General features: G+C 34.5%; 5 protein-coding genes across 15 annotated transcripts; 3 read left to right on the top strand and 2 right to left on the bottom strand.

Annotated features, from left to right (window-relative positions):
* The first annotated feature begins 5166 nt into the window (after positions 1-5166).
* LOC100246862 (protein MEI2-like 5) lies at positions 5167-15993 on the top strand. Of its 3 annotated transcripts, none has more exons than XM_010657318.3 (13): positions 5167-5467; positions 7483-7561; positions 7653-7796; positions 7882-8345; positions 9701-9859; positions 9952-10068; positions 10167-10318; positions 12607-12698; positions 12803-13763; positions 13870-13954; positions 14044-14112; positions 14804-14983; positions 15290-15993. In XM_010657318.3, exons 2-13 carry the CDS (start codon positions 7531-7533, stop codon positions 15416-15418), a joined length of 2583 nt encoding a protein of 860 aa, XP_010655620.1. In that variant the 5' UTR covers positions 5167-5467; positions 7483-7530; the 3' UTR covers positions 15419-15993. The 3 variants fall into 3 exon arrangements, with proteins under 3 accessions (XP_010655620.1, XP_002271605.1, XP_059596069.1); XM_002271569.4 differs by having other exon boundaries at positions 7519-7561; XM_059740086.1 differs by having other exon boundaries at positions 5180-5467; positions 6235-7561.
* A 1133-nt stretch (positions 15994-17126) lies between these two features.
* Positions 17127-17954, top strand: LOC104880501 (agamous-like MADS-box protein AGL62). Its single transcript, XM_010657319.3, has one exon. It carries the CDS (start codon positions 17146-17148, stop codon positions 17758-17760), a length of 615 nt encoding a protein of 204 aa, XP_010655621.2. The 5' UTR covers positions 17127-17145; the 3' UTR covers positions 17761-17954.
* A 739-nt stretch (positions 17955-18693) lies between these two features.
* Positions 18694-29821, bottom strand: PHYE (phytochrome E). Its single transcript, XM_002271635.5, has 4 exons — positions 27148-29821; positions 25366-26170; positions 21864-22157; positions 18694-19315 (listed from the first exon to the last, which is right to left on the bottom strand). Exons 1-4 carry the CDS (start codon positions 29186-29188, stop codon positions 19081-19083), a joined length of 3375 nt encoding a protein of 1124 aa, XP_002271671.1. The 5' UTR covers positions 29189-29821; the 3' UTR covers positions 18694-19080.
* A 6592-nt stretch (positions 29822-36413) lies between these two features.
* On the top strand, positions 36414-46760 carry LOC100258847 (uncharacterized). 7 transcript variants are annotated; one of them, XM_010657322.3, is made up of 9 exons: positions 36414-36546; positions 37014-37078; positions 38221-38486; positions 39051-39099; positions 40523-40665; positions 42662-42764; positions 43520-44062; positions 45437-45774; positions 46229-46760. In XM_010657322.3, exons 3-9 carry the CDS (start codon positions 38373-38375, stop codon positions 46385-46387), a joined length of 1449 nt encoding a protein of 482 aa, XP_010655624.1. In that variant the 5' UTR covers positions 36414-36546; positions 37014-37078; positions 38221-38372; the 3' UTR covers positions 46388-46760. The 7 variants fall into 7 exon arrangements, with proteins under 7 accessions (XP_010655624.1, XP_010655625.1, XP_059596072.1 ...); XM_010657323.3 differs by lacking the exon at positions 39051-39099 and having other exon boundaries at positions 43520-43555; positions 43646-44062; XM_059740089.1 differs by having other exon boundaries at positions 38235-38486.
* Positions 46761-52073: 5313 nt separating this feature from the next.
* LOC100243465 (pre-mRNA-processing factor 39-2) lies at positions 52074-108140 on the bottom strand. Of its 3 annotated transcripts, none has more exons than XM_010657324.3 (13): positions 107994-108140; positions 107310-107410; positions 88160-88389; positions 79488-79655; positions 71413-71779; positions 71184-71327; positions 69524-69676; positions 69278-69394; positions 58090-58170; positions 57325-57474; positions 54978-56840; positions 52667-52741; positions 52074-52414 (listed from the first exon to the last, which is right to left on the bottom strand). In XM_010657324.3, exons 1-13 carry the CDS (start codon positions 108010-108012, stop codon positions 52292-52294), a joined length of 3591 nt encoding a protein of 1196 aa, XP_010655626.1. In that variant the 5' UTR covers positions 108013-108140; the 3' UTR covers positions 52074-52291. The 3 variants fall into 3 exon arrangements, with proteins under 3 accessions (XP_010655626.1, XP_010655627.1, XP_059596070.1); XM_010657325.3 differs by having other exon boundaries at positions 52667-52738; positions 107994-108133; XM_059740087.1 differs by lacking the exons at positions 88160-88389; positions 107310-107410; positions 107994-108140 and adding an exon at positions 82463-82778.
* Positions 108141-116286: the final 8146 nt, after the last annotated feature.

Raw genomic sequence — 116286 nt, forward strand, 5'->3', positions numbered from 1 at the left:
AATTTAATGGGTATTTAGAAAAAAATTAAAAAAAATCAAATATTAAATTAAAAAAAAAAAGGAATATTTTCCATTTAAAAATGAGATTGTGATGAATGATGAAGAAATCATGTTTAAATCTTCTATCTAGTAAATAATAATAATAATAATGTCTATTTTTTCACTTGAAAATAATCGTTATTTATTCTCAAAAAATATATAAAAATTGAAATATTTGTTTTTTATAAAATATATTTATTTTAATGTAATTAAAATTTTTTAAAAATCTCATTATCTATCCCATTTAAAATTTTTATTGAATAAATGGGAATAAATTTATAAATTTTGGTTTGGAAAATAACTTTTGAAAATTATTTTTTAATATTTTATAAAATAAAAATTTATTTGTAACTGAAATATTTTTAACGATTTTTAATGTTTTTATAAATCTTTTTTTTTTATTTGGCATTTTATCTTAATATAATTAAAAAAAAATTGAACGTGATAAGTATGTGAATTTCACATCATTTGTCTTATTTTAATTTTTTATTAAAACAAAAATAGAATAGGGAACCATATTTAGAAATTATTTTTTAAAACAAGTTTAAAAAATAAGGTTGGTTTTGCCATATTTTTAAAAACTATTTTTTATTCTTTAACTTAAAAATAGTTTTTAAAAACAAGTTTCAAAAAATATAGTCAAATTAGCTCATGTTTTTCTTTTATTTTTAAAAAACGGAATAAAACAATTTATACTCGTTCCCTAAAAAATATTCTCTCCATTTCATTTTATATTTGTAAACCTATTTTTAAAGAATAACTAAAAGCGATTTTTCTTTTTCGATTCATCGTAATAGTTTACATTTGACTTTTTAAGTTAATTTTGATGGTAATTGCAATTGTTTAGTTAAATTTGAATCACGAGTCTTGTCAATATAAACATTCCAATGATTAAGTAGGGATTTACGAAGGTACTTTTTTGTGCCCGATACCTAAGATTGTCTCTTTTTGACATATAGGATTGGAATGAGTTGCTTTCTTCAAAGGATACCTGATTGACGTATACATATGTTTTATGTTAATAACGATCAAATAATGTTAAAAATTTTAAATATTATTTTTAAACTATATGGTTAAACATGTCTTAAATTTTAAAATTTATTATTTAATATTATGTAAAACAAAAATTTATTTGAAAACCTTAAAAAAAATATTTCAAAGGGGAACATGTTGGACCCGATCGATCCGAGATCGTAGGTTGTTATAGGATAGCAGAGAAGAGGCAGCCGTCCATGGGGAACAAGAATGATGCAGTACTTTTGGCTTAATACTTCAACTTCCTCAAACACTCAGGAATTAGCTGACCAAACAAAGCCTTTGCATTTGTGCCTGGCTTGTGCTGTGAAGTGAATGACTTGGAAAAGACTTGTATGGCACTCTTATAATGCAACTTGTGCTTCTAACTTCCAACTCCACTTTCTTTTTATAATCATTTGCTTCAGGATTCTGTAAACCAAACTGTCCCTTTACTCTGGGACCCACTATTAATTTACCACCATTTACTTTTCCTTTTTCTTTTTTTTGTCGAGGAAAAAAAATGTTCAAGAAAACTATTTATTTTATTTTATTTTATCATATAAAAATATGGAATAAAATCAAATACGATTAAATTAAATTTAGTTATAGATTTATAAATTTTAAAATTATTTAATATTTATATGGAATTATTAAAATAAATCAAAAATAAATTTGAAATAGCATATAAAAATAATTTATTATTATTATTATTATTTTTATTTGCATTTTTCCTCAAAATTTACGAAAACTAAACAAAGTCATTATAGTTGGAGATTTTTCTTAATAATAATTTGGAGAAAAGTTCAACAAACAGAGAAGATGTTGAAATTTCAATAAAATTTATCATTTATTTGTAAAATTTATTTTTATAATTATTTTTATTTTTAAATCTTAAATACAAATTTTGTATTTATAATGTCATATTAACATTAAAGTTATATTTGGTTTCTAAAAAATATTATGAAAATAAAAAATAATATACTAAATAAAATGATTTTCTTATATTTGATTGTCTTATAAAAAATAAAAAAATAATTAAAATTTTATATAAATTTCAAATTATTTAATCTTTTATTAAATAATTAAAATAAACCAAATGAGTTTGAAGTCATGAAATGATTGATTTTAAATTTTTATTTTGTTTTCCCCATATATATATATATATATATATTTGAACCAAACTTAGATTAAAGTTTTATTATGATTGAGCCATCAGTCCAATTAATAAACTATGATTAATAACATTTTCAATTCAGCAAGCTTTGAAAATATTCATTTTTCTTGATTCATCTAACCACTTTCGTGAATCAAATTAAAAATTTTGAGGCTAAGTAATACCGATATTGAGTGAGATTATCACTTCTTGAGAAAATATAATGCCACAAAACTTCAAATCATGGTCTCTTTACTTTACACCAAATAGAAGTTAATGCCAAGTCTAAGAGACATGGGAAAAATTAAACTCCACTTTTTCAAAAGCATGGCCTTTTAAGAAAAGGCTCATTTCCCTACTTGGGGCAGAGGTAAATCAGGCAGATTCAACAACATGATTTTCTACCCCCCACCTTTTTTTTTTTTCCCTTCTTTTTTTAAAAAATAAAAAAATCCTTAAAGTGAACAATAATTGCATTGCCAAATGGAGGGGTAATCTTGATGCATGAATGGAATTTAATAAAAAAAAATAGGCATGAGTCATACATAATTGTAGGGCCACATACTATTTCATAAAAGCACCTTAAAATAATGGATTCCACGTATTATAATTATCGATAGTGAACAAAAATTACATTGCCAAATGAATGGATAATCTCGATTCACACGTGGAATTTGTTTAAAAAATTGGCACGAGTCATACTTAATTGCAGTGTCACGTTCTATTTCATTAAAACATAGTAAAGTAATGAATCTCGCATCTTATAGATATCAAAAAATATAATTAATCAGGTCATATCATATATATATATTATATAAACATGTCATTCTACGACCCGTGCTATCAAATTTGTACATATCGAAAAACATAATTAATCAAATCATATGATGTGATATATATAGTTGCTTTGTACAAAATCTGATGTGTTACCTTATACCGATTATCTACTTTTTTGTATTATAATAAATTTTTGATGTATCTTAGTGTTATTACTTATACTTGGATCTATTGGTCTAAATTTTTCTACGCGATTCCATTATTTAGATCTAATATCATGTTTATATATTTAGTGTCATTATTTGTGCCCCATCTAGCAAAGTAAATTTTTTTATACGGTTTCAACGATCGGGATTGAAAGTTTGATGGATACCGACACAATGATGTTGAACATTAAAAATACGGTTAATTACCTAATAATGAGACCCATGCAACAACAAAATTTTCTTAGGGAATCACAAAGATTGAGCCATGATAGAATTCAATTTCAATAATTGCTTCCTTGGAAAATTTCATTAATGGGGTAAATAGGGAATGAAATATTCCAAATTCCAACTATAGACTAAATTACTTTATGATTTGGTCATTGTTTTATGCCGCTTTAATGGGTGGTACCATCACACAACAGTCCTTTGACATCATTATTCTTAAATTCAATGGCTGGGACTGTGCAGCCAAAGTCTTTTACTTTCTCCTCCTCTCTTCACCATCAAACTACCAAAATGCCACTCATCTAATTCCATTTGGCCCCACCCTCTTTTCTCTAAGTTCTACCTACCCATATCTCACTCTATTTCCTCCTTTTCAATGCGCGTGTCATTACTATTTTTATATTTATTAGATATTTAATTTTAAATATGGATTATTTAGGGGCAAGTCTTGTAGCGTTCCCACTTGAGGTGACTTTCAATTAATACCTCAATTTAAAAAAAAAATTAAAATCATTTTTAAAGATATAAAATAAGTTTATGGCTTACTTTGTAAAAATAAGTAAAATAATAAAAAATACAAAAAAAAATTGTTTATATTGGAATAATTATGATGTACAATATTACATGATAATATTATTTACAAAATGATATCCTGATAACTTGCTTTAATTATAATATTTTTCAAACAAATTTTTTTTAATGAATTTTCAAACTCTCGTTTAAAAAGATCTTTAAAATTTAAAAATCTTCAAGAAATGTATGAGATAACTCTTTAATTATTATTTTTTCTTATTTCCCATTTTCTTCAAGGGGAATTTTCTATTTATAGGGATGAGAATTTTATTTTGATATTATCCCTTGATTTTTTAGAAATAATTACATCATTTATTATGATAAATATCATTAATTCTAATTATTCTAATCAATTAATTATAATAATTATAATATTTATTCGATTTGAATGTTTCTTTAATTAAATTATTTTATATGATATGTCCATATCATCCATTATTGACACATGATAATTAATAAATGAAACAAAAAAAATAAAATTTATCTCCTTGCAATCTGATTGAAGGATTTAACTCATTTTAGAAATTCTAGTAATGAAATTTTAATAATAAAATTTTTATTTATTTTATAGTTGCTTTTAACTTAGTTCAACTTTTTTTTTCTTATATTTGATTTTGTAACCTTTAAAACTTTGTCCTATATCATCTTCTAAATTTGATACTAGACTCGTAACTTGTAAAACCCAAATTTGTGAGGAGTTATAATTTTGATGATTATTTTATTAATAATTTAATTATTAAAATAAAAATAAAAATAAAAAAAATAGAAATTCATCCGTATGGTTAGTAATTAAAAAAAATTTAATATCGGATTTACTTTTCTTTATAAGTTTAACATCTCATATTAGTGCCATTTTTTTTTTAATTAAATAGTAATTTATTTATTTTCCTTATTTTATAAAACAAATATGGTAAAATATTAAATTTTTTGAAAATTTAGAAGATGAGAAAGAAATAAGTAAATACCCATAATTTAATTCTAAAAAGTATTTCAGAAATTGAGACAATAATATATCTGATATAATTTTGTTAATTTCGAAAATGCCATCGTGTTGAGACTGATGGGTGTGTTGCGTGACCAACCGCAAGAGTGGCAATGAGGTAATTAAGAGGAAGAACAGGGGTAAATACGGACAATGCTAGATTATAATAATCCAAGTCCAAAATCCAAGAAAAAAAAGGGAAAAAAAAAGAAAGAAAAAAAAAGAAAAGAAGAAGAGTTGATTCCAAAAATAAAAGGGGGGAAGAGAGACTCTGTTGGTTTGTGATGTGCCTGCGGACACCAAAAAGGATTTAAATAGAGTTGAATCTCCCTCTCTCTCTCTCTCCCTGGTTCCCTTCTTCCTCTCAATCATTCTATGTTCTTTTCACTTCTTTTTCGCCCAGTCATCGTCATCATCCTCTGTCCCAGGAGAGAAAGTATTCGACCGTTCCCTTATCGACTACTCAGTTCTAGGGTTCGCTGACTTGGATTCTAGGTACCTACGATCTCTATTTATTTTTATTTTTTTGTGAGGGATTGGGTTTTCTTTGTTTGATTGTGTAATGCGAAATTCTGTTTCTGTTGGATTGTATTTGTAGGGCTCGATCCAAATGGCTACCTTATAAGTTTTAGTTTGGGATTTTTTTTTTTGAAAGTGTAATAGTGTTGGAATTTGGGATTTTTAGTGCGGTTTGTGAAAGGTGATTTATTTTAGGCATTTCCTGGGCAGATTTCAGTGGGTGCTTGTTGTGTCGGCTGTCAATGATTTTGTTGAAATTGGGGCGATCTTCTTTTCTTTTCTTTTTGTGGTGGAGCAGAATTTGAGTTTTTGTTATTGGGTTGATGCTGTTCACTTTAGTTGATAGTGAAATGATCCATCGTATTTATAAAATTTTCCTTTTCTCTTTCGTTTGATGATATTTGGTGTTCTTTCTATTTTTTATTTTTAATTTTGGATGGTCTGGTGGGTTGCATGCATTTATATTTGTGATTCGGATTTATTCTTTTTGTACGTATCTGGGTTTCACATGCTTTATATTTGATGAACCAAGTATGCTGTGGCTTTAATTCCTGAAATATATACATAGTCACTAACTTTCCCTATGGAAAAGTTGGCCCTAGACACTTTAATGGAAGAATCAAGGGTGTTGGATTGTGGGAGTTCTGTTTTGATTCATTGAAATTTTTGGACTGGTTTGCATTCGTAATTGTGTTTGGTAATTTCACTACTTCATTAGTTTTTGAGAAAAATTTGTAATGCAGGCTGACCTCGTTTGTGGCTCCACTGAATGGCAGTACTTTAACCTGGACATTGAAGTTGTGTTTGAATTCCTTAAACTCTGGGAATCATTATAATTTGTTATGGGGCTTATTGGCGTCCATGATAACTGAATTTACTGAAAACGTGGCGTATTGTCTGACCATGAGAATAGAGTTTATTGCAAAAATGGTTTTTTGTTGTTATCCTTATGAGGCCTATCTCCTCCTACCCACGAGAATGTAATTTTTTGGAAATAAGGTGTTATTGTGTATTAGTGGTGAAGCAGATGCCATCTAGTTAGCATGGTCTTCTGATGGAAGGGGCAGGAGGAAAGGTCAAAAGGCGGCTCCTCTGCTGCTTGGCTCACTCCGTATGGAAAGAGCATAGTGGAAGAGTGTTTGAGGAGGAATTTTCTGGTGGAAGCTTAAGGAAAGTTTTTATATGTGGATGATTGGGGTCGGTATGGATAGGAGGCAATCTTTCCTGCAACATGTTGGAAATGTAGGATACAATTGCTAGATTGAGCTGTGGGGACGTTTCTGTGGTCTTGTTTTAATTGCCAACTTTTCATACTTTGTTTTTGTTTTGTGTCCCTTTTTGGTGTAACCTGATGTTGCATTTTCTGGGGTCGTGGTCTTATTGACATTTATTTTCCTAAGGCAATTGAAATTTGTTTGAATTATAGGTTTTACTTATGTATGTCTGTGTTATATTTTGGCACCAAAATATTATTATTTCTTTTGATTTATGCTATGATAAAATAAATACTATGCATACTGAAATCAAGTTGGCCTACCAATCTAGTTTTTAGGGTTTGTGAGGTTTCAACAATGTTACATGGAGTAGCTCAAAATCCCACAAACCCTAAGGACTAAATTGGTAGACCAAATTAATTTCATTAGGAGTCTTTTTTTTTCCTTTCTTTTTTCTGTTTGACTCCCTTTTCTAAGCATTTGTTGCATTTTATAACCTATAGCATTGTTCCTAAAGAAACTCAAGTTACCAAGCCTAGACTCCATGTTACTGTCAAAGCCTCACAAACCCTAAAGACTAAATTAGTAGACCAAATTGGTTTCAATGCCAGTCCTTTTTTTTCTTTTATTTATTTATTATTTATTTTTCTTTTCTAAACACTTCTATATTCTCTCTTCCTCAAATTCAACAGTCTTGAGTAATAGGTGAAAAATAAGTTACTTAAATTTGAGTGCAAATGTCATTTTCTTTGCTTATTTTTTTTTTTAACCTATTAGGAATTTGTCTTCTACTTTTCCTGTTAATTTTAATAGGAAGCTGATGACATGGAGCGGTCTTCAGACCATTCATCTTCAGGTAATTCTCAAAGTCATCTCCCATTATTTTATAGATATTAAAAATTGAAATACATTTTATGATTGATAATTCATGTGAACAATGAATTTAGGTCCTTCCAAGATTCCATATGTGAGTATTCCTAAGGCAGTGGGAAGTGGTGCATGGGGGATGCGACCTGGATCTGATGGTTACAACGCATCAAATGATGCTACCCTTTTCTCATGCTCATTACCTGTTCTTCCACATGAAAAGTGTATGTGACAACTAAATTAAGGTTCCATATATCCCTATTTATCATGGAAAATAATTAAATTAAGTCTTTTTGCTCCAAAATGCAGTGAACTTAAATGATACCGAACATTGTTGTCAGTCTATTGATGATGCTGGATTAGATAAACTCCAACAAGATGTGGAGGCTGGCGAGTCACTTGAGGATGATGGAATTCATGCTATTGGAAGCTTGCTTCCTGATGATGAGGATGAGCTTTTAGCTGGAATAATGGATGATTTTGACCTTAGTGGATTGTCTAATCCAATGGAGGATGTGGAAGAGTATGATCTTTTTGGCAGTGGAGGAGGCATGGAGTTGGAAATTGATCCACAGGAGAGTCTGAACATGGGTATGGCAAAGGTGAGCTTATCTGATGGTGTTGTTGGGAATGGCTTGGCTCAGTATGGTCTTCCAAATGGCTCGGGAACTGTTGCGGGGGAACATCCATATGGGGAGCATCCTTCTAGGACGTTATTTGTTCGTAATATCAATAGTAATGTTGAGGATTCAGAACTGAGAACTCTTTTTGAGGTAATTCAGATTAGGTGGGCTCAATGCCTTGATCACTGCCTTTGGTTAACATATCTTCTACACTATTTTGTTGCTATTCAACCTTTTTTTTATGGGTAACATTTTCTATATTTGCTATTTACTTTATTTTAAGTTTATTTATGTTTCATGCATGGCACATGTAAAATGGATAATAATTAACCTGGTTAGACCCTGCCTCAGTAGCAAGCGGTCACAGTGGAAAAGGGGAGGCTCCAGATTCAAATTCATGTAGCAAAAATCTTAAAGAAAAATGACATGACCCTGGTTTGCTAATTAGATATATAATTATGACAGTTTTTAAAGAATTTCAAACTCATTTTGGTTAGCATTGTGATCTCATGGCTTGCTTTTGTTTCCATTACACAATTATGGCACATGTGGTTCTTAAGATCAGGACTGTGTTAATTTGACTTATCTGAGTAAAAATGCAGATTGTGATGAAATTAATTCAAAATTTTAACGTTTTAGGAATTTTGTTTTTATTTATTTATTTTTCTTCTTAATGTAGCTCCTGTTGCTCTATCTATATCACCATTCTCGTATAAATTTCTGGCCAAATATAAGAATCTATTAATTTTTTGGAAATTATATCTTATTCTACTTTATTTTTTGTGAAATCTATCACTTTTCAATCTTTATTAGCTGTTATGCTTGTTAAATACAAGTTGAATACTCTCATAAATCGACCTTTTGGGGTTATTAAGCCACTAGATAGTAGACACCAGTTATCCTGCTGTTCATCTGTTGTCATTGCTTCTTCTTGTAACTTATCTTTATTGAATGGACCGTTCCTTAGCTACTTCCATTATGATCTACATGTTTGAGCTGTGTAAAATTTTCTGCTTAATCTGTTGTATGATATCGAGCATTGGTCAACTCAGAATATGAATTGGTTTCATGTGAATGGCTAAGTTAAGCAACAGTTGGCACAAAAAAAAAAAATCTGAAAATATACCTGATCGTTAAAAAAAATAAACGAACTGAAAATATATGGAAGAATTAGCAGCATGAGTCTAAAAGTACTGATTCAGTGAATTTTATTTTATTTAATATTTTTTTTCATGGACCACCCAATGAAAATTTTCATTTCATAAAAGCAGTAACACAGAATTATCTAAAACTATATTTCTTGTTAACTGTTTAGCACATACATCAGTCAGGTGGGCCCCAAGCTTCCATTGTAATCTTTGCATACCAGATATTAGGTGCTTAAGTACCTAGTGATGTCTGAATATACCCAGATTCTACAGTTTATTTCATATTCATGTACTAGCATTTTGTTATCTTTAGTACACAAATAATTGTCCTAGTTGATGAACCTTTTCTTTTGGTAGCAATATGGCGCGATCAGAACTTTGTACACTGCATGTAAACATAGGGGCTTTGTGATGATATCTTACTATGACATCCGTGCTGCGCGAACTGCTATGCGTGCATTACAAAACAAGCCATTGCGACGGAGGAAACTAGACATTCACTTTTCAATTCCGAAGGTTCAAAATTGACGTTCAGCCACTTGTAAGTCATTTTTGACTTTCAAACCATCTTTATACTCATGTTTTTTCCTTTTCTTGCCTACCACCAGGATAACCCATCTGACAAGGATGTTAATCAAGGAACTCTGGTAGTTTTTAATTTGGATCCATCAGTTTCAAATGATGATCTCCGCCAAATATTTGGGGCTTATGGGGAGGTTAAAGAGGTGATAAATTTAATTGCCTTTTCAATTATTTATTCCTTTCTTCATTTTCCTTGCTTCATGCGATTCTTTGTAATCTATTGTGCATGTCATAAAAGCAGATAAGGGAAACACCACACAAGAGGCATCATAAATTCATTGAATTTTATGATGTTAGAGCTGCAGAAGCAGCACTTAGGTCATTAAATAGGAGTGACATAGCCGGCAAACGCATAAAGCTTGAACCTAGTCGCCCTGGCGGAGCACGTCGAAAGTGCGTATTGTTATTCTTAATTTTCTTGTTTTCTAATGCTACTACAACCTGTTCAAGATATGTGTTTCTCATTTGATAGGATTCTGCTCTCCCTTACAAAGTTTATTCCCTAATTTTGTATTTCCATAATAATGATGTTGAAAATTTACATCATATTTTCAAAAATCTTGGTTTTCTTTTGCATCAGAATCTGTGATGATTTTCTCCTAATTCAAAGATATAGTTTATATATATTGTACCTCAAGTTCTGCTGGGACTGTGTTAGTAGATTGAGGAGTGGAAGGATTTAATAGACACTTGCTGGGACATTGAAGGAGTACAATAGTAGAATCATTTCTTTCTTATCTCTTGCACTATAGCATATTTTTAGTTTAAAGGGATCCCTGTTTTCTTGACTTGATCGGCTTTTAATTCGGTCACTTCAGATTCAATTTGGGCATCATACTGATACAGGGCCTCCCTGAGGTCTCTCATCTTTGGGTTCCCATATTTTTGTGGAGGATACATTTCTTATTGCATGCAACTTTCTAATGAACACAGAATCTAAGGAGATTATGCTGCTTTTGAAACCTGTAAAGAATACGTTCGGTGATATTATCTGTAGTCTCATAGAAATCATAGTTAGGAAAAGTATAAACATAGATTTTGTTCAAGCATCAGGGAGATGGCTGAGGATCTTGGGGAAGGATATGCTAGCAAAGATATTGAAAGCATGCAAGGCTATATTTTTTCAGACTAGAGATTTTTTTAGTTAACTTCTGTAAATACATGGGAAAAATTGATTTTGCTTGGGTATCTTAGTTGTTAATAAATTGTTTGATTTTTGGACATGTTTTTATGCTACCTATAAGCACTAACAAAAGAGCAGCATCTAGAGCTGTTTTAATTGTCATATATGGTTGAATTCAAAAGTCATCAATATAAGTTACTGGGATTTGTGCAGCAAAGCTGACACAGTGAGATATAATTTTTCAAAACTAGTTTGGCTCCTTTCTACTAATGTTTAACGTGGGTATTTAGTCTTAGGAAGCTTATGGATATCTAGTAGAGAAGATAAATGATGTATAAGTGATTTTCACTAACTTAGGGAAAGCACTCAATTAGTGTTTTTTTTAATAATTAATGATGTGGGTTATGGGAAAGGAGTAGCAATACATTGACATTATTAGACATCTAGAGGAGAATGGTAATTATTTTGGTTCAGTTTAGGTGGATATCACATTGGTGTGACTTCATGATATAATGTTATCAGTGTAGCCAGAAAAATTTAAATGGAAAATCCTACAAAACTGAAAGAAGACAAGCTCCAGTTCATGGGAACAATTTAGAGAAAGCACTCATTTAGTGTTTTTTTATAATTAATGATGTGGGCTAAGGGAAAGGAGTAGCAGTACATGGACATTATTAGGCATCTAGAGGAGAATGGTAATTATTTTGGTTCAGTCTAGGTGGATATCACATTGGTGTGACTACATAATATGATGTGATTAGTGTAGCCAGAAAATTTTAAATTGAAAATACTACAAAACTGAAAGAAGACATGCTCCACTTTATGGGAACAATTTTTGACAACCAAGAATGAAAGCCCTAATGGGTTATGAGCTATGATGGTGGACGTTTTTCCAGATTAATGAATTGCATGTTGGATGCTCATGTGCACAATGCCCAATGAACCATTTTCAATAGCTGTTTGGACTCCTCTATCTGAGAGTCTTAACCTTCATTTACTTGAACATGCTGAAGTACTTTTGTATATTTTTTTGTTAAAGGTTTTAGTTTGTTCTATTATTTTCATTATTATTTCACTCTCTGATTTTCTGCACAGGCGCACAAACTCAAGTAACCCAATATAGAATACTCACACATACACATATCTCCTGTCCTGATGTCCAGATATGGAATCATTGATGCATTAATTATCAATTTCAGAGAAGGTTTTAATATTTCTTTTCAAGGAGCATTTCTTTTGCTCTGTTGTTCAAATGTTTTTTCATATGTAACCTTTGTTTTATGTGGGAGTTTATAGAGCAATCTTTGATAGAAACATAGTGTGGTTTTTGGTTCCACTTCTACCAGTTGGCAATAAATACATTTTTATAGAACTACCAGTTCTATAGAAAAGTACAGATCTGTCAAGCATCATCATTATCATCCATCTCAAATATGTGATTACTAGACAGATAGTTTTAATTCTTATATGCTGCAGCTTAATTTCGTATTTTCATTTTTCTTTATTTATTGCTTATAAACTGTTAAAATTATCTAACTGCTGTGCTCTGTGTCTTTAGCTTGATGTTGCAACTGAATCAGGAGCTTGAACAAGATGAATCTCGGAGTTTCCGACATCATGTGGGTTCTCCAATGGCCAACTCTCCTCCAGGTAATTCCTTTGTGAGCATGCATATATTGAGTCAAGATATTTTGGTTCTGTTCATATTGTAAACACAAATTTTCATGGTAGCTAAGGCCAGACATTTATGACAGGTAGCTGGGCGCAGTTCAGCAGCCCTATTGAACACAGTCCTTTGCAATCTCTTAGTAAATCCCCTGGTTTCAGGACTGTGAGCCCAACGACTAGCAACCATTTACCTGGATTAGCTTCAATTCTGAATTCTCAAATATCAAATTCAGTGAAGGTTGCACCTATTGGCAAGGACCAAGGAAGGGGTATTCATGTAGAAAATATATTCAACAACACAAATTCAAACCATGGAACTGCTTTCCAACAGTCTCATTCATTTTCTGAGCCAAATTTGGGCCCATATCCTGGTAATGGGTCCTCTTTTGGTGCTTCAACTTCAAATGGATCTGGAATTGAGACGTTGTCTGGGCCACAATTTCTTTGGGGAAGTCCAGCTCCTTACTCAGAGCACACAAATTCTTCAGCCTGGCAACCACCATCTATGGGGCATCCATTTGCATCCAATGGACAGGGCCGTGGCTTTCCATACTCTGGGCGGCATGGTTCTTTCCTTGGTTCATCCCGACACCACCACCATCATCACGTTGGATCTGCCCCATCAGGTGTTCCATTAGAGAGGCACTTTGGTTACTTCCCAGAATCACCAGAAGCGTCATTCATGACTCCTGTTGCTTTTGGAGGCATGGGTTTGGCCCACAATGATGGAAGTTTCATGTTGAATATGAGTGCTCGCGCTGGCATGAATGCTGGCATTTCTATTCCAGCAAACATGTCTGAAAGTGGTTCTGCCAATTTTAGAATGATTTCTTCTCCAAGGCTTAGCCCCATGTTCCCAGGTAATGGTCCATTTCCAGGTCTGGCACCCTCCAACATAGAGGGTTTAGCTGATCGTGGACGGAGTCGGTGGGTTGAGAATAATGGGAACCAGATAGATAGCAAGAAGCAGTTTCAGCTTGACTTGGATAAAATTCTCAATGGGGAAGATACTCGGACAACTCTTATGATTAAAAATATTCCCAATAAGTATGAGCAACCTTTATAATCGTTGTTATTTGTGAATTAACAACTAGATATTTAGTTTATTGGAATCTTAATCATGAAATTATCTTCTTAATTTGTCCCATTCAAGGTACACCTCAAAGATGTTGCTAGCTGCTATTGATGAATATCACAGGGGTACTTATGATTTCCTTTATCTGCCGATTGACTTTAAGGTAATTTTCAATTATGAGCATTTGAGAGAAGTTTTTGCGATTTCTTTGAGTTAAATGCAACTGATGCTCATTCCCATTCGTGGCTGCAGAATAAATGCAATGTGGGCTACGCATTTATCAATATGCTGTCTCCTTCGCACATTATCCCGTTCTATCAGGTTTTATACTTTTCTTTATTTAGCCGTGAATTCTTGTAGTTGGTTATTTGTTTTAGTTTTTGCTTCTGAACTGTGGTTTTTTTTTTTTTTTTTTTCTTTTTGATATCTTCTTTTCTTGAATGAATCATTGTGCTGTGTACGGTTAACATTGTTTTCTACTCCTGCAAGTCTTAGGGCCTCATTGGAAAATTTTCTCAATAATAGCTTTTTATTCATTTAAAACAGAAAACAGTTTTTTAAAGCATGTTTGACCAACTATTGATAGAAAACAGTTTTTTTGAAAATTTATTCTGAAAACAGATTTTTTTTAAAACAAATTTTACGTGTTTTTAGTTGTTTTTTGTAGAGTGTTTTGTGTAACAATTGAAAGTTTGGATAATACTTTGTGAACTTTTATATTGTAGATAAAGTATACAACATCTTCATGAAGAATAAACCAAGAAACCGTTTTTCATGAGTCCCTAACAGAATTTTGTTCCTCAAAACAATTGAGAACTGTTTCTACGAACGGTGTTCAATATTGTTTTTCAAGAATAGTTTTTGAATGCGTTTCCAAACAGGCTCTTAGTTTTATATTATCCATTAACTGAATTCTAGCATCATTCCTCATGAACAGAAAAGAAAGACACTTCACTAATGAATACTTGAAGATAAAGCTGTATTATCTACTTTTTGTTTCTAATTTATGCAGGCTTTTAATGGTAAGAAGTGGGAGAAATTCAATAGTGAGAAAGTTGCTTCCTTGGCATATGCTAGAATCCAGGGAAAGGCTGCCCTAGTCACACATTTCCAGAATTCAAGCTTGATGAATGAAGATAAACGCTGTCGGCCAATTCTCTTCCACTCTGAGGGTCCGGAAGCTGGTGATCAGGTAACATAATTAATCACTGAATAAGAGATTATGCACTATAATAGTGGTTTAATTTTTCTGCTTTGCCATATCATCATTGCAAATATTGAATTGTTTTTTATTTTTTTATTTTTAATTTGGCATGCTGGTGTTTCCATTAATGTATACTTCTTCTGTCAAATTAATGTTGCCTGTAGATCTATGTTAATATCAGAATGGGATTATATTTTGATGATAAAGCATATAAAAATAGCATTTGCCCTTGTGGTCTAATCAGTGGCAAATAATGAAGTATTTCTTGACACGATCATTCTTATGTCACTGTAGATCATCCAGGAACATTTGCCCTCCAACAGTTTGAACATCCAGGTTCCTCAGCCGAATGGGTCACAAATAGGTGATACTCCGGAAAGCCCTGAAATGGTTCTTTTGTGTGAGAAGCCAGAGAAGAGTTGATGATGTCTTGGAGCAGATATGCGCTTAGCCCAAGTTGATGCTGTGGCTGTAAAGGCAACGGTTGCGTAAATAATTTTGTGTAAAAGAATTAGGAAGAGATGACCCAAGAAAAGTGTGCAGATTTTGTTATGTAGTTTTGTGTCCCATATCATTTTGGTAGAAAGCTTTCGGAGTAGCAGGAGTATTTTGTAGTTGATGAGCAGGCCAGTGATGAGGAATGGAGGATGATAAGGTGAAGCATAGAGGTGGAACTGACTTTTGTCAACTGCTGAATGTGTCACCAATATGTGCACGATTTCCATTGTGCTCTGAACTCCATGTTGGAGTCATTGTCTTTTTTGTTCCTCGTTGGGTAGAAGTTCAATGCGCTGCATATATGGTGTTTATATGGGTGAATGTAATTGAGGGTTGAACTTTTAGAATTGGTGATCAAGGAAGGGGGTATTCACACAAATGTATATAGGAGAAGACAAACAGAGACAAACTGCCTTTTTTTTTTTTTTTTTTTTCTCTCTCCATTAATTTGTCTTGTTTATTAGTATTCTTGACATGGAATGGCAATTATGTATTTATTAGTGTTCTTTTGCCATAAATATTTTATTTTTTTTCCATAAATATTATTTGTTACTAAAAGTAACTTTTAGCTACAAATTTTTTATTCATTGGTAAATATTTTTAGTTATAAACTTGCTACAATCATGAAAATCCAACTTTTTGTCATAAAAACATTTGTTGCAAAATATTGTATTTGGTGTATCGTATTATCATTTTTTAAAGTATTCTTTTATTCATTTGTAATTAAAAATTATGCTTTTATTAAAATGTTAATATTCATATTTTATTAAAACCTATTTATCTTTAATTCATTTATAATTGGGAAGCTATTTCTTATTTTTGATAAAAGATTTGAATTGAATTTAATTTGATTCTTAATATAAATTTAACACTCATTTTTTTTTATAAAATCAAAATATATTTTTTTAATTAACAACTAAAATTATTTATCTAAGTAAGTTTATTTTCTTTGAAGATTGTTTTCAAAATAATTAACTAAGCACGGTTATTTTAAAGAAAATAATAATTTGAAATTTAAAATTGATTTAAGAAACAAATTTTGAAAAACAAATCAACCAGTAAATATTAAAATATTGTTGGTGATTAGATTCTATGAAAATATTGCATGAAAATTTTAACAAAAAAATATGAATATCTATATATATAGTATTTTAAAATATTTGTAATTTTATAATATCTATTAAAATAGTATTATTCTTTTTTAACAAAAAATATAGTTTATTATTTTAATTAAAATATTCAGATTCATATTTATTAAAAATTATTTATTTTTAATTCATCTGTAATTGCAAAGCTATTTTTTTAATAAAATTTAAATTAAATTTGATTTGATTATTAATATAAATTAAATGCACACTTTTTAAACTATTGCTAAAATTAACTTATTAGTGTTGGTTTAGATACACATTTTATTTTTTATTTTTAAAAATAAAAAATAATTTTGAATAAAAAATATAGTAACTTTTAATTATGAACTTAATTATTTTAAAATTAGATTTTGGCAACGTTCTAAATTTAGAAATAGTAACTAGCTTTTACAGAATATTTTTTGGAAGATATCGTTTAACGGTAACAAATCCCAGCTATAAATCCATCAAGAACGGAAGTGGAGTTCAATAATGGAAGTGGCAAACGTAAACTCTCGGAAGAACATGGGGAGAAAGAAGATTGAAATAAGAAAGATTGAGAAGAAAAGCTCCTTGGAGGTCACCTTCTCCAAGCGTCGAACTGGTCTCTTCAAGAAGGCCGGCGAGCTCTGCGTTCTGTGCGGTGCTGAGGCCGCCGCCATCGTCTTCTCTCCGGGCGGGAGGGCCTTCGTCTTCGGTCACCCCACCGCGGACGCTGTCATCGATCGCTTCCTCGGGCGCGACACCGACACCAGCTCACGTGGGGTTGTTCCAGCGGAACAAGTGGTGCATGGGCAGGTTCAGAGGCAATACTTGGAGGCTGTGGAGAGGTCGGAAGTGAAGGAGGAGGGTGGGTTTTGGTGGGACGCCCCCATTGAGAACATGGGGTTGAATGAACTGGAGCAGTTCAAGGGTTCCCTTGAGAAGCTGCGGGAGAAGGTGGCGGATCGAGTGACGGTGATGACCTTGATGATGGTGATGGAGAGCGAGAGCGGTGCCGGTCCTTCGTCCACTACCATGGTTGAATATGCAGCGCCACCCCAGGAGTATAATTCTTCTGCTGTTCTCCATGCCCGTGATTTGGCTGCTGATAGTCATAGCCAAGCTGTTCCTCAGGGTTTCGATGAACCCCGTTTCTGATGATCACACGTCACTACGATACTACTACATTCCATTGATTTTTTTCTCCCCAAGATTTAGGGCATATAGAAGTATAGAACCTGGTCCTTATTACATTTTTAATGACACTTTTCTCTGTAATTAGATGACATGTACGTTGCAATTTGTGGTCCTTGTTACATCATAATGTTGTTTAATGAAGCTCTGCTTGGAATGGTCTCATTTCGTTTTATGATGAACTGAAAAGCTCGCCTAACCTTCTGATCCTAGGCTTGGGTGGGGTTGTGTTGTGTTGTGTTTTTGCCGATATTAGTGGACTGGTCCAGTTTTAAGAATGCGACATGTCATGTGGGACACAAGTCTAACCAAGTTGTAATAGGTTTGCCATGTCCTTTTGTGAGGGAATGGTTCCATCTCCCCTGGTCCAAGGAGTTGAAACTACAAACAAAGGTGGGCTTGGAAATGCAGTTGACAGCATCTCGATGATGTGCCCCCTACCAACTGCTAGGCAGTTTCTTGTGTAATTTTTTATGTTGAAAGCATCAAATAAAATGGAAAATGACACTGGGAATGAAGCAAGTTTGGTCTCCATTTTTTCTTTTTATATAAGATGACTCTGACATCCTGCCATGTTAATGAGATAATCGTAGTATAAGTAGTCATAAACCAGCCCCAGTTTTGCAAAGCAGGGGCTGTAATCGATTCCAAGATTCCAAGTGACCTTTGTGGGAAATTTATAATCATTTGAAGCTTGAGGTGTTGTCACAGGAGCAGAGAAATTAATTTCCATTTGAAGGTCAAGGGGAGTTGAAGGGCACCCACCTGCATTTCAAATTGCCTAAAGCTTTCTTCTGTGCAGAGCTCCTCAGATGTGGTTCACACTTTTGTCTAGAGAAAATGCTCACTTGTCGCAGTAGTTGCAAAGCACAAAAGAAATTATAGGATTAGATCATATTAAACAACAGAAGAAAATATTCATACTGAACTCTCCAACAAGTGAAACTACTGTTTGGCTTCTCCATGTTTATCTCAGGAAGATAAATACATACATATTCACATATACAGTTTTACACTACAGTTGGTAATATACAATGATGGATAAGGATGGAGTGTCGGTAGGGAGAAATACTACAGATAAAACTATCCTGCATGGGAGGACAGGTGAACTTTCGAGTTTCGACATAGGTATAGTGAAAAGTGGCTGGAACCATAACCAAAATTAGGGCTTACGAGGGATTATGACGAGGTCTCGAGCTGTACCAGATGCTTCTCCACGAGATACAATCTACCTATGTCCTTATAGATACATGATAACACAGAGGTTTGGAGAAGAGAGTCATGTCATCTTACTTGTATCTGTTTCCCCTTTTCTCTTGCTCTCCTGTTCTTCAGATCAATGTCAACAAGGAAGTAACATTTACCATGCTCTCTGACATATTGGACGCGACCATTCATTGCACTGAGAAGTTTCCTTGACAGGTTCAGCCCTAAGCCTTCCTGGGTATTCCACTGGTCTCCTCCTTCAAACATATCTTGGATTAGGTCAGGAGGAAGGCCCTGGCCAATGTGGGTCATTCTACATGCACAAGGGAAAAAAAATCCACATGAACATACTAACCAGAGTGTGTTTTCTTCAAAGCAGTTGTAATACAAATTAAAAATCTAAAGGAGAAAGAGGAATGTTATTATTAACATGGACTCAGGTAATGTTACAAGATGATTCTTGGCGTGTATGAAGATATTCTTCAAAGCCTTCTCATGTACTTTTTAGTCACATTTAATACATTTATGTTGCTGATCCAAAAAAAAAAAATAACCATACACCCAAGAAGATAAATTCTTTCTTACAGGCCTAGAAGTGTAGCAAGTTTTCTCAATATTATAATAAGAATGATATATAAGAACAAAGGCAGGGGATGCAAAATTTAAAAATAATAACAAAATAAAAAATAAAACATAGAGCATGAGAAGACCTGCTTTTAGCATATATGGTATCTATAGCAATCAAAAGCTACTCACTCTTCCATATGAAGCTCGCATGGCAAAGCCAATAATACAAATCTAGTTAAAATTTATATAGATGAATCTTTATACGAAAGGATAAACAAAATTAAACAAAAGAGCATTCAGGTTTAATGGACTATCATGCCACTCACATACTATAATACAACAGAATTACCATGAATCTACATGGGGCCATGAAAAAAACCCAAATTAGTTATATAGTGTTTTCTGTAGCTTTAGATGGATTTGAAGTTGTTGCTCTGGGAACTTCTTTCATTGGGAAACTAGACAGTGTAAATTTCAGAGATTAATTGTTGAGTGGAGATTATAAGCCTTATTATAAGAAGTTGTTTTATAAGCTACTACATTTATGTTATATGGCTTGATGCAGAAATGCCTTATGCCATACATAATATTTGGTAGTTCTTAGTTTGGTTTGATAACGTTTCACTAACGATTATTTTGTATTATTTTTGTAAGTGTTTCACCAACTGCTTTCTCTACCTTTCTTTGGTGTATTGCATCATTAGCAGATTATGCTTGATGTTTTCCATAACAGTGGAAGTTCACTGGGATTCCTTCAGAAAGCTGGTCTTTGTCGTAAGTGGCTGCAAGACTTTGATCTATTATTCTAAGTGATCCTCACTCCAAGCTGTAACTATTTCATATCAGTCCATAGTACAGGAATTAATAGGATAAAAGTGTCAAACAAGTCTAGGCGCAATGTGTTTGATATAGTTTCAACAAACTATCACAGGTAGTGTTGCAATAAGGTTTTAAATTTCAATTTCACCGAGGAAATCACATTTTTGAAGCGTCAGATCTTTGAGGATGTTCTGATTTGGTAAAGCATTTGGCCATTGTAGAATATGTTACAAAAGGGTTAAATATTCACTGATATGGTAGTATTTGTGAAAGGAGACATCATTTGATACCCCTAATTTGTGAAGCAACAAAAAATAACCACCTTAAAAGTTGGCAAGGCAGGGAAAATCCACATAACTAAAAAACTTTAAGTTATTGAAGTTCGACTTTCATATTTAAAATTTGAAGGCCATTCAACTTTTATGTTCATGTTTAAGTGTTCATTATGGAGAAGATAAAGTTTTGGTCGATAACTGGCATTATCAATTTTCTAGTAGCTTACATATAATCAAACTATCTTGTTATATTCTTAGTTTTTTTACAACAATTTTTTTAGAGATAAATCACAACTGAATTCAATGCTACATATATGAGAGATAATATTCTGAAAGAGGAGGTGTTGGAGCAATATCTCAGTAAACTGTGTTAATCTAATATAAAAAGTGAGTTTTTCCTTCATGAGACCATTATAGGGTTTAATCTGATACAAAGCCCATAAATGTTCATCCTATTTTCCAGTTATTAACACTTTTATCAGAAGGTTTATAAGGCTTCATAAGGAAAAGGTTATCTCAATCTAACTGATAACAATGATGGCACCTGTGTCCATCCTTGTTACCCGGCACAGGAGCTTTTGTGAGAAGAAAGCAGAAGGGACTCCACAAATTCATGGAAAATCATTTTCTTTTTAAGAGTAGAGCAATAAATATCAATTAAATGACGTGCAATAGCTCAATTCTATGCACTTTATGTTTGAATCTCAGTCAGTGGGACTTTTGGAGTAGCAAATTACAATAAAATATCGAGGCACCATATTAGTCAGTCCACAAATCAGGTATGCTTTGTCTAAGAGCTATCACTGTATAATTGTCAACAGCCAATTGAACATAACTGAGTTTAAAATTTGAATGTCTACTATACAAGAATTTTACTTACTTCATGAGCTATACCTATCAAAAAAAAAAAAAAGTTACATCATAAGCTATAAAATACTAGCTTGAACAGGAACTTGTTTCTTCAGTTGTCCTAGATTTATGAGAGACATCAATAATTTGAGTTAAAACATGTAAGCTGCTATATACTAAGTTCCCCTGATTACCAATAAATAATTGTAAATACTTTTAATATGGCATGAAAGAAAGAATGTTATTAGTGCTAAAGTAACTAGCTGCATATGTCCAATAAATTTAGAGAGGTAAATCACTAATAGGATAAAGACTATCTGCATAAAATGGACTTAGTCATGGCCATGATACCTGAACTGTAAATGGACGAATTCATTAAAATCCTGTATCATCTTTAAACCAGTTGAAATCTTGATTTCTATCCAGCCATCTGAAGATGGTGCATGGTGCACTATATTATGCAAGAAATCAGACAAGACCTGCTGAAGCTTAATTTGATCACCGGAAAGAGGAAGTGTTTTGATTTCCTCTGGAATCTCACAAACTAGCTGTAACTTCTTTTCCTTCAGCAACATCATTACTTGGCTGACAACAGCATCCAAAACATTTCCCAATAGAAACTCTTCCACATTTAGCTCCATGCTGCTGCTTGAACCAAGAAAAAAACCTAGATGCTTAGATGTATTCACTGAAGGTTCATAAGTGCAATAAATCATTGAATACATATAACAAATTGTGGTCCCATTAGTTTGAATACCTATAGCAAATGGGATCTGAAGCAGGAAGACAAGCATGAAATAATCTGGTGACTAATGACTAGAATCAGAATGATAAATGGAATATTTCCGAATAGAAATAGATCCAATGACAGAAAAGAAACTTAACTTGTACTAAGAAAATAAAGTTAAGGAAAGGGCTAATCTGAGCTGATAAGTGCATAAACAATGACTAAAGAACTTTCAAGAAATCCACCAAAAAAAAAAAAGAGATCCCTAACAATAATGAGATGATTTGAAGTATGGAGGCAAAGTAAAATCATTTATCTAGGCCAAAAGTCTACCCAGGTTTCTAAAAAGGGCATATTAGTGTTATTAAGGGAAATAATCAAAGAAATAAAAAGAATGATGAAAATAATTAAGGAGAAAACAGAATGAAAGATAGAAATAATCAAGAGATGCACAAAATCAAGAATGGCAGAATGGAAATACTCAAGGAGATGAACAAAATCAAGCACATAATGGAGGAATCCTCTCTAGTCCACATTTTCATAAATCAAGAGCAATCGAACATTAATAATATTTGATTGCCTTAATTTTAGGAAATAATATTTGTTTCCCTTAATTTTAGGATATTCATTATTTTTTCTTTATACAAGTCACCATAACCTCTTATATAAATTTCCAAAAAGAAGTAATAAAAAAAATGTTTCCATTGCTAAATTATCAAACTCTTCATGGTATTAGAGCCATATTAGATAGGGGAGGAAGTTTTTGACACTATATAAGTATTGACTCTTCGTAACCTCATAGACGCATTTTAAAGCTGTGAGGGCTCCTTTGGGCCCAAAGCGGAGAGCAGACAATATCTAAACGATTGAGAGTGGGTCGTTACAATCCCCAACCCCAGTGTGGGGGTTTGTTTAGCCCTATGAGGGGTGTGCAATCCCATGGGACACAATGAGGACGTTGTGTTTGCACAAGAGGTGTTTGTGATATCCCACATTGGGTTGGGGAGGAAGTTCCTGACACCATATAAGTATGGCCTTATAAATGCGTTTTAAAGCCGTAAGGGCCTCTTTGGGCCCAGAACGGACAATATCTACATGGTTGGGTATGGTCATTAAGGGAGGAGGCTTGAACTTAGGCTTTCTCCAAAATGCTCGGTTACTACCAAGCCAAATAATGGGTCCCTCAAATTATGCAAACCATGTCTTCGCATTGAAGAAGAAGAAGACCATGCCAAATAATGGGTCACCCACATGATGCATATCATGCCTTCCCATTTGAGAAGAAGGAGAAGAATAGTAAAAATGATGCAAACCATGTCTTCCCATTTGAGGAGGAGGATGAGAAGGAGGAGATGAAAACTAAAAAATCTAGGTGTTCCATCTGTCTATAAATTTGATCTCAATCAAGCTAAACACTACAAATTTCCTACTATGGCAAAACCAAACTACCCCTTTAATTTGTGGTGTCGGTGTTTTCCATTATCTCTTAAGGGGAGAAAAACCTATTAAAGAAATTAAGGATGATGAGGGAAGCAAAAGTTCTATCCAACAATGACAAACTTCTCACTTCATGGGTTCTTGGAGCCATGAAAGAAATCGTTTTGAGCATGATCTTTGGTGTTGAAATGATAGATAAGGTAAGAAGTTCGCTTAAAGAACAATTGCTTCATGTTACAGTCAAGAAAGAAAGAAATCTAAAAAATATGTTGATGACTTCAAAAAAAAAAAAAAAAAGTCATGATCTCTTGAAGAATATTTAAAAGACTAAAAAACATATGTGACAATCTTGCAGCAATCAAAAAAGTCAATTTCAGACAAAGATAAAGTTTTCCAATTTGCTCATAGCTTAGGATAAAGGTATGAAAAAATTTCAATTTGCTATGCTTACCAAAACTCTTTTTCCTTCTTTTAGCCAATTCATGATAGCTCTTCAAGGATATGAGCAATCACTCACTGCCCAAAAAGGGGAAGAAAAAACGATCATTGAGAATGTACAAGTTTTTATTTGGACAAGACAATCATGGTCAAAATGGTTGAGGAGGCAGGAATTTCAATTCGAAGGGAAAGAGGCTTCACCCTACATGGTGTTACTAAGTTGTGTGTCCTTACTCATTCTGGCTCCAGTTTAAGGGGGTTAAGGGAAATAATCAAAGGGATACATAGATTGAAAATAATCAAGGAGAACACAAAATGGAAATAATAAAGGTGATGCATAGAATCAAGAAGAGCAGAATGAAAATGCTCAAGAAGATGCACAAAATCAAGCTCATAATATAATGGCAGGAATCTGCACCAGTCCATATTTCCATTTCCTTTAATTTTAGGATATAATTCTTTTCTTTATATAAGTCACCATACACTCTTATGTAAATTTCTGAAAAGAAGTAATAGAAAAAAAACACTTCCATTGCTAAATTATCAAACTCTTCAAATGTGACCATTGAATCTGGCTTAATGAATCTAAACTGATTTAGAAAGAAGAGGTGACAATAATGAGTAAAAAGGTAGGGAATTGGTTCAAGAACACCACTCCACACCAACAAAAAATATATTTTTCTTTTCTTCTTTTTCTTGGTGAAGTAATAATTAAACAAATTCTTACAATGTTTCCAGTTCCACAAAAATACATTCAGTTATATGTTTATTTGACCTGATTTATGGGACAAGAAATAATGCACTGGAAAGCACAGAAAAATCATTAAAATGGACACAATATATATATCATATATGTATGTATCTTTGTATGTATGTACATACATATAGATTAATGGGGTTTGGTTTGTTGGATTTGGACAAACAAGTTATGGCTAAAGCAAGTTCTAGAAAATTTAGGCAAGCAAAATGCTTATGGAATCAAGATATGATCATTCACAAAATGATATTCTTCTTCTGAACATGGAAAAGAATATCAATTTACATAAATAATGCTCTACATTTTATAACATGAGATTCAGACTCCATGTAAATTCATTTCAATTGAGAATGAGAACTTTGTTTTATTTCTCTAGCTTAGGTCTCAGTGGTGCATATGCAGTACCAAAATAATCAATAACATGCAGTGCAGAAGTTGGAAAAGAAGAACAGAGAATTTAGGCAGAGAATAGACTTGCAAAGAAAAAGACTTACCCCTCTTCTATTATTCCCATATCTATATCTGCAATGATAGACATCATCTGCCTTTCACATGCCTCACTAGTTTCAAGAAATTGTTTCTGGTAAACTGAGGTAGCTGTAGTTTCCAAAAGTTTGTGGGTAAACCGAATTCCATTCAAAGGATTTTTCATCTCTTGTCTTATATAAGCTAACTCCTTAAATTTTGAAAAACACTCCCTATACTCTGGTCCGTGTCCCAAGCCCTGATGCTTGTCAGGTGTATCAATCTGCAAGAAGCAGAAACACCCAATCACATTCCCATTCGCATCAGTTCTTTTATTAGCTGTTAAGAGAACCTCCACAAGTTTTCCACTCTTATCAAAAAACCCAAATGGGAACTTCTCTGTATCTTGACCACTTATTGCTTGGTATAATAGAATCGTAAATCTAGTAAGTGTATCTTGACTTTTCAATGGACATAGACCTCCAAAAACTTCTCCTGGAAGCATTTTTCTTATAACCTCATGTCTCATACAACCAGTTAGCTTTTCCAGGGATGTGTTCCATTCAGAACAGCAAGCATTCCCATCAGAAGCAAATATAGGTGGGATTAATGGATTAAGACATTGTACAATGGCCTTGTAATCCCCTTGCAAGCGGATGAATTTATCCATGACAATTTTCTCAGATGTGATGTCTTGACCCACAAAGCACACCCCAACAATATCGTTTGTGTAATCTCTACTTGTGCAGGCATTGACCACAATGTATAACGCTGAATCTTGCTGATTTAGCCCAAAATTTTTCAATTTCAACTCAACATTCTTGTCCTCCTTGCCTGGACAGAGTAAAAACCAACTAAGAACTATACCATTTGGAAGAAATAAGAAGAAAATAAATTTCTAAAAAGGAAAATAACAAGGAATTGTAGGAAATAATGTGCAAAAGTAAGCAACCTTTTGCGGGCAAAAGTTTGCTAAAAAGGTTATGGTAGAACACAATGAATTACGTTAATAAGAAGAATTTCTAATTCTTACTTTCATATCCATTAGAGTTATCATGATCAAGAAACAGAAAGGCCTCATACCCATCAAATTTAAGGACAGGATACAAGGAGTTTAATTTTTCACCATATCATATGGACAAAGCTCCACTTCTCTCCCATATAAGTTCTTGTCTTTACATGGCCAATCCCAAACCCAGAGGAAGCAAGGGGAGTTGCTTTAGGCAGATGAGCAGAACATAACATTTAAGTCAAAATTTTGAAACATGAAGATTGTAGGATAAGCACAGCTGAACTTAGAATTCTGAGATGGATGAGGACAAGATAAGAAAGGTTAGAAAGGAAAATGATATTTTCAAAAAAGTTTTAGGTAGCATCAGACAAAGACATGGAGAGAGGAGTCAGCTATATGGTTTGGTTATGTCCAAAAAGACCAAGTAATGAGAAGTGGATTTGCTCAAATTGAAGACATTAAGGAGACAAGAGAAAGGCCAAATAAAAAGCGCCACTCAAGATTGTAAGAAAAGCATAATGGCCAATGATCTAACAAAAATTCTGACCCTAGATGGAGCACAATGGCAAGGAAAGATTCATGCAAATGACCCAGACCTATTGCTATGCAGCATTGTTGAGTTGGGTTGGGGTGAACTGAGTTAAATCTCTAATTCAACAATTTCCATTCCTAGGGGCAAATGCAAGTGTGGGTTGTAGATTACTACAAATTATGAACAAGTAAATAGAGAACATTATGAAATATGAGTTAGAGAGGGTGTTCAAATTCTTAAACTTCATTTATATAAGAAATGGATTACCTTGCAAAGCTCTGCATAGAAGATTGTCAACAGCTCCACGCAAGTCCTCATGAACAATTTCATCAACCAGGGACTTACCCATAGCTTCTTTAGCTTGTAATCCTGTCAATTCAGCAATTTTTGCATTCCATCCATTGATGCAACCAGATGAATCGACCCCAAAAATGGGAGCGGTTGCTGTCTCAATCAATTTGACCATTTCACATGCCACAGAACCAAGCTCATTCAACCCTTGCATCTCAGAATCATACTTTTGGGTATGAACCATCACCTTACCACTACTGTCCTCAATGTCCTGAAATGAATCTCTCATTATGAGCTGTAAAGAGTGAATAGCATTGATGTCAGAAACCTCCCAAGGCAAACTTCTACTTTTTACCACCTCAAGAAATGCTTTGAATGATGATCTTGGGTGCATTCTACCACCATCATCTTTATCTTCTGGATGATGCTTAGCTCCTCCCCATTTAACTTCCTTAGCAGTGTGTGACCTGAACCATAACAAGAAATCCTTTGAAGTTATTCTTGCAGTTGCCATGCCACAAACCGCATCACCCAGTAATGCAGCACCAGGATATCCTGCATCAGCCAAACTATCTGTACTCAGTCCTGTAGAATCCCCATGTTCGGTAAGGAGCCATTCAGCAATATCTTTTACCTGTGATTCGGTGGGAGTTACACCTAATAACCAACATCTCCCACCATAGTATAGTGCAGCCCCATCACACTTCAGGAGATCCATTATACTTGGAGAATGTGTCACAATGCCTAATGGGGCTTCCCGAAGGAGCATGTCACATAATAAGGTCTGCATCCTGAGGATCTTCTTCTCTGCCAACTGTGATGCCAATTGAAGCTCCATGTAGAGCTGCAGCCCAAATGCCTGCATAAGGAATTCGCAAGCGTAGCGAAGGGGAAAAGGAACATACCTAGGGGAAGTATGGTGGCATACCACCAATCCCCAAAGCTTTGTTGCATCATTGCCATTGATAACAACCGCCATTGCCAAGGAGGCAATGCAGCCCATGTTGAACATGTACTGCAAGTGGCAGCCATGGGGAGATCGAAGGGTTGAGTTGACCAAACAAAGGGGTTGCTTTAGCTCCTCACTTTGAATCACCCTTACTGCTTTTGCATTGCAATCACAAATAATCCGAACACGATTCTGTTTGAACAAGAACCGAGCAGCTTGTGGGATATCTGTTGCAGGATAATGTAATCCCAAATACGGCTCCAAATCGGATCTTCTGATTTCAGACACAACTTCACCATGATCATCATCATGGAACTTATAAACCATAACCCTATCATACCCAGTAAGCTTCTGCACATCTTCCACAACAGTATCACACAACACTCCAATATCACCCCCAGGAAGCGACTGCAGCCTGGAAATGGCTCGTACAGCAAGTTTCTGTGACTGCACAGCACCAGCAAGTGACAATGCTGAATCACCAGACCGTGTCGGTTCCAAATCAATCACAATTCCCACGTCGATTCTATGAAGTATAGCATAAAACGTCTTCTGGGCACTCCTAGAATGGACCCAAATAGGGTTTAACAGTGATATCTCCCTAGACATGGCCGCTTTGGCTAAAGAAGCACTGGAAGGAGGCGTAAATAGGGTTCTTACATCAACACCAATCAGACTCTTCAACTGTGTCGTCTCAGATAAAGTATTCAAACCCAAAAAATCCATAGAATTCTCACTATAACTAATGATCCTAAAAGTGGGTTCCTCAATAGCAAGCATACAACCAAAAGGTTGCACAAGCCCACCCCTCTGAACCCTCGAAAGATAAGCAATTATCTGGTCTTCAGGCACAGATTCAGGAGCATTCATAACTGATCTTGAGTAGTTAAAGGACTTACCGGACTCACCAGACTGCTCAAACTCAGCCAGAAGCCTAGCATCCGCATTGTACTGAGCTATTGTGTTGTTCCTGCTGTTGGGGTTGTTCATGTTGCTTGCAGCTGATGACGAGAAGGTGGGTGTGCGGTGTGTTGCTCTTCTTTCTCCTCCTCTGCTTCCCAAGCCCATTTGGTAGTCCCTTCTTTTATGGGTTTTTTTTTTCTCAGAAACCGAGGTGGGTTATACCAGTTTTGGTGGTAGATGGATCTTTATCAACACTCTACTTCTTCTGTTGCTTGATTCTCTCTGTTCCTGCCTTTCCTCATATCTCTTTCCTTGCTCCTCTGCTTATCTCCTTCTAATCCTCTCATTACTTCTCTCTAATCCACTAATACAATTCACCGTTACCAGTTACCACCTTTCACTCACTCCCACTCCCACTCCCACTCTCCACAATGTCATCTCAATTATCATTTTCCTTTCCTTTCCTTTCCTTTCCTTTCCATAAAAAAGAGAAATGATTTATCTCTTTTTATTTTTTGAAAAGGCTTTTTCCATTTACATCTCAGATAAAATCAAAGTCATTTTTCCTAAAATCATTTTGTGAAGCATATTTGATGTTGGTGCGAGCCACTGTTTTGTAGATCAATCAGCACGCTTCCTCCCTCTTATCATCTTTTTATATGTACATCCCACAAAAATTTGTGACTTCCAGCCATGCCTAAACTTGAGTTTGGGTGTGATGAGTCACAACAATATCCAAAGGGAAAGATAAAGATGGGGCCAATAATTTATTGTGGCCAAAATTAACCAAGTGAAAAAAAAAGGGCCTGTAAATGAAGATTGGAATGGCTCTGGGCACCAGTCTTTAAGGCATTGGAATGCTAATGTTGTCACTTTTTTGCATAGCAGTGTGGCAGAGGGAGTCAGCCAAGACTCCTCAAGAAGAGACAAATGGGGCCCCCTCCAGGATTATTTTCGGCTGACCATCATGTAAAGCTAGTTGATTGCTTCCATGGTTTTTGTAATTTTGGTACCAAACATTTATCAATTGGGCACCTCAGATCTTCAGTTGTTTCACCCCTATGTTGGATTTGAACTCTCTATACCTGGTTTTGCCATTTTGGGTGGGTGGCTTTAGGCACTTCTTTTGGTTTGTGGCTAGGAACATCATTCTTTACTAGTTTTTGCCCTTTAAAACTATAAAAATAAAAATAAAAATAAATCAAAAATCAAAAACTAAGATAAGCCATATCTGTATATGATGTGTTAGGTTGGAAATGAGATTGGAATAAGAGTACATGAATGGGAATAGAAAACCAGCACATCAAATTGAGGATCACATCATATCAATGATGGATTTTGATATCATTTATAAGAGTACTCGATAAAATTATTTAAACTCTTATGTCAAACTAATTTCGATTATTTATAACAATTCCATATCATATTGATGATCAAATTCCACATTAGATTGATGTTCATTAAAAATCCCACGTCAAGTTGAGTTTGTACGCTTAAATTTTGATGTTGAGAATCGACTTTAATAAACATTAGATTAAGTTGATAATTAATTTTGATATTATTTATAACCATTCGATAAAATACTCACTTAAATTCTTATACAACAACTCAGATATTCTTTAAAATACATCAATATAATTAAAAAAAATTGATATAACGAAAGAACTATTATTAACATACCAAATAAGCAATATGCAAATTTAAAAAAAATAATGTTTAATACAAAAAAAAATAGAAATGGGTCTTTCTGCTTCCCATTTTCACAAAATTTTGAACTCTGTCAAACATGATGACTTCAATCAAAATAGTTATAAAGCAAAAACACCCCTGGAATGATGTGTGATGTATTTATTTAAGGGCATCTCAACTAAACAACTAGAGACAGATGAAATGGGCATCTCATTCCCATAAATGAGACAACCTTGTTTGGTACAAACATGGGCCCCAATTCACATGAATTATGTAACAAGCACCCTTCAAATTGGGTCCTCCACTCAGCTTTTCCAGATTTCTTCTGCTCCACAAAAAACACCCTCTGCTTTTCCCCATATCTTATATGTGGATCAAGTTTTCATGTCATCTCAACATCAGTGTACAACCCAGCCCTCAAATTTTAAGCCTATCTGGACACTGACACTAAGCTAACAATCTCTTTTTATTATGTATTGTAAACTGGAAAATGCTTGGTTTGTTTGCATTTTATTTGGCCATGCAAGTGCCCTAATGAACCAAACAACTGAATTTTGAGCTGCAACATGTGTTAAATTGCTCATAGTTGACAAATTTTGGTAAAATTTTTTTAAAGAATTTTTTTGCTGGACCACAGTACATGCCAAGTATTCCCTATTTTCTGGGTGTCACTATGGGTAGCCTTCATGACCAGGCCCAAGAGCTGAGCCCAAGCCCCCAGAGAATCCTCAGGCCTCAAGTTGATTTTGGATTTGGTTGTGGGTTGGACCTCATGAGACTCCAAAATCTGAAGTTTTTCCAAGTGTAGAGAGTGTCTGCAGCTTTGTAGGGTCCCTAAGACTTTAAGAATCAGGAGGCCCAAAAGAAGCATACTGATATGGGCTAAACTTTAGGGTCCATTAGATTTATAAGTGTCATATACAAATACATGTCTTAAGTCTTTATTCAAATAAAAAATGAGAATGGAATATCAATTCCATTTTCATTAGTTAATGTGTTTGGATTTTTATTTAAAAAAAAAACAGAAATAGGAATTCAAAATCCACTGTTATGAAAATGAAATCTCACTCTAGGAAGAATTTTGATTCATCTCTTTTATGTGATATTACGATTTATTTACATTCTCATCCTATTTTCATTCATACTCCCTAGGATGAATCACACCCTAATGTCATGTGATAGAATAATAGTAAGTCCAATATAAGTAAGGTTTGTTTAGCCAAGTTGTTCAATCTATCTATATTATTAATATATGAAACATTCATATTCAATAGAATAAGTTATAATTGTTCATATGTAATCTTTTGCACCGAATTTTCCAATTTGAAAGTATGTCCATTATTCTTAAGTTTCAACCGTGTTGTGAGTTCCATTAAACCTATGTTTTAATCCGAACTTTCACTTCAATACAATTGGGTTATGATTTCGGTAAACTTTTTGCACTTTTTCTTCAAGTGAATGCCCAAACTTGAATATCACTCTCAAATTTTTCGATAGAAGTAAAGATTCAAGGACAATCCTAGTAAGCAAGGTAAACTCATAAAATACAATGAAATTTAGGATTGGATTAAGGTACACTAAGGCAATGTTTGGTTGATGAGATAGGGAGGATATGAAAGATAAGGAATGCGTATTTCATGATATCATTTTCAATATATATTTGAATATTGTATCCAACATATATGAAATTTTAAGGTAGTATATGTAGTGAAATATGTTATGTTATGTTATCCTATATTTAGTTTATAAAACAAATAAAAAATAAAATAAAATAAATATTATTTTTAATATTTGATATTATTTAAAATAGAAATTATATTACATTCCAATATTTTCTATCAAAACAATATGAAATTTATCGTACATTTAACAACATTTATGATTAAAATATTTAAAATTTATAAATAATTTTTTATATTATATTATTCAATATATAAAAATAATATATAAATATATATATATATATATATTATTTTACAATATATTTTATAAATAATTTTCAATTCTTTTTTGTTTTAACCACAAATTTAAATTTTAATCAAAATTTTTTATTTTGTAAAACAAGTAATATAACAAAATAAATAAATTTATGATACATGAATATGTATATCCAATATCTTAGTCTATTAACATATCTTATATAAAAGAAGAAGAAAAATAATATATTTTATCATTTATCTTACAACATAACCAATCATATAGGAGATAAAATATGTTACTTTATCTTTTATCATATTTCATGCTATATCCTAAGATATAATATATGTTATTTTATCTTTTATCATATTTCATGCAATATCCTATATTTGGTAGGTAGGATGAGATATATATATATATATACTAAAATATCATATCTGTTCAATAAAATATGTATATCCTAAGATATCATTTTGGAATATGATATCCTCATATATTATATTTAATGAAGTATATGATATCATAAGGTATATCTAATGAGACATTTTATTTCATACTTATATTTAATATGAAAAATGAATTAAAAAATAAAATTTTATTTTTTAATTTTCTTGATAATAGTTTAAAATATAAATTATATTACATTTCAATATTTTCTATTAAAAAATAGGGAATTTCTCCTATGCTTAATGATATTTTGAAAATTTCCAATAATTTTAAATTTAGTAAATAATTATTTATTAATGGTATTCATTATTAAAATATTTTAAATTTATAAAAAAATTATATTATATTATTCAATAAATAAAAATTTTATATATCAATACTACAAAAAATTTATATATTTTACAAGATATGAATTAATTTTTTTGATAATCGTTTAAAATATAAATTATATTACATTTCAATATTTTCTATTAAAAAATAGGGAATTTCTCCTATGCTTAATGATATTTTGAAATTGTCCAATAATTTTAAATTTAGTAAATAATTATTTATTAATGGTATTCATTATTAAAATATTTTAAATTTATAAAAAAAGTTTATATTATATTATTCAATAAATAAAATTTTTATATATCAATACTACAAAAAATTTATATATTTTACAATATATTTCATATCTATTTTTTTTTAATTAATTTTTTTATTTTACAAAATAAGTAATATAAAATAATAATGATAATAATTGTTTTTGTACATGGGATATGTATATCCTATATCTTACTTAGTAACATATCACAAGTAAAAGAGATATAGAAATTAGGATGAATAATATATCCAACTACTTATTTTTTTTCATATTTGGTTAAATATAAAATAAGATAAATGAATGGATAACTTATCTTATCATACTACCAACCAAATATACGATAGAATATGTTATTCTTTTTTATATCTTATCTTATCTTATATTCAATAATAAAAAAAAAAACGTGACCTAAAAGATTTATAAGTTGTTTGGATTAAATGATGAGAATTCTTTGGTAAGTAGATAATTGAATACAGAAGTTTTCTTTTATATAAATGTCATTTAAAGCTCATATTTACACGAGGGAAGTATAAAGCAACCATTAAGCCTACAAAAGCTTTCACAATTATTGAATAAATAATCTCGACAAGCAAAGTTGAAAGAATCACTTTGATCAACACCCTTAAGCCTTAGAATAGTGCTTGGAAAATAGTCTCCATTTGATCTCTTTTTCCTTTATTTTCCCCTTATCATGATCCTATTAATATGATTTTTGGCCCGTTCTTATAGGTCTTGCCTGTAGTGGGCTTAAAGAGAGTTAAAAGAGTAGTTGAATATGTGGACTTTAAAAATGTTAAAGAGTCATGGGTTGGAACCCATGTGGGTATGACTTAAAAATATCTCCTTCTAGACTAACTCGTGACTATGGATTTTAAACCCACCGTGACAATACACAATGGAAACTTTTGCTTAGGAACAATTTTTGTTAACAAATTTTGCTTAGAAGATTTGTATTCTCTTCAACTATATTAAGGCCAATGATATCTCATGACAATATATTTGGTTAAGAATGGTAAATTGTGTGTGTGTTTTTTTTTAAATCCATAACACTTTAATTGTCATAATGAACTACATTTCTCTCTTCAACGGGGACTTTTAGAAAATCTATGATTTTATAGTTCATTTTTACGCATGGAATCCCATTATTAGCTATTGGTGTATTACTTACTCTCTATTTGAGAAACACTTTGTTAGGATCGTGTCGCTATTATAGAAATTGAAGTACATCAATTCTTAATAGCCAATTGTTGTACCTTAGTGGTAGACCACCATCCACCATGCTGCATCGGACTATAGTTTCGTAGGGTACATGATGTACTTTTTAAAATAGTAATTATATGCATCCTTAAATCCCGATATATTTCCATGTTCATATTTGATTTCGACAATTTCACTCCACTATTCAAATATGGATTTTGCAAATTTCAATTTTGATTCTTTGTATTTTATTATTGTGATGATATTTTGCTTGTGTTTTATGGGGTTGCCCTAGTTCAATTTTTTTTCAATAATTAATTTATAAGAAGGTGAATAAATAATCTCGATATGCAAAGTTGAAAGATTGGTTTTATAAAACAAAACATGAGGTAGCTTGGAGGATATAATAATAAAAAAATATATGTATATAGTTGGGAAAGGACTTTGGGATAAACAAATAAACATGAGAAAACATAGAATAAAATTTAAATGCATTTTTAGGAGTTTGGTGGTAACCATTCAAAAAAAAAACATTTAAGCCAAGACTTGATGAAACATGAGAAGGATCTATTGGTAGATGTCACCATGGATTATGACTCTAAATAAGTATATAAATAAATAAACATGATTGAGATAATTGATGAAATAAATTAAGATTACTAGTTGAATCATTGACTTCAAGTTATTATTATTTTTTGAAACGATAATAGACAAAGTCATTATAAATCATATATTCACATTGAATGACGAATGTGACATATAAATCACGAATACAAAAGAAAATAAAAAGAGATATAGAGAAGAATGAGAGGATGATCCTTTACATACATCTCAGTTAGGTTGATGTTTTAATAGATTTCAGTACTAGATGCAACAATATATGATAGACTGATATAAATGTAACGTCATTTCTCATAATAAAATTTGTTTACAATACGATTTTTTTTATTTCTTCTTTCATTTAAGCTCGAAAAAGTAAAAAAAGTAAGTGAATTTTATGAAAAATGTGTCTGTAATCGATAATAAAGTCTAATTACACCAATTAAATTAATTAGCTTCATGCATGACTACCATGATACTAAATCTTATAATAAGAAATATTTAAAATCATTACCAACCTTACTTCTTCCTTTATATTATTAGCTTATTTTTAAATTGAATTATGTTTTGATATTTTATTTGGTACAAAAAGAGAAAATTTAGTATATATCTAAAATTTAAAAATTGAATAACACACAGATTTTGGACAAAAATTCTGGCCTATTCAAGTTTAATTTCACCTTAGTTTTGTGAACACTACCTTCACATCCTCCCATCAACTATGAAGTATAAATAATAATTTCATAAAAATTCTATAAATAATTTTTTTAAAAATAAATGGGAATAAATATTATTTTATTAGTTTAAATGCCAATGGTGTGACAGAGGGGGCACCTTTATTTCCGCGAAGCAGCACGTGTCAACGCGTCATTCTGACCGGGTTTAATCTCCACGTGGCAAAATTCTACCGGCGGAAAACCAAAATGGGAAGATCCGATCCCAGCCGTCCATAGCTTTTTTTTAGTCTCCTCTCTCAAGTCCTCGGCCTTCTTCAACGCTCAGACCCAAGTCCCCATTGAGACTCTCCTCGCTCTCTCTCTCTACTGCCTTTACCTTCATCTTCATAATTCACATAACAGTTGGAGAGGTAAATGTTATCTCACTCTTATGATTTTCTTCTTCACTACTTCTTTCTACTGTTTCCTGTGTTTTTTTTTTTTTTTTCAAAGGTTTGTGGGTGTGTTTTCTTTTCCGTTTGGTTGCTGAGAAAACGTGGGAAAATGGAGGAAGGATTTTTGTTAGGGGTGTGGTTCGCAGTGACATTTGCGGGATTATGAGTTTTCTTTTCTTTCCTTTTCCCGTGATTTCTTGGTGACCAAACGGGGTCTTTAGTGCGTGATTAGTAGTTGAAGTGCGTAATTATGGTCTCTGCTTGCGGCTTCTAGGGTTTATGGTTCTGGATTGTATTAAATTCTGATGCTTGATCAGTAGTTTTTTACTTTTTTTTTTTTTTTTTGTTGAACTGGTGTATTATTCTGTGAATTTGTTGCTGTAATGAATGGAATTTCGCTTACTTTGTTGGATTGAAGCACTTGGTTGACTTTGATTTCTTAGGGCTTTACTTGAAAATTTGGATGTCTTGGCATGCAGTATAATCGTTTTGGGCCTTTTCATCAAGGGTATGTAGTTCCTACTGTGTTCTCTCTCCTTTTTTTTTTTTTTTTTTTTTGTAAATTGTCTAAGTTTTTTCGTTCTTATTTTTAGGATTTTCTGGATTACTATTTCTTTCTTCTGCCCTTATTTAGCCCTTTCTCTTCTTCTTCTTTTCTTTTGAACAGTTTTCTTTCCCTTTTGCCTCCTAGGATGCCATGGGTCCTGTGTATCAGATTCAGCAACTTAAAAAAAATTTATGGTTTAAGGATAAGGGTAAAACATGGCCAAATTTATAGATTATTTTATAGTAAAAAATATCACACCTGATGGATCACATATGATGGGTCACATATGATGGATCACATCAGTTTGTGTGTGAGTGTAAGTTTAATGAGCTTTCATATTAACCAAATAATGTGGAGTAGATGGAGCACAACTGTTTATGAAGTTGAAGAAAACAAAATTAGGAGCACCCAACTAGAAACCATGAATGGTTGGCATATGACATATGTTCAACATGATTATTTAACTCAATTGAGATCACATCAATTTGTGTATGAGTAAAACTTTATACACTTTCATATTACCAAACATTCTCAAGTAGATCAAGTACTGCTTCTGAAGTTGAAGAAACTTAAATTTAGGAATGCTCCACTAGAATCCATTGAGTGGTGGTGTCTGAAATGTGTCTCACATGATTATTTAGCTCAATTGAAGTGTTTATGCTGTGTAGTTTTTAATACATGATTTCATGTTTAATAGTTGGTAAGGAGCAAGGACTATTCTCTTAGTCCTGGACCTTTTTTAAATTGCTAATAGAGAAGCATTATAGGCTATTGAATTAGAAATTAGGCTTATGTAAACACTAAAATGAATAACTCAAATTCTTATCTAATAGCAGTACCATGCAACGGCTGGGTTGATTCAGTGTTATGATAGGTTTTTAGACCTGGTTTTTTATTCCTCAACTTCTGCTGTAGTATAGGACCACATTCCTGTACACACGAGCGCATGCATACACATGTATTTTTTCCTAGGATATTGCCTGAAGAATGATTCTAATAATTCTTTGTACATCTTGAAAAAATTCAATCTTTATTCTAATACATAGTCTACACAGTGGCTTCTTTGATGTCTGTGCTTCTTATCTTGATACTTTGCATGACAGTCTCTGTGCTGCAGCTGATTTAACCTTTTAGAGGCATCTTGTTTCTCACTGATGTACTCGGTTCAAGATTGTGGCCCGCATCAGAAATACAGATCAAATGCCATCATTAAAGATGAAAACCAAGTTGAATGCGGACTGTTTAAGACAAAAAAATGGTCTCCATGTATGTCAGAAGTCAAGTACGATATCCAAGCATTCTTGCTCTCGCATTAGAATTTCTCAGCAAACAGCAGAATTTGAGTCATGTATTCAAAGTTGTCAGGATGGTAAGTAACAAAACAAATTTTCCACTGGAAGAAATCTTTCTATGTTGACTAAAGAGTTCAAGAATGGCAGGTTATTTACTGTATTGTGTACCGATATTTAGATCTCCATGTTGTGCATCAGTTATCATGTAATTACACGGGTACTTTTACGTAACAAAGAATAAGTCAGCGTAAACTGCAAATACTGAACTTTTATAGTTTGCCTCATTGTCATATCTGATTTTGAAAATTAAGGTTGGAATAAGGTAAGTTGTTGAAATATGATATTGCATTACTTTAGTTCACAAAGTGCAGACAACATGCCCAATCAGACCATGCCTATGGGACTTTTCCGAGTTTTATTTATAGAAGGAAGGCCTAGAAATTTATAGTTATGTAACTGTATATTTATATTTGACATCAATAATATAATAATATAGTTATGTGCTAGTGTGTTGCAAAGGTTTTAGGTTCAAGTTGTTTGTTCCAAGTCTTATATTTGTAAATTTTACTTTCAATAGAAAATCCTTGATTCGCCTTCAAAATTTGAAAAATTTATGAGTGGTTGGTCTGCTTTGGATGCAGATGGATCAGCAAACTAAACATGTTAAGACATTTAATCTGCAAATGACAAGTAAATATTTTATTTATGGCATGCCTTCAAATGCTTTAGTTGGTTTCTCCTTTATGCAGCGTTGAAAATAAAATCTGAAAAAATTACTTGTTGACATGGGCTAAATGTTTGGTGGAGGATGTTAATTTTTCCCTGTTAGCCTTATTCATAAATTGGAGTAGGGTCAGGCAGGTTAGTGTTCATTTGTATTTTCTTTTCTTTTAGCCATGGTGCACCTTGTACTTGGGTTACTGCCTTTTGTTAGGTCCCCCCCTTTTTTTGTTCTTCTTTCTGAATCTTTGATAGAGAGAGAAATTGATTAGTCATTAGAGAATGCGTAAACAGAAAAGCGAGCACATCCCATGTACATTTAGGAAATACACAAAGTACCCAGATGTAGGAAAAGGAAAGAAAAGAAGGAAAATAGGGTTGAGAGAATACTCCCTAATCCAAGCCCAAGGCATCCACAAAATCTGCTAATGAGAAATTTACAAGCCTCAAGGGGACACTAGAACATTCCAACAGGGAAAGACTCTTTTAATTATGGTTAGAAATCTTGTCCTTGAATATTCTGTCATTCCTCTCTCTCTCTCTTTCTCTCTCCAACTATTCTTTTAGGTGCCTTTACTGTATATATCATAAATTTCATATTAAGGAAACAAACAAATACAAAATCTGCAAAAATTTCAAACATAGTAGAAAAAGGAATAGTATTCAGTAGAATGGGAAGTTAAAAAGCTTAACAACATCTCAAAAAATGCAGAACATGGCTAGGAGTTTTCTTAATACTAAAGTTCCAATAAGGAACTATACTAAAAATTTTCTATTTAAATCTGAAAAGAGTTTTAAGCGCAGTAGAAAGAGGAAATTTAGTTTTTTGTGGCTTCTCTTTTGAGGCCTTTCCTTTAGATGCCTCTTGTATATGTTTTGTGTACTCCAGTGTGCCTTTTTGTATTAATATTATATATACCTTTCTTTGCCTATCAGGAAAAAAAAACATGTAGAATGGAAATTGAACAGCTCAAGAACATCTTAAGAAAATGCAAAGCATGGGTAGATGTCTTCTTAATTCTAGAGTTCCTATGAGGATCTATATTAATAAATTCCTATTTACCTTTCTTTTTCTTTTTTAAGGAGAGGATTAAAGTCTATTTCCTAAAGCTGCAAAAACAATTGAAATTGGCTTTCTCATATGTGCATGGTTTGTGCTGAATTGTCTATCATAAGATACAAACACAATGCATTATGTATAAGTATTATTTCTCATGGGATGTGATGTATGCTTGGCTTTTCATTTTTGTTATTGTAGCTACCTATCAAATTTTATTTTATTTTTTATTTTTTATTTTTTATTTTTTGTTATTGTAGCTGTGTATTTTAGATTTCTAGCCTTTTTTATTTGAAATTTCTATTCTTTAGTTGTGTATACTTGTTGTTCTTGTAGTTTCTTCAAGCAATGAAGTCTCCACACAGGATACTGGAAGTAATGAAGCAGCTATTGACCAGCAAGAATTGCTAGATGCTGAAAATCTTCAGTTTCAGATGGAGTTGTCATCTTTAGTCGATCCCATAACTATGGAGAATACGGTACTTAGCAAATATGGTTAATCATAGAGATTAAAATTTCATATTTCAAGACTGTTATATGAGTTTATTTATTTGTATTTTTTTTAAATTAGCAAATATAGTAGTTGTATTGATATAAAAATAGTTTTAAAAATTTACAATACACAACATGTTCAAAAGTAAACCAATTCCTTGGATTGCTATGAAAAACACCATTTGATTTCAAAATAGCACGATCTAACTCAAAATTTTTACCCAATTGGGCATTTTTGACTTATTTTTTAACCATTTGTTTGATGAGAAATGAAAAGAAATATCTAAAATTCAAGTGTTTGAAGTTGAAGAAGCTACTTTCGAAGTAACAGAAAGAAAAACAACGACTGGAGTGGGAGATTCAGAGTTGAAATGAGGATATTTATGCTTCTTTCTCCAAAAACTTATTATATGCGTTTATGATATTGGAATCTCCCATGGTTAGTTGGTCATTCTGTTTTTATTTTGTGTAATCAATAGCTTTAGGAGGTATAGAAGAGGTCTTTTTGGGATGTTTATAAAGGAGTTTCTATAGGGTGCATACTGAAATTTCACTGCAAGAAGGTGAGGGAAGAATAGCTGGTGTTCTTTTTTTTTTTTTTAAATTTGTTTTACATAAGATGATGAAAAATTTAGCTCTGGATTGTCTTTTAGACATGCCAACCTTGACTATTCAGTACTTGCCCACTTTCTGAGTGTGCCAGTATTATCTTGCTGGTATAACTAAAAACAATCATGGATATTTAGTTTTCTTTGTTTTCTTATTTCTTTTACACATAATTGTCGTGGTTGTTTACTTTATGCTTGGACTCAACTCATCTTTTGGTGTTTGAGCAAATATTGAGGACTCGTTTTATTATGTCTCTTTATCACAAGTTGTTATGTGGTTATGGGTGAGAAATTAAGGTTTGAGACTCATACGTTACTCCGAAGCTTACATAGGCTATTTTCTCCATGCTCTCCCTCCCATTTTTTTAATAGGCAAAATAACAATTTGTTAAAAATATCAAGTAAAAGGTGTAGAAACTAAATACACAGGAAATATATAAAGGTTGCCAAAGGGGCAAGAAACAAGAAAATGGAATGCACCAGTGCAATCCCACCCAATCCAAGGAATCATACACAAATGAGCATCTTGCCCTCACACAAAAATTGGACCAAGAAGAGAATATCTGAATAAGAGAATCCTTTAACAATTGAATCAACTTCTTGACACCTTCAAAAGTTCTTCAATTTCTCTCTTGCCAAATAGTCCAAAACAAATATAACAAGGCCAATCTCCAAGCTTTTCTATGCCTTTTCCTCAAAAAATTACCAGACATATTTCACCATACAAGGCAATAGCCATGACACATTAAAGAGCGAGAATTATACATACCATAGACTCTACAGGTTGCACCACAATGAAGAAGGATATGATTGATCATCTCCTCATGACACTTGCACAAGCAACACTAGTTAGCTAGAGCCCTACCTCTCCTCTTTATCTGGTCTAATGTTATAGTTTTTCCTTAAACTGCCTTCCAAGCAAAGAACACACCTTTGGAGGAGCTTGAGAACCATATACTTCTTTGACAGGAAAAGGGATGTCTAGAAACTTCTAGAACTCATTATTAGTAAAAGGAAATCATTTAAAGTTATGGTTGGATACGACTCATATGAGACTAATCATGACAAGGTGCAGGTAGGAGATGCAGTCTATTTTCCCAAATGTGCCTGTTTTCCTTTAAGTTAACAATTATATGGGGTAATCGATAACTAAAATGTGTAATCTTATACATGGAGACAAGTATAAGGAAATATACCCTAAAGAAAAATCTCTTGTTTCCTTTCATTTTATTTTGGCTTATCTGAGGTGTTGTCATTTTGCATATACTCTCTCTCTCTCTCTCTCACACACACACACACACACACACATGTATAGTAGTATGGTTATAAACTCTAATACCATGACAAAAACTCATAATGGTTCATTGTTGTGCAGGAATATGCCACAGTCCCCTGGCCATCAAACTTAGAGACAATTTTCTCACCTGTTCTTGAGTCTGTTGACGTTCACAGTGAACTAAATATTCTCAACAGTGCAGGTATTGTGAAAAGTCTCCAGCAGAATAAAAGAATAAATAGAAAGAGTTATGAACTTGGATGCATCTAGCTAAAAGAAAACTCAAATGCAAATTTCCCATCACTTGCTTCCAGTTCTCTCTTTTGATATGATTGAATGTATATGAAAAAAATACTGCTTTGACGATCTTCTGTTTTTCTAGGTAAAGTTTTAATGTGCTTTCCTTATTGTGGTCTTGTTGGAATATGTGTTGTTAAATGTATTCACTAGTTGTTTGGTTGAAGGAAGGACAATGAGGACCTGCATGATTTGCATCTCCTTAATAGCTTTCATTGGAAAGGAGCTAATGTTTTTTTATAACTTGGTAACAGTTTGAAGAAGTAGAATGTGGAAATGTTAATTTTTCTTTTTTATAGCTAAGAAGGTAAATATGGATAAGTTATTAACCATATTTTGGCAGGAAATGTAGTTATTTTAGACCAGATCTTTATACAGTGGTTACCCCTCTCATTTTGTACTTACATGATTTGTGTGTTGAAACATGTTTTATGCACTTGGACAGCACCTGATATTTTTCCTTCCCATTTTTTACATATGAGATGGTTTCCCACTCAAATCTGCATTGGGTAACTATTTCAAGTTACCAGAAGGCGATATCTTGTTTCCAACATGTATGAAGAATTCTTGTAGGGAGTGGGAATACCGTTAAACATTAGAACCATGCTTCTGTGAAGAGATTGTTTCTCATATGCTTACCCTTTTCTCATTTCACTGCAGGGAGCTACAATGAACCTTATTTGGCACAGTTGATAGGTGATGATAGTGATGATAACAGCAGAAGCTCATCTGACTATCAAACTTGCAATGTATCAGATTTTTACATTTCTGATATGATTGTTGCAGACCTACCCATTGATGGGAACTCCATGTATGATGACATTATTGGGATCAATCCCTTTCCTGATTACAAATGTGGTGAACCAAGTATGTTGTTTGATGTGGCTGAGCAATGTATGATACTACCTTTCCTTGAGGATACTAGGGAAGCTAGAAATATCCACAGTCCTACTTCCTGTGAAGAAGCCATGGTTGGTTCAGACAATTCAAGCTTATATCTAGCAATTCATCAGATGAGATCCTGCAACCAGGAATCTGACATAAACCCTTGCTCTGACCAAGATCAAGCAGAGTGCTTTGATCCACATTTGTTTATCAGAAATTTACCAGACCTATCTGATGTGGTAGCAAATTCTCGGCCTACTATATTGCCTAAAGAAACACGGAAAAAGAAGAGTATTACCCTAGTACTTGATTTGGATGGTAAGAAAATTTATTTCTTATCCTTTTTCCTGCAACTCTACATTCTTTGTGCTGTCCAGTTTCTTTAATATTTTGTGTGTATGTTGTATGATTTCCCACTTCTTACCTTTGAGATAAGATATTATTCCATTTAATTTCCAGTAATGATATTGTCTTGTTTAACGATATCCTTTTGAAGGATCAAATCTTTGTTCATCCTTTTCAATGTTGCAAGAATTTTTTTACTTATTCAGATGCAGCCCCATGCACTGGTCGGGCAAGTATTGTAAGCCTTAGATACATGAAATAAGAAGACAACTGAGTTACTGAGTAGAAGAAAAAGGATTCCTCAGTGTCTAAACCTATATCAGTTTAGAGGGAGCCTTTGTTTTAGTTGGTCATTATGAATATGTGGCATAATCTTAATTGCAACTCAAAAATTTAAGAGCCATTGAATTTAAAAGAGTCAAAAAAGAGATATTCATTTAGCTATCTCTATGGATTAACTGGAGATAAATGAAATCATTTAGAACTTCAGTGCAGCTTGCATATTCAACTAAAACATCGGAAAGCCTGTAACTTTAGTTTATAATGATATTTTCTTGATTCATGAATTTATTGGGAAAATACTACGAAAAGATGTGAGAAAGCATAATCTGAAATATGTTCTACCTTGGAATTTTCAGAACATTGATGAATTTTCCATACATTGTTGTTTTATTTTTGTCTGTTAAGTTCTATTAGAGGCTTCTATTGGAACATGAAAATTGTTATATATTTTTTTGTGGGGGAAGGGGGGAGGGGGACTAGAGATCATGCTCAGAAAAAGGAAGTATCGCAATTCAGGACCTGTTGTGGATACCTAAGAAACTGTTCACAGTTTCCTTAATATTCTAAAGCAAATAGTGACTTGGATTTCATCTCTGTGTCGTTTCCAATCAAAAAATAGTGACTTGAATTTCTCCTCAAGAAAACTTCAAATTATACATGAAAAAGTTGCAAAAGAAGGGAAAAAAGGACTTCCTTGAAAAATTCAGGATGCCTGCAAAAAGAAAGGAAAGGAAAATTAAAATAAAAAAGAAAGAAAAAAAATGGGACTTATTGTATAGGTCTCCTTGTATGGTGGAGGCATTTACTCATGCTTTAATGAACTTCTTGTAGTTTGTGGGGAGGACCCCTCATCCTTCTCTTGTTTTTTTTTTATCCATAATTAATACATCATTGTTCTGATAGAAAAAAATAAAATAAAATCAGGATGGCCTTGCCAATATATCTCGTAATGTAGGTTTCTTGGGTGTTGTTTAAGTCTTCTTTTTTAATATAGAATTTACCATTTCAAGAATGTATGTTTAAACCATGACCACATTTTATTTACAATGGCCTACATGTGTACAGAAACGCTCGTGCATTCTACATTGGAACATTGTGATGATGCAGATTTCACCTTTCCTGTTTTTTTCAACATGAAAGACCACACTGTATATGTAAAACAGAGGCCTTACCTCCATACTTTCTTGGAGAGAGTTGCAGAGATGTTCGAAATTGTTGTTTTCACTGCCAGTCAAAGCATCTATGCTGAACAACTTTTGGATATACTTGATCCTGATGGAAAGTTTTTTTCTCATCGAGCTTATCGTGAATCATGCATTTTTTCAGATGGCAGTTACACTAAAGACTTGACGGTTTTAGGCATAGACCTTGCAAAAGTTGCTATAATTGATAATTCGCCCCAGGTATTTACCCTCCCCCTGTAGCTTTGATGGCTTTGACCTCATGTAACTTCATTTTTTAATACTCTTATTTTTTATTTTTATTTTTTTAATTTCTGTAGTGGTCCAGACTATCATAAGCTTAGGTATCTGAAATAATAAATAAAAAAGATGGGATATCAAACAATATGTTAGTAAACCAATTGTTATTTTAGCTAGGAATTTGGAGAACGGAAATGGGTATTGCTCACTAATGAGAACTAGTGATTCTTGCATATTTTACAGAGATTAGAACTATGGGTGGATCTGACCATTTTTATAATTGTGCCCTGCTTTCAATTATAAAAATGGAATATAGAAAATGGTCCCTCAAAGTTTTGTTACTGGTATCTTGAAAAGGAGGAATGGAAACAAGGGCCTGTGACTTCATTGGAAAAGAGCCTGATTATTGAAATCTTCCTTTCTTTGATGATTTCAGGTTTTCCAGTTGCAAGTGAATAATGGGATTCCTATTAAGAGTTGGTTTGATGATCCGTCAGACCATGCACTAATTTCACTACTTCCCTTCCTAGAGACCCTGGTTGATGCTGATGATGTCCGTCCTATCATTGCCAAGAGATTTGGTAACAAGGAATAAGAACCCCTCCTTGGTTCTCTTTTTCATTAGCTCAAATTTAATGACTCCTTCCCTGTGTCTCTTTTTAAGCAAAAGTTATGCTTCAATCATGTTCAGTTCTCATTCCTCTTGAGCTCTTTAGATGATTGTTTATACAATAAATAAATCAGTAGCCTTGTTGAGTCAGCTTTTGGTGCTTGTCCCCTTTCTTTTCTCCTCTTGGCTAACAAACTCAGTGAAGCATTCTTACCTAATTTGTCTCAACAAGTAGTTTCCCGAGAGCATATATATCATTTTCATTGTACAGTTATAGGTGCTATTTTATTGCAAGAGTGTGTATATGTACTATTTTTATTGTGAAATAAAATTCTTACAGACTCTTGTTTGCCCTTTATCTATTGAGCCAGTTTCCAAGAAAGTTTTTTTCTGCTCTTTCTTCATTTTTCTGCCACTTCTATGAAATTATTTCACTCCCTTTTGTATTCTTGTAAGAAGATATGCATGAAGTTTGGCTCTTAGCTGAGAGAAATGATGTTATCCTTGATACAATATGGTGTTCCCATCTTTTGTTTAGTTGTTTATATTCACAAATTGAATATAATTATTTTTTTTAAAATGTTGACTAGCTTTTCTCTCGATCAAATTTTAGATATGGGCCTTAAAAGGAATTTTGTTCCAGTTACTTTGTGTGCACAAGGAATGATATTATTTCAAGAAACTTACAACTAGAAGCAAATTGGAACAAAGGAAGTCGAGATAACCTAAAAATATGATAGGCTAGATAATTCCTTTGTAACAAATGGATGGATATGTATTATTATCAATATAACATACTATAATAAGTAAAGATCTGAAACTTAGCCTATATCCATTTCTAGGCAAAGTTAATTAAAGAACAAAAGGAAATTCTATTATATTGAAAAAGATTGAATACCACTGAAAGTTTAAGCAAAAGATTTTTAAACAGATCTATTGATTTATGTTGAATAAAGTGAAAAGTAATATGAGCTGCATGAGGAATAAGATACTCACCTATGTAGGCAGTAGGTATATATGAAAGTGTTACTGCTTTCATGGGAGAACTTTAACATTTAGAGAGAACAAAGTGAAGAACAGAAACTTGGTCAAGCCAAATATGTAACATTGTTAAAATAGATTTGACTGTAACCATCCGTACAATATAAGACATTATGTACTCTCATAGGTGTATTGTGCTGCATGTGCATGTGTGTTTGCACACATGATGCAGAACAACTTTGGAAGTACCGCTTGAAAACTTATGAAAGAAAAGGAACAAAATTCAGCGAGGGTTGTTTGTTAGAATTGGATTTAGTTGTTTAACTATTTATGTTTTATTCATTAGGGAAAGAAGTTATTCATTCTTGGAAATGGAATCCTTGTTTTATTAGGAAAATGGGTCCTATGAGTCTATATAAATGCATGTAATCTTTCAGATTTCATAATAGAAGTTATTGAGAGTTCTAATAACTTGCTTGCTTTTTGGAAGATATGACTGCCTTCTTCCAATTGAGATTGCTTAGGAAATCTAGGTGTGACTGCCAATATATATATTCTCTTTTTTAAGGCTTCCTTAACCCTTTTTGTCTCATTTTGCAACTTGAGAAATTTCTGTAGTGCTGGAAATTTAATGATTCTGTATCAGTACATGCTTGTGTGCATTCTTGGGGGGTGGCAGACGGAAGATTCTGATACCACTAATTCAGTAAGACCCATGTTGTTCTGTCACATTAATGTTCTTTCAATATTATATTTTATAATCCATGGTTGTCATTGTGTATGGGCATCACTTGGCTGTAGATATGTTATTGATTTCTGACATAATTCAGGAATGCAATATTTTCTGTAAATTTTCCTGTTCAAGTACAATAAGTATAACACTGCCCCTGATACTGATGTCTAGGTGGACCTTATAGATAAGTAATTCTCTATGCTAACCATAAGGACGCTTCTTAATTGTATAATTGCACACTAAGGTGGTGTTTGTTTGTTTGCTTGTTTTTTTTGCCTGAAATCTGAATACACCTGAATTTGATTCAAATCTGAATAAATATAAATGTCATCAAGTATTTAGACTCTTTGTTTTTTATTAGTGTCCGATTTATTAAGTTTGTTTTTATTCATGTCTGAATGTTGAATGCTGTTTTTATATATTAAAATGTCTATACATCAGTTATGTATATATATATATATATATATATATATATATTAATTTAAAAAATAATAATTTGAAAAAATAGTAACTTAACATGTTTTCAAATATCCTAAAATATCAGAATTTATTACTGGTATAAAATTTTTATAATGATTATGCAATTAGTTGGAAAATTGGTAATTGGATAATAAATAGGGTTTCTAATTGTACTTGATTGGTAAGAAAACATTAAAAATTTTCTAAGTTAATACTTGTTTCTATATGTTTTATCTTTGGATTATGGATTTTGGATTAGGGATTTGTGATTGGAACTATGCATTTCATTATTGAGATTAATTCATTAATTTTTAGATTTTTAATTTGCAAAAGAATGTCAAATTCTGATTTTTTATTTTTTAAAATTAATTAGAATTATTAACTCTAGTGGGTATTTAGGTGAGTGTGAAATATGTTTTGAGTTCTAATTAAAAATATTTCATTGAAATTAAGGGTAGTTTATTTTGATTTTTTTGTATGGTAAGAAGTTGAATTTTGAAAATTTGTAGTAAATTCATTTCTATTCTAATCCAAAATTTATGATTTTAATGTTTTTATTTTCATTTATTTTAATGAGAAATCTATACAAATTTATGAAATTTGATTTCGTTGAGAATTAGATTTATGAGGCAAAAATAGTGACTATATGTGGTAGAATTTCTATTTGTGAATTGGAATTTTATGGATTTATTATTCAAATGAAGTGATTTTTATATTCTTGGTTTTGTTTTCAAGTAACAATTCATAAGAAAATTTGGGATCTAAATTTTTCTTGAGAAATAAGAGAGAGAAAAAAAAAAACATAATGTATTTAAGTCATTCTGTTTTATTTATTTATTATCATTTTTTTCTAATAATTTTTTTTTTTTAATGACAACTTTTCTTATTATGTTGAATTCATTCTCATCCAAATTTTACGAGATTGAGGTGGTTTAATTTGTCATTTGTCTTTTTATTATCTAAAAATTTTAAAAATGAATATGGTTTTATTTTATGACAAACTGTGTTTAAGAATCATAACAAAGTTAAAAGGTTGAAAAAAGAAAGAAGAAAAAGTTACTTTCTCTGTTAAGATAAAAGTTAAAATTTTTCATTTTTTCCATTAAAACAAAAATGTCTTAAAAAAAATTGTCAAGTTTAAAAGCAACTAGCTTTAAAAATGTCTTAAGTTTTAAAGCAAGTTGGTTTAAGATTTAAAGTCAAAAAAAAAAAAAAACAACCCCTAAGACTCCTCTGTTTGCAATAGTTTATATATGAAGATCTATCCAGTTCTAAAATCAAAACACTAATAACACATCTTGAAAAAAACTCATAAGTTGGTCATGTACAACTTAGGAGGCTCCCTAACCACATGTTAGATTTTATAGATTGGTTAGGACCTCCTTGAAGGGGTGGTTGGTTTTTGTTGCCCTTTATATTTGGTTTTGCTTTCTTGGCTTCCTTTGTATATGGCCTGTGTACTTTGGTGCACCTTTAGATAGTGCTTTTAATCAATTTATTTTGTTAATTATCCAAAATAAAAAATAAAAAAAATGTGCGACATAGATTATTTAATGTTATATCATAAGTGGTCGGGGTCTGGGATATATACACCATGGAGAGGGCTCTACACCAAGGTGTTCAACCATGAAACATGCCATTTTAACCCTACCTATCTCAGAGTGCAAATCCTCAAGAGGTTGACAACACCAAGTTCTGATATCATGTTTCTAGAACTAAACTTAAGTTGAGGGAACACGACAGATGCTATTAATTGAGATCCCAATTTGAAGTTACCGTGGTTGGGAAACATGAGAGGGAAGCAGTGGTAGGAGTCTGGTATCCCACTACATTTCAAACTTTATGGGTTGATGGATCATGAAGTATATCCTAGAGGGTACAGCCTTAATTTCAAGTATGTGGAAGACAATTGTACAACCCAGCTGACAGTCCTTGCATGTGATAGCCTCCACTGATACTAACAATCCTTCTAACACTCCTACTATTTTTCATGCCGTATCTGCAGGTGAAGATCAAAATGGATTGGCCCCAAGGGAAGAAAAAAATAATAGGTATGTAGATTTAATAGCTAGCTATCTAATTGTTAATTATGTAGGAAGTTCTTCTCAACTGTGGATTACCCTGACATTTTTTCCTTAAAAAGATGTGACGCAATATTAAGAACAAACTAAGCTGTATAATTTCATACCAGGATAATCAGATACTTAGTCATCTGCTTTATTTCTTGTTTCTTTACAAGTCAACTCCCCTTGTCATGTAAAGATGATAAGTAAATGTATTTTTTGGCTAGTGGAATACTGTTTTGATAATTTGTAGATTGGTTCTTCAATTGCTTGCACTGCTTTAAATTGTTGCTTTCCTTAGAAAGTGTGTAGTTTGAATGGCAAACAGAGCAATTTGAATGCAGTGCAGTAACTATCTCATTCACTAGTCCCCAGGGATTTTTCGCTACCGGCTCTATACTCCAATAAAATTTGTGTTCTGCACCATGGAACAATGTACAGGAATTTATTATTTTCATTCACAGTTGAAGTATGGGACTTGTGAAATGGTGATTGGACACAGTTTTCCTTTTATTTGCCCCTTCCTAAGGGGGATTTTTTGTTTTTGTTTTTAGTCGAAGTGAAACATAGTCCATGATTGTCAGAGTATGAGCATCAGTTGAGGAACTCAGGCATAGAGTGTTGCCAGATGCAACTGAATGATATCAGATTGGATTTGAATATATGATGTTTGATTTTTTACAGATGGGATTATATCTTTGTGCAAATCATGTAATTAGAAGTTCATTTTGGTGACAGAAGCGATGTGTGTAAACTGAAATATGCACTAGAGCTTGAATAAATCTTGAACAACTGCGTGTTTAGGTAGGCAGTTTCTCCTCTAGTTATTGGGCTTTATGCGGCATTCAGAATGAACGTTCTGAGGCTCTGAGCTGTAGAGCTACATTTCAACAACACAACACTCAGGGTACCGATCATTTTGCTTCAAGTTTGGTGAATTGCTATTATTCATGCGCTGGTTGGCTGGGAGTCTCACCCAAATCTGTGCACCATGCGCATTGTATGGTTCTGCATGCCAGATTGGTGATCTAGTATTTATACGTCTTGACTACCCTAAATTAATCCTTGGATTCCGTTCTTTTGTGTAACAATCCTTAAAAGAGGTATTCTTTGAAAAATCTTCAAAATCACAACGACATCGAGTGTAATTCCATTCTGCATATGAAATGAGGTCAACTTTCTGTTTTTAATGTTAACAAAAGGAGGAAAAAGGAAAAAGAAAAATAAAACAGTTGAAAAATGAATAAAGGATTGCAGAAAAGTATTTATGAATTACTATATTTAATATTTGAATATTTGAATATCATATTAGATTAATTTCTTTCATTTTCCCCTCCCTCGTCACTTGCAAACGAATAAATTTTTACATTTTCCCTTCTCTCTCCTGCCAACGAATAAAATATATCTTCTGTTAAAAAGGAAATGACTAGCACCCTTCAAATCAAAATGGCCACGAGTTGAAGATAAAAGATTGTTTTCTTGAGTTCTACAAGGAAGATGATATAAATGGATTAAAACAGCTTGGACTCCTACAGACAAAGTCTAGTCAAACTTTTACAAGAAGGCAATCTTAGAGAAAGAGGAATTATGATACAATTTAAAAAATAAGAACAAAATGAAATAAAACAAACCTATTGGGGTTAGGTAATGCCTCTACACTGAGTTAATGGGGGAATTATCATCCGTCTGTTTCATTAATTTTGGAGATTGTTGTTGGACACCCGGTGATGCTGCATGTTCAGATGAACTGGTACTATGTGGAGTCGCTGGCTGGCCCTGCATAGCAAAAGAAACATTTTTCAGTGTAAAAGACATAACACATACAGAGAGAGATCATTCAATAAAACAAGTAACTCAACAATTTTGGTTTAAGGGCGAGTAATTAAATAAAAAAGAGTTGTCCTATCATTTCACTAGCTTTGGAGATGGCTCTGCCAGCGACATTTTTTTATGGTGAGTTGAGGTAGCATCCATGGTGGTTTAGATCCATGTAGATGTATCCTTCTGTAACCACATTGTTTCACTCACCTGGGGTACCATAATCTGCTGATTTGATTCCGTTCCTGAATGACTCGTGGCATCATAGTACTGCAAAGAAGCCTGCTGTTGTCAAAGGTAGCAGATCAGGATGCAGACCAAAACATACTAATATACTCAAATTTTAGAAAACAATTTTTTTTTAATTCCTAAGCCATCCTGTTGCAGCTCTTATACACTTTTCCCCTAAGCTGCCAGCCTAGCATAAGGGAGCAAAGGTTAGGCTTGAAAACTCTTGGAAAAAGAGAGGGAAAAAAATCCTACTTGTTTGGACATTTCTTCATTTAACTACCCCAAAACTAAAATATATACATTTAAAAGATGTTACTACTAAAAATTAGGTAGCCATAGATCAATCAATAAGCTAGTTAACTTTTTTGGGGAAAAATTTCCATAAATAAGGGAGCAACAATTACAACTACTACCTCCACTAGTGGGAGGGAGAACACAAAGAATAGTAAAACTTGAAACAACACCATGACAGTACACAAACTGGTATGATACTTTTTTGAATTTGGAGAAATGTTTCAGTTATGAAATCATAGATAACAGTGACAATTAATGCTGATGGGTCATGTTTGTGTCATGCTAAAGTCTAGGTACTCTATTACATAAGTCAACCCAAACCCAACAATAATTGTGTAAAAAATGAAAACTCAAATATTATCTAATTATTAAACTAATAACACATCATATAACTTATTTAACCCATTTAATAATTAGATCTTCATATATAATAATTAAGTTGAGTTAGGTCTAGTATAAGTCTATATAATTAATGTTTCAACCATAACTCAATTAACATATTTATTTAAGAATAAATTTAAAATGAGTCAAATATGAGTTAAATAGTTTAAAATTATAATTAGGTTAATCAATGTGATTATTAAATGGGTCAATTTGAGTCAAATTTGTATTATGCAGGTTGACCCAAAAACTTTTTATTTATTAAACGGGTTATATAGGTCGATACAAATTTGATCCAAACTCAATCATACTCAACTCAAACTCTTGAAAAGCATGTTGAGTTTGAGTCGCATTGGCAAATCGTATGAAACTTTGCCACCCCTAGATAACAATTCTCTTAAATTGAAACAACCCATCACTCCAGCTTCTAGTATTGATGCAAAAAAATGCCATACTCTTAACAGGTACAAGCATGAAATTAGGGTCAATGCCTCTGTTTAAAATGTTAAAGGTGGAGAACTTCAGAAGTAAGCCATAATAGGGTATATTATATTCACTGCAGACTTCAATTCGGTCTAGTGTAGAAACATATAATCCTCCTGCATGAAACTTTTGACCTTTAGCAATTGATTCCACTTTGAAATTATTTGTTATGGACCAGGATCTTCCCTAAGAATCTGGGCAGCACTCGGGTAAGACAGCCTGACCCAATTGGCCCTAGATACCATAGGTCACAGAACTAAAACTGTGAGCCAGAGGAAGAAACACTTAAAGAAAAGAAGTGTAATAACATGAGAAAGCCTTGCTACAAAAACTAGTTCAACTCTCCAAAGATGGTTACAACATGTTAAGGGTAAGAGTTCCCCTTCTACTAAGACAAAATTGTGTATAGCACCACTATTGACCATGGTAACTGTGGGCTTCCCATTGATGTTTGTATCCTCAAAAACAATTATCTATTCTAAGGCGCCATTGGCACTACTGCCACCTTGAGGTAGTTTAATAGTTGAAGAGATCAAACACTTAAGTCTTCTTGCTCTTTTTATTTTATCGAAGCATTGAAGGTCTTCCTCTCTAAACAGTCCCTGGTCATTGCATCAAAAGCATTTTAACTTTGAATATGAACTTTCTTTTTTCTTTCTTACCCTTATCCCTCACTTGCTGGGGAGTAACTATTGTTTTCCTCACAAGGAGATTTAGATCTTCCCTTTGACTCAACCTATATCATGGTCACCTTGACTCACCCACAAGCATTATGGCCATAGCAAGATCCTTCATGCCATGTTGTAAAAGATCTTGCTTAGCCGTACCTTGGAGGTTATCCAAGAAATAGGAGCGAAGCTCTATGTTAAACATTATTAGGGATCTCCAACATGACCAAATGAGTGGAGAACTCCTTCGCAAAATCTCAGACAGGCCCAGTGTGTTTCAGCCCTTTCATACTCTTTTGAGCTAAGTGGGCTTCATCTTTTGGGTAGAACTGCTTTTTGATTTCTTCCTTGAAATCATCCCAAGTATTTATGAGTTTAGGCTACTCCCCCTTTCCAAAAATTAAAAGACAATACAAAATAAATAGTCAGGATAAAAATTGTGGAACAATATTTTAGAAACACACCTGTTGGTAGTTGTTCCATGCCTGCTGAATTTGTAATGGAGTTATCAGCAGTTGTTGTTGCTGCTGTTCTTGATCTTCTTTCTGTTGCAATTGTTGCTGCTGTTGTTGCTTTTGAGGCTCATGTTCTTGTTGTTGCTGCTGTAGTTGCTGCAAGTAAAGCAGATGTTGTTGCTGCTGCTGCTGTTGATAGGATTGTTGCTGCTGCAGTACATACTGTTGCTGTTGCAACTGCAGCTGTTGCTGATGATTTTGTTGATGCTGGAACTGTTGTTGGTGCTGCTGAAGATAATGCTGTTGCAGTTCCAGATGCTGCTGTTGATATTGTTGTTGCAAAAGCTGCTGTTGATGGGATTGCAGCTGCTGGGACAGTGGCTGCTGGGACGGTTGCAGCTGCTGCTGCTGGAGTTGCTCGGACTCTTGTGGGTGCTGCTGCTGCTGAGGCTGTTGCTGCAATTGTAGTTGCTGTTGTTGAATAAAATGTTGCTGCTGCTGGTAGTAATAATAATGCCACATCTGATTATATGCTTGGCTATTCTGCATATGCCCATACTGCTCATTACTTTGCATGGGATATTGAGACACCTGTGCTTGAGTAACAGGTTGGGCTGGCACTTGACATGAAGATGCAGAGGCAAAGTTTTGTTGCTGCACAATTTGCATTGGCCAAGCATGAGTAGCTGTCAAATTGCCCTGGCCAGCAGTTTGAATTGGATGTTGTGCTTGGCTCCCTTGCTGATTTTGTTGGTTTTGCCAAGAAAAAGGCTGACCAGGATTACCTTGGCTCACAAGCATTTGAGTGCCTATTTGATCTCGTGGGTACTGTTGTTCCAGAGGAACATGCCGGGAGGCACGCCTTTTGTTTCGTGAATGCCCATGGAACCTAGGACTGGAATCTCTGTGAACTTTATCAGCATTGTTCATTTGACGCCAATTTCCAGCACCATTTACAGACAACTGTGGGTGTGGAACTGCTTCTGATGGTGGAGGATTTTTATGTCTTTCTGGAGACATTTGAATTTGAGCATATTTATCAGTACCATCCGTTTGATTCCATTTTCCACCACCACTTTTAGGCACCAGGGATTGTGACAATTCTTCTGTTGGTGTAGGAAGCTGAGGACTAGCTGAAGACAAAGGACCCACTGATTCACTGTGAATTTCAGCAGGATCATCAGCTGAAGTGCCTACTGGGCTGGAAGAAGGGGGGTTTTCATCAGTATTGTACACACTCTCAGTTATGATTCCATTTGATCTGCATGCTTCTTCAGGAGCTTCAACCTCATGAGATGATGCAGGGATTGATTCGGGAGATTCCTTGCCTTGAGGATTCAAAGAGAGACACTCCAGTGAAAGAGACTTCGGGTCCTGTAAAGGTTCATGCTCAACCTCTTGCTGAAGATCATTTGCTCTGGACAATGCTAACAAGGCTTGTACAGATTCGATTTCATTATATTCTTTAACCACGGAATCTGACACATTTGGTTCAGAAGCCTCTTCTCTGTGCTGCCCTGGAACTTTGGGAATGACCAGTTGCAATCCCTCCTGTGCACTTTTGTTAGCTGCTTCTGGTTCAAGCTGGACATTGACAACCTGCTCAGAGTGGATATCATGATTTTCTGGGCATGACAGTCCTTGCTCTTCTATTGGGATCAGGGCCAAATGGTCAGAACCAGAATCTCCAAATGGATGACAAGGCATTGCAGCGATGATGTCTGGTCTTCCTTCCATAGCTATTCTCAAGGGTTTTGAACTCGTTGCTGGGTACTTATATATGGACATAGTCCTCAAACAGTGGGGAAACAACTTTATGTGACGATTCCATGCCTTCTTTACGTCATAGATAGTTCCACAGAGGTCAACAAACTGCTTCCACTTAAGATTCATTAGTATAAATGACTTGGGATAGAATAAGTTTTCTGGCATGAACATTTGAAGAGAGGACAAGCTAAATAACAGACCAAAAAAACCATGGTTGTGTTTAAGGAATTAGCATCCTTAGATGCACATCCAAGAATTGATCAGCAAAGAAAATGCATTTAAAAGAAGAAAGTGGTTCAAGCAGCGGATTGATACATGTGGAGATGCATGTATTTTGAGTTATTAACAGATTCAGGACAGCCCATAAACTGTTGGGTTGCAACAAAGAATTCATCAAATATGTGGTTGTAGGAATATAATAATTTCATCCAGCATGAACAATAAAACAGAATTCAGAAAATGGAGAGATAAAATTAAATAAGCAGCATCAATGCACAAACAAAAGAGAAATGTTTGCCCTTTCAAACTATATCAACCAAAACCAGTATGACAGAAATAGTAGTATGAGAGTTCAAAGAGAAATTTTGACCTCTAAATATAATCTTGATATATACTCCCCATCTTTAGCACTCAAACCTTGAGACACATCAGTCCCAGGAGATATTGCATTAGCAACAACAGCATCTACCACATTTATGTGCCTTGGCCCTCCATGCATCATTGCAAACTTTATCAATTCCTGCATAAGTAACAATCGGCAATTATATGGAGTAATTATGAAACATTAAACAGCATTTTGATGTTCTCATGGATATAGCCTGGATTTACAATACCAGAAACCAAAAACTATTCAAATTGTCAAAATTTGATGCTATTCTGGATTGTCTTCTCAAGCTTTATTTTCCACCAAAATAAGGTACTCTTTGGAAGGGAAATGGACTAAGTAGACTAAAACTGAAAATTTTCGCAGATCAACTGCAATGCAAAATGTGAGACTGACATCCACCATGTGGTAAGTAGCAGACACAAACAACTGCCACCTAGACATAATTATAGCAGCAGTTTTAGTGACAGCTGCAAAATAACGTGCAGTACTTTTCTCAAGACCGAACTCAGTCTTTAGAGATTTGGCTTCATGTGCTTCCAGTTTCCCCCAAAAGAACGCATGACTTTGGTGAACCACTCACTCAAGCTTGTGCACGGTCTTAATCCAAAAGTGCTTTTGCACTTTATTATAAAAAAATTTATGACAAATCAATCATATTTACTGCAACATGTGGCATTACATTTACTGCAAGTTTATCGTAAATACCGAAAGCAACAATATAATTAGATGGATCCAGAAAAAAATTACCTCTAGAAGCATTTTGGATTCAGGCACACATCTAATGCCATCTATTAATACGTCTCTAGCAGCATCCACACTACCAGTGATCTACAATCAAAAACAATATTAGAAACAAATCAGTAAAATATAACTAAACCAGTCTGTGCATTTGACATTGTAGAATTGACCAAATTTTCAAAAAAAAAAAAAAAAAAATTGTTCATAAAAAAAACTCAAGCTAAAACTGCATATTTACATTGCCATTGCATACAAAATGTTTTTGATAGGCAAAAGGATAAAATGTATTACCTAACAAAAAAGGGGCACTACCCTTAGTACATAGGAGGTATACAAGGTGCACCAGGCCAAAGGAAAAACCAAAAACACCACCTATGGCTGTTCTATGCACAAACAACTTACAAAATCAAGCAGTAGTTAACATCCACCCCAAAACAACTAAACCAACCAAGACTTTAAAAAAGGGTCTTTAACTGCCAAAGGAGATTGCTCAAAAGCTTCAAAAACTCTTATTCCTTTCTTTCCAAAGAGTCCAAAACATGCATGAAGGGGCCTTCTTCTAAACCAACCTCCTTCTTTGCCCCACGCATCTATCGTGGCACCTAGTAAGGACATGAAGGACTTTTCTTCAAAGGACCCAGGCCACCCAAAAATAGAAACACCAAACACCAAAGTGATGATGACCACATTGATCAGAACAGGATCTGCCAATTCTTCCTGTTGCTTGATAAGACAACACCAATTCAGCAAGTCCACCATCTTCTCATAAGATAATCAATCATGGAAAAATTTTCTCCTAGTTACCTCCCAGCAATGAAGTCAACCTTGGATGACACCTTAGAAGCTCAAATCCCTATATAAAAACTTATAGAATGACTTAATTGGATTCCTTCCCCACTAGCTTATCAACAAAGTTGACCTGAATGTATACCAAGCTCAAAAGGTGCAAAAACTCTTTCACCACCTCCAACTCAAAATCAAGAAGCTCCTCCAAAATCATGGATTCAAACCACCTATCCTCCCCAGCTCATGTTTCTCAATATTCCATCACCCAAGCATCTTTAAGAACTGCTAAAGTGAAAAAAAGCCTAAAAGTAATTCTTTAGACAATGTTTGGTCATTGGAAAATTCTATGGGAAATGCAAGGAAAAAAAATAGAGAGGAAAAGTAGGAGAAAAGAAAAATTGAAGGAAAATAAAAAATAGATTCAAAGTCAATAAATTATTTGTATATACCCTTTTAAACTTATTTCTTCATTAACTCTTCTATATAAAGATTAAATAATTTAAATATATATAAATTTCTTACTAATTTTAATTATATTTTATATTCTTTTGTATTTTTCATAGTCAAACCAAATAAAGAGAAAATAATTGTGTTTAACAATTATTTTCTTTCCTCAATACTTTCCAAGAACTAAACATAGCCTTATTTCATCTTCCCACAAGACTATTTGTCCAAAATTGTTTAACCATTACCACTGGAGATGTTGGTTCTCACTTGAAATGCCTCCCCACCAATCTTGAAGCACTAACCCCCCACCATCTCACCATATTTCCCCACAATGACTCACCTCCAAAGGTAATTGCATTTATAAGAAAATCTTCATAACCATTTTCCAAGCAATGCCTTATTCACTAGTGATGACCTTCTAATCCCCACTTGACTATATGGATCTTCCAATTGGAAGGCTCACTCTTTCAAAGAAAATCTCTCTTAATTTCTCTCATTAGAGTTCCACTTTCTTAGGGATCATTAGGCAAGACATGAAATAAATTAGGAGGCTAGACATGGTGCTTTTCAACAAAGTGAGCTTGCCATCCTCTAATGATACAACTTCCAATTTTAAATCTTTCATTTACTAAATCCTAAATTAAATATTAAATCAACAACAAATAACTTGTTTATTTCAATGCATCAATATTAAGAGGGATCTACCCCTCGTTATAGCAGTGGAATGTGAGCAATCGACTATTGGTCACTTGCACCTTTTCTCACTATCGTTCGTTTCTTCTCAGCACCTTCTTACTTGGCTCACTCTAGTCAACACTTAGTCCACTTGCCTCTCTTGCTCTTTCATGGTGTAGGGCATTCGATTTTAATTTCTCTTAGCAGGTACAAAATAAAAGGTGTGGGTTTTAAGACTTGTACCTGCACCTTTCTTCTTATCTCACCGGAAAATGATTCCATAGCATCAAAAAACAATTCCATCACCTTGTTGACTACCAACTAAAAGTCTACTTTTTCAATGTGAAAAGGGCCATGAAAAATGTTTTCGAGCGAATGATGTTGTTGCAGTTGTTTGGAAGGACGAAGCAACTCAAACAGAGAGCCAAGAATGAAGCTAAGTCATCTCACTTGAGAATTCTGGAGTTGGTAATGTTCCAAAATTTGAATATATAAAGAGTTGCAAGGGTGGAGGGTGTGTAGGGGATGAGGATGAGTTGGTGTGGTTAGGGGCAAAGAATGAAAATTTTTCTATTAAAGACTTGTATAAAGAGTTGGAGTTAGGAAGACAATTGGATTTCCCTTCAAATGTTATTTGGAACTCTTGGGCACCGCCCAAGGTGGGCTTTTTTGCTTGAGAGGCCACATTGAACAAAGTTTTAACTTTGGATCACATCAAGAGAAGAGGGTGGGCTATGGCAAATAGATGTTTTCTTTGTTGCAAAAAGGAGGGATTGGTTGATGACATTCTCATCCATTGCGACAAAACAAGAGCTGTTTGGCACCTCCTTTTTTCACTTTTCGGCATGTCTTGGGTCCTTCCCTCTTTAGTGAGAGAGACACTTACAAGTTGGCATAGGTCTGTTGTGGGTAGAAAAAGGAGAAAGGTGTGGAGAGTTGCCCCTTTGTGTCTTTTTTGGACAATCTAGAAGGAAAGGAATAGTAAGGTGTTTGTAAACATAGAGCATTCTATTCATAGGATTAAACTTAATTTTTTCTGTAATCTTTAGGCATGGTTCAATATGTTTATAGCTCTCTGTCCTTTTTCATTTGTAGATTTTGTGGATTGGATAGGGTCTTGTTGAGGGGTGTTTTTCTTTGTTTTTTGGAGGTGCTTTAGGCGTCCATTGTATACTCCTTGTATTCTTTGAAGCACTTTTCTGACACTTTTTTAATACACTCTTTATTTACTTACCAAAAAAAGAAATTCAAATACATGATCTATTTTCAGCACAACCTTCCAATGACCAAAAAAAGTCACATGCTCTAGACATTAGAAATTTTCTCCTAATATCTACAATTCATCTTCCTTTATTCTCAAACTTTTAAACCCTCATCTTTATCTCTCATTGTCTTCTTCTTTGCATCTTCATCTCCATCTTTTCATCATCTTATTTTCCTAACTTATTTTTATTTTTTTGTTTCAAAGCTTTGGATTTTGGATTTTCATCCATGTCAAAGGTTTTGGGTTTTTTTTTTTTTTTTAATTAGAAACAAGCATCTTCAATCATCAATCAATTGATATTTGGTTTTTTGATAGGCAAATTAGGAGAATATATTAAAATTGCTTGCAAAAAGGCACAAAGAGTACACATGAAGTATAAAATATAAGGCCAAAAGGCAAGCACACAAACCACCCAAACAAAGACCAACCCTAAGAGAGATGGTCTAAAGGAGAACTCAAGAATAGGGAGGTTCTCCACCACAAAACCAACCACAATTGAAAACCCTTAACCAACACTAAAACAAGACAAAGACCTCATAATATTGGTGTTGAATCCTCGGCGCTCCTCCCCCTTCCTTTGATTGTGATCGGAGAACTGTTATAATTAATGGAGCACTCTAGTTTACAAATTTCCCTCTCAAAATAGAAAGTTGAGGGGAGATTCCTCTTTCCGCTTGATACCTTAGCCCCATGCCCTTTCTTTCCTTTTCTTGATTCCAAAATCTTTAGAAAGGGGTTGATCTCCTTTCCAAACCCCGCCATTGGCATCCCCTCATAGTTGCTAAAGTTAACAAACTTACTGGGAAGACTATCAAGATCCTCCCCCTTCGAAACACAAGTGAGCTCCATAGCGTGAAAGGCCTTCAGCTCCTTAGTCCTAACCACCCACTTCTTATTCGAAGGATCCTTCACAACACTTCTCAAAAGCTCTAAAAAACTGTCATCTTGAAGCAACATCCTTAGTAGTCGACTCTCTTCATCTAAAATCCCTAAGGAAGAGAGTAGAAAGGCTAGGGTACCTATTCACCTTCACCACGAGGGCTTCGTTGATGATCACTACACAGGGAACACGTTGACATCGACTCTGGCAACAACACTTGCCTCTCAACCACATTTCCACCACTACACCTTTACTCGATTGCATAAGCCTTTGAAAAAGCATTACCCTGTTTGAGAAGCCCTAGCAAGCCCTTCTTTCCCTCAGCCAAGTCTAAAAAACCACGACCCTCCTTTAAGACCACCCTCATAGCCAAACTTAAGTTTTCCTTGGTCAAGCCCACTATTAAAGCTCTCCCTTCTTCGTAACTTGTAGCCAAATGGGCCTTTTAAGGAATAGGCCCACTAAAGCCTTTGGCATAAGAGCAAACAAAGGCCTCTAGGTTCTTAAGCCCTTCCTAACCTTTGGTGGCCTAAACATTGAGTCCTTGACTTAGCCCCACCAAAGTCTCTCTTAACATAGGGGTCAACCAAACGAACCCCTCCTCCTCCAACTATACCCTTCTCATCACCTCCTAGGTTTTCCCCCGTCCTTGGTCAAACAAATAGGAAGTTGTAGCCTCTCTTGCTTGAGCACTCTTGCCACTGGGTTGCAACACACCAATGCCTACAAACTGGTAAGGTCGCCCTTCCTTACCCACTCCTACATCGGTGCTTGGACAACCCTCCCTGCCTCCCCTTTCTTTCAACTAGCAAAGATCATTACTACTACATCTCGAAACCACCATTGGAAAACTAGGTGAAGCTTCCCACCATAGCTAAAAGGAAAAACTAGAAAACCTTACTAGCACTTGCACCGTATCGAGCATGGTTCTCCCATCATAATTAACTAGGGTACTCGCCTACTATAGATGAGACAAAAGTGTAGCATCTTCATCCACAGTGACAAAACCCCCACAACAATTCCGTAGCTTCTTAAACACCTCCCGACTCCATAGATGCAAAGAGAGACCCAACACCCTCACCTAGACTTCCTTAGCAAACCCCTTTCTAGCCAAGCACCCAACCTCGATGTAAAACTTTCTCCTCGAGCTTTCTTGAGCCTCTTGCAAGCACCCTCTCTACCTCAGTGCTATCTACAAAATCGAACAAAAGCAGGGCTACCCCAAAGACTGATATCTTGACCCCTCCTTTGAAAGACCACAGATTAGTCACCACACTTTTTACAGAGAAAAAATCTGGTAGCAGGTCTGAGCCCTTTCCGAACCACCCTACTAGACACCTCCTTAATTGATCCTCCTTACACTTCACCTCACTTTCCTCTGGTTGAAGCCAAAAAAATTATCCCCCTCACGCCCAAATCCTTCTTAACCAAATCTGTAGAAGTCCTGATAACGGTCCTTTCCTTATGACTACACATCACCTCAACAGGGGAGACCACTCCCCTAAACTCTGCAAAAGGGGAAACTCCTAGCAAACAAAACTTCTCCGCTAAGATAGGCCACCCCCCATAAAGACCACTCCTTTCAAGGAAGATCAACGAAAACCTCTTCACTTCCTCAATCACAACCGAACAAAATAAAAACCTCTTTGCCTCGTATGAACGACGCTCCAACGTGAACTTCCTTCCACCCTCCTCCTAAGCTTTACTCCACCTCACCAAGACTTCATCTCTACAACAAGTTTCCATCCCTTCCAACAAGCAACGTAAACTCAAATCCCCGAATCTAATCTAGGCTAAAAAATCTTTTTGTTTCTCTTCAATGATGCCTCTCAACTTTCCTCCCACCACCTCTACAGAAAGATCAAAAGTCTTTGAGTCCATTGCAAACCAACATTGCTTTCCCCTCATCGACATTTCTCATGTTCCTATCCCACATCACTCAATTGATAAACACAAGAACAATAAGCAATCTCCAAAGATGTACAAAGGATGGTAGAAAGTAACCAAGTAACCAAAACAACAAAAAAACTAGCCCAACCACATGAAAAAACAATAAATATATACAAGGGAAAAAAAAAAAAAAACATTGGACACTCAAGGGGTAAGGAAATCTCCAACAAAGGAGAGTATATGTTTTGCTCCTTGTTTGGCTAATTGATTTGTGACTTGGTTAGTTGAATGAGGAATCCAAGAGAAAGAACAACCCAACTCATTTGAAATGTCTATGATTTTGTGTATCCATTTGTCAAATTTCTATGATCTTTCCTTATCAGTCACCCAAGATTTTTTTTTCTTGAATAATGCAAGATAATATTAAAAACAAGAAACACCAAAAAAACATTCCCCTTAATATGACCCCAACCAGTCAACAAACTCTGCTATGGAAGGAGGACCAAAACCTAAAAACATCTTAGACCAAGCCTAAAGATTGCAAAGAAAAGAGTGTTTTAGTTCTTGAGTAGAATGCTCCACATTTTCAAACGATTTCTTGTTCTTTTCCTTCTAGATTGTCTAGAATAAGCACAGGAGAGCAGCCTGCCATGCCTTTTTCCACTTTTTACCCATAAAAGAACCATGTCATTCTAAAAGCGTCTCTCTAACTAAAAAAGGAAGCACCTAATGCATGCTAAAAAAAGGAAAACATTAAATTCCATAAAACCTTTGTCTTGACATAGTGAATAAGGATGTGATCGATGGACTCTTTCTCTAACTAACAAAGAAAACATCAGTTTGACAGAGACCACCCTATCCTCTTTAAATGATCCAAGGTTAAAACCTTTACCCAAATAGTCTCCCTAGCAAACAAGCTCACCTTCGGCGGCACCGAAGAGTTTCAAATCACACTTGTCGAGTAAAGAGATTTAATAGAGAACCTATCATTTTTCAACCCTATCCAAATCACCTTATCTTCATCTTCCCTACACACTCTTCTCCCCTGCAAACTCAAAAGGAAATGCTCCACCATGTCCACCTTTCCTAATCATTTAGGAGCCTAGCAAAGCGAGGGGCCCAACAACACTCTTCATCTACCGTGTTCCAAACATCCACCACCCAATCCTTAGAAGCAACAATAGCAAAAAGAGAAGGGAAGGTAGTACACAACAGTTCATCACCACACCACTTATCCTTCCAAAATCCCACCTTGCTCCCATTACCAACTAAGAAGGTAACTCTACTAACTAAAAGATCTCAATCCTTCCTAATGGTTTTCCATAACCTCACCCCCATAACTTTCTCTCACTTCCTTGGATTGCCACCCTCTTTTATCTACCCCGTTCTTACCACTTAAAACTCGTTTCCATAAAGCCTTCTTATCATCAGCAAACTGTCAACTTCATTTTCATAGAAGGGCTTTGTTAAGCTCCAAAAGATTCCTTACCCACAAGCCACCCTTATTCTTGTTTGAACATACGATGACCCCCCTAACTAAATGAGGTTTCCACTCAAGGGCCCCTCCTCCCCAAAGGAAGCCTTTTTGAATATGCTCCAACCTCAAAATGAATGTCCTTGGAATGCAAAACAAAAACATAAAATAGATAGGCATACCAGATAAAGTGATCCGGATTAGGATAAGCCTCCCACCCTTGGAGTACTATCTTTCCCACATTGCTAGCTTTTTGCGAAACCTCTTCTCCACCCCACTATGAGTTTAAAATGAGCATATAAAGCTAGAGACCAAGGTAAGACAACGAAAGCATATCCACCTTGCACCCAAACTCTAGAGCCAATTCTTCTAAGTTTTCCACCCTCCCCACTAGAATTAACTCGCTCTTTTCCAAATTATTACTTAGTCTCGAGATGACCTTAAGTCATATGAGCAACCAACTTAGATAAGTCAACCGATTTTGAGACGACTCACAGAAAACTAAAGTATCATTGACAAACAACGGGTGAGAAATTTCCATCACTTCTCTCTCTCTACCATTCACCTGTCATCTTGACAAGAAACCTCCAATCTTAGCCCTCTTGAGTAGATAACTAAAAGCCTCTATGCAATCACAAACAAATAAGGCGAGAGAGGATCCTTTAACGAAATACTATTAACAAGAACTAAAACCTCATTGAAGAAGTATATCATTTAATCCAATGGATTCACTTCTCCCCAAAGCCCATCTTTTTTAAGACCAAGAGCAAAAAATCTTAATTAACATGATCACTGGCTTTCTAAATAGCAAGTTTGCAAAGCAAACCACAATCATTACTTTTCACAATAAGTCAATGGCCTTATTAGCAATAAGCACAACATTTAAAATTTGTCTTCCCTCCACAAAGGCATTTTGGGAACTGGACACCACCTTACCCACCATCTTCTTGATGCAATTGGCCAACACTTTAGCTAACAACTTATAGAGGCCACTAACTATGCTAATATGCCTAAAGTCCTTATTTTCTCTTGAGTTGCACCAATTTTTCTTCCACCGTCATCAAAATATTCTTCGATCATTCTCCTTAAATCATTGTTTGAACCAAACTATTGCTTCCTAATCCCACAAACGACGCCAAGTGTTGTGTCTCTAAAAAAACTGCAGTTTTGTATTCAGTTACTCATATAGGGTTTTGTTATACATGAAATGTTTTTGATGGAGAATTGATGACATAAAAATATTCCCACATTTTTTCATAAACTGAGTTTTGTATTTGCTTGTAGATGAGATTCATCTTTAGAAGACACCAAGACTCGTGTCTCCAGGAAGACTAATTTGGTCCTAAAGTCTCAAGCTTGAATAGCTTGCATTATCTGATGTATAAGTTTTTCGTGGCCACTTTAGGCTCAATGCCATTTTGTTGCCCATGTAAAAGATTGTTTCTTGTATTTCCTCCTTTAAGAAGGGTCATTCCAAATTACTAGCACTCTCCACTTAAATGAGGGACCAGTCTAAGCCTTCTAATTGCCACAAATCTTCTTCCCCTACATTATATAATTTACCAAAGAAGCCTAAAACCTCTTCAGAGATGCTTTCTTGATTGTCTAACATCACTCCTTCCATATTCACTAATTTTTTTTTTGATAGGCAAAAACACAAATATATATTAGAGAAAGGGAGCTTGAAAGGCAACCCAGAGCATACAGGGAGTATACAAGAGGCACCTAAAACAAGCAACAAAAACACAAGCACTCACCGGCCCTCAACAAGAACCCAACCAATCCACAAAGTTAAACAAAGATAAAGGGCCTACAACTATAGAAGAATTAACCCAGGATAAGAGATTACAAACAAAAGAGTTTTTCAATCTTTGAGTCGACAAAGCCTCGTTATCGAAGACTATCCTATTTCTTTCCTTCCAAACTGTCCAAAATAAACAGAGAGGAGCTGCCCGCCAAACCTTTCTATGATTCTTGACCTTAAAAGAGACATACCAACTTAAAAGAGTGTCTTTTACCGAAAACGGCAACACCCAATTGACCCCAAAAAGAGAAAACACAAAATACAAGATACATCATACTTTCACTAATGATTTGATGAGCTTCTTTGTTGATGTGTTAGATTTAGATTGACAATTTTGCTTCATTTCTCACTATACAAGATACATCATACTTTCAAAGGTTTTATCCGTTCTTGATCAACTTCAACAATTTCAAAGTTGATAACACTTGAGGTATGTATGTATTTGGAGTTATTAAGGTTTACAAGATGGCTATAAAAGATTAACATGTGTTCATTGTGGAGAAAATCACAAAAAACAAAGTTCGGAATATAAAAATGGCATCAAACATGCAAATGTTCTAAAGGAATGTTCAAACGTCAAACAAGGAGTTCAAATGCTAAGTTATGAAATGTTCAAGGGTTTCACATAGTGTTCGATCGCTTTTTTTCAAAAGTTTTAATATGTTCTTCATAGTTCCAGTGACATTTTCATAAAATTGAAGTTATAATTGTTTTCCCAATCAAGCCCTAGGTTTTTGGTATAAATACATAAGTTTATTATATTGAATATAAAACTCAAGAGATTAGTCATCCCTATAGCCCTAAGAACTCCATCTTCTAATCTTTTAAGACCAGTCTTGAAAGAAACATTTTGGTATTCTAAAGGTCAAGAATTCCAGTATCAACTAAGGAGCACGAGGGAGCACAACGTCAAAGAAAAAAAAGAAGAGTGTAGGTATTGATGGCATAAGGCCTTGGGGAGTAAGTGTATCCGATTAGGTAAAACTAATTACATTCTTTTCAAATTTAATGGATCAATAAAAGAAACATTTAGGTATTCTAAAGGTCAAGAATTTGAGTTGCTTAAACCTTAATACGGTCTTTAAGGTGATCAATGAAGGATCATGAGGGAGCACAACATTTTAAACAAGAAAGAAGAGTGTAGGTATTGATGGCATAAGACCTTAGGGAGCAAGTGTATCCAATTAAGTAAAACTATGTACATTTTTTTCAAATTTAGTGGAACGATTACAGTTGATAAACTATTCATGATTTTTACACCTAGGGGTTTCTAGGTGGTCTTTCCACATTATATCTTATGTCATGTGTGCAATTGGTTACTCTAGTCACTAATATTATTCAATGGCATTCAGTACTAATATATCTTTGAAATAATAAAAAATTTCTAGAAAAGATTATAACTTTGGGATATCTTACACTACCTATTCACCCTCCTCTAGGTAATTCTATTAATCAAGACAAGAACTTCCATTCTTTTTCCTTTTTCTGTTAGCTATTTTGTGGAAGTACCTAAGTACAGAAATCCCCCTATAGTATAGCAATCCCCTTATAGTATAGAAATTAAGATAAGTTAATCAAATTTTTATAATTTCCAAAATAATGTATGCTATAAGTTGTTGTGTCTTTGCCATATCCAATTCTTAGTTCTTCGAGGTTCATTGTGTTGAAGTATCCATGTCATAGATGCTAGATAAGCATGACGCCACTCCCAATAAATATTTGCAAGTCAAGACATTTGATATGCCACCATCGCGCACCCATGCTCAACACCTAGATGGACTTACAAAAGAGTATCTTCTTCTGCTTATATACATGCAAAGGGACAAGTAGTAGTGCATTTGTACTACAAAACCCATTTTAAAGTGAGGGTTTTTTAAAAAAAGTACTAAGAAAATATAAACCAAACAAGAAATCAATAAACAGCTAAAAGGGTTAATCGGATCAAGGTGCATAATTTCACATTCATCAAATGTGTACCATGTACTCAAGTCGAGAAAAATGAATATATAGATTTGGAAGAATATGAAACTTCTGCTTCTCCACTGCTATGGCAAGTGCTTCTTTAAATATATTAGAAGCTGCTGCAAAGTTTCCCTGACAATGTTGGAAAAGCAATTGCAAATGTAAGTACTTACTACAAATCTAGACAATATAGAGTTGATTCCCCTTTTTCTTGTCAAAATAGAATTTTCTTTTCTTTTTGTAAAAGAGTTGCTTACATACCAGTCGTTTTTTCATATTTGCTTCCTTTATAACATTTTCAATGAAGCTAGAATCAGATTCTGTCTCATACTGAACAAAAGCAGCATGTGCACCAAATACATCTCCAGTCTGCTCCTTAAACCAGGCATTGAAAACATGGATTGCTGGAATACTCTGCAACGAACATAGGAGGAGGGCCATAAACATCTCCAGTCATGAATAAAGCAATCGAATCAAAGCATCCTATAGAAAAACAACAATCAACCAAGTTTCAGAATGATAAACTTTTGTGCTGTAATGTGAAAGATACTACGGAAGTAAGAGACTAATTACAAGGATCACTCAAACCAAACCTCTTTCATTTTAGATTTTAAACGTCTAGCTCTCCATCCACAAAATTCACATTTCTAATTCTTCAATATTCATATTTTTGGTGTAGTATGATGTTTCCAAACTTACAATAATGCAATGGCTATAAAACTAGAATGGCATAAATTGGATCAGTTTGGCAGCTGGTATAACCACATTCTCACTCTAAAGCATTAGGGCAGTACTGCCAATAATTCAATAATTCTTTAGGAAATACAATTTTGTTTGACTTCAAACAAGAAGGCATATCAGTATATAAAATTCACCAAACAATTGGGCTAAGGGATTACATTGACCAGTGCTGAACTCTGATGGCAACTCCTCAAAAACTCATCTCTCTCTCTCTCTCTCTCTCTCTCTATGTTTTTTTCATAGACAAATAAATTTTGATCAAAGAAGTACCCAAAGGAAGCACATCCCAAGTAACACAGGAAGTTCAAAAAATTCATAATACAAATAAATAATAATAATAACAAAATAAACCAAAAAACAGAAAATCAAAACAAATGCAGATAAAAAGGTTCATAATTTCATCTACAAATCATAACCAATGTAGCAAAATACTATGAAAGTTCAAGAATCCATTATTTTCTCTTTCCCCCCTTCCTATTTAAGGCTTATGAGATCATGTTCTGAAGCGACAAAACAACGATATATTGATTCCTTACTATTTTATCAACTTAAGCAATCTTGATTCAAGACTGGAAACCAATATCCCAAACTATTTATCTCAGGGTTGCATTAACATATTTATATGACATTTAGGTGTGCATGATGTAAAAGTGCCCTCATTTTCTGTCTTTTTGGTTTACTAAAAGTAATTTAAAACTACTGCAATACTTGTTCTGCCATATTGGCAAAATATATAGCAGAGCATGGGCATCAGAGCTCCAATAAGAATGAAGTGTTGGATTAGTCAAACAACTCAAACCCTAAAAAATTCAAAGACTTTATCTTATGTCATAATTCTTAAATAATTTAATCGTTTAATCGGTTATATTTCAACATCATCATACAGATAAAGTTAACAAAGTCCACATCTTCACACCTATCAAAAAAAAAAAAACATCTTCACAAAATGTATAATTTCATTTAACATATATTTAAAATAATATAAACAGAAAATGAATTTCGTTCATCAGGTTTGAAGTACTTTTGGACCAAAGTCACCAATTAAATACGTAAGGAAGAAGAAAAATCAATGCAGAAGCCTCTTATTCTTAACAAATCCCTATGAATTAGAATAACTGGCAAGTCTAATAAAAATGGTGACTTGAACATCAAAGGAATCAATACTGTGCAAATGTAGTACCTTAAGAAAAATTTTTGTTGACCGATCCAATGCAAAGTTAGCTATCTCTCGTCCTCCCTTAATTTCCATGAATTCCACATAACGCATCCAGAACTCCGGGTAATTAGCACAGGGTATTAAGCATCTCTCATAAAGCTTCACAGCCTATAATGAATGGAAGACGAGCTTCAGATATAAAAAGGCAACAGGCAGGAGTCCACATAAGGACCAGAATAATATAGTACCATACCCAGTCGAAATCCCCTTGCACCTCAACAAAATCCAGATACTGATGCCAATTCTCTAGTTGACTGACATCAAGTGGTTTTACATGGAAATAAGGCCTTCGAATGTGAGTTTCAAAACCATGTATTTTTGCATCCACCTGACATGCTTTCTGATAGAGCTGCTCTCCGATGGATAAATATTTCTGCAGTGCTTTGTATCTATCTGAGCCAACGGATGGATCCAAGAGGTCAGTTGTGATGTGAGAGACTTCATCATCTTTATAATATGTTGTGTTTTCACTATCAACCACAAGCTCTGACTGCACCTCCATGCCAGAATTGCCATGAGATTCTATCTCCTCTTGACAAATGGCAACCAATTTCTTGAAACTGAAGATAAAATGGAAATGGTGTCTGATAAGTAAATGGTTTTTTAATGAATCTATAGTTTTTCTTTTTGGTGCGAATTGTTATATATACTATTACCAGGTAGGCATTTCTAAGTATATTTTGTATTTACCCTTATGCATTTATATCTACTCTGGTAATTATAGAGTTTAAAGACAAGTAATAGGGTGGGCTAAGAAGCTGATGCAATAAACACCGAGAACAGTACAATTCAGTGACAAGGGTCACAATAATAATGAAGATACAGAGATATATAATAACTGAATCTAACAACATAAGATATAATAAGAACAAACATGCAAACCATGGTCCAGCACACACAAGTAATAGACAAGTCTGCCGTAACCAAACAAGCAATTGTTTAAACCAACTCTTAAAAAAATCCACAATGGTTCAGTTCAGTAACATTTTTGTTGTATTGTTCCCTAGCATGACCCAGCATCCCTCAGTGCTATTCTAGGTCATTTCAGTTGCTTCAAATTTTGTTTGAGGGGTTCAACATGTTTTAGATACCAAGCCAGAACTCCCCACCTGATACAATTCATACAACTTGCTAACGACTAATAAACACAAAATAATGCTTAGAAAATCAAGGCAATCAATCAGAAATAAGTGAAAAAGCACATTAAATGCTTGATATCATCCTCAAAGTGATTACAAGCAACCAAAGAAAATTTTTAAACAACTCTCCAGGTTTTTTATAACTATGCTAGATAACATTCAAGGAAAGCCAAACAATGAGAAGAGTAACCGCCAAATGACCCTTGTCTTGACATACTGGAGGAGAATGTGATCAATGAATTCTTCAACTTTATATAGAAAGCATCTGTTAACTAATGACCACCCACTCCTTTTAAGTTGATTTAGCACCAACACCTTTCCCTAGTAAGCTTCCTACATGAAGAAACTTGCTTTAGATGAAGCCCATGGATTCCAAATAACACTTGCCGGGAAAGGAATCTGACTCCTTGACTCCAAAACAACATATAGAAATTTTAATGGAGGAAGTATCATTCCTCGAATTCATCCACACCACCATGTCCTCCCCTCTCTATTCACTACCTTTCCTTGTAGACTAGAGAATAATTGCTCTACATTGTCCAGCTCTCAATTATTCAAATGTCTAAAGAAACAAGGGTTCCAATGATCTCTCACACCTATCTAGTCCCACAAATCCACCACCTAGGTCTCTTTTGATGAGCCTAAGACATATAAAGATGGGAAAGAAACACGCAATGGTTCATCCTTGCACCACCTATGCTTCCAAAACTTCGCCCTTCTTCCATTCCCAACAAAAAAAAGGTTCTACTACTAAAGGTGGTTCAATTCATCCTAATAGCTTTCCACAACCTAGCACCATACCTATCTCTCACATCACAAGACTGCCAACCTCCATCCTTTCCATATTTTCCACTTATAAGTTGTTTCCAAAAAGCTCTTCTTTCATATGTGTATCACCAATTCCACTAACACAAAGAACTTTTTTAACCAACGAAAGATATCTAGCACCCAAACCCCCTTTCTTTTCTTTGTGCAAACAATTTACCACTTAACTAGATGAAGTTTTTTTACTGAACAATGACATAAAATATATGGGCAAACTGGATAATGTGCTTTGGATCAAAATAAGTTTTCCACATTTAAAAATATATTGCCTTTTCCGCATCTACAGCCTTTTACGAAATTGCTCTTCCACCCCATCTCAAAGATTTAGAAGGAACACCCAATGGAAGCCCTAGACTAGTAGATTGAAGTTGTCTTATCTTACACCCAAAATTCATAGGTCAGCTCCTTTGTATCATCCACCCTTCCAATTGAAATCAACTTACTCTTTTCTAAGTTAATCTTAAACCCAAGATGGCTTCAAACCACATCAGAAACTAGCTTAAATAGACCATTTGATCTGATAAGTCTCACAAAAACAAGGGTATCGTTTGCAGATAACAAATGTGACACCTCTTCCCCCTTCACCATCTCTCCTCCTTGCCCTAATCCCAACAGGTAACCTCCCTCCCTGACACACTTCAAAAGACAATTAAAAGCCTTCATAGCTAATATTGCTTGTTTATATTATGTAAGGCTATGAAACAAATTTCCTCAAGAGGTCTCGTCTTATATGTAAGAAAAAGGCAATCTCATAAGGAAATGATGAAGTGATAAATGTGTGGTAATCTGACTTGAAATCTTAGTTTTGTTCTTCAACAATTATGGAATGCAGAAAATTCCACTAAATAATAAAAAGCGATCAAGTTTAGCCCTTAAGAAGAGGTTTTTCTTTATATATCATTATTGTTCTTGTCATTGCTATTGGAGCTCATCAAAGAATGTATAGAGTTTTAGTCATTCATTTTCCACTGTGTAATAGATGACATATCATACTTGTGTCCTCTTCTTAGAGGGAACGTGAGAGCTGCTTCATTTTGGAACTCAGTAATCTACAAGATTTCCCAAAGACTAGATGGTTGAAAAAAGTTGTTGAATATTGCATGTAAAGTCTTGTTTCACATCCCAATGTACAAAGTTCTAAGTGTAACATCAAGGATTGAGAAAATGTAACAAATCTAGTTAGGAGTTGGGGAATCATCTCATTAATTGGAACTAAGCGTGTAAGCCCATGGAGAAAAAAGGTTGGATTTAAGGAAGATTTCTTGAAGGAATTAACCTCTCTTAGGGAAGTGGTTGTGGAGGTTTCCTAGGGAGGACAATTCTTAAAGGCATAGCATCATATCAAGCTTTTATAAGTAACACGGTAATGGTTAGGTTAGGTAGTCACATAGTTGCATAGAGAAGGCTATTGCACAAGTTCTCTATTTTTTCCTATCATACTCATTTTTGTTGTGAGATAGGATAAAGATTTGTTTTTGGGAAGACTTTTTAAGTTGCAATTAACTGCTTTGTGCTCATTTTCCAAATCTTTTCAGAGTAATAATTAATGATTATTAGAAAGGCTAATCTATTTCATCCATTCTAGTTTTGTACTCTTCTTTTATCTCTTGGAGCATCAGTTTTTGTCCCAATTTTATTGATTCAGGTAAATTTGGATTTCTCATCTCTCTTACCTATTTGTCAAATCCTCTTTTTTAGCTCTATCTAAGTTCATAAGTTCAGAACCCTTTCTTCCCAGCCAGTTTCATCTAGAATTCTAAGTCTTATTTCAAATTAAAGCCTTTGCATGGCTGGTAGTTGATAAGAAGATCAATACCAATGATTGATATAAATGAGGACTGAGGAGGCCTTACAACAGTCACAGTGTGGATTGTTGCGTTATGTGCTAGGGGGACTGATCAATTGATTATCATCCTCTTTTTTACTCTATGCAATGGCTAAGGTTTTGATATAGTCTGTTTATACATTTTAAGATAGATTGATTCTTCCTAGCAATGTGACTAATATGATGATTACCTTTTTTTAGGAATTTTGAAGGATCACTTAGAGGCAGGGCACTTTAGCACTTTGTCTAGATTGCCCATTTATTTCATGTGGTTGTTTTGTATGCCAAGGATGGTTAAATTGAGGTTAAAGCAGATTAAGAGGGACTTTCTATGGGGAGATGGGGCTCTTGAGTCAAAAACTCATCTAGTAAAGTGGACAACTGTTTGCTTAGACAAAAAAATAAAAAAATAAAAAATAAAATAAAATAAAAATAAATCGGTGGTTAAGTGTCTTTCTATTCTCAATAAGGCCCTTATTTACAAGTGGAGTAGACATTTTGTGAATAAGAGAGGAGTGTTTTTTAATCAAGTGATCAATGGGGAATATGGGGAAGAAAGAGGGGGCTGGCGTTCTCGGCAAGTGAGGGAAGGGTATGAGGTCGGGTTATGGAAAGAGATAAGGAAGGACTAGAACCTTGTCAAGTGTAGACTTTCCTTCTTGGTGGGTAACGGGAGGAGAGCCAAATTTTGGAGGGATAAGTGGTGTCGGCCTACTCCTTTGTGTGTTTTTTTTCCCTTCTTTGTTTGCTCTAGTTGTATCCAAGGAGGCGTGGATGGAGGATGTTAGGAACTCCTCATTGGTAGGGAGGAGTTAGAACCCTAGCTTCACTAGAGCTTTTAATGATCAGGGGGTGGATATTGTGGAAAGATTTCTATTGTCCATATGGGAAGATAGTGCTAGGAATGAGGAAGACAAGGTGCTTTGGACAGAGACTAAGAGCAACAAGTTCACAATTAAGTCCCTTTATAATGCCTTGGAGACGGGCATTTCAGTTTTCTTTCCAATGAAAATCATTCGGAATCCTTGGGTACAGCCTAAAGTGAGCTTCTTTGCTTGGAAGGCAACTTGGGAAAAAGCTCCAACCTTGGACTAAATTCAGAAAAGAAGGCAGTCCCTAGCAAATAGATGTTATCTTTGCCAAATGGATGAAGAATCTATAGATCACATCCTTCACTATGTGAGGATAAGGGCTTTATGAGGGATGCTTTTTGCTCTTTTTAGTGTGTCATAGGTGTTTCTCTCATCAGTTAGAGAGACTCTGTTAGTTTGACATGGTTCGTTTGTGGGCAAAAAGTGTAAGAAAGTTTGGAAAGTGAGCCTTTTATGCATCTTTTGAATAGTTTGGATGGTAAAGAATAGAATTGATTTTGAAGATGATGTTCCCTCCATCCAAACGCTAAAAGCCTCTTTTGTTGCTTTCTTTAGTCGAAGACTATAATGTTAGTAAATGATGGTCCTTCAACACTAGTTAGTTTCATTAATTGGTTGGGCTCCCATTGAGGGTAGGGTTGTGGTAGTACCTCCTTAATTGCAACTTCTTTTTTGTTTGAGCTATTTAGGAGAAGGATACACCTTGGGTCACTCTTTTGGCACTTCTTTCTAACATATACTCTTCTTTACTTATCAAAAAAATAATCATAAGATCTCTTAGGTGTCTAAATCAAAGAGGTCCTTGAAAGTATGATAATTGGTTTTGCCAAATTTTAGATGTTGCTACTAATTTGGGTTGTTCTTTCTTTTGGACTTAGTTAATTGTCTTGCAAATTAGGAGATTTTGTACCCCTCAATTGTTTAGATTGTCTCTAGCTTTTACATGTTCCTTTTTTCTTCTTTTTTTTCTCTTTGTAGTCGCTTTGGGAAGAAGTTCCTTCTTTTTCTAGTTTTTGTATTTTGAAAGATTTTCTTTTCCTTTGCTAGTATTTAAAAATTCAAATAAAAAATTAGTTTGTTTCTAATCCAAAAAAAAAAAAAAAAAGACTTTTTAAGGTGACATGGATCCTTTGTAGGAAGAAGACTAAAGAAGGTTTAGAAAGTCAATTCTTTGTGCATTTTTGTGGACAATTTGGGAAAAAAAATATCAAAGGTTATTTGATAATGAGGAGTAGTCTAACCATGTTCTAAAAACCTCTTTCCTCGTTTATCTCTTCTTCTGTGTAAACTCATACATAGAAGAAGGTTCAATGTCTTTAATTGATTTTGTTGATTTGTTGGGTTTTCCCTAAAGGAGGGAGTTGTTTTTTGTGTTCTCTCTTTTTTAGCTAGGCCTTTGGTGCCCATTGTATGCATCCTTTGTACATTGTTGCATTCATGGATTATAAAATATCAGATTTTATCGACGAAATATCACCAAAAAAATCAGATTTCAATAAGGGCAGATAGGAAATTGGCCATGAAAATTCAGTTGTATCGACTTTTGCTAATTTTTCTTGGAATAACGGATTTTTTCCGATTTTTTCAGCAATTATCACCAATTTTTCAACCCCTCACACGCTCAACCAGCACCTCTTTCCACATTCAAAATTTTCTAACATGATCAAGGCTTGAGCCCATGACTTGAGGTATGCAAAACACAACTCTCACCATCAAGGCAACTTGCCCTTACTTATTTTAAGACACATATATTAAATATATACTATATATACTGATTGTGCCATTTAAAACTTTTTCCAAAACTAATAAATACATACATACATATATATATACGTATACATACATATATATATATATATATATATATATATATATATATATATATATATATATTATTAAAAACCAAATATGTATTAATTATAGATAAATACAACATAAAAAGGATGAGAAATCTTCCCCATGAATACAAACCTAATAAAAAAACCCATGAAAACCTCTGCTTTATCAGGAGATTTGTATAAAAAGAATAAAAAAAACTAACAAAATACACTCGAAAGCACACTCAACTCCTCACCAAATAGGCCGCCCAACCCTAAGGAATACAAACCAAGAGCCAACTAAACTAAATGGCACTTAAAGAGAAAATTTTGAAAACATCAACACAATAGGCCCAAAAAAAAGCACAAAAATGAATCAAATCCCACATTATCTCAGGCATCTTGCAAGCATCCTCAAAAATCCTAGCATTCCTCTCTCTCCACACAATCCACACCAAAGTGAGAGAGGCGGTCTTCCAAAGAGTCTTGCCTCTAGCAAAGTTCCCAAAACACATAAAGGAAATAGCCATCATATTGCAAATACTCTTTAGTTGAACCCACTCCATCCCTGCTTGCAAGAATAGCATGTGCCATAACCCCAAAGTAATTGAACAATGTAGGAAAAGATGATCAATCGTCTCTCCACTCCCCCTACATAGGCAACACCAATCATGACTAAGAGCTTTGAAAGGTCTTCTCAATTATAACATGTCATTGATATTTATCTTCTTAAGTGCCACTAACCAAGCCAAGGTCATGACCTTAGAGGGGACTTTTGATTTCCATAAAAATTTAGTTGGAAGGAAAGGAACTAAAACTAATAATTTGGTCAAGCCTAAGAAGAAAGATTTCACTGAGAATACTCCTGAAGAAGGTACTCAAGCTTTCGTATTTGGAACAAATGGAGACAAATGTACATGGGAAAGAGAAGTCATTAATCTTTCAAAATCCTCAATCTCCAAATCATTTAGATTACAACGGAAAGAAAAGATCCCAAGAAGGAGATGAATCATTGCCCAAAATAGCTAAAACAAATATGTTTTCAGTAGTGACGAATTTGAAAGGTCTTGGAAATTGTGAACACAAAGGTTGATCCTCCCACCATAGATCTTCCCAAAAACAAATTTTTGTCCCATCACCCACCACAAAGCAAGTGTGTAGAAAAAATCAGAAAAATAAGTGCAATGGTTTTCCAGGGGCAACGATGTGACCAAAACTAATAAAATATAAAAATAATTTTTTAATAAATCAATTAATTTTAATTATCTCATGATATAAAAACATCATAATAACTTTTATAATGAATAATTTTATCATAAAAAAAATGCATATAAATTTAAACTAATAAATAAGTCATAAACATTTTTAAACAAAAATAATTACATAAATCATCTTTTTTTTATATCAAATATATTTATGTAATTTTTTTCTAGTAAAATAGCTTTAATATGTATATTATTACTTTTATTATTTCTTAAAACTTTTTTATAATATTTCCATAAATTTTAATCTTATCAATATATTTTTTTTAAAAAAAATTACCAATATTTCTAATATTTCCATAAAATTCAAGGATCGATATTTCTGTTATTTCTAATATTTTAATCCTTGGGTGCATTGTTTTTTTTACCTTTTTGGTGCTTGTTTATAAAACATTATTTCTTTATTTTAAAAAAATCACAAATTAAAATTTTCATGCATCCCTACATGGATAAGAAATTCTCATTGCTCATAAATCTTGACATATAATCAAATTTCATGGAAAGAAGAATTCGAAGAGCATGAAATACCTGTCATAATAATGATGTAATTTTTTTGTTGGAAATCTCAAAGTTAGAATGTAAACGTGAGCTAGGAAACTCCACTGCTGCTGAGAAAGCTCAAATTCAATGTATTTATCCCACAAGGTATGACATAAGTAATCCTTCCCGACAAAGGACAGCCCTCTTTTAAACAGTCTGTCAGGAAAAATTATAAGAAAAATATTAATCATGTAAAATAGCAAAGAAGAATTGCAAAAGGACAGCTAAGGAAGAGAGAACATTACAAAAAGGATTTTATATAAGCTCATTTATAAGCCAAAGCTTGCAATAGGTAGCATCCAACAGCAATACAGCTGGAGACAAGTCTATGCACAGAATTCTAGTCCCAATAAAACTTTTTGGCATATTTTGTAATACCTACTAGTGAAATAAATAGGACAGATAATTAAAATTAAACCCAAATCTGTAACATTTCATATTCCCAGCATCCAGTCAAATGGGCATTTGACTTCACACACTAACACACAATTATGAGTTCAATTCTATTTCAGTAAAATTCAAAATAAATTGCTTTTCGTTTGAGTAGGTGGCAAAATAAACCAAAATTTACCAAAAGAACAAAGAATAGCAGAAAATATCAACTCAATCCTAAAAATGCAGGCTGTTGAGATTTTTCTGCTTCAAGAGGCAGCATTTGCAAGATTCCAGTGAATCTCTTGACATTGATTGTCTGGAAACTGTAAATTGATTAATAACTGGTACAAATCATAGTTATTGATTCCAATGAGTGAGTATCTTAGCTTAGGAGGCGATTTGGGAAAAGATTCTCTTAATCAGCTTAAAAGAACAAGATGGCCTTTAGTGAACTGTTGCTACTTGCGCAAGAATGAGGAAGAATCAGCTAATCATACTCCTATCCCCTATGGCAAAGCTAGGGTCTAGTAGCATCTGTTGTTCTATCTGGTCTGATTTCATGGAAGCTTCCTAATCTGATAAGATAGATCTTATTCAGATGACATGGGAATTTTGTTGGAAAGAAACATACAGAGGTTTGGAAGACCACCCCAATTTGCTTGTTTCAGGCCATTTGGCAAGAGCACAATTGTAGATTGTTTCAAGGTGTAGAGCACACGAATTAATTGTTCAAAGACTTCTTTATTTGTTTTCTTTTCCTTTGGTCTGGACTCTTCTCATTTTTATTTTTTTCTCTTCCTTTTGGTGCCCTTTGTATATTACGTTCATTCTCTAGTTCACAAATGGCTGATTTGGTTTCCCTGCATGAAACAAAAGTGCAGCATATGTCAATGCAATTGATCACAAGCCAAGTTGTTGGCACTTGGCAGAGATTCATAGAGTGAGGAATGGTGGAAGGTGGGGTAGTTGTTTTCTGAGATAATAGGGTTTTGATTTAATTGAGATGGAGGCGGATGCCAACTCCATCTCCTGCCAATTCAGGAACTGCAAGTATGATTTTGTTTGGATTTTAACCAAGGTGTATAGGCCTGTTCTGAGAGGGGAGAGGGAGGACTTTTGGGAAGAATTGGCTAAGATTAGAGGGTAGTGGCATTCTTGATGCATTGGGGAGGATTTCAATATGGCCAGATTCCCAAAGAAATGAGGAATTGTCCCAAGTGTTCGCCAGCTATGAGGAGGTCCTCAGGATTATAGAGAACTGAATTTGCGTGATTTGCTTCTAATTAAAGGACCATATACCTAGTGCGGTGGCTTGAATAATCAATTTGCTTTGAGATTGACCTGGTTCCCTGTTTCAGAGGATTGGGAGAGTTGACTTGATAAATTGCTGAATGAATATTATCATATATCTCAAGGGTATTTATACAGGGTACACAAGACTATTTTAGGATAACTAACTATACAATATAATCGACAACTATACAGAATAAATCACAACTATACAAACAGTTGTGCACAGCTGTACGCACTGTTGTACATCACAACTGTACCAATTTACAGGTTCGTAAACAGAGTTACCAATGGGAGTCTCTACAGGTTTCTTACGCAGAGTTACCAATGGGAGTCTCTACAGGTTTCTTAAGCAGAGCAACCAATTTCAGCCAAGAGATCTAATGCATACTTCCGTTGTGAGAGGAAAAGTCCTTGCTTGGACCAAGACACCTCAATACCCAAGAAGTATTTAAAAGCACTCAAGTCCTTCATTTCAAATTCCTTGGCTAGATAGCTCCGAAGCTTCTCTATTTTTCTAGAGTTACTACTTGTAACAATTAGGTCATCAACTTAAACAATAAGCAAAGTAATATCATCACCACCTCTCTTATAGAACAGAGTGTGATCTGTCATCGCTTGTTTAAAACCGTGCCCTTAGCAATTGCTTTAATCCATACAAAGCTTTTTTTTGTTTGTATACCTTGCCTTCTTTTGGTGTAAACATTGGAAGGGGGTCTATGTGCACCTCCTCTAACAGATCATCATGTAGAAAGGCATTCTTTACATCAAACTGTTTTAATGGCCAATCCAAATTGACCGCAAGAGAGACTATGACTAACGGTGTTCATCTTGGCCACAGAGGCAAAGGTCTCTTGTAGTCAATTCCGTAAGTCTGGGTTATCCCTTGGCAACCAATTTAGCTTTGTGTCCTATCTGACTTATACTTTGCTGAAAACACCCACTTATATCCCACTGTCTTCTTTCCCTGAGAGAGCTCGACCATCTCCCGAGTAGAGTTCTTTTAGAGAGCCTTCATTTCTTCTACCATAGCAAACTTCCACTTAAGATCTTCAAGGGCTTCCTAAAAATGACTAGGAATAGACATAAAGGACAACTAAAGAGCAAAAGCAATGAGTCTTATATAGACAATGATAAGAGACAAAATCATAAATCGGATAGACAACATTAGAGGACGATTTTGAGAAACCCAACCTATTAGGTTCTTTACGATCACGAATAGGATATCTCCTACCTTGACCACCAACTTGTGGATTCAACATACCAATGTCTAAAGTTAAAAGTGAAGAAACATGCACCTCAAGATTAGTCTCGGAAGTGTCATTCAATGGCATGGTACTGTCATTAATAGGAGTATTGAAGCCTAGCGAGGGTATGATAGTAGCATCTTTATTCTTCCTTGTATAAACTTGTTGAAATAATCTGGTTGGTCTTTCATCCCTTCTTTCCTCAAATTCAAACTTAGGTGCCTCCCCTTGACTTGAAATCCATATCCTCTTCTCTTCTGACCATAACTTTTCCTCTTCCTTACTACTAATCTCCCCTTAAAGAGGAACTAGAGACACATTCCCAAATAAGACTCCCCTTCGCAAAATTGAACATTCATGGAGACATAGTATTTGCCTGTAGGAGGATGAAAGCATTTATAGCCATTTTAGGAATTAGAATAACCAAGAAAAATACACTTAAGAGCACAGGGATCAAGCTTATCCCTTTGATGAGAGTGTATATGAGCATCACATATACAACCAAAAACTTTAGAACAATGATTCAAAGCAGAAAGAATAGGGTGAAACCAAGATAACATTTGCAATGGAATTTGATAATCAATGACATGAGCAGGCATTCGATTGATGAAAAAGACAATAGTCATGATAGTCTCAACCCAAAAATGTTTTGGAACATGCATGGTAAAGCATAAAGCTCGGGCTACCTCAAGAATGTGGCGGTTTTTAAGCTCTGTTATGTTGTTCTCTTGTGGCATGTATGTACACATTCTCTGGTGGAGGATTCCATTTTCTTTGAAAAAATCAACAAGTTACTGATTCACAAACTTACGACCATCATCAAAGTGAAAGACCTTGACCTGAGTATTAAATTGTGTGGCAATCATTTTGGAAAATTAAGGAATGACGTGTAGAACATCATTCTTAGATTTAAGCAGATATACCCAACTCACCCTAGTATAGTCATAAATAAAAAACACAATATTTATGACTCGAAGCAGAAGGAGTAAAAAAAGGACCCCAAACATCTATAAAAACACGGGTAAAAGGAATCGGAATTTTATTGAGACTTATTTTGAAAGGTACACGATGATTTTTAGTATATATGCATTGTTCAGAGCTTAAACTAGAAATTGAAAAATGTCGAAACAACTGACGAAACAAACATTCCAAATAAAAAAAAGATGGGTGACCTAATTGACACTACTATAAAAGAATCTTTTCTCTATCACATGTCTCTCTTGCTACTTGAAAAACATGGTCAGATTCAGATTGTAACTCCCTTGCCCCCTTCAAGTAGTAAAAACCACCCCTCTCCTCACCAATGTCAATCGTCGTCTTCGTAAGATTGTCCTGGAACACACAATGAGTAGAATTGAAGGTTACAGAACAATTAAGATTTTTGGTAATCTTGCTAATAGAAAGAAAACTATTAGAGAAACTAGGCGCAAATAAGACAGAGGGCATGGAGAGTGTGGGGGAAAACGAGACATTCCTAGCTCCTGAAATCGGCATAGGAGTCCCATTAGAAACGTGAACAAACTTAACAAGTGAGGGCATTAGAGAGTCCAATAAGGAAGAATGACTAGTCATATGATCAGTGACCCCTAAATCAATAACCCAATTGTTAGAGGCAACAGAAATAAGGGTTAAATCAGAATTACCTTCTTGAGAAGATAATCGAGAAACATGAGAAGCAAAAGTAGGAGTAGCATCGGAAATAGCAACCTAAGCTTATTTCTTGTTTTTCATTTCTGCTTGCTTAAGCTTGTACCACTCTGGATAACCATGCTTCCTCCAGCAAACATCTATTATATGTCTGGTGCTATTGCAATGAGTGCAAAAGCGAGAAGAGGAGTCAATAGGAGTAAAAGTTGTTGGTTGTGTGTTATTCTTATGGATAGCCATTGCAGAAGACTCAAAGTAATCTTCTGTTCCCATGGTGACCTGCCTATGCGCTTCACGACGAACTAATGAATAGGCTTCCTCTAGACTTGGTAAAGGAGAGGTGGACAAAACACAACCACTAACTTGATCCAAACTGTGATCAAGACCTGCAAGAAATATATAAACCCAATCCTCAGCAGTATGCTTCCTTTGTTTCTCAATATCAGCTATATACGTCATATCATTGGGCCTTAGATAATCAAGCTCCATGAATATTGAGCTTAACTCGTTGTAGTATTCTGCAAGAGGGCGACCACCTTGGTGTGACTGAAAGGATTTCTTGATCAATTCACTTCAGAAGAGTCAAAGACATCAAGATAGCTCCTCTTAACTGCATCCTAAACCTCCTTAGTCGTTCCACATTGCACAAAGAGTGACATCAGCCGGTCAATCCTGGAATTGATAAGCCAAGACTTGACTAAAGTGTCTTCAGTCCCCCATTCATCAATGTTTGGATCATCACTTGCAGATGCAACCTTCCTTCCTGAGATATATCCCTTCTTCTTTCTACTAGCAATATGCATCTCCAAAATTTGAGACCAAACACGATAATTAGCACCATCCAACTTAATAGAAATTGTTCAAGAGGTAGTCTCATGAATGGTCACCATGGATGATTTTTTGCTATCAGAACTAACCCACTTTTGTTTTTGTAGACATTATATGGTAACGAAAAAGGTGAAAAGAAGGAAGAAATGTCGACTAGGTAGCAATGGATATTCTCTACTTTTGCTCTGATACCAACTTGATAAATTACTGAATGAATATTCTCATATATCTCAAGGGTATTGTACAAGGTACACAAGGCTATTTTAGGATAGTCAACTATACAAAATCATTGACAACTATACAGAATAAATCACAACTATACAAACGATTGTACATAGCTGTACGCGTTGTTGTACACGACAACTGGACACAGTTGTACAAACAGTTGACTAGTTGCCTTAGTGAAACGAAAGCAAAGGCATCAAATCAAATTAGTTTTTGGAACTCTAGGGGGAGGAAGGCAATCCTTTCTATAGAAGAGAATGAAGCTGGAAGGTTGGCTATGGAAGAGTATCACAAATTAGCCATTCCAAAAGAAATCTCTTTAAGGTAGAAATCAAGAGAGCTATTATGGTTAAGGGAAGGAGATAAAAACACTAGTTATGTCCATAAAATGGTCATTGCTTTTCAAGGATGGAGACATAAATGAGGGGGTTGCAAATGCCCTTCTTCAGTTATCGTTGAAGGCAAAGGATTAAAGGCCTAGCATTAATGGTATGTCTTTTGCTTCTTTAGAGAGTGTAGACTCAGGGAGCTAGGAGGTTCCTTTCTCAAAAGAGGAATTTTTAATTTTTTTTGCCCTATCAAGCTTGAGAGAGGACAAAGCTCCTGGAACAAATGGCTTCACCATGGATTTTTGGAAACATTGTTGAGACATAAGCTTAAATGCTACTTCCTTAGTCTTAAGGCTTGAGAAGGAAAGAAAAATAGTGTGGCTCTTTGTGCCTTTTTTGGACAATTTGGAAGGAAATGAACGGTAGACATTCAAAAACGAAGAGCATTCTTACCAAGGAATTAAACTTAATTTTCTTTATAATCTTTGGGTAAGATCCAATTTGTTTATAGCTCTGGGCCCTTCTTGTATTTTAGATTTTGTGGATTGGATAAGGCTTATTGAGGGGCTTTGTTTTTTGTTGTCCCTCTTTGTTTCTTTGGCTGTGCTTTAGGCACCTGTTGTATATTTCTTGTGTATTTTGGGACGCTTTTTTGGCATTTCTCTTTTTAATACACGTTTTCTTTACATATAAAAAAAAAGGCCTGAGAAGATCCAAAGAGACTTCTTGTTTGGTGGTTGTGGTGAGATTGGAACTCTTTAGAAAACCTCACTTGGTAAATTGGTCAATAGTTTTCAAGGATCCGTCGTCAATAGTTTGCAAGGATCTGTGGTCAATAGTTTGCAAGGATCTGAAAAAAAAGGACATGGCATCACAATTCTCAATTTTGGCAGAAAAGAAGAGCCTTTGTGGAAGCAAGTTATTATAGGGAAGTTTGGGAAAGAAAGGGGAGTTAGTGCTTTGGTGTGGTTAGGGAAGGTTACGAAGTAGAATTGTAAAAGGCAATTAGGAATAAATCAAAGGTACTTCAAAGTAGAATTCATTTTATTGTGGGGAATAGGAGAAAAATAAAGTTTTAGACAAATAGGTGGTGTGTTGTCTCATCATTGAGAGACTCTTTTCCCACCTCATATGCCATAGTCAGCTAAAAAGATTTGAGTAGCAGATGTGTGGGAATTGGCGAGAAGGGCCCTTAGAGTCCATGTTTTTCAAACAATTCCATGATTAGAAGTTAGAGATGTTGGAGGCCTTTCTAAGGAGACTACAAGAGCAAGTGGTGAGTTGGGGTGCAGATGATAAGATGGCCTAGTTGGATTCAAAGAGTGGAAAGTTCTCAATTAAAGCTTTCCACTCCTTTCTAGCACCAAGGGGATCACAGTCATTTCTAGCTAATGTTGTTTGGAATCCATGGACTCCAATGACAGTTAAGTTTTTTTGTATGGTAAGCAAAGATGTTGACTTTAGATCAACTCAAAATGAGATGTTTGTCTTTGGGACAGATGCTATATGTGTAAGAAAAAAAAGAATCTACTGATCACATTCTCCTATGTTGTGCCATAGCAAGAATGTTGTGGCAGCTAGTCTTTTCCATGTTTGGGATAGCTTGGGTGATCCGCTCTTCAACAAGACTAATGTTATTAAGTTGGAATGGGTGGGGTTCAGCCTAGGAGTTATTGTGAAATGATGACTATCTCTTATATGGGTTTTGGGAATTCCACAAGAGGCAAGACCCTTTGGAGTATTGTTTGTCTCACTTTGATTTGGATTGTGTGGTGAGAGAGGAATGTTGAGATCTTTGAGGACAAATGAAGGACGTTCGAGATGTCATGGGATTTAGTTCATTTCTTCACTTCTTTTCAAGCCTCTTGTATTAACAATTTTAAAGGCATTCCTTTGAATGTCCTTCAACTCAATTGACATTCAGTATGTACACCACTAGGGTTGGGCCAACAATGAGAGGAGCCTAGCCGTTTTTTCCATGGGATGAATTCTTTGTAAATTCTTTTGTAATAATGGAACTGTCCCATTATATATCTTTTGAACTGTTTGGAAGGAAAAAACATGCTAGCTTTTGATAATGCGGAGCTTTTGGTCCAAATGATGAAAAACTCTTTTGTTTGTAATTTGTGGTCTTGGTTTGGTCTAGGGTGTCTGTAGATGTGGGTCCTATGCCTCTTTTTAGCTTTATCGATTGGGTAGGTTCTAAGTGAGGATAGGTGATGTTTTTTGTTCTCTCCCTTCCCCACTTGGTTGAGCCTTTTCACAGCCGATGTATACTTCTCGTATACTTTAGAACGTTGTTTTGGCATTTCCTTTTTATATATACTCTTTGTTTTACCTATCAAAAAAAAAATTATTGAGGAGGTTGGCAAAACTGATGAACTTTATGAATCTTGTTCAGAACCCAAAACCACCTTCAGAATTAATGCAAGCTGTCACATAAGTTAGATTGTATCAAAAAATAGGCCCCAAATTGTACCTGTCTATTTAAATTCACATAATGTCACTTCAAAAGTATGAAAACATGTAAAATCTTGTATCAGTTTGAGCAGATAATCTAAAGTATAAGGAGACCTATGGCATAGCAACTACTGTTAACTATCATGAACCAAGTGTACATGACAACTGAAAACATCAAAAACATCAACAATGCAAATAAATCAATATATTTGCAGCTACAAACCACAGTAAAGCTATACCAAATTCTTTAAGATGTTACCTGCGAACATCAAATGGATCCTCAAAAACAGACATACTGAAGCTACAATAGTCAACCCATAAACCAACAGAGTAAGTTGCTGATTGCACTGCCCGTTCATAAACTTCAATAACTTTGTCAACAGTGCATAAACGTGACTTGTGATCAGCATATTTCCTCCAATAACCATAGCACAAAGGAAACTCAGACAAGAAAGAGTCATACACTAAACATATTTTCTTTATGTCATCCTGCAATAATTACAGAAAGAGTATTATTTGCATCTTACATACCACTAAACCTGGAAGCAACAAAAATCATTTAGTAATTAGAGGCCAGAAGCAAGTAAAATATTCTGTGTCAACAATCCCCTTCATATTAATAAAAATATTGTATATTAACAAAAGCTGTAACTCAAGAGCTAATTTTATTTCCAAGAAAAATCCTAATAATTGCAACATGCATAATCTAGAATCTTTAGGGAGGATTGTAGTCTGGTGGAGAATTGGTGCAGTAATTGTTGGATTATACAGCCTAAATAGGTTGGGATTTGATTGGAATTTGCTTTTTTTTTCCTATATAGTTCACTTGATTTACTTATTTATTTCCTGTAATTAGGGACTGATTAAGTAATTGATTTATTTCCTATAATTAGTAACTGATTTAGTGGAGTAATTGTAGGCCTAGAATAGAGTAATTTCCTCTTCCTTTTGTAAAACATTGTAAATAAGCTGTAAAAATATCTCGTGAATATACAAGTATTATTTGGAAATCATTATTTGCTCTCATGATTTCAGAGTCTTGTGCTTAGTAGCTCTTTTTCTATTCCATATACCAGCTCCGATTTTCAGCATTAGTTCCATTTTTTTTTTCTAGCCTCAATTGCTAAAATTGTTGGTGTATCCTTTCGGCCTTCATTGGTGGGGTTGGTTCAAAGCCCATTTTTCAGCATCCTTCTTGTTCTGTTGTGTGTTCCCATATTATAGTAATCTCATCCTATCTCCAATCAACCCAAGATGACAGAAAAACTGATGCTCATCCGTTATTACCCGAACAACCACAAACACTCAAAATCATGTCTCAATCCCAAGAGAATTCCAAAGTATTCCAACCACATTTCAACTAAACTAAGGCAATTACCTAGAGTGGTCACAGTTCGTAAGAATATACTTGAAAGGAAAAAGGAAATTGAGTCTTTTGCTCAAGCTAGAGATGAGTAGGAAGACCCGAAATTCAATGCTTGGAATGAGGAGGATTCTCAGACAAGCAACAATGTATCATGAGTTTATTGAAAAGGAGAGAGCTTTTTATCTCCTGAGTGGATTGCAAAATGATTTTGATCAGATCAAAGGCCAAATTCTTGGTAAAAAGACTCTTCCTTCCTTGAGGAAAGCTTTCACAATTGTTGAGAGGGAAAGACTAGATCCGAACCCCATGGACGGCTTAGCATTAGCCACTACTCAACAGAAAAACATGGTTGTCACCATTGCTGGCTAGAACATCAGTACTACAGTTATCATCTCAGCCACAAACCTGGGAAGGAATGAAGGCAGAAGGTTGAGTGACAAGGACTCTCAATGGTGTACTTGCTTCTCAAAGCCAATACATACCAGAGAGTCGTGTTCACAACTCCATGGAAAGCCTCCAAATTGTTTCTGAAACAGATAATATAAGTCGAAGAGGAAACTAAGAGCATAAATCTCAAGCTAATCTTACCAATACTAAGGAAAAACCCACAAACCATAATGTCAAGCAAAAGGGAGAATTGAATAGAGAAGATACCGAAAAATTGAAGCAATTCCTGTCACGACTTGAGAAGCTAGGAAGGCACATGTTTTACTCAAAACAGTTAAGTACTTTGTTGCCGTAAACGTCTTAAAAGAATAGTTTTCAAACCCATGGGTCATTGATTCAAAAGCTTCAAACCATATAACCAATTTTCTTCGAGCTACTTTCTAACCTACAGCTCATGCTCAAGAAATCATAAAATCAAAATAGCTGATGGAAAAGTTGTCACCATAATTGGTCAAGGAAATCTCTCTTTCATCCTAAAAAATGTTTTGCATGTTCCAAAGCTTTCTGTTAGCCTGTTATGCATTTCTAAAATTACCAAAAATTTGAATTACTCTATGAATTTCTCACCTTCTTAGTGTGTTTTTCAGAAACTTCATATGAGGAAGATGATTGGGCACACTGGAGAGAAGGATAGATTGTACCTACTTGAAGCTAAAAATGAAGCAAGAGAGAAGGATAGATTGTACCTTCTTGAAGCTAAAAGTGGAACAAAATACTCAAGTCTTGTCTCCTATTTATCAAAAGTAGAAACTTCGTACAGGGAAGATGATTTAGGCATATGCTAGAGAGAAGGATAGATTGTACCTCCTTGAAGCTGAAAGTGGAACAAAATACTCAAGTCTTGTCTCCTATTTATCCAAAATTTCCATGTCAAATAAAACCAAAGTTAGGTTATTCCATCTTTGTCTTGGCCACCCACCATTTAGGTTATTAAAGAAAATGTTTACTAGTATGTTTGAAAAATCATACACTCAGAATTTCCATAGTAACATCTTTAAATTTGCTATTCACCATCAAGTGTCTTTACTTTTGAGTAATAAAAAAAGTTCTATTCCTTTCAGTTTAATTCATACTGATATTTGGGGACCTACAAAAGTTTAAAGTACTTTTAGGACAAAGTGGTTTGTGCCTTTTATTGATGATTGTACAATAGTTACCTGAAAAAAGTCAGATGTTGGAACTCTATTTCCTATTTTCCATAAAATGGTGAACACCCAATTTAACTCAAAAATCCAAACTTTAAGATTTGATAATGAGAGGGAATACTTTAACCAGTATCTTTCACCATACTTACAAAAAAGATGACATTTTTCACCAATTTTCTTATACTAATATCCTACAACAGAATGAGATAGCTAAGAGGAAAAAAAAAATGACACCAATTTTCTTATCCTTACAAAATAAGATGGCTAAGAGGGAAAAAGAAAAAAAAAACATTTGCTTGAAATTACTAAAGCCTTGAATTTTCAAATGAAGGTTCCCAAAACTTACTAGGTGGAAGTTATCCTCACCATTGCTCATCTTATTAATAGATCCCCCTCTTGAGTTATTGACTTCCAATCACCCATGAGTTAACTTAGTAAGTTATACCCCTAATTCGATGGATGCAATCATATACCCCCTAAAATTGTTGGTTGTGTAGATTTTATTCATAATAATGCTCACCAAGGAACAAAACTTCATCCTAGAGCCTAGAGCCCTTAAGAGTGTATTTGTTGGCTATTCTTTGTCAAAAAAAAAAAAAAAAGGAGAGATAAAAGAGATATAAGTGTGATCATTTGGCTTACAAGAAAATTTTCATGTCTATGGATGTTACCTTTTATGAAAGTCAATCATTTTTTCCTCAACCATACCTTCAAAATTCATTTGTAGAAGAAAATAATTTTTTTCCAAGTTTGTATATCTCATACACTAAATTGCTTCTAACCTTGACCCTAAGCTAGTACCTATTTTTGTCCCAAGCTCTCCAAGCATTCCCCAAGTCATCCTTATGACTTACCTGAGCTCACTGACTCTAAACTCGCGGTTCCTCATTCCATTATTCCCAATTCTATTGTCCAAAGAAGAGAGGAGAAAAGATATGCTACATCGCTCAAGGTTTACTCTGAGAGAATACAATCTACTCCTAAACCTCTAAGTGCTACTCCAATTATCAATTTAGAAGAAAGTATTGAAACTCAACTTGAGTCTAGTTCCAATGTTTTAGATGATCTTCTATTATCTTATTGTTGTTAGAAAAGGTAGGAGACATTGTAATCAACACCCTCTGACCAACTTTGTTTCATTTAATAACCTTTTAGCATCTCACAAAGCATTTGTTACCAAACTTAACTTCATTTACATCCTGTTCAAGAGGCATTAAGGGATGAGAACTAAGGCAATGCAAAAGGAGATGAGCGCCTTGGAAAAAAAAAATACATGAGAGATTATGTATCGTCTTATTAGAAAGAAACAAGTTAGGTCTAAGTAGGTGTTTAGAGTAAAATATAGGGTAGATAGGACACATGAGAGGTATAAAGCAAGATCAGCAGCTAAAGGATATACTCAAACTTATGGGATAGAATACAAAGAAACATTTTCTCTATGTTGTTATCTCTTCCTACTAACTTTGGTTAGCCATTGTAGCAATTTGATGTAAAAAAATGCATTTGACCATGGGAATTTAGAGGATCAAGTTTATATGAAGACACCACTTGGTCTAGAAGAAAATTCAAGGGGAATAAGGTTTGTCAATTAAAGAAGACTCTATATAGGCTCATATAGTCCTCCAAAGCTTGGTTTGGAATGTTTGCTAAGGCAATGAAGAACATGAATTATATTTAGAGCCAAGGGATCATACACTATTTGTTATACACACCAGGAATGGGAAAAACTACTTTCATTAGGTATGTTGATGATGTTGTTGTGACCAAAGATGATTGAGAAAAAATGCGAGATTAACAGAAAAGTTGGAAAAAGAGTTTGAAATTAAAGACTTAGAAAGGATTAAATAACTTCTAGGTATTAAAGTTGTTCGGTCAAATAAAGGAATTGTGATTTGATGGTAGAAATATATTTTAGATCTCCTCAAAGAAATCAAATTGTTCAGGTGTAGGTGAACAGATACACCAATTAAGGTTGGTCACAAACTTGATGAAGGACCAAAGAGTCCTAAAATTGAGAAAGAGAGAGGCATCAACATTTGGTAGATGAGCATCATTATACTTTTTTATTTTTTTATATTTATCGAGTTTGTAATTGTAAAATTCGTAAAAATGTTAATATTTTGTTTTTAAAAATAGGAAAAAAATCATATTCCAATTTGATTTTTTTTATTAAAATAACAATAAATTTAAAATATTGGAATATGAAAGAAAATGAAATATAAAAAAAAAAAAAACAAAAACAATACTGTTATTCAATATTTCAACAAATTACATGAAAAAAAAATGAGTTTCTTTTTTTTTTTTTTTACAAGTGAGGAAAAAAAAAAGTGAGAATTGTAATACTATAGTTTGAGTACATCCCAATGAGGTTGGCGCCCATCAAACTATCATATGCATTACTTAACCTTTCAAAATGAGTCACATTTAATAGATTTAGAAGAAACGGACAACATATAATTTTTCAATTTTTATATTCATTATTGTCTTCTTATTCAATCTTCATTATTCTTTTTTCATCCTCATTCTTCATCTTCATCAATCTCTTAAACATCTTTGTCTTTATTGATATCCAAATTCTCAAGTTCAACTTCAAAGTTTGAAACCCCATGCATCCATCTTCTCAATCCTTCAAACACGTCAAGGCTTCAAGCCACTCTGGTGCGAGTGTCGTCCTCCCGTCTCCAATCATATTTGTAGCTACAGAAAATTAAATTCCAATGCTACAATTGACACTAGTAGGGTTAGTAGATCACACGCCATTTTAGATAGCATAAAAAATGCGGATACATGAAATTTCTATCATTTCATAATATCAAAATTTTGGATTTCATTAGGGGATAGGTATGAAGAGTAATCAGTATCTAAATATTTTGAAAAATCACACCTACTTGAAAGATTAACTTGTCACTTCCCTTAACTAATTGCATAAAGAATGGATCATTTCCAAATGCACATAGAGTTATAACACTTGAAGAGGCATTACCATATTTAATCTCATAATATTTATATAAGGTGTATTTTTATTTTTTATTTTTTATTTTTTTATAGGTAAACATTTAATCTCATAAAATTTATATTTAAAAGCGCTTGTAAAATGGCGCATTAGAGAACACACGAAGTATATAGAGAAAGGCCACAAGACAAGCAAGAGGAGAAAAGAGAGGCAAAAAACCTACCACCCTTAACAAGAAAACTAGCCCCCTAAAACCAACCCCCCACCCAAAATCCTCTAACAACTCAAAAAGCAAAACAACAACCTCACAAGACTAGTGTTAAACCCCCATTTTTCCTCCCCTTTCTTCTAATAGTGAACGAAAAACTGTTGTAATTAATTGCGCACTCAAGTTTACGTAGTTCCCTCTCAAGACGAACGTCGAGAGATGATTCCTCTTTACGCCTGAGATTTTCACCCTACGCCATTTTTTTGCCTCCAAATTCTTCAAAAGGGAGTTAATCTCCTTCTCAAATCCCGCAACTAGCATCCCCACGAAGTTGCTAAAATGTACAAACTTGTTAGGAAGGTTAACAAGTCTTCCTCCAAGATGCAAGCATGCTCCAAGGCCTTAGAGGGTCCCGACTCCTCAGCCCTAATTGCCAACTCCTTACCCAAAGGATCCTTTTAATCACTTTTCAACATCTCCAACAGTCTACCATCCCGAAGCAACATCCAAAGTGGCCGACTCCCAGAGTCCAAAAGCACTAAGCTAGGAGAGCTAGGAAACATATTCGCCCCTTCCACGAAGGTTTTATCAATGAGCGCCACGCGAGAACACAATGCTTGCAATGGAGCTTTCCTTTCCACCTCATCTTCAACACGACTCCTGAAGTCAATCTCTTAGGTCTCGGTAGAAGAGACACCCCTTCGAGAAGCCATAGCAAACCTATTGATCCCTTAGCCACATCTAGAGAAACAATGCCCCCCCTTAAAACCTTCTCCCTTTCCAAATAAACCTCTTCCTATGTCTAGCCCACTTTTAACGAACCCTCCCCTATGAATCCAGAAGCCTTTTAAGTTACAAAAGCAAAAGGCCCAATAAGGCCTCCAAGGCCTTTTAAATCCTAATCCCCACCTAGCTAACTATTGAACGCAATATTCCCTATCTTATCAGCCTCTATAACCGACCCATTACAACAGGGACATGTGATCAATAGGCTCGCCCCTCCACTAGCGATCCAAAAACAAAGGCCTAGACTCCAACCCACCCATACATCCTACAACACCGGGCCCCACCAAACACACCCCTCCTTCTCCAATTATAACCCACTATTCCCTATCTTATCGACCTCTATAACCAGCCTATTACGGCCTTGGGTTTGGAGAGACATGTGGTCAATAGGCCCGCCCCTCCACTAGTGATCCAAAAACAAAGGCCTAGACTCCAACCCACCCATACATCCTACAACACTAGCCCTCACCAAACACGCCCCTCCAGCTATACTCCACTCACTTCGCTCTTGGTCTTCCCTTATTGCTGCAACTCTTGACCAGCTTAAAGCTGCATCTTCCCTTGTTTGACGATCCCTGCCAAAAGTCTGCACCATGACATCACTTGCAATACGCATTGGTTGCCTTTCCTTTCCCACTCTCACGCCGACGCGTGAACCACCCTCCACATCTTCCCTTTCCTCTTGACTGCAAGGCCCACTACACCTACTAGTCAAAGCCACCATTGAAGTATATCTTATCCTCTAGTTCAAATGGTTGGTTCATACAAGTAGCTATGAAATTTAAAATGTTTTCTACACCTTCAACTTTAACCCTTGGATCCATACAAGTAACTAAACAAAAAAGTGGTAGAATAATCTTCCAATATTTCAATAAAATAAAATAAAAAATCTATTTTTAGACATATTTCACTAAAAATGACACATTTTCTATCTTATTGAAACAAAACACTCATGTTGGAAATACATCTAAGTGTTATATAAGATGTAAGGGTATATACAGTAGAGAATTAGTTTTTTTTTTATAGGCAAAAGCAGAATTATATTAGAAAAGGGCACCTTGAGGAAAACCCAAAAGCATACAGGAAGTATACAAAAGGCACCTTAAGGCACAAACAAAAGAAGAGAAGATACAAAACCATCCCTCATCTAGCGCCTAGCCAATCAAAAAAACTAAGTAAAGGAAGAGGACCTTCATTTACAATTGACTTTGTCCACAACCAAAGATTACAAACAAAAGAATTTTTCAACCTATGAACCGAAAAATCCTCATTATCGAAGGCAATCCTATTTCTTTCCATCCAAACCGCCCAAAAAAGGCATAACGGGGCTGCCTTCCACACCTTTCTCCGCTTCTTGCCCAACATAAAGCCCTTCCATCCAATAAGGGTATCTCTAACCGAAAATGGGAGGACCCAAAACACTCCAAAAAGGGCGAACAATAACTCCCATAAAACTCTTGCCCTAGAGCAATGTATAAGAATATGATCAATAGACTCCTCTTCCTCACAGCACAGGAAACATCTATTAGCAAGAGCCCACCCCCTCTTTTTAAGCTCATCCATAGTAAGCACCTTACCCCAAGAAGCCTCCCAAGCGAAAAAGCTCACTTTAGGCACACTAGGGCTCCAGATCAAACCATGAGGGAAAAGACCAGCTCTTCTTGAAGATAGATCATTATAGAGGGATTTAACTGAAAAGATCCCATTCGAAGTCACTTTCCACAAGAGGAAAAAGCCTTACACCCCGGATTGTCAAAAGAAGCCTCTCCACCTCCTCCACCTCCCAATCATTGAAGGGCCTAGAGAATCTAGGACTCCAAACCCCTTCCTCTCCCGAAGAATCCCAAAACTCCTCTACCCAAGCCCCCTTCGAGGAGGCAAAAGCATACAAGGAGGGGAAGGAGTTGCAGAAGGCGTAGTTCCCACACATTTATCTTTCCAAAATTTTACCCTTCTACCATTCCCCACTGAAAAAACGACTTTATTTTGCATAAGGGCACCTTCCTTCCTAATTTCCTTCCAAAATCCTACTCCATAACTCTCCCTAACTTCTCTAGAAACCCAACCCCCTTCTTCCTCCCCGAACTTCCTACTAATGACATGCCTCCAAAAGTTCTCCCTTTCATTCGCAAAACGCCAATTCCACTTGCAAAGAAGGGCCCTATTAAGAATAGATAGACGTCTAACTCCCAAGCCCCCCTTCCTTTTGTCCAAACAAACGGTATCCCAATTAACTAGGTGAGGCTTCCTCTCCAAAGCACCCCCTCCCCACAAGAAATCCCTTTGAATTTTTTCCAACCTTAGACTAACCGCTCTTGGCATTCGAAGTAAAGACATCAAGTATATGGGCATACTTGACAATGTATTACGAATAAGAGTGATTCTCCCTCCTTTGGAAATAAATTGCCTCTTCCACAAGGCCAGCCGTTTCCGAAATCTTTCTTCCACCCCATCCCAAACGGCCACAAACTTATGGTTCGCCCCCAAAGGAATCCCCAAATAAGAAGAAGGCAGCCTGCCCACTTTACAGCCAGCCTCGAGAGCCAAAGTCTCCAAATTCTCCACTCTACCAACCGGCAAAATTTCGCTTTTGTCCAAGTTGATTCTCAAACCTGATATTGCTTCAAACCACATCAACAACCAGCTTAAGTGAACCATCTGATCTTCAAAAGCTTCACAAAACACTAAAGTGTCGTCAACAAACAACAAATGAGAGACCAAGGCCCCATCCCCACCCCTTCCATTGACTCTACAGCCTAATAGGAGCCCTCCCCCCACTGCTCTATGGATGAGCCTACTAAGGGCCTCCATTCCTATCACAAAAAGATAAGGGGATAGGGGGTCCCCCTGACGCAGCCCCCTTGAACTATTGAAGTAGCCTTCCGGAGTGCCATTGACCAAGACTGAAAACGTTGCTGTAAAGATGCACGAGGAGATCCACCAGGTCCACTTCTCCCCAAATCCCATGCTTTGCAAAAAAAACAGCAAAAAATTCCAGTTTATGTGATCGTATGCCTTCTCTAAATCCAATTTACATAACACCCCACTCTCGTTACGTTTCAACAAAGAATCTATTGCCTCATTGGCAATAAGGGCAGCATCAAGAATCTGTCTTCCTTCAACAAAGGCGTTTTGAGCTGAAGACACCACTTTGTCCACTACCTTCTTAAGCCTATTAGCTAACACTTTTGCCAACAGTTTATACAAACCGCCCACCAAACTGATCGGTCTAAAGTCTCTAAGGTCCTCGGCACCTGCTTTTTTTGGGATTAGGACTAAGAAGGTTGAATTTAGGCTCCTAACGAATCTTCCATGCTCGTGGAATTCTATTACAAAACCCATAACCTCTTCTTTGACAAAATCCCAACAAAATTGACAGAAACTAAGAGGGAATCCATCTGGACCCGGAGCCTTGTTCCCGTTCAGATCTGAGAGAGCCAGGAAGACCTCATCCTCTGAAAATACCTCCTCCAGTCTAGCTGCATCCTCATCTTCAATTCTATTAAAGTCCAAACCTTCCATAGATGGGTGCCATCCCCCCGAGTCAGTCAACAGGTCCTTAAAAGCTCCAACCACACCCCCCCTTATCTCCTACTCCTCTGTTAACCATACTCCGTCAACTTTAATCTTGGACAGACAATTTCTCCTTCTATGGGAATTAGCCATTTTATGAAAAAAGCCTGTGTTTCTATCACCCTCCCTCAACCATACTTCTCTTGATTTTTGTCTCCAAGAAACCTCCTCCATTAGAGCCCATTTTTCGAAGTCCCCCTTTGCTACCTTTCTAGCTTCCAGTTCCTCCAATGATAAGGGTCGAAGCTTCTCCTGACCATCCCAGAAATCCACCTTGTCCAAGGCCAATTTCTTATTAGCTCCCACCTGCCCAAAGACATCCTTATTCCAAGACTTTAAGATAGCCTTCAAAGCCTTCAACTTCTCAGCAAGGATGAAACTAAAAGATCCATTGAAACTTAGACTTTGCCACCACCCCTTCAACAGGTCCTTAAAGCCCTCCTCCTTAAGCCACATATTTTCAAACCGGAAAGGGACAGGACCTCTTCTAACCCCTCCCCCATCCAATAGAATAGGGAAGTGGTCGGACACAAGCCTAGGAAGAGTACACTGCATTGCCCCCTTAAAGTGACCCTCCCAGTCCTCCGACACCAAAAAACAATCTAGCCTAGACATAGCTTGATTGTTCAACCCTCCGCTCCAAGTGAATGGACCCCCCTGAAGAGGGAGATCCCTCAAGTCTAGGTCATCAATCACTTCCGAAAATCTTCTCATTGAAGAAGACAACCTCCCCCCTCTTCTACTCTCATTCGGAAATCTGATCAAATTGAAGTCTCCTCCGATACACCAAGGATCGCTCCAGAGCCCGCGAATGGCCCCTAGCTCTTCCCAAAACAGCTCTCTATATCTCTTCAAGGTAGGGCCATACACTCCTAAAAAAATCCAACTAAAGCCATCTTCACAGTTCTTGAACCGACAGGAAATGGAGAAGAGTCCCACCTCCATCCCTACCAGCTCCAACACTCTGTTATCCCAAAAAACCAGCACCCCTCCAGCTGCCCCCCTCGCATTCAGAACTCCCCATTCTAAAAATCTCCCTACTCCAAGACTTCTCACCACCCCTAAAGACATTTGAGACATTTTAGTCTCCTGCAAGCATACCAAGTCCACTTTTTGGGATCTGATTAAGGCCTTAATTAGACTCCTCTTATTTCTATCATTCACCCCCCGAACATTTCAAGATAAGATTTTAATCTTCATTTAAAACACAGAGCTCTATCCCCGTTTCTTCTATCCGAACCTTTCTTCCTGCTTTCTCCTTCATAATTAATCGATCATTCCAATTTTTTCACTTCCCTCTCAAACCTAGTCATTCCTGAAATTCCTTTCTTCTTGCCTTGATCCCTTCTGGTTTTCAGCCTTAACAATAATTTGAGAATTTCCCCTTCAACACCATCTGTCGTGAACCCCAGAGTCTTATTGAACTCAGCCAAGCTACTGTCATCCCAACTGCCACCCTGGTCCTCTTTTTCCTCCGAATCCTCACTCTCCTGCGACCTGATACCCATATTCTTTTCCCCCTCTATACCCGTCTCCCACGGACTACCGTCAGTCAGCACGGCACGCAACGGAGCTTGAAACCCAACCCCTTCGTCAATGACTACCGTACCCATAACACCCCCCACCACCATAGCCCAATCGCACCCAGAGAGAGGAGAAGAAGAGAAGAGGACCCGATCCCCCCCAAAGACATCGATAATGGACTCGTACCTGGAAGCCTCAGCTGACAGAGCTTCTTCGGTCATTCGTGCTCTCGCTTTCACCAATAGAGAGTAGTATCATAAAAAACCTTCAAGAAATTTAAAAAAGCTAAACATTTCTCCCAATCATCCAAAGTTATTTTAATTTCACCTACCTTACTACTGACATAATATGATAATATGTTATTATACCCTACACAATATTTTAACATTAGGCAAGTAGAATTCCAACGATGACCGATATCACGACAGAATTTCCTTTTCTTCAAACCAACCGATTTACATAAAGCATTAAATTCTTGTGATTTGTTAGATGGATAAATAAATTGTATAGCAATTTGGATAGCCTCTAATGAGCGAGATATTAATTTTAAATCATCTTGTACTATTGAGTTAATTATATGGTAAACTATTGAGTTAATTATATGGTAAACACATCTCACATGGAATATCTCACTTAGTGGACCTCCTCAAATTGCTCTTACAAATAAATTTATGACACTTGTACTGTTTGAAGTATTATCAAAGGTAATACTAAAAATTTTGCTTTGTATGTCAAACTCTTTAAAAACACTTGTAAGGATCATTACTTTGATTAGTCCATATTTCTGAAGTTATAAATATAATACAACTATGATTATCAAATTCTTTGATTATTAATAGTTTCTTATTTTCATAACTTTTAATTGTATCATTACAAGAAGTAATCTTAGGAATACTTTGATAGGTTGGTTGGGCATAGTTGAGCATGAAAGTTATAAATCTAGGCTCTTCTCCAAATGTGAATGGTAGGTTTATACTAGCTACCATTTAAGTTAACCCTTCTCTCAAGCTTTTTTTATTGTATATAAACGGGGACATTGGAGATGTACTAGATCCTATTTCGGTTTGACTTATTTGGGATTGCCTAGGGTCTAATGCACCATGTTTTTTGGTACATTATTTAGCATGTCTTCTAAGGTGACCTGTGTCACCATTAGCTTTGCACCTATATGCTTTTTTACAATATTTACAATATGCTAGATTTTCTACCCCTCCTCTTGTATTTAGTCTATTTATTATAGTGAAGTGATTCCATACTATAGATATGTGTCTACTAACCCTAGGTCTTTTGCCTGTAGAATCAAGTTATGGAAGGTTAGAGAAAGGGATACTAGTGAGGGTAGGTTCTACTCATCTTCAAAAGACTCAAATTCATTACATTCATCAATACCAAAGTCGAAGTTTTCAACATCTACGTAATAGGAATCCATTTTTAATTTTAGAGGAAAAAAATTAAGAAATGTAGAAGGAAGAAAACAATTAAACGAAAATATAGAATTAAAAAAGTAAATGAAATAATTAGAAATAAATACATCAACCTTGTGATGATAAACACTTGTAGAGTTAGTAGATATCTTTAGAACAAAAAAAAAAAAATTATAAGTAATGAACACCTTTGGAGAGTAGATAACCTGAAACTTTGAATTGAAAAACTTATAAACAATTTGAACTTAGAGAATTGTAGAAAGAGAGATTAGAGAGAATTGTAAACAATGTAAAGAGAGATAATAGAGAATTATGTGAGAAAGAATTAAAATAAGGGGTATTTATAGAAAATCATTAGTAAGTCATTTACTTATTTACCCTTAAAACTAGTAGTTATATAATTGTTAAAAAATGTATTATAGATATTTGACATGAAAAAATATTAATAGTGAGTGATTTACTTATTTATCCTTTAAACTAGTAGTTATATAGTTGTTGGGAGGAGTAATATAAAAATTTGATATGAAAAATAAAAATAAAAATAAAAAGCTATTAATTCACTTTTTATCTTAAAAATTAGTCGTTATATAGTTGTTAAAATGAGTATTATAGACATTTGACATGAAAAAAAAAAAGTAAAAAGTTATATTTGAAAAAGCCAAATGGGCCTACACGATGGCACGATAAGTCATCTCCTTAGGCCCAACATAGCCTAAAGGAGCGAGTCATACTAGAATGGCCCGCTACAGTAATTGGGTCGTTCCAGGCCACAAGCCAAAATGGATGGCCCAACCCATTGGACACCTCTACCTAAGGAGATGGCCCATCATGCCATCGTGTCGACTCATCAACTCACATGGCCTATAGTGCCAACCCGTTGTACTGGCATGTCATGCTAGCCCACTTTCCCATTTAAATATTACTTTTTGCTTTTTTTTTTCCTTTTTTGCATGTCAAATGTTTATAATACCCCTCTCAACAGCTATATAACGACTAATTTGAGAGGTAAAAAAGTAAATCAATAGTTATTTTTTATTTTTTCATATCATGTCTATATTACCCCTCTCAACAACTATATAATGGCTAATTTAAAGGATAAATAAGTAAATCAATCATTATTAATATTTTTTCATATCACATATCTATAATACCCCTTTCAACAATCATGTAAGGGTTAATTTTAAAAATAAATAAGTAAATGACTCACCAATGATTTTCTATAAATACCCTTCTCATTTTAATTCTTTCTCACACAATTCTCTATTCTCTTTCTTTACATCGTTTACAATTCTCTTTAATCTCCCTTTCTACAATTCTCTAAGTCCAAATTTTCTATAAGTTCTTCAATTCAAGGCTTCAAGTTATCTACTAAATATTCATTACTCATAAGTTCTTTTGTGCTAAAAATATCTACTAACTCTACAAGTATTTATTATTGTAAGGTTGAGGTATTTATATTTAGTTATTTCATTTATTTTTTTAATTTTATTCTTTCATTTAGTTGTTCTTGTCCTTCTACCTTTTTTTTTCTCTAAAATTAAAAATGAATTTTCATTACCTAGATGTTGAAAATCATGTAAGGTATAAGAACATATTATCAAATTATGTAAATAGTAAGGTAGATGAAATTAAAATAACTATAGATGATTGGAATAAAGGTTTGGCTTTTTTAAACTTCTTGAAGGTTTTTTATGATACTACTACCATGTGTTATTTTGTATATATCCCTACATCTTGTATATCACTTAGATATATTTACAACATTAGTGTTTAATTTCAACAATATAGGGAATGTGCCTACTTTAGTGAAATATGTTTACAAATGGAAAAAAAAAAATTAAAAATATTGGAATAATATTCCACCTTTTTTATTTGGCTACTTATATGGATTCAAGGATTAAAGTTAAAGGTATAGAAAACATTTTAAATATCATAGCTACTTGTATGAACCAACCATCCGAACCAGAGGGTAAAGCGTATGAACAATTAAACACCTTATATAAATATTATGAGAATAATATTTATATAACTCCATGTGCATTTGGAAATTATTCATTCTTTATGCAATTAGCTAAGGGAAAGAGACAAGTTGGTCCTTCAAGTAGGTGTAATCTTTCAAAATATTTAGATACCGATTACTTTTCATACTATCCACTAATGAAATCCAAAATTTTAATATTATGAAACGGTGGAAATCTCATGAATCCACCTTTCCTATGCTATCTAAAATGGCATGTAATCTACTAACCCCACCAATGTCTACTATAGCATTAAAATCTACTTTTTCTATAGCTGCAAATATAATTGAAAACAAGAGGACAAGACTCGCACCAAAGATGTTTGAAGGATTGGGAAGATGGACGCATAGGGCACCAAACTTTGAAGTTGAACTCAAGAATTTAGATAGACAAAGATGTTCAAGAGAATGATAAGGATGAAGAATGAAGATGAAAAAAGAAGAATGAATATTGAATAAGAAGACAAAAGTGCATATGAAAATTAAATAATCATATGTTGCCTGTTTTTTCTAAATCTATTAAATGTGACTCCTTTTTAGAGGTTGAGTAATGCTTATGATTGATAGTTGGATGGATGCCAACCTAGTTGGGATGTACTCAAACTATATAGTGATGCAATTCTCACCTTTTTTTTCCATTTTTTTCATGTAATTTGTTGAAATATTGAATAAAAGAGTTATATTTTTTATATTTCATTTTCTTTTATATTCCAATATTTAAAATTTATTATTATTTTGATATTTTAAAAAAACAAAAACAAATTCAAATATGATTTTTTTCCTATTTTTAAAAACAAAAATTAACATTTATATAAATTTTAAAATTACAAACTTGATAAATATTAAAAACTAAAAAAGTAAAATTATTAGAGATGTTTAAAGTAACAAAAAGAAATTTCATTTAATAATGAAAAAATATTAAGACAAAATGACTTGAAAAATTAAATTAAAAATTTTAACGACGTGAATGGCCCATCGGCACAACCCACAGGCACAATTGGTCCGCAAGCTCATGGGTTGTGTTGGGCCACTTATTTGGTTTGCTTGGGTCAGCACGGCACGACATGATTTTTAAGTGGGTCATGTTGGCCCGACACATTAGCCCGTAAAGGCTCCCTAAAAATTAGGTTACGCTAACCCAACATGGCCCATTTGACACCTCTACCATGACCATCTCCCACTTCCCTCGAGCACTATCCCCCTTCTTCTTCCTCAAATTTTTGAGTAATAACTCACTTCTAAAGAGATTACCACTTAGTCATGAATCTCCAACACCAGTTACCAAGAAGAGCCTTGTTCAAAATAGAGAGATTTCTAATGCCTAGGCTTGTGCTCTTTTTGCCAAGCAAGTAATAAGCCACTTGACAAAACGGGGTTTTTTTGCAAGCTTTACCCCACCCCAAAAGAAGTCTCTTTAGATTTGCTTCAACCCTCAGGTCACTTTTTTCGAGACAATGAATAGAAACATGCAATAAATTGGAAGACTAGAAAGAGCACTTTTAATTAAAGTGAATCTCCCTCCTTTTGATAGATATTGTCTCTTCCCTTAAGCGAACCTCTTTTGAAACCTCTCCTCTCCTAAGTCCCAAATTATTGCTAATTCAAACAAAGTTCCTAGTAGCAAACCTAAGTAAATACAAGGAGATGTCCCACCCTACAACCCAAAAAGATAGCTAACATCTTCGTATAGCCATCATCCCCAATCAAAATGAGCTCACTCCTCTAAATTAATTTTCAAATTGGATTTTATTTTATTTTTTTCATGAGGTTTTTTGGCCTCAAGCAACATAAATGAGCAACTCAAATAGGCTTTTCGTACTTTTTGTATAACCCCATTGTATAGTGGGGGTTTACTATGTTCTTTTTTATCAGGTTTGTATTTCTTGAGGAGGATTCATCATCCTTCTCATGTTCAATTTATTCTTAATTAATACATATGATTTTTTCTTATCAACTATCTATATATATATATATTCCAATTGTTCTTGTCTAGTGTCATAGAAAACAAAAGTGTCATCAGCATACAATAAGGGAATCATGTCTTGCCCTTTGCCACCACTTCTACCCGCCTTGAATCCCAAGATGAAACCCCCTTCCTTTACCCTCAACAAAATCTTATCAAGCGCCTCTATGGCCAAAATGAATAAATAAAGGAGATAGGAGGTCTCCCTACCTCAACCCTTGGGAACTCTAGAAGAAATCAATCAAAGCCCCATTGACTAGCATTGAGAATTTTATTGTAAAGCTACACCATCTAATCAAAACCCATCTTCTTCAAAAACCCCATCAGGAACTCCCAATTTATATAATCATATCCCTTCTCAATATCCATTTTACAAATTATACCACTAATGTTGCTCTCCATCCTCCAATCAATGCCTCATTTGTGATGAAAGAAGATAGCGTCCAAAATTTGTGCGCCCTTCACAAAAGCATCTTGGTAGTTAGACACCACTTGTCCCACTTAGACCTTCACCAAAGGCTTATATAACCACCACACTACCACCCCCCACCCACAACCCCAATGGGTCTGAATTCCTTCAAATCCTCTACTCCACATTTCCTAGGGATCAAGACCAGAAAAGTGGCATTAAGACTTCTTTCGAAGGAGTTATTCTTTTTAAAAAATCCCTAGAAAAAAACCAATCACCTCCAATTCAACAAAATCCCAACTTAACTACCAAAAAGCCATGGAAAGTCGTCATGCCCTAGAGCTTTATCCCCACATAAACTAGACATGGCAAACCATACTTCCTCCTTAGAGAACGGACACTCCAAGCTTCTAGCATCCATACTCTCCAACACTACGAAAGTCAAACCATAACTGTTGATATCGAGTCTCTAATCCCCTACTTTGGATAAAAAGACTTTGGAAAGCCCTACCCACCCCCTCCTTAATATCAACCTCCTTAGAAAACTCTTCGTTTATTCTTCTCTAGCCAAAAGATTCCTTGTGCTACACATAGAGGCCATTTGATGGAAGACCCTAATGTTTCTATCCCCCTCCTTTAGTTAAGTAAGGTCGAGTAAATCGAGAATAATGATGTAAAAGGCATAAAGTGTGGAAATCGAAAATATAGTTAATTTGTAAATAAATTTTAATTGAATATCATATAATAGGAAAAAGGAAATTGGCATGAAAAAATTGAAAAAAAAATAAAATTTATATAAGAGTGTGCTTAAGCGCTCTCAAGGGCCCTAACGCTTAAGTGATCTTATATGGCGCTCAAAAGCACGACACTGCTTTGACCAAATTAGTCAGTTTTTAAGCTCTCCTGAGTTTCTTAAATCGGTTTTTGGTAAAACAAGGTTTCTAAATTGTGTACAAGTTTAATAGAGTTTATCCTGTGTATATGTATATGTATGCCTAATATTGCAATTTCACACTTTATGCTCCAAAACTTTACTTCAATCACTTTCTATGCTTAGGGAACCCTGGAAATTTAAACAATTAATGACGTTGAAAATAAGAACACTTATGACCTTTTGACTAGACCAATAAATAAATTTTGGGATGAAATTCACATTGAATTTACATAAGATCCCAACCCCTTTGGTAAATTTTTATAGGAAATGGTTTTCACTCATCTCCCTCAACTCTTATGGAACTATCTTATCTAAAAACGTCATTTGTTGCCTAAATTTTGACAATATAATTCTTATAAAAAAAGATTATGTAGATGCAAAAAAATAAAATAAAATTACTACTTTTCATCAGTTAGTGAAATGGGAATACAAGAAGCAACCAGGAAACTCAAAATTAAAATGAAAACAGAAATCCTTTTTGCTTAGGAACATTTAGATCAAAAGCTATGGAGTTGTCAAGAGCAAAAAGAATAATGCATCCTACAATAGTGACAACATCAATTTAAAGCCAACAGCTCAAAGAGAGAATAAATAAATGAGAAGCACAAAATTGAAAAAGGAAAAATCAGAAATGATTTAAAATGTATGCAGATAACATACCGGATATGTTTTTTCAATATTTGAAATAAGTGAAGTCCAGGCATCAAAGCCTAATAAGCCTTTGGCAACAAATTCAGGAAGTTTGAGCACATCAAAGTCGACTGTGGAAAAGACGGGATAATTTTAACAGCAAATTGTTAGTATCCGTTATGAAGAAATTATTTAAGCAATTAAAAAAAATAAGCTCACTTTGAAGTATAACTTGATAAAGAGAATCACACATTTTAACAGAAAATCATAGATTCAATCTGCAGATTTTCTCTTTCTCTAAAAGTTAAAAGAGAACATTGGTTTTCCAGCAAAAATAACCTAAGAGCGTTCCTATTTTTATGCAAACATGGACCATTCTCTAACCCTAGGTCTTTGGGGACTCTTCAAACTCCCGCACAACCAAGCTTGAGCAACACTGTTTAGGCTCATTCACACATAGGGCATCTCAATTCAGCCAATACAATATTGAAAGTCACATTACCGACCGAGTCGGACTCGCAAAGTCTGCATGACACATGAGAATGAAAGATATTGGATGTGTTATTTTTTTCTTCTTTTTTTTTCTTGGAAAAAAAATCAGATAACCTTTTCTCTGCCATCGAAATTGGTTTTTGAAATCGATGATTCCAGAATTTGGAAAATAAAATGAAAACATTGAGCAAAGGGATTGAAATCAGAGAGATTTAAGTTTACCCGAACAATCGTCTTCCATGGAAATCAGAAGTTCGGCATCGCACAGAAATCCCTAATTGTAAGAGAGAAGAATAGGAGAGATTTCCGTGTAGGGTTTAAGGAAAGCAGTGATTTCTCAGTTAGCTCCTGCGTTTTGGATTTTGTCTTGTCCTAGTTTTGTTAACCTTGTTTATATATAAAATTAAATAAAAAATTATTTTTTATTTTTTAACACATAAAATAAAATATATGTTTTAATAAAAATAAATTATAAAAAATATAATATTTATTTATTTATAAATCATGTTTACTTTTAATATAATTGAAATTTAAAAAAATTAAATGAAGTTATTATAAGAACTTTCTCTTTTTTTTTCTTGGATAAGGATCACATATCAAGCCTACTTATTGTATTTCTAAGCCTAGAACAAGAAGGACAATGATAACACGATTAAAAAAAAATGACATAACACGAATATTAACAAGTTATAGATTAAATGTGATCATTTTATATCATTATCTTTTCAACTTATATAACTTGTTTAATAAATAAATCGTGTTCAAATTTGACTACTTAATCTGCCTAACCCATTATTAACTTATCATATCACGTTAAGATAACTAATTTATGATCCAACCTATTTATACTCTATTTAATTCATATAGATTTATTATTTTTTATATATTTAAAAGTTACAAATTTAAAAATATTTTTAAATTATAAATATCATATAATTCAAAAATTATACAATTAATTAAAATAATTGTGAAATAAGTAAGACTAATTTATTTATAAAAAAAAAAAAAAAGATAAGGGTGAATTGGAAGTTAAAACTTTTTCAAAAATCTATTCATATACAATAACAATTGAACCAAATATATAAATAGACAATGTAAGAGAGATGAAGACTTTTTTTATAGTGGTTTGACAAACTCACTTGCGTCTACTCTCCTTGATTTCCTATCTTAATGAGGATCCCACTAACCAAGGCTTCAATTCTTACACTTTGATTTACAACTCCAATCAACACTACACTCATTTCAAGTTCAATACCAACTTGAAGCTTCACTCACTCGACCTTTCCTTAATAGATGAAATTTTACAACACTCAATCATAGCATAAGTTGAGTTCAATACAAATCAATAGTAGGATGAATACAATATATATATATATATATATTTAAACACAACAAATCAAAGCACAAAATGAGCAAATAAAAATATATTAAGTTAAAGAATTCAAACTCCAATTTTATAGTGGTTTGGCACTTCCTTGCCTACGTTCACTCTCCTCAAACTCCTAACCAAGTGAAGGTTCCACTGACTTGAAGCTTCAACCAAGCTTCTAATCACCTTTATACTTGGATTCCAACTCCAATGAACTCTTACATAATCTCTTAAAGTTTCAACTCACTCAAAGGCTTAAACACTCAATTGACAAATATGAATCTCTCAACCTAGCTAAACAATGACTCAAATACAACTCAAAACTAGGATGAATCACAAAGGTGCACTAAAAAGTATGCAAATGGAGATTTAATGCACCAAGAAAAGAATGAGAGCTTTCAAGACAAGAACAAATAGGTAGACAAATAAATGCAAGTATTCTCTACTTCATAAATGAAGTGAAGCTCTCCATTTATTATAACCTCGGGAGCAAAAAAAAAACCAAAAAATAGCCTCAACTGGTCGAGCTGGGGGTCGACCTGTTCACTAGCTGTTAGAGCATTTAATGTTTGACAAGTGATTGTTACCCTCGTTTAAACCTCGATCGGACCTCGATTAGGAAGACAAATACCTCGACCGAAAAAGAAATGCTACTAGAAGAGAGTGGGTGTTTTTTGCATCTCTCAACCAGACATCGACAGGGAAGAGGGAACTGGTCGATCGGTACCCTGGCTGGTTGAGCCGGTTTGGACAGTAGCTCGACCAGTTCACCATTTTTTGCCCGAAAACCTATCTTTTTATGTTATTTTCTCTTATAACACTTAGGAAAGGTCTTTAGGTAAATTAATATGCCAATTTTGAAACGATTTGCCTAATATTCATTTGATAAAACTTGGGTTTTGATGGAAATGTAACTTTAAATAATAAACCGAGTTTTTCAAAGATGCATGAAATGATATGTAAATCATAAGTGCACTCATGCATTCATCTTACATATGTTTTCTATAATTAAAAGGTCTTCCAAAGGTCTTGATATTGCATCCATTAGGTTATTTGATGAATTTCCAAATTAACACTTGAAATTATTTATAATTCAAACCAATTAGTAACTTAACTATAATTTGTTATTATCAAAACATGATTAGGAGAACCTTTGGGCTAACATAAACCTTGATTGATTGAACTCCGGTGTGACCGATTAGTTAGCTGTTAGAGCATTTAATATATTGCAAGTAATCATTTGTTTTTTTTAAGGCTCGACCAACCCTTAATTAGTGCTAGATTAGGAAAGGTTGAGCCTTTACTGGTGGTACCAAGGTTATAGAAGAGATAAAAGGTTTACAATTCATTTAACCTGTTATTGATTGGGAAAACCCAACTAGTTGAATTAGTTTGATTGATTGATAGTTTCTTTGGTTGTTTGAACCTTTTTTAACCTAAAAACCTTACTTTTTCAATCCTAACCTCCCCAACACTTAGAGAACTCATTTTGAAAACCTTACAAGTCAATTTTGAAGGAATTTAAGCTAAGGTTTTGAGGTAAAAATCGTATTCATTCAATTTTTAAATGTTTAAAGTCACTTTTGTGAACAATTAAGTATGAATGAATGCATGAAAATCAATTTAATTCTAATTGTACACAAAAAAATACGATCTTATAAAATTTTCTAAACATTACGAGTCTTTAATAATTCATTTCTTCATGTCATTTGAATATATTTTAAGTAAACTTTAGCTTTCTTTTGATTTTCTCATTAAAACCCGAAACTTTATTTAATTTAAACATGTTAGTATCCTTAATCATGTTTTGTTATCATTAAAACATACTGAAAAGAACCCTTGAGCTCATAGTAACATATCAATAAAAATATTAAAAGTATTTTATAGTCAAAACATTAAATAAAATACTAAACAAGTATAGAATTAAATTTTAATTTATTTTCTATATTATTAAATACATTAAGAATTCATATCTTAGTAACTCTTACATAAAATATAATAATTCTTTTAAACTTACATTAAAGCAATAATGAATTTTAAAACTATTTAAAAAAATACTAATTAAATGTTGAAAAATTAAAAGCATTTTTAAAAGATATAAGATACAAGCATACTTTTTATATAAGGTTGTCAAATTTTATATAGGATTTATTACTGTTTTTTATTTTTAAAACAGAAAAATAAAGTGTATCAAATGAGTATTAAATTAATTAAGATTTAAGATTTCAAAGTCAAGGCATCTAAAAGGCATTTTAAAAATAATATTTTTTATAAATTTGAAATAAGTTAAACATATCATGATTGTGTTAATGTATTAAAAATTGTCTTAGTGGATTAGAATCATGTTCACAAAGTAGGTAAATACTTTGTATATTTGAAAACACTTTTTAAAAGTTTAAACTATAAAGTTTCAAACTTAAAGAAAGTGAAAAATTCTCACATCCTTGAATTTTTAGATTTTTTTTTTAAACGGTTTTAACAACATAGGGTAAATTTTTGTTTTGTGTATAAGAGTTCTTTTGCATAGGATTTTCTATTCTTAAAAATATAAAATAAAAAACATATTCAAACACAACATTACTTTATTTATTTATTTATTTATTTATTTACTTAGTTTGTCAACAAATTAAGAAAAATAAAGCAAAAGAAAAAAGAAAAGTATAAATAATTATTTCGCTTTTAAATAAGGATTTTTCATATGCACATCATTATTTGTTGTGTCAGTGAAAATTTTAATGCAGATAAGGTTAGTTCAAAGACATAAAGATAAAATCAATGATGAAAATTTTAGGATATATCGCGGATATATCCTCGAAATTTTAGTGTATTGGCAGCCACCGATATAAATATTGGGAAGATATTTCGGTGGGATGATATTTCCACGAATTTAGCAAGTTTTCACTGATTTTTCATGTTTTTGTCGATTTAAGGTGATTTTACCGATTTTTTTTGTTGTGATCAACTCGGTCAAAGGTCTAGTCAACATTGCTGGCTCAGTCAAAGCATGGTGAAACCCTAAAAAATTCAGCAATTTTGGCTTGTTGCAAACACTGGGACTTGAACCTAGGCTAAAATAAGCAAACTCAGCTTGGTGTTACAAGATGCTTCAAATGACCCTCCCCATGGGCTTATATAGGAGAAGTTCTGGAGACTCCTAGAGCCATCTACACTAAGACATTGGTTGGAAGAGTGTGGAAGGTTCTAGAGATGCCTAAAGATGTCCACACATCTCTACACTATAGTGGAAGGCATGAGAGGAGTCCAAGGCTTTCTAGAAAATTCTAGAGATCTCTTGTATATTTTTGTACATAGGGTTGTACATAGATTAGTGTAGAGAGTTCTAGAATATTCTTGATTTGTAAGAAACCCTCCAAGGTTCCAGAGAGTTCCATTGGTGCCTATAAATAGGTGAGACCCTCATTTGGCCAAGGCACCACCCAAATCACATCCTAACCAAGCAAGTGAGCTTCCAAGCACTTGTAAAGGCTTCCTTGAGTTAATAAGAGCTTCCATTCTTTAAAGAGTTGCCTACTAAGCTTCTTAAGCTTTCGAGTCGTGAGCGTCTTAGCATAGCAAGCTAAGCATTGGGAGCAAGGCTGACTTAGTAAGATCAAACGTCTTGACTTGTCTAAGTGCCGCACGAGCTTAGTGAATGACTAAGTCCGTGACAAGTTGTATCAGAGCGTGGCTACGAAGCGGGCATAGTAAAGGAAGCATGTCGGGCTCTAACGTGGAGGAGACTAGCGAGCAAACCTGTGGGAGGGAGACTGAGCCTACTACATGGGGCAGGGGCAAAAAGGATAAATCTCGTGATGTCGTTGCCAACATGGATGCAAGGTTAGCCAAGGTGGAGCTAGCCATGACGGACACTCGGGAGGAGTTGGTCTTGATCGAGCAGGGCATGGAGAAGGGCTTAGAGGATCTAAGGGAGCAGATCCAAGACCTTCGTGAGAGGATGCTAGTCTCACAGGTTCAGTTAGTGTCGCACGAGGAGTTTGTGTCCTTCCAAGGAAAGGTCTTGAGCATGTTTGCTAGCATGAAGTCAAGGATAGAGGCCTTGGCCACTCGAATAGAGTCCCGAGACCAGGAAGTTAGGCAGGAGTTGGCCATCTACAAGGCTGCTGTGTCGGCACGGGTCATGGCCACACATGAGGCATCTAGGGTGGAGGTGCCAAAGCCACATAGGTTTAGTGGCAAGAGGCATGCTAAGGAGCTGGATAACTTTTTGTGGCACATGGAGCGTTACTTTGAGGTCATTGCATTGATGGATGAAGCCACTAAGGTATGCACCGCGACCCTCTACCTCACCAATAATGCTACTCTATGGTGGTGTCGACGGTTTGCCGACATGGAGAAAGGCATTTGCACCATAGAGACGTGGGAGGAATTCAAGAGGGAGATCAAGAGGCAGTTCTACCCCGAGGACGTGGTTTACCTAGCTAGGAAAAACATGAGGTGTCTCAAGCACAAAGGCTCGATACGCGACTATGTCAAGGAATTCTTTTCACTCATGCTTGAGATTCCTAACATGACTGAGGAGGAGTTGTTATTCAACTTCATGGATAACCTACAAGGGTGGGCCAAGTAGGAATTGAGGCATCGAGGTGTTCAAGACTTAGCCACTGCCATGACAATAGTAGAGTCTTTAATGGATTATAAGAAGGGAGACTCCTCCAAGGTTAAGTCTTTAGAGGATTGCCACACCATGGGTGGGGGAGACAAGGTTCCAATGGACCACAATGCTTTTAAAAAGGGATCAAGCAAGACGCCTAACGTCCAAGAAGGAATGAGTAAGGCGGAAAGGAAGGAGTTTACGCCTAAAATCAAATGCTTCCTATGTGATGGTCTACATTGGGCACGTGATTGTCTAAAGAGGAAGGTGCTTAGTGCCATGATCAAGGAGAGGGAACAGGAGGACAAAGCACATATGGGCTCAATGCAGCTATTAGGTGCCCTCCAATTCAACTCAAAGCCTAGTACGCCTAAGACCTCCTTACTAGCAGGGGTGCAAGTAAAGAAGGAAAAAGGGGAGCGAGCTGAGGTAGCCCGCACACATATGGAAGAGGTCACCAAGGGAAAGGTGAACTCAATGGGTAAGAGGAAGCAACACTCTAAGCATCGAAAGTGCACGAGTTTGCATCCATCTGAAGCCTCACGAGAGAAGAAGGTGAAGAATATCCTGGCTGAACGGGTCACCAGGAGACAAGAGGTCCCTCATGTGATAGAGTATCTAATCCAATGGAAATGACTACCTAAGAGGCAGGTAAGTTGGGAACATGTAGATACCTTGAGAAGATTTTGGAAACACATTGAGAGGTTTCAGAAAGAGGCAACGACGAGGACGTCGGCGGCATAGGTGAGGGAGAGTGTCACAAGATGCTTCAAATGACCCTCCCCATAGGATAATATAGGAGTAGTTCTGGAGACTCTTAGAGCCATCTATAGTAAGACATTGGTTGAAAGAGTGTGGAAGGTTCTAGAGAGGAGTCCAAGGCTTTCTACACTATAGTGGAAGGCATGAGAGGAGTCCAAAGCTTTCTAGAAAATTATAGAGATCACTTGTATATTCTTGTACATAGGGTTGTACATAGATTAGTGTAGGGAGTTCTAGAATATTCTTGATTTGTAAGGAACCCTCAAAGGTTCCAGAGAGTTCCATTGGTGCCTATAAATAGGTGAGGCCTTCATTTGGTCAAGGCACCACCCAAATCACATCCTAACCAAGCAAGTGAGCTTCCAAGCACTTGTAAAGGCTTCCTTGAGTTAATAAGAGCTTCCATTCTTTAAAGAGTTGCCTACTAAGCTTCTTAAGCTTTCGATTCGTGAGCGTCTTAGCATAGCAAGCTAAGCATTGAGAGCAAGACTAACTTAGCAAGATCAAGCGTCTTGACTTGCCTAAGTGTCGCACGAGCTTAGTGAACGACTAAGTCTGTGACATTGGGCTCACTACTGGGCTAAATTGCTTCCTCATTATATTGTATGCACTAGAATAAACATATACTAAAACCTTCATAAAACAAAATATTAAAAAATATTTTAATAAACAAATTAATTATAATTCTTTTATTTTTAAATTTCATTTAATTGATCACTAAAAATATAAAAAATTATTGTGATAATTTTCTTAACAATTTTTTTATATAATTTATATATTAATTAAATATAAAAAAATATAAATATTAAAAAAATTATTCATATATCATTATTTATTTTATATTATTTAATACAGTTAGATTAAAATGAATCATAAGTTTAATATTAAATATATTTTAAAATTATACATACCATAATCAAATATCACAATATTATTATCAAATAATATTTGATGTAATTTAATAATAAATATAAACTTATAAAATTCATATTTTTTTATCAACGCATACGATATTATTATCAAATATAATTGATTATATCATATGCATATATCATTTTTTATAAAAACAACTTTAAAATGTTTATTATTATTTATTATATAATTTTTCTTAATATTTCCATGAATTTTGATTAATTTTAGACTCACCAATATTTTGTATCAAAATATCTGTCGATATATATGATATATCCATAAAATCGAAGTACCGATATATTCATGATTACCGATATTTTCATCATTTAATTAAATAATCACACACACAGTACATGAGATTTTAACATGGTTCGATCGATCGAATCTTTCTACCATACCATAAAAAAATATTACAAATGACAAAATAATTATTAAGTTCCCGAAACATCCCATGTTTCCCCACTCTTTGTATCTGTACTCTACCACGAGCTCCATCTTTCCGTCTCGTATAGTCTCTATAGGGTCATCTTCATTTCATAATTTTTTTTCCCTTGTGATTTAAAATATTTATAAAAATATTTTTAACAATTTTCCTTATTTTATAACAAATCTAATATTACAATAATACATCAACTTATGAAACATTCTATACAATATTCTTTATAAAACGAATCTATATTGATTAAGAATTTTGGATACTTTCCAACATTGTTTACTAATTAATATATTTATATTACACGTTTTCAAGATTGCAAAATTAATCAATAATTAAAATATGAGGGTAATTATAGTGAAAGGAGGTGTGTTTTCTCGTAGGTAATATTGAATCTAACTAGTAAATGCATTTGATCTTTTATAGC

Source organism: Vitis vinifera, chromosome 10, assembly GCF_030704535.1.
Source record: "Vitis vinifera cultivar Pinot Noir 40024 chromosome 10, ASM3070453v1".
Lineage (NCBI taxonomy): Eukaryota > Viridiplantae > Streptophyta > Magnoliopsida > Vitales > Vitaceae > Vitis > Vitis vinifera.

What these genes read in the sequence shown, in the direction of transcription:
- LOC100246862 (XM_010657318.3), top strand. Translation starts at nt 7,531, where the DNA reads ATGGAGCGGTCTTCAGACCATTCATCTTCAG. An exon ending in CCTGGCGGAGCACGTCGAAA is followed by an intron (nt 10,319 to 12,606) that starts GTGCGTATTGTT and finishes CTGTGTCTTTAG; the next exon opens with CTTGATGTTGCAACTGAATC. An exon ending in ATCTGCCGATTGACTTTAAG is followed by an intron (nt 13,955 to 14,043) that starts GTAATTTTCAAT and finishes TCGTGGCTGCAG; the next exon opens with AATAAATGCAATGTGGGCTA.
- LOC104880501 (XM_010657319.3), top strand. Translation starts at nt 17,146, where the DNA reads ATGGGGAGAAAGAAGATTGAAATAAGAAAGATTGAGAAGAAAAGCTCC.
- PHYE (XM_002271635.5), bottom strand. Translation starts at nt 29,188, where the DNA reads ATGGGCTTGGGAAGCAGAGGAGGAGAAAGAAGAGCAACACACCGCACA. An exon ending in TCTATGCAGAGCTTTGCAAG is followed by an intron (nt 26,171 to 27,147) that starts GTAATCCATTTC and finishes TACTCTGTCCAG; the next exon opens with GCAAGGAGGACAAGAATGTT. An exon ending in TTCGTCCATTTACAGTTCAG is followed by an intron (nt 19,316 to 21,863) that starts GTATCATGGCCA and finishes TTGTGCATGTAG; the next exon opens with AATGACCCACATTGGCCAGG.
- LOC100258847 (XM_059740088.1), top strand. Translation starts at nt 38,318, where the DNA reads ATGCCATCATTAAAGATGAAAACCAAGTTGAATGCGGACTGTTTAAGA. An exon ending in TATTCAAAGTTGTCAGGATG is followed by an intron (nt 38,487 to 40,522) that starts GTAAGTAACAAA and finishes TTGTTCTTGTAG; the next exon opens with TTTCTTCAAGCAATGAAGTC. An exon ending in CCATAACTATGGAGAATACG is followed by an intron (nt 40,666 to 42,661) that starts GTACTTAGCAAA and finishes ATTGTTGTGCAG; the next exon opens with GAATATGCCACAGTCCCCTG.
- LOC100243465 (XM_010657324.3), bottom strand. An exon ending in GATCCATTTGATGTTCGCAG is followed by an intron (nt 79,656 to 88,159) that starts GTAACATCTTAA and finishes TTTTCCTGACAG; the next exon opens with ACTGTTTAAAAGAGGGCTGT. An exon ending in AATCCAAAATGCTTCTAGAG is followed by an intron (nt 57,475 to 58,089) that starts GTAATTTTTTTC and finishes TTACTTATGCAG; the next exon opens with GAATTGATAAAGTTTGCAAT.